The sequence below is a fragment of the Gopherus flavomarginatus genome, chromosome 8 (assembly GCF_025201925.1).
Source record: "Gopherus flavomarginatus isolate rGopFla2 chromosome 8, rGopFla2.mat.asm, whole genome shotgun sequence".
Lineage (NCBI taxonomy): Eukaryota > Metazoa > Chordata > Testudines > Testudinidae > Gopherus > Gopherus flavomarginatus.
Window position 1 is genome coordinate 113,078,028 of NC_066624.1, and position 144,179 is coordinate 113,222,206.

Sequence of the window (144,179 nt, forward strand, 5' to 3'; positions counted from 1 at the left end):
CCAGTGGTTCTGGTACCCAAACCAGATGGGGAAATACGCTTTTGCGTGGACTACCATAAGCTAAATGCTGTAACTCGTCCGGACAACTATCCAATGCCACGTACCGATGAGCTATTGGAAAAGTTGGGACGTGCCCAGTTCATCTCTACAATAGACTTAACCAAGGGGTACTGGCAAGTACCGCTAGATGAACCTGCCAAGGAGAGGTCAGCATTCGTCACCCATGCGGGGGTGTATGAATTCAATGTCCTTCCTTTCGGCCTTCGAAATGCACCCGCCACCTTCCAGAGGCTGGTAGATGGTCTACTAGCTGGACTGGGAGAATTTGCAGTTGCCTACCTCGATAATGTGGCCATTTTTTCAGACTCCTGGCCCGAACACCTACTACACCTGGAAAAGGTCTTTGAGCGCATCAGGCAGGCAGGACTAACTGTTAAGGCCAAAAAGTGTCAAATAGGCCAAAACAGAGTGACTTACCTGGGGCACCAGGTGGGTCGAGGAACCATAAACCCCCTACAGGCCAAGGTAGATGCTATCCAAAAGTGGCCTGTCCCACGGTCCAAGAAGCAGGTCCAATCCTTCTTAGGCTTGGCCGGATACTACAGGCGATTTGTACCACACTACAGCCAAATCGCTGCCCCACTGACCGACCTGACCAAAAAGACCCAGCCAAATGCAGTTAAGTGGACTGATGAGTGTCAAAAGGCCTTTACCCAACTTAAGGCAACGCTCATGTCGGACCCTGTGCTCAGGGCCCCGGATTTTGACAAGCCATTCCTAGTAACCACAGATGCATCTGAGCGTGGTATAGGAGCAGTGCTCATGCAGGAAGCAACAGATCACAACTTCCATCCTGTCGTGTTTCTCAGCAAGAAACTGTCTGAGAGGGAAAGTCACTGGTCAGTCAGTGAAAAGGAATGCTATGCCATTGTGTACGCCCTGGAAAAGCTACGCCCATATGTTTGGGGACGGCGGTTCCAACTACAAACTGACCATGCTGCACTAAAGTGGCTTCATACTGCCAAGGGGAACAACAAGAAACTTCTTCGTTGGAGTTTAGCTCTCCAAGATTTTGATTTTGAAATTCAACACATCACAGGAGCTTCTAATAAAGTTGCTCATGCACTCTCCCGTGAGAGTTTCCCAGAATTCAGTAGTTAAAAAGTGTTCTTAAAATGTAGAAGTCTGTTAGTTATATACTTAGGAGTATATGTAAAGGTGTATGTGTTGTATTAATCTGTTTATTTTCAAGTTCTAGAAGGAAATCGCCGCCAGTGAGCTTCCCCACTGTCTGCAATTTGGGGGACGTGTCATAAACAGATAGCTAAGGGTTAATGTCTCTTTCAGCTGAAGCACCTGACCAGAGGACCAATCAGGAAACCGGATTTTTTCAACTTTGGGTGGAGGGAATTGAGTGTTTTTGTCTTTGTTTTCTGGCTGCCTGCTTTCTCTAAGCTTTAAAAAAGTAGTTCTATTTTCTAGTCTTCTTCACCACCTCAGGAGAGTGATGGGTTCCAAAATCTGTTTAGGGGCCCGTGGAATGTTGTCACGTAATAATACAACTGCTGTGCATTGCCACTGAGCAAGCCTATTGCATCAGCCAGTCACAACCCAATGGCATCAGCACAGCACCATGTCACCGCAGCATGATGCAAAAACTGCCCACCCCAAGTGTTCAAGAATCAGGCATTTATGAGCCTGGCTTCAAAATCAACCCCTTTTATTTGCCATTTGTTTATTGTGAGATGTCGGAGTGTGCTTGAGACCCACTGTCCCACTTTTCTCCTCCCCCACAAGGCTGGAAATGGCCCCCTCTGTACAAAATGAGAGCCACCTGTGGCACTCTGTACCTTAAAGCAGCACCTTGGAACCCCCATATTTGCCACTGTCATGTAATTATGACATATTTCATACAAAGCATGCCATGTAAGATATCATACGAAAGGTCAAGATCTGCTGAAACCCATTGTTCTGTCAAAATACATATATCAATAGTGCATATCAAGTTATGAGCTTTTCCTGCATGGTTGTTTCTGAAATATGCTGTAAATTTGCTAGTGACACACAGAGCAGGGGGATTGCTCTACCCTGTGACTCAGCAAAGCCCACCAGGCCATGTCTGACCTGGTATTTTCCAGACACATGGACTGAGGGTATAAAATAGGGGACAGTGGCATTGTCCCCTGGCCTTTCTCCTCCTCCCACCTATGCTGGAAACAACAAGAACTCTGGGAAGCCGAAGACTAGAACTGAGCAGATCAGTCCCAGGCTGAAAGGGGAAGGCTGTAATTTAAGAACTGAAAGGTCCCGTGAGCTGAGAAAAGTGCTTGGTCCAAATACTGTCTAGTGTCATAAGGGGTAAGCGTTAAACTGTGCGCTTACCTTTTATCTGGTAACTAAACCCTGACCTTTTAGGCCTACCACTTATAATCACTTAAAATCGCCCTCTATGTAGTTAATAACCTGGTTTTATATTTTACCTAGCCCAGTTGTGTTTTGGTTGAGGTGCTTGGGAAATCTTGGGTTACAAAGGCTGGTGTGTGTCCCTCTGCACAGGCAGGGTGGGCGGATGGGTAATGAACGTGCCCTGAGCAGGCTGGTGACTAGGGCAGGATGTGCAGCTCTGGGGTGCAGGGCGGGGGAGCTGGGGGATGGGCTGGTGCCTGTGTGTGATCAGGGAGCAGTCCCGCAATGGAGCAGGGTGTGGGTAAGGTGACCAGACAGGAAATGTGAACCATCGGGACGGGGTGGGGGGTAATAGGAGCCTATATAAGAAAAAGCCCCCAGTATTGGAACGGTCCCCGTAAAAGCAGGACATCTGGTCCGGAGGTGTGGGGCTCCCCATGCCCAGCGCGGGGTCACTAGCAGAGGCAGCGCAGGCTGGAGCGACCCCCGCACACCCCAGGACACTCTCGGCCCATCCCAGGACTCCCGGAGCCCAGGCTGCCCACCCACAGAGCGGGGCCCGCCTGGGGCGCCGCCCCACCAGCCTGGCCCGGGCACAGCCGGGCCGCCCCGCGCTGCCGCCCCGCCATGGCCGCAGCCGTAGCCAGGCACCGGTGGTTGTTCCCCACCGCGGCATCCCGTCCTGAGCGGCCCGGAACCTTTCTCGCGGCGGCCCGTGTTTCCGGCCCGGCCGCGCTTGGGGACGGACCGCCGCGCCCGGAAGCGGCCGGACGGAGCCGGTAGCGCTGCTCCTGGCTGACCCCGGGCGAGGCGCGGAGGCGGGGGCGCACCGTACCCCTGTGCCCGGCTCCAGGATGTGGCGGGCCCGGGCCGCGGCCGTTTGGTGAGTGCGGGGGGGCGCCCTGGGGTCGGGCGGCCGCAGGGGGCGGGGAGCGGCGCTGGGGGCGCCGGGCCGAGGGGCCCCCGGGGCGGGGAGCGGCGCTGGGGGCGCCGGGCCGAGGGGCCCCCGGGGCGGGGAGCGGCGCTGGGGGCGCCGGGCCGAGGGGCCCCCGGGGCGGGGAGCGGCGCTGGGGGCGTCGGGCCGAGGGGCCCCCGGGCTGCGGGGCCCGGGGAGGATAACGGGTGCGGGGCTGCGACGTTCCTTGGAAACCAGCTGGGGACAGACCGACGCCCCTCGGCCAGGACCCGCCACCACTGGGGGAGGACAAAGGCCCAGGCCTGTAGCGGGACCGAGTCTGCTGCCCCTGCGGGTTGGGGGCAGCCGCAGGCACAGTCCCAGGTGTTTTTCAGGCCCCGGTAGTTGTTGTCCTGCTCCGAAGCTGCTCTAGTTCTACAGTTTCTGTCATGCGCTGGGAGGGCCAGTACCCCACACGGGTGGGGCTGTACCGCTGAGAGAGATCCAGGCGTGATAATATCCCCCTGTTCTCTGTCCGATTCTTTACACCAGGGGTTCTCCAACGGGGGGTCGGGACCTCTCGGGGTCACGAGGTTATTACATGGGGGGCCACGAGCTGTCAACCTACATCCCAAACCTGCTTGTTTCCAGCATTTATGATGGTGTTAAATATATTAAAAAATGTGTTTAATTTATTGGGGAGGGGTCACACACAGAGGCTTGCTGTGTGAAAGGGGTCACCAGTAAAAAAAAAAAAGTTTGAGAATCTCTGGTTTACACAGCCTAACAGTTGGATTTTTTTTAATTACATTTGTGTGTTTGAGCAGAGAGGTTTGTCCTTTGAGCTTTCCACAGTGATGTACAGGTACCTTTTCCTGCGTATGGTGTTTGAGTGATAACTTTTTTTTCTCAAATGTGCCTTGCTTTGCATTTATCCATGCTGAATGTTATCTGTCACTGTGTAGCCAATTCCCCATCTCTGAAGTGCCTCCCGGTCTTTTCTGAACTTGGCTAACATAAATAACCATGTGATCTGCCAATTTTGCTACTTCACTGCACACACCCCTTTTCCAGATTAATAATCTTAAACAGCACCAGACTTAGTGCAGAACCTCAAGGCACCCTGCTGTTTGCCATAATGAAAAGTGACCATTTATTCCTGGTCCTTGTTTCCTGTCTCTTAACTGGTTTTTGATTCATGACAATACTATGTCTCTCACCCTGTAATGACTTAGGTTCTTTAGTAGTCTCTTCTGAACGATCTTCTCAAAAGCCTTTTGAAAGTCTAAATAAATGATATCAAATGATTCTCTGGTTCCATTGCCCAGATGTAGACAAGCTCATTTATGCAAACAGAGACAGATACAAATGTCAGCCAGTCTCTCCTACCCAGCTTATTTTCACATATGGATTACTTTCTACCATTGCGTTTTCTTTGTGCTTTGCTTAAGAGTTCTCTCTTTCACCTCAACTCCTGCTTGGCAGATATTTTAAATTTTTGAAATTACATTCCCTATAGTTACTGGAAAGTTCTCTTTGACTCTTCTCTCCTCTGCAGATCTTTTGGTTGCTGGAAAGTAAAAGAGAGAGATCTTATCTTCTCTACCACTAGATAATCCTTCTTGAGTTCTGCTCACCCCCTGAATTCCTCCGCTGTCTGCTTCTGCAGCCCATCCAGTAGCTTTCCCAAGCAGTACCATGAAATTAACACCATTCTTGACTGTTTCCTGCTGCCCTCTTGATTCTGAGTGATGGTGAAACTGAACAATCTTGTTAATTTCATGCTGCTGTTCCATGGTGAAGTTGGAAATAGCAGTAGAAACATTAGTGTTGTTCAGCTGCAGACTCAAGAAGAAAATACTGTCTTTCTTTATATTTGGTTCACATTTGGAAGTTTAGCTTTGCAATCATATGGACTAAAAATTGCTTAGAGCTTAAATTCTATAGAAATTGATTGGTCATGTCCTGCTTCTGGATGCTGGGTGTTTTATTTTTCAAACCTTGTTCATAGCTGAAAACAGTATGTTAATGATTGACATTTTACAGTTATATTGACTTTCATCCCAGGTGCTTAGATGTGGTAGCAAAGGGTACTGTATAAGATCAGAAAAAGTGCTTTACATATGTCCATACAACACAACTGGATTACAGCAGTTACTGAAGTGCAACCAGGCAGACACCAACAGTAGAACTGACTGGGAACTGGAAAGCCAAAATTTCTCATGAAATGAGTATTCAGAAGAAAACTTGAATTGGTGCCATTGATATGTTTAGTTTCTATATAACTTGTGTATTTTATAATAGATATAATATACACTATGTATCTGGAAATATCTATAAATATTACACACTCTTAAAATGTTGTTGTAATATAAATATACCAATCTCCTAGAACTGGAAGGGACCCTGAAAGGTCATCGAGTCCAGCCCCCTGCCTTCACTAGCAGGACCAATTTTTTGCCTCAGATCCCTAAGTGGCCCCCTCAAGGATTGAACTCACAACCCTGGGTTTAGCAGGCCAGTGCTCAAACCACTGTGCTATCCCTCCCCTAAATGTTGAAATAAAATTAAACAAAACAGCATTATTGAAACTAAACATTTCAACTTCCCATTAAAAACTTGTATCAATCAACAGGTTCTCACAAAACATCTTGGTTTTGAGAAAACTGCATTTTTTTGTGGACTTTTTCTGTTGAGAACAGTTCTAACCAACAGTATGTGACAGCTAAGAGGATAATAAAGATCTTGGCCTGGCACTGGAATATACTCTTACTTTTATGAGAAGTGGCATGAAATCCTTACTGTCCACTTTAAAGCAGAAGGGTTTTGATATTTTTGGTATTCAGCTGAGTTCTAGTTGCTGTGATATCGAACGCCTTGGCTACATTGGCGCTTTACAGCGCTGCAACTTTCTTGCTCGGGTGTGAAAAAACACCTCCCTGAGCGCTGCAAGATACAGCGCTGTAAAGCGCCAGTGTAAACAGTGCCGCAGCTCTGGGAGCGCAGCTCCCAGCGCTGCAAGCTAATCCCCATGAAGAGATGGAGTACGTGCAGCGCTGGCGCTGCGACCACACTCACACTTCAAAGCGCTGCCGCGGCAGCACTTTGAAGTTTCGAGTGTAGTGAAGCCCTAAGGGAATGCAACTTGAATATAGAACAAAAAATAAACATGCAGGATATTTCATTGTCTGATTTTTATTTCAAATCTAGGGTTTTTTTCAAAAAATATGATTTTATCATATGTCCCTTTAAACTGGGTTCAAACTAACAACTAGAGGTGGCCATCAGATCACTATTTACTATCTTTTCATTTCTGCTGAAAAGATTAAATATTTCTGTACACTGAGTGTAGGCCTAGAAAATGAAAGAGCTAAGTGCAGTCATAAGCTTCCTTATGGACTGACCATATTCAGTCTCAGTCATTGGCTTATAAAGCAGAAGGAATTAAAATATTTCTGGTGCTGTGGTCATCTTCTTTTCTAGAAGCACTTTCATGTCAACTATTCCGAAGCCAAAGTTTCTGTTAAAGTCCTAACTGACAAGTTTTAACCCTGTTATGTTTTCATTTCAAGGTGGTAATAGTTGGGAAAGAAGGGATTATGGGACTCATTGATTGTGTCCCTTGCTGGTTGCTAGGTGATTAACTTAATTATTGAGGCACAGCTTCATAATTTATCAAAAAAGAAATAATTGCAGAATGTTGGTTCTCAAAGCCATACTGATTTTTAGGAAAGTGGACTGTTGGTGTGTCTTAGCATTTAGCTATCCTCATTGAGAGTTCCGTGCATGGCATGTCTGAAGAATTGAGTCCTTAGAGAAGAAAACACTTCCATTCAGCTATATTTAATTCCAGTCTTCTAATCTCATTGCAACCATAAAAGCTCAATTTCTGGTTCAAAGGTCCTTTTGCACCTTTGCCTTCTTTCTAAGGAAAGTCACTTGAGTGGTAATGGGATATTATGTCTCCAGTAAGAATATATCCATGAAAGGAGCAGAACATCAAATGTTCCTTTTCTAGTGTCCAGAATAATATATTGGCAGATAGTAAATTTAGCCAATTCACCACCACTATTTAGAGAACTAGGTAGGTGAGTATGGAAGGAGTTGGATTTACTCTGACAATGAGTGAATCGTGTGTGTTGTTACAGCAGCCTGGACAGATGGACGGAGAGAACAGATTAATATAAAAATGTGAGGGGGAAATATAGGGTATGCAAAGTATTTGTAAGGAAATGGAAAAATATTGGTTTGGTTCTTTGATGCTTTCTGATATAAAGCATCTTAATATTGATTCATTTGGTGGTGTGAATAGTTGGGTCAGTGATTTCATTGCTTGGTGATAAGGCATTTCTGCTGTTCTCCATCCATTCCCATGGAGAACACTAAATGGAGTTCGGAATCCTGAAGAAGGCATGGAATAAAAAAGTGGTTGTTTCCAGTATTTTAGTATTCAGATTTTGAATTATTTTAAGTGATGTATCTAATTTTCACTGATTTGGATATGGCCAGATTAGACAAGTACAAAAGGAATCGTTCCTTGAAAAGCTTTCTTCTCTTCCCTCAGCTAGCAAAATAGTATTAAAAATAGTTTCAATAAACATTTGTAGGTTTGTTTTGAACGTCCTGTAGAACACTCGTGAAAAAATAACAGTGAAAAGTATATGGGGCTTTGTTCCATCCCATGGATAGCTATCCTTGATTATAAGCAGGGCAGGTAGTGATGCCTGTACTTTCAGGTTGCCTGGTGCTTTCCATGATAAGACCCTGTTTTCAGTTGCTTGTGACCTTGCCAAACTTAAGCTGTTCATACTGGATGTTTGCCTGAGGCTGAATTATTCTTGGAAAATTTTAGCTAAGATGGTTCAGCCATTTCCAAGAATGAGACTAGGGTAAAATAAGTGATTTTGCCCAAGTTTAATTAAAAAAAAAAAGTCAGCTATTTTGTTGAAAAGCTGTAGCATGTTAAACAGTATGTGGTCGTGTAATTAAAACAATCATAATGCCTATTCACAAGGGGGCCGAACTAGGGTTGCACAAACTGGCATTTTTTAACATTTGAGTGCTTGACCTTGTGACCTTAACAATGATCTTTTAATGTAGGGGTTTTGACTGCAGTTCTGGGTAAAGGTAGTTAGGTAAACTCTCTATTATATGTGTCTTATGTGAAAAGATTTTTCTTCTTTCCCTAAGATGGGAGTGGAACATCGTAGCCATGTTCCTGTATAGACTTTCCACTCCTGTTGAACATGCACAAAGCCAAGTTCTTGTGTACCTATTCACCAATTTCAGCTACAGAAATTAAATTTATAAGACAGCAGATGTCCTAACCCAAGCGTTGATACTTATTTCTGTCCTTCAAATCCTTGTTAACAAGTAAGAGGTTTTTTATCCAGTAAGTATTCTTTAAACCGAAGTATTTTATCCAATTCAACATTTTCTGTGATTAGGATACAAATATTGATGAAGATGATATGTCATTTTAATATGTCAAGCTAATATGGAGGGTGCTAGCAAATGTGTTTAAAGTAACAAAACATAACTATAATTCTGTTAAATGAAAACATTATGGAATATTTAAGACTGGATTAGAGAGCCATTACACATTTTTTGAAAGTAATTGCAAACTTTAATTCTATTCAAAAGGCTATAAGCACCCACAGTATCTATGTAGCCGGGAAGGAATTTCCTGTAGGGTAAAGCACTGTAGCTTTGGAATGATGCTCTACTTTATTTTTCATCCTTTGTAAATCTCTCTCTCTCCCTCTCTGTGTATATATACATAAATACACACTCACTCTCTCTCTCTCATATTTTGTGTGCTGGAGGTAGGATACAGGACTAGTTGGACTAAAGGTGTTTTGAGTAGAGCTGTCACATAATCTTAATTTGTTTCTTTATTTTTCTCTTTTCTTTCAGTGTTGTCTGCCAAAGCTTAGCAAATAGCAGCTATGGAATAAAAGGAAAATCACCATTGCAAAAATTACACCTCGTTTCCCGAAGTATTCATCATCCCCATTATACAAGATCAAAGTTTCAGAGACCTCCACTAAGGACATCAGTTCAACAGTTCTCCTCTCTTAATCGTCTTCCCTTACGGAAAACGAAACTTTTATCTGTAAAATATGGGTACCTGTCCCATAGAAATTTCTGGGTAGCTAGACTGGCTTCAAGGCTTCTAAAACTTCGCTATCTTGTACTAGGATCTGCTGTAGGTGGTGGCTATACAGCAAAAAAGGTATTTATTTGCAGAAGACACTTTATATGTTTCATATTGTTCGACAAACATTTCAGAATAATAGTTATTGCTGCAGTCAGTAAAATGTAGAGTTCCATCATTTGATCAAATAAAGACAGCGGAGAGTATGAGGATAGAGAGGGGCAAGTTATTTACATTACTAAAATAGATTTTATTGGACAGAAATGGGATAGGGGTTTTGATGGCTGTTTTGTAGATGTTGTGACTAAGCCACAAAGCCAGTATGTAAGATGACAAGTTAGCGCAATAGATTAGTAGGTAAATTCTTTCAAGTAGAACATTTTTATGCTTCTCTTATGACTTTTTTTTTCTGTTTTTGTGTTAGACGTATGATCAATGGAAGGAGATGCTGCCTGATCTCAGTGACTATAAGTGGATTGTTCCTGATTTCATTTGGGAGCTTGATGAACACATTGACTTAGGTATCATAAAAGCTAAAATATGCTTTGATTGCTAAAGATCAGTGTATGCCGTGCTTAGATTTAAGAACATAGGTGTTCAGAAGCTGGTTGCTTCTATAAAAATGTTCTTATGACATGATTTTAATAAAATAAGTGCTCAGGGGTGTGTCTTAGGAAGGCACACATCTCATATATGCATTGTAAGAGGAAAAGACCACATAACATTTGGTGGTGGTTATTCCAACATCTATCCTGCACATGGGTGCATTGCTTGAGACTAGATGAAAAAATTAAATTATGGAATAATTAATCATACACTCTCTGTGATGGTATTTAAAGTATGCTGTCAGCCTGAAATCTTTTTTTTTTGCTTGCTTGCTCTTTTAAAGGAAAGAATTAAAAGTAGCAGCAGGTGCTATACTTGGCTCTGGGAACCCCTGCAATTTTTTTGTTGTTGTTGTAGTCAAATTCTTGTTTTTATGAATATTTCTCTTTCTGGTTGCTATGTGAAAGACTCATACAAATAAAAAGGATATCTGACTAAGTATACAGAAGGAACTGTGGAACTGTCTAGCCACAAAATGCTGTTGAATGCACCAAATAAACTGAAAAATAGGAAAATACTGTCGTTGAAATGTTTATTACAGTAATTGTGTTGTACAGATGTTCTCTCGCTTTCATATACATAGAAACATAAACAAACATTAAAATATAGAAAGAGAAGCATATTGATTCCTGATACAGAAAAATGGAATGAGCATGTGAATGTTTTTATTTTTAGATAGTTACTAAATTTTATAGTGCAAACTATTCTCACTTACAAAAAACTCACCTTTTTATACTTTTTCCCTAGAAAAGCTTAGCAAGGCCCTTCCTGATGCAGAAGACCTCGCTAAACTTCTACCTGACTTTGACAAGATTGGAGAGAGCCTCAGTTCACTGAAGGGCTTTTTCTCACCTGGTGAGAACAATTTTTCAGCTTTGTTTTACTTATGAGAATGTGTATTGTTACAATATGAGATCATAACACGTCTTTAAACAACAACAAGCGAAAGGTTTGTGGAAATTTTGTGCTGTTCTAGGAGTATCTCATTTGTTTTTTAAAAATAAATTGTGATAAATAGTCGGTGAGAACTGAGAGATATGAAACTGAACAGCGAATTGTAGAATCACAGTTAAACTAAAACCAAATAGATTGAAAATGTAAATGTTTCAGTGAGATGTAGATGCTGGAGCTATGTTGCCAGTGAAGGTGAGAGGAGAGGTTTAGCCAGTACTCTTTAACAGTATATCACTATGCTCATGGTAGGAGAAAATAATTTTTTTGTTAAAGAAACGTGCTTCAGGCAGTGGGTGATTTTTTTTTTTTTTTAAACTACCAAAATATCTCCATTTGCGTTGGGTGTAGCATTTAGTAGATGCAGAAGATTTGTCACTGACCTAGTAGTCTCTCAGGGGCTCAGCTGACAGTTTTCTTCTTGAGAAAAATTCTGATTGAAGTTAATGGGAGTTTTGGCTGTGTAAGGACTGCAAGACAGGCTGAATGGAACAAAGAATGATGAATGAGCTCTAAAAGCCAGATGCTACATGGCAAATGGATGGCCATATTATCAAATTCACACACCTTATTGATTGTCCATACCCTACTGAATTTAATCTTAAACCATTTTCTCATGTTAACAAATTCTACAAAGGTATTCTGGTAGTGGAAATTGATAGATTTTAAGGCCAGAAAGGATCACAGTGGTCATCGATAGTGATTCCTTCTGCTCTTTAGAATCTATGAATCTAGTCTGATTTTCTGCATAGCACATGCCATAGCAGCAAAGAATCCTGTGGCACCTTATAGACTAACAGACGTTTTGGAGCATGAGCTGTCGTGGGTGAATACCCACTTCCTCAGATGCATGTAGTGGAAATTTCCAGGGGCAGGTATATGTATGCTAGCAAGCAAGCTAGAGATAACAAGGTCAGTTCAATCAGGGAGGATGAGGCCCTGTTCTAGCAGTTGAGGTGTGAAAACCAAGAGAGGAGAAACTGGTTCTGTAGTTGGCAAGCCATTCACAGTCTTTGTTCAATCCTGAGCTGATGGTGTCAAATTTGCAGATGAACTGAAGCTCAGCAGTTTCTCTTTGAAGTCTGGTCCTGAAGTTTTTTTGCTGCAGGATGGCCACCTTAAGGTCTGCTATAGTGTGGCCAGGGAGGTTGAAGTGCTCTCCTACAGGTTTTTGTATATGCCATAGACATTCACCCAACCATTCCTGCAGTGGAGGGAAGTCTCCTTCCCTGCTACACAAGTGAAATATTATCAAGACCCCTAAACTTATGGCTGAACTCAAGGTTATCTTTTATAAACACATCTTATCTTGATTTAAATATAGTTTATTGTAAATTTAGACGGCGGTATAAAGATGTAGATGTACATATAAAGCTTCATAGCAATCATATTTTTTTCATGTAAGTGTGTTTGAAAATACTGTAATTGTTCTAGGTCTATTTGCATGTTCATGACAAGCTTACTTGCATTGTCTGAAACAAAATGTTATATATATATATAATATAATGCGTTCTAATAATATTAAAACAACTTTACAGAGAGCAAAATCTAAATGGGATTCAAGTGTGAGGGTGATGAGAAGGGCAATATCAGAAACCAGAGACAAGTAGATGAGACCTCATGTGTGTTGGGGTTTTCTTTACTTGTTATCCATTTTAGCTGCATTTGTTAGCATGCCAAGATTGGTTAAGACTGCCCAGTCCCTGAACTCTGAGACTGAAATCCCTCACATCTTTGCTTTGCCATTTGTTTGTATTTATAATTTTTATTTCCCCTTTTTGCTGGTTTTTCACAGGTTACAATTTGGTTAGTGAAGTCATAGGAGCTTCTGATCTGCTTCTCTTGTTAGGTGTGTAAAAAGCCATTTTTACTGCCCTTAACGTGCCTCTTTAAAAATTTATTAATTAAACAGTGATACACTATAAAAAAGGGAATGAATAACAATGCAAATGCAATTTATTGCAGCAATTTAATCTTGAATTGAAAACATTTTATAACTACTTTAAGAAAACTCAATTCCCACAGTGCCAATGAAAAGCCAATTGCTCACTGTCAAAACACTAAACAGATGCCTGTAATTCAGGCATTTTTCAGAAGTTTGTTCAGAAAAGAATTATTTACAATATGCAGGAATATTTTGTGTTTCTCATCACAAATGATAATATAACTTATATCCCGTCATCTGATGTCTAACACATGCAGTCATTTCATCAGCAAAAATGTCTTCAGAACTTGAATGATCTAGTTGAGGTTTTCTGTTACCTTTTATAGTAGCCCATTCAGTTTGAGTTGGATGTTAGATTGGTACAGTTGTAAACAAATCAGTTTTAAGATGTTTCTATGCTTATTTACAATAATTCGTAGAATGATTGCAACTTCAGAAAGGTTATTTGTATAGTAAATACCTGGATACTGAGTTCTACTAAAAATTGGACCTCCTATTTAGACATAGTTTTGGATTTTGAACAGGGTACTAAGGCATTTCAGTACGTTTCTGTAATTATTTCCTAGGTTCCCAAGGAGAAACAGCATTCAGAGCTACAGACCAGGGATATGAAAATGACAAACAGTACAAAAAGGTATATTTGAAGAAAGTATTTAGTTATTCAATCACAAAGCTTTTAAAAAGATTAAAATCTGTGTTTTTTCTGTAGGAGTTAATTTTTTTAAAAGGCACTTTAATAACGAACTGTAGATGTAAATTTAAAGAGGCTTGAGAGCTGAAATGGTTTAGTATATTGTATAGAGTATAATTTAACAGCTAGACTAACAGTTAAAATATTTTGGGAGGAAGAAGGGAGTAATATAAAGTCTTTAAACCTTCTGTCAAAATAATATTCTTTAAAGACTTCGGTTGTAATGGGCATGTTACTATAGTCATTCTGTGTTCATTTTAAATTTCTATGCAGCCTGAGGGACTGATCCTGCCCACACTCACTGCTTGTAACTGTGACAGTGTTGGCTGGTTCAGGCCTTAATATAAAATTCAAAGTGCTGCATCATGCACTAGCTTCAGTTATACATCTGAAAGTATTGCATCTTGTGTCCCTTTTCCATTTAGACATTATCCATCAAGCTTTGGATTTAATTCTTTTTCTGCTTAAAACTTAGTGCAGCATCTGTTTTTATGGCTTGCTCATTTTCGAGAAAAGGAGGGTTTTTTGTTTTGATCTTAGAAGATGACTTTGCTGTGTGAAATGTCACATCAGCTGGTTAATACAGTTCATTAGCATGCATGTTCAACTTTTGCCTTGCAACTGAAGAAAGTAAAGTTTAGCATTACACACTTCTAGATCACAGATCTTATTTTTATTAGTGCTGTTAACCACCAAATAGCATCTCTGATTGTTTAATTTCATTTTATAGTAGTTTTCATTTTTGCCATTGTACACTTTAAAAATTTCTGAACAAATCGGAATGAAATCTAATACATGCTGAGAACTTCTTTGAAAAATATTTGCCTTGTATGTGAATCTTGTGATCAATACTGTGTATACCTCACAAATGGGAACATTTATCATCCCAGTCTTAGCAAAACTGTAACTAACTCTTATTTTAAACACGTCGGTGCATGCAGGCATGTATGCATGTGCACTCCATTTAATGCACGTGCACACTTACTGCACATGCCTGCAGTGAGACCGGTACAAGAGATCACTTTTATTAGGCAACCTCCTTAGGCTAATCAGACAGGAAGTGTGAAAAATCAGGACAGGGAGTGGGGGGTAATAGGAGCCTATATAAAAAAAAGTCCCAAATATCGTGACTGTCCCCATAAAATTAGGACATCTGGTCATCCTAAGCCTCCTGTCTTGGACCACCTCAAAGTCTCCACATTTGAAATGAGCACCATTCTGTTTCCCCTTTGTTAGAAGCCTACCTTTGCTTAGCAACAGATTTTTGTCTGCCTTGAAAGGTTGCTTAAGACAGGTGTTCATTGTTCAAAAGTCGAAGTGTTTCACTCTCAGATTGTGAAGTAAAGGTCTTCTTACCTATTGTCTTAACAAATCATTTATGAAGCTAAGCCAAGTTACTTGCTTTCATATATATTTGGTTGAATACCGCACAGGTAATGAATACTTTTTAAGCTTGGTTTCTAAATTCAAATATCAAGTCATAAAACAAACCATGGCAATAAGTGGTTTTATAATAAATCAGTCTTAAGAAGAATATGTTTCTTTCATACTTTTTGGTGGAAAAGTCACTTAGATCTGAACGAAACAATTGATTAACTGCCTCCAAATCAGACAAAATGCTATGGCTACTCATCTGAATTCCCAGTGATAATTCATGCAAGGATCCTCTCTTCATATGCAGTTTCTTCACCCGTGCCTGTGACTGGCTAAGCTCAGTGCTGTATTGCTGGGGACTTGAAAATAGAGGAAGAAGAGTGTACAAATCTTCATGATTATTTATTGACTTTTCTGTGGTATTCATTGCCGTAGCATTTGGGTAGTAAACAATGTTAAGGTCACAAGAAAGCATTTTTAAACTTGAATTTGCTGCTTGTGGACCTGGTTCAACTGTCACAAAAGTCAGTGGGTATCTTTTTATTGACTTCAGTGGAGGTTTTATGGAAGGCATTAGAATTTGAATTCCGGTCACCAGTAAAAGGCTGTGTTACTGCGCTTCTGACTGTCCTTAATGAGTTAGCAATGGTTTGTTTTGAATGTTTTAATTTTATTGCCTAATTGCTTCCACTTGCTCTTTCCTTTTATTTGTACCCTGTGAGCAGTGGAATAATTCTCATGCTATTTTCTTGTTCACCTTGTCCTGCTTTTCTGGGTACATCCCTCCTGTGCATCCCCGCTCTCCTGTCTCATTCTGAGGCCTAAATTGACTGTGAGGAAGGAGGTGCTGGCTCTAATGAACATTAAAATTGGGGCCCTGTTCATACACTTGTGGAAATGGGAGAACACTATACTGGACCTAGTATAAAACAGTATCTCTGTTTTGTTCTCTGTGTGAGATCTGCTTATGCTGTCAGGCACAGCATGCTGATGGGCAATCAGCTGTAGTGCAGGGGCAAAAAGCAATAACACAGTATTTAGCTACTTTGAACGTTTGGGATATAAGAAGAGAGAGAGAAAACCCTCTTGTTTTTAGTGCATTTACTTGTGACCACAGATCGTTTCAGTTTGCCGCAAAACTCATGACCGTGCTGCAGAAAACATGGGCCCTGATTAAATCTATGAGCCTCCTAAAGTTCATCTTAGTTTTGTTATCCAGCAGCTCTGCTAATGGAATAGCTTTCTTACTGCAGGGGAATGACGCCTCAAAAGGGAGAGTTAAAGGTATCATGGGTTTTCAGAACTGTATACTGTTCTTATGGTTGTGATTGAAACCAGACGTTCACTAATGGATAATGAAGAAACCATAGCCACTTGGTTTATTGGCAACCAAAATGTTTTCTAGACAATGGGTTAGATGACCTTCCTTCATACTGTGCATTCCATTTCTGACCCACATTAGGTTGCATTCCATTTCTAGTCAATATTAGGCTGTGTTAAAGATTAAGAGGTAGTATGCATATCTTAATAGAGAAGTCCCCGACCTTGGTTACTTCCCTGGTTCTACATCAACATGTTTTTGTTCTCATAAGTTTGCCTGCCTGGAGAGCACAGATCTGAAATTATTGTTGCTGATGTCTCTATAAATTTCTGTTTTCAAGGGTTTAAAAATGTCAATTTGTATAGGTCTGACAGGTTATCAGTCTTAAGGTGATTTTGATTTTATTTTTGTACTGATTATTTTAGTAAGTCCAGTGACTTCTGATTTACTTGTCTTCATGAAACAATTCTGACTAGTTTAGCACAAAATCTTTTTTATGGTCAGAGATCTCAACTTAATTTATAGGACTTCTCTCATTAGGCACTGTGGGTACGATTTTCAAAGGCACTTACGTGACAAAGGAGCCATAATCCCATTAACTCTCATTGGGACTTAAGCCCTGATCCTGTAAAGATTTATACATGTGCTTAACTTCACCATCGTGAATAGCCCCATTGAAATAATGGAACTACTGTAGAACTTCAAGAGTTACAAACACCTCGGGAATGGAGGTTGTTTGTAACTCTGAACGAAATATTCTGGTTGTTCTTTCAAAAGTTTACTGCTGAACATTGACTTAATACAAGTTTGAAAATTTACTGTGCAGAAGAAAAATGTTGCTTTTAACCATCTTAGTTTAAATGAAACAAGCACAGAAACAGTTTCTTTACCTTTTTAAACTTTCCCTTTATTTTTTAGTAGTTTGTTTAACATAATACTGTACTGTATGTGTGTTCTGTGGGGGTTTTTGGTCTCAGCTGCTGCCTGATTGTGTACTTCCAGTTCCTAATGAGGTGTGTGGTTGACTAGTCAGTTTGTAACTCTGCTGTTTGCAACTCTGAGGTTCTGTTGTACTCAGGGGAGCAAAGATAAGAACGTGTAAATTTATGCAGGTTTGAGGCCTTAGATCGAGGTGGGCAAACTTTTTTGCCCCAAGGGCCACATCTGGGTATGGAAATTGTATGGTGGGCCATGAATGCTCACGAAATTGGGGGTTGGGGTGTGGGAGGGGGGTGAGGGCTCTGGAGTGGGGTCATAAATGAGGTGTTCAGGGTACGGGAGGGGGATCAAGGTTGGGGCAGGGAGTTGGGGTGTGTGGCGGGGTGAGGCCTCCGGCTGGGAGTACAGGTTCTGGAGTGGGGTTGGGGGTGCAGGAGGGTGCTCCAAGCTGGGACCAAGGGGGTTGGAGGGCAGGAGGGGGATCAGGGCTGGGACAGGAACTTGGGGTGTGGGAAGGGGTCAGGGATGCAGGCTCAGGGTGGTGCTTACCTCAAGCAGCTCCTGGAAGCAGCGGCATGTTCCCCCCTCCAGCTCCTTGGCGCAGGCAGTGGCTCGGTGCGCTGCCCTGTCCGCAGGCGCCTCCCCTGAAGTTCCCATTGGCCATGGTTCCAGGCCAATGGGAGCTGCAAGGGCAGTGTGCAGAGCCCCCTGGCTACCCCTACACATAGGAGCTGGAGGGAGGGCATGCTGCTGCTTCTGGGAGCACACGGAACCACAGCACGCACAGAGTGCGGCAAGCCATGGGCCGCACTCCCCAGTGGGACCTTGAGAGCCAGGTTAAAACGTTTGAAGGGCTGGATGCCGTGCCTGGGCCGTAGTTTGCCCACCCCTTCCTTAGATGCTTATGAAAATGGGGCTACAGCTCCTAAGCCATTAAGGTTCTTTTGAAAATGTGGCCCTGTATAACTAAAACCTGATAGATTAAGTTGAGAAATATGTCTGTTAATGTAAACTACTTACTTATGTGTTACGAAGGGGAAGAAAAAGAAAAGGTCATTTGTAAAAGTTGGAATCTATGCCGTGGTTCTTCCTCATTTCTTGTGATTGTGCATCCTCATTCCCTCCGTGCGATTTGTACCACCCACTTTGGCAGCACATTTGTAAAACTGTCTTGATCTTTATAACAGAAGTAGCATTGTAATGATTAATTCAGTGTTTTTCTCATGTAAAATCCCATGAATAGATTTTAGTGATGGTTAACTTTGTTAGGAGAAAACAATGGCAAGTTCAGTGGAAGGAGAGGTGGTTCTTTGAGCATGTGTCAGTGTAGATTCTCCTGTAGGTGTGCATGCAGTATTAGTCTTTTGACTATCAGTGTCTGTCTGGGTCACGCATGTGCCTTGGGCCTTGTGCATGCTCCTGTGTGAGGACATAAAGGGTAGAACAGCCATGACCCTCCCTCCATTCTCTCCTACTGCCTGTGGGCAGCGAGATGAAACCCAACACTGTCTGACCCATTTCTCTGTTGTTGTTCTCTATCTTATTTACAAATTTAATTGAAGAATTCATTCTTCTAGTCAAATTGGCCCTACTTGGACTTTCCTCCAAACAAAATATATATAAAAAAGAAAAAGGACATTCCCCCTGTCCAGAGGGGATTGAGGGTCAGCTCTGACCCACAGGAAATGACATCCACCAAACTGGAGCCAAAAAAAATCATCCTCAGCTAGTGCCCTTCCCAGCAGACACCTCATGCCAGGATTCAACAGCAAGGAGCAGAGAAAGACGCTGGCACCAGCTGTCCCAACATCGAAGCCCAGCACAAAAAAGCAGGCCAGACAGAGCATAAGTATAACTCCAGGCACCATACTAGGCCGTCTCACAAGGAAGGACCTAAACACCAGGTGTCCCAGAAACAAATCCCCTACAGTGTCAAGGGCTGAAGCGGCGAGCTCAGCCACCTGCACTTCCCAAGGAAGGAGCGGTCTAGTACCAGCCTTACCATCAGTGCCAGCGTTGGCACTGAGGAGCAGGCCCATCCCGGTGCTGATTGAGGATTCTGTGTCTCCACTGTGGACATTCTTCACACTGAGACCATTGCCGACACTGAGGCCACACCCACCTACCTGTGCTACCATTTGAGGAGATGTTCTTGCTGATATTAAGCCAGGATTTGTCTCCCATACTATCAGGCGGGGATCTCACTAAAAGCAATAGGAGTTTCCAGTTCAGAGAGACATCCCAGGTGAAGCACAAGTGGCAGTGGGCTAGTGGTTCTCAATCCTCATTGTAAAATGCCATCTTGGCCCTTCAGGCCATAGTTGGGGCTATCCTCACATGTCCTGGAGCAGATCTCTCTCCCACAGGCCATGGAAGAGGTGGAGATCTCATTCTCCAGTGTCACCATTAACCAGGTCTCCCATGCCTGAACCATATGCACCTCTCCATGAAGAGGTGATATCAAAGGAGTTCCAGCAACTTCCTTCTCCACCAAAAGAGCTTCCTTCAGGCTGGACTCTGATGACTTCAAGGTGTTCCAGTACCCTACAGGCTCTTCAACACTAGCCAGGCTTGCTCTCCCTTTCAATAAGGATCTGCTCAAGCACTCTTCCTCTGAACAGAGTGTCAAAAAGAGGCACCAGGTACCATAAAAAGGCTCTAAACATTTCTGTGCTCATCCTAATCCAAGGTACAGAAAAAAATCCAGGTCTGCAAAAGGCATCTCTAAAGAGGAGAACCCTAAGAAATAGAACCTCTTCAGGCAAAAGCATGTTCCTCCATCTCATTGCAGCTCTCTGTCATGAACTCTCAGGCCCTAGTCACAAAATACAGTTTTCTTACATGGGAGAGAGTGGCTCTTTTCCTGACACAACTCCCACAGGATTGTAAGGAGGATTGCAGCAGTCTTTGCCTATCCTTCTGTTTAATTGTACTTGGTCTTTTCTTGTCTTATGGCACTGAGGTTTCTTAAAGTCTTATTACATGCTTACCAACTGATCAGAGACCCCAGTCCGACATGGTCCTCAGTATTGTCCTTCTAAATCTCAGGGAGCCCCCACCCGCACCTTTGAGCCTCTTTTAGAATGCTCTTTGCACTCTGAGATCATCTTTACTCCGTCCCTCAGTTGATCTCAGAGTTCCACCTGAATCAAGCAATTAACTGGCTTGTCTTTGTCCCAAAGCCCCACTATGCACCAGCAGAGGAAATGCTACACACTCTGGATATCTTCAGAGCCTTACATGGGCAGAACCCAACTTTTCTTTAGACTATCTCCTCATTTATTTGTAGTCATAGACAGCCTGTCAGACTGTCCGAGCACATAACAGTGTATCTCAACATGTCATCAGATGGCTTGTGCATCTCTCCCCCTTAGTGTTAAGGCTCCACCACAGCTCAGTGCCAATATCAGAAATCTGTAAGGCAGAAACGTGGTTTACCCTGTGACCTTTGTTAAACACTGTGCTTTGTAGTTAGCTGACAGGTCAGCTGCCAAGGTCGGGAGAGCACTCTGCAGTCACCGTTCAACTGATGTAGCTACAACTCCTAATTTTCACCATTCAGAGGTAGTTGCCAATCAGCTACAGTGGGATTTACACTGACACACATTTGTAGCAGAAAGAATGGTTACTTATCCTACAATAACCGTTTCTTTGAAATGTTGTCATAAGCGTGGATCCCATAGCTGCCATCTGTCCTCACTTCCAGAGTTTTCAGCAGACATAGGTTTTGGATTGTTAGGGAGCCTTAGGGAGGGTTGCTGCTGTCCACCATTTATGCCCTCACAAGGGAGGGTGTGTTTGTGTGGCTCCGGCTGACACTGCTGTTCAGAAGACTCCGAATTCACACTCATGAAGAGCATGCACACTTACGGTGGGAATCTCACAGACAACAGCATCTCGAAGAACCTCTGTTCCTGGAAGGTAAGTAACAATTCCTTCCTTTTGTTGTCTATGCCAACAGAGTTGTTAGTGTGCGTTATGCTATTCACTGATTTCTCTTTCAATTGTAATGCAGTCATTAAAGATATGAGAAAGCTAGAGGAAATGTATGTGAAATAATGCAATGGGTCTGATTATAAACAAAGGAAAGGAAGTTATATTTAAAACAGTCTCATTCCTTACACTGCTACCATTTCTGCTTTGATATTGTACTAAAGACAATTACTTAGCCTCAGAAGTTTTTTCCTTAGTTCCCCAGGGAACAGCAGGCCCGGAGAACTAGTATTGCTGCAAGTAATCACAGATTAAACAAAAACTACATTTGAGAACATGGAACAGTGTTACGTACTGTGCAACGCCTCTTTAAACACTAACGGGCAAGCTAAGGCTTTAATTCCATATGTTCTTCCTTTTGTAGAGTCTGACCCTTAACATAATTTTTAAAGGGACACTGTCAAGTCATTTTGAAAAATTCTTTATTTGATACCAGTAACAACTTTACTTAGCAGAATTCTAAAAATATACATTATTTTTCACTTGTTAGCTTTTTTGCTCTTATTGGATAGTGAAACTTGATGGATCCGTTTAATTTCTGGTTCTCATGCATTAGCATGATGCATTTGTGTTTGGTTTTCCAGCAGTGCAGAGATTTAAAAAAACAAACACAAAAGAAAATGAAACAACCTCTCCCCTTTGTATTTATTGAAATATAAATATGAAACTGTTTCTTTTCCTACAAAGATGGATAAAGCTTTTTTATTTTTTTGTTTAAACCCTCTAGTTCAGGCTTTATCCTATTGACAGTGTCTGTTTATTTTTTGTATCCATCCATATAGTGTGTGTCTGTATTTAACATGCCTGTGTATATGGGTTTTTTGTGCAGTGTATGTATAGTTTGATGATACATGAGCTCTGAAGAACTATTTTGTTTTTCTTAAAAAAAAAAATTCAAATTTTGATATTTGAGGCTTGTTTTTAAACACTAATGTATGTTTTGAAACTGGTAATGCTATTAAATGTTTTCTTTAATGAAAATGTAATGTTACATTTGAGCAGACTATTGTTCAAAGACTTTTTAGTGTTTTTTAAATAGGTTAATACATTTAATATTAATCTCCAATTTTTAAAACTAGTTGTATGAGAAATTCCAGTGGAACTTAATTCACACACTATTTCTGAGCAAATGTGAATTTTTAAGACATGTGGCTATTAATAGAATAATTGGGCAAAAGAAAATCAGGCACTTTGTTCATGGAGAAACTTGGAAATAAGTTGAAGGTAGTAAGCATGACACATTTCTGCAATTTTGGAGGGATGAGAGGAACTATGCAATTTAACTAGACACTGCCAAGGTGCTATAGAGCGAGAGCTTTCTCTCTCTCCCTATATACCTAGCCAAATGTCTTTTATTCCTTCAAGTCTGGAGGTTGAGCAGCAGGGCAAATCCTCTTTTGACAAACTATCCAAGCAGCTGAGGTATTTAAGAACAAAAAAACTTTGTTTATTCTCATCAAAGTTGAAGGGGTTAACTGTTACACATACAGCTATATGTACAACTTTGTGAAGAGCATCCAAACTTCAGGTCTTTTTTTATTGAACTTCCTTCTACTTCTTGTTTTAAAAGAAAATGCTGATATCTGAAAATACTTTTGAAGTGAATAATTGAGGATGCAGTGCCAAAAATCTCCACAAAGTCTCTTCAAGCACGGCTAGTTTAAACCCTTTTTAGGATCTGGACACTTTTTTTTTAAATTGACTTTAATTCTAAAATGTAGCCTATTTGTTGTTCTGTATGACCTACAGGCTGGCCAGCTGTTTCCAGTCCCAGTTGGCTAGTAATAACTGTTGAAATAGGTTTTCTTTTTTGTTTGAACTGACCCATTCATTCCTGTCTTTCATCTGTTTTTATGTAACACTCTTTGGTTTAACATTGTTTTCCTCCCACCCCCAATTTTCCCCTTCCTTCTCCTTGTTGTAAACTCGTGGCAGGGCCTGCTTGGTGAACTCATTCTATTACAACAGCAAATCCAACAGCATGAAGAGGAAGCACGCAGAGCTGCTGGCCAATATAACACGGGCTCTTCCCAGCAGAAGCGAAAGGTGATGGTTCAAAGGGCACTGTGTACTATATTCATATTAACCAAGTGCTTCAGCCTCCTTCATTTGATGTAGAAGAAGCTAATTTTAATCTGACCAGAGACCTAAATAATTATGACAAAAATCTTTTTGCAAGAGCACGTGGTGTTAAACGGGTCCTGCTTCCTGTCACTCTACCTGGGGTGCCATTAAATGACTCTGGATATTCTGGGGGCAGTCTTATAGGTAATTTAACATCCGTTTCTGAAACCTTTGTTTACTTCTAAATTGACCTGTATTTTAAGTTATATTTCTAGAAACTGGATTTAGGGAAGACAAAGAATCCTAGTCAGCCTTAAACTGAGTGCATGCTGATTTAGCTTCCCAATTCTGATATCAGATGCAGTATTTAGAAAGTATATCTCAGACATATCCTAGTTCAGTTTATTCCCGGTGGGGTGATAATTCTGTCTAAAACAACCTGTAACATATTAGGATGAAACCATAAACATTAAACTCCCCGATATAGTTGCAGTGATAAACAGCCAATGACAAAATTAGTAATAACACAATAGTGAGCGTTAGCCGGTTACCAGTGTCTGATGGCTAATGCCTGGGCAAAATCTGATATTCGTAAACATAAACAGGAATGGTCTGGATCATACTTAGTCCTGTCATGAGTGCAGGAGACTGGACTAGATGACCACTCGAGGTCCCTTCCAGTCTTATGATTCTATGAAACCTAGTACGCCTCTACCTCGATATAACACGACCTGATACAACACAAATTCGGATATAAAGCGGTAAAGCAGTGCTCACGGAGGGGCAGGATTACGCACTCCGATGGATCAAGGCAAGTTCATTATAACGCAGTTTCACCTATAACACGGTAAGATTTTTTGGCTCCCGAGGACAGCATTATATCGAGGTAGAGGTGTATATGTATCTCAATAGCTTTCTCTTGCCCAGCTTCCATCGTAAATCACAGTCCAAGTAATTTGGCTGTTGGTCTTCTATACATTATTTTACGTGGTGCTACAGTTGGATTTTTAGCATTAGCATGTTGCTGACATATTGCTTACTAGTTTGGGATAATTTTAGTAGTCATGGGTACTTCAGAGCTAATTTTTGTAGCCAGTATAATCACTTCTGTGACTGTGAAAACACAGTTATCTGTAGTTCCCATGTCCACAGAACCTACAGTTCATTCTGACTTTTCACAATTCCATAGCTTTGGAATTAACCACTGGATACACACCTTTAACACTCTCTGCATCTGAGGTTGTATCGGAGAGAGAGATGGCGAAGACTTGAAATAAAGTTCTATACATAATATTGTATATAGCCATGGTTTTCACCAAAGGGCCTGATGGATTTAAAATCCTAAAACACGTCACATTTTAAATGTCAGTACTCCAGTCTGTCTCCAGCATCCTTTATCAAGCTACTGTTAAATGTTAAGCGAACATTCCTTGCCACGTTGCAGCTCAAGAACTACCCTTCCTCCTCCTCTGTACAACTATGGGAAAGATGAGTAGTGAGGGGGAGAGGTATGTTTCTTTGTTTCATATTTAGCTCATGTAAGTAGTGTACCTTTGTGGCTTAGAGAAAATTGACCAGTCCTTCAACGAGGCACCATGATACATAATAAAGATTCTGGAAGTGTAACGCACTGGAGTCTGACTACTCTGAGAACAATTTGTCCAATAGTACAGGGGTGGCCAACCTGAGCCTGAGAAGGAGCCAGAATTTATCAATGCCAAAGAGCCACAGTAATATGTCAGCAGCCCCCCATCAGCTCCCTGCCCCATCCCCGTCCCAGCTCCCAGCGCCTCCCGCCCACCGGCAGCCCCACCGATCAGCCCCCTTTCCCCCATCGCTCCCTGCACCTCCCAATCAGCTGTTTTGTGGCATACAGGAGGCTCTGGGGTGGGGAGGGGGAGAAGCGAGGTCATGGCAGGCTCAGGGGCGGGGGTGGGAAGGGGTGGAGTGGGGGCAGGGCCTGTAGCAGAGCCAGGGGTTGAGCAGTGAGCACCTCCCCTCCCCCCAGCACATTGGAAAGTTGGCACCTGTAGCTCCAGCCCTGGAGTCAGTGCCTATACAAGGAGCCGCATGTGGCTCTGGAGCACAGGTTGGCCACCCCTGCAGTAGTAGGTTACACAGTCTTTTCCCACTTCCCATCCAGAGCAGTGTTGCTGATGAAAACCAGGGATACCTTTAGCAGACTAAACCTGCCTGTTTGTTTACTGATTCCTTTACATAATAAGAGTGACTCCTTCAATTCCTTTGTCAGGTAGCATGCAAGTCTGTATTTAAGCAGAGCTAGGTAGTTTTTTGTCTTGAATGCAATGTGTTAATTTGACTGTGCTGAAGAGACTACATTCTGAAACAGAAAGCACAAACATTTCCACAGAGTAATCCCCACTTTTTTCTAAAGCCTTTTAAGAAGAGTTCCTATTTGTGTAGCGTTGAATGTATGAAAACAGTTGCTGGAAAGGGAATGCAGTACTTGATCTTTAAACTTTGGCTCCATTTTTTGAGGAACTAGCAAAGAATTTATTTTTTCAGGATTAATCTGTTTCTGCAGAGAATTTCCCATCATTATTTCTCTTTTGCAACTAATTCCATGGTGTTGGAATTGCAGAAAAGATTTGATGTCTAGCACAGTAAATAACTTAGTCCTGTAAGGGAAAGTCCTAAATTTAATGTCTCAAATGCTTGAGCATCGCATTCTTTGCAGAAGTATCAAAGCCAATCATAACATTTAGATGTGGAGTTTGTGCGCTTTGATGCATGCCAGTGGCAAGGAATGATGATGTGGTTTATTTTGCTGCAACTAACCCATTTGTTGTGAAACAAATTGAATGGCTGGGTAAACAGAGAACTTGCTGTACACACCTTAAAAATGAGGATGTAATAATGTAAAGATTCAGTCATTGGGCCAAACTCTGTCTTGGCAGAAACAGGGGCTTCTCCCATTGAAATCAATGAAGTTGCTCCCACTTATGCCAGGGCTAAATTTACCTCGCTTTTCTTTTGCAAGCTGATATGTTACCTGTCTACTTGAAAATATGATTGTTTCATTTCCATTCCTCTAAGCCTGAGTATTCCTGTTCCTTTCCTTTAATTACACATTCTGACAACAATGTCAATGAGATATGAACAAACCAAGCAGCAGGACTTGCATGCACCGTGTTATACAGATCCTCCTCACAGTGATATAAAAATAATTCAGCTGCAGAATCTAAATTTCTCAGATTTTCATCTTCAGTCTAGAATGTTTCTATAATGCAGATTGTAATTTTAGATGGAAATTTATAAAAATATTACAAAAAGGACACCTGATAACTCATCTATCATTTTTAATACCCTCATACACTTGTAATTGTTTCCCTTTAGATTATTATTGACCACTTGGAAAATACTATATTTAGCTGAGGGGTTTGTTGTATAGCAAGAACTCGTATGGCTGCATCTCTCTGTACATTGACATTTCCAGTGATGCCACTGGGAATTGTTATAGCTCATAATGTTTAACCAAGAGATGTTTGTGGTTTGGGGCTGTTTTGTGATATGATGTCACAATAGTGACAATCTCCCAGATTTTTAAGGTACTTAGGTATCTAAAGATGCTAATAGGTGCCTCCTGGGATTTTCAGAAGTTCCAGGACTTGGTCCCTATATGGCCCTATGGTTTTTTGGTCATTTATGGTTTTTTGGATGAATTAGAATGACAAAAAATTTATCCACAGAGCATTTGAAATAAAATCTAAAACAAGTAATTAATGGATTTGTAGTTTTGTGAATAACGTAGCTGAAGTCAACGTACTTCACTCCCCCATCAACTCTGCCTGTGCCTCTCGCTGAGCTGGAGTACAGGAGTCAACGGGAGAGTGCTTGGGTTGATTATCGCATCTATGCGATAAATGGATAAATTGATCACTGCCTGCCGATCTGGCGGGTAGTGAAGACATGCCATCAGCCTCCTACACTGCCCTTTTCAGTTGGTGGCAGCACTCCTTGTGAGGACATGCACCACTGGCAGAAGGAGGGTAGTGTGGTCATCTGCCCCCCGCAGTAATTACTGCTGTGGCTGTAAGTTGACCTAATGTGGGTTGATTTAGGGCTGTAGTGTATACGTGTCCTTAGTTCTGACATATGTTACTGCTAAAAGTGTCTCAGTGCTGGGTCTTTTCCTGCTGTATATTGTGGCACATCGTTAGAGGGCTGCTTTCTAGGAACTAGATTAAGGCTACCACAAACCGCTCCTTTGTGACCGACAGCAGGTTTCATCTTGTGTCTACTGGGAAGAGAGATTAGTGCATTACCTGCCCACCTACTCCTGAAGTATAAAATGCTGTTAATGGAGAAAGGAGAATAGTGCCCCACTTTGAGAGCATTCTTTGGATTCCAAAAAGGCATTGTTTATTTTTCCTAAAATTCCTCAGGCATTTTCAGTAACTGTTTCAGGAGGAGAATATTGAATACTTGTCGAGATATCAGTGGTATATTTATAGTGAACAGAATGAAAGGATACCATAACAATGACTGATGTAATCCCCTTCACCGTTTCATTAAAGATTTATCAAGCCTCCAGGAAATACTATTAAAAAAAGCGTTCTTAAATGCTTTTGAGAAGAGGGACATAGCTGTTCTTTGGATGTCTGCATTGCCCAGAAACATTTTCTGTATTCCATTTTTTTTCCTGTTTTCCTCTTTTCTCCCTTCACTGTTTTCTTTGCTTCCTGTCCCGGTCTGCCCATTATATCCCTGCGATGCTTTCTGTTTGGGTGGGTAGATATATCTCTGTTTGTTTGTTTAGACATACCATATATTGTTAAAGGCATCAAACCATCTTCCCTGTGTTGAACTCTTCTTAGTGTCTGTCGTATTCAGGTGCTAAGAGAGCATGTTTTCTGTGCTGTTGGTCCACTGGTGGAAACAGAAGGTGGCCCACTTCCAGCATTTTATTTTCAAGGATCAACTAATGAATAAGAAAATAATTGGATATAGGGACCATTGTAATTTGGCATTGCCTGTTGCAAAGTTAATACGTGGTCATGTGTATCTTATAGGTTAAGTAGCTCCCATAAGCCAGTTGCCATGAAGAACTGGGAATTATTAATCTGCCAACAGTTACTATGAAATTAAAGAGTGACTGCATTGGTTTGCGTCCTGTAAATGACACGTTATTCATGCATTAAGTTGATATTCTCTTTTGATTTTTCAAGCTAATTTGTTTGAATTGCAAATATTTAGAGTGACTTCATTTTAAAGTTGAGTTGAATTTCTTTATATTGATATTATTACTTCATTAACGTTTCGTTAATCATTCCTTCTTAATTGTCCTTTAGGCTTTACATTAGTTTTAAAATACGTGCATGATGCCTATTTTTAGTATTTTATATTGAGTTTGTGACTTTAATTAGGAAAAAACAGATTGAAAATTCCATCTGTTTTTACTTTTTTATAGATCTACTTTACTTTACAATTTCATTTTTTGAAAGGATTTGACTAGAAATTCCTTCATGTTTGGGCAACTATAGTAAGATCACACTTTAATTCACTGGACGCTGAAAAATTTAACATTATTTTCACTCTTCTACATTGTTTCCCATATTTTAATACTGTCTTAATGACTATGCATGCTAATATAAAGCATCCCATCAAGAGTGCATGCTGACAAATTAAAACAATGGAACAGTAAAATATACATAATACTTTTGCAGAATACAGTGTTCCTGTTAGAACTTGGTTACATAAATAAATTAGTACGGTGCTCAGTTGTGTACAAGACACAAAGAATGTGATCCCTTTGACATTTATAAATCTTAAATATAAACACCTGACAAGAATGCACTGCACGATCTATAGGATGCTGATAGTTAAGAAAGATTTTATGTACCGACATACCTGGGGGGAGTAGTGTTGGAACCAAATTGATACAAGTTAAGTATCTGAGGGGTAGCTGTGTTAGTCTGGATCTGTAAAAGCAGCAAAGAGTCCTGTGGCACCTTATAGACTAACACACGTTTTGGAGCATGTGCTTTCGTGGGTGCATCCGACAAAGTGGGTATTCATCCATGAAAGCCCGTACTCTAATATGTCCGTTAGTCTATAAGGTGCCACAGGACTCTTTGTTGCTGATACAAGTTAGTGTTTTCATCTTCAAAGTGCCGTACTAATTAAACAAATAAATATTTAGGCCCAGACAATTTGGCCACATGACTTTATCAGTCCCTTGGTGGGGGAGAAATTCTCAGAGGAAGCTACTGAATTTTATTTATCATTAAGCCTGATTTCTCAGAATCTGGTTCTGGAGGTGTTAATTTTTCTACTGGCTTGCACAAAGATTTAAACTTCATTATATAGAATCTTTCTGCTTTTGATGGAACCTTTAGCCACTTTAAATGCCAAATGATGATTTGATTTAAGAATTTGATTTGACTGGAAATGCATGCTTAATCAGTTATTTTATGTTTAATAAAGGTTCTGGTTTGACATTCATTTGCACCCTGAGGATAAACTATGTGCTGTATAACCAAGCAATGGTCGTGATTATGTCTCTTGATGTTGTAGGTCTCTGACAAAGAGAAGATTGATCAGCTTCAAGAGGAACTTCTGCACACACAGGTACGTACTGTAATCCTAGTAACAAGGAACCAAAATTCAGAGGACCATATGTGCAAAACTCAAATTTACTAAACAAAAAAGCACTTAAGATATAAGACATCTTCCAGAAATTGAAGCAATTTTTTAAAGATTATGTCTGGATCAGAGGCTTCTGCAATACAATTGATACTCCATCCTGAATTGGACAATGTGTTAGATTTACCTTTTCTGATTTTAGAGTTTTTTGTTGATTTGTCTTGATTTTTAATGTTTGTTTAGCCTGCACACTTTGATATAGAAAGGAAATGGGATTATACATAACAAGGTGGCATTTTAATCTCTTAATCCGTGAAATGACATTTCTAGGAGAGACACAAAGCTCTTAATGCATTAAACAATCAAGCACTGGGGATCTAAGTGTGGAACAAGAGAAAGTTCTGTAATATAAAAACCACAGAAGGTAATATGCTATTCTGTTTATAGTCATAGTAGAATTCACAAGGACCAGTATGTTTCCATTTCTTCCAGAAGAAGAGTTGCATTGTTGGCATAGACACAATTAGAATATTTGGTTCTCTTATCAGACAAGTTTACACCAATCAGTAACCATTTCCCTCCCATTTAAAGCTGTTTTTATAAGAGGTATTGTGATATCCTTTCAGTGTGAAAAGCTGCCAATGGCAGAGTTACAGAATGTTTTCCGTGGGATATTTTTGTCCATTTATTGATGGACTTCAGTAATCTGAAGCTGATAGAAGGGCTCAGGAAACTATTTTAAAACCTTGAGCCGTGCTGACAACTACTAGCAGAGCTCTTCAATTTTCCACCCTTTTCAGATGACCAGCCCTTTTTAATTTTTGTTTTTAAACTATAAAGGCTTTAAAAATGCTCAAAAACCTGATATTTTACAACTTTTAAAACTGCCTTTTTCCCCCTTGTGCTGTAACAATTTAAAATAGCCTGCCTTTCCTGTCAGCCAGGAGTGAATCAGAACAGTTGTTCTAGAAGCTGTGTCAGCAGTAGGGCCACAGTGTTCAGTTACGGACCTAAAGCGGGCTTCTAAAGCCACATGCAGACTCTGAATATAAGGATCTTTTTTCTTGGTGATGGTGAGCACCCACAGCTTCCACTGATACGTTAGTGACATCTATGGAATTGTGGGTACCCAGCAGCTATGAAATTCAGGCTGCTCATTTTAGATGTTTAAATATGAATTTAGATGTTCCAAGTTTGAATATTTTGGCTTAGTTCCATGATTCTAAAATAGTCTGATGCCAGAAGTACCTTTGGCTTCTGATAGCTGAAAAATCTGTTGTATAAAGCAGTGGTTTTCAACCTGTGGTGTGCAGACCCAGGGGTCCACAGACTGTCTAAGGGGTCCATTAAAGGTTGTCATTACTGTAGAATAGTGGTATTCAACGGACCATGTCTGATATTTCCAAAGCAGTCTGCACCTCCATTTGAAATTTTTTAGGGGTCTGCAAATGAAAAAGGGCTGAAAACCACTGCTCTAAAGCATTTTTGTAAAGTGTATGCAATTTGTAGAAGAAATATCAGAGAATGTTGCATTCCTGTCCCTGCTTCCCTCACCGTGAAATCCTGCATGGATCATAGTTTGATAACTTCTGGTTTAGGCTCTTGTTACATCTATTTTTGAATAGTTTTCGCTTAGTTATGTAGGATTTTAACAAGCTTTCAGTGATTAAATATTTTCTGTGGTGTGGAGGGACTTGTTCGTAGAATTATTTTTTTTCATATAATATTCTTAGATAGGGAAAAGTTTGCTGATCTGTTCATACTGTTTTCCATGATTACTCTATTTGTACTACTGTTTTGTAGTTGAAATATCAACGAATTCTTGAGCGCTTAGAGAAGGAAAACAAAGAACTAAGAAAGCTGGTGTTGCAGAAGGATGACAAGGGCATTCATCAAAGGAAGCTAAAGGTACTGTATCGTATAGTTACACAGTTGTCCGTCAGAAGTGTCAGACCAGAATTAGCCCATGAGCTCCACAGTGCTTCATTAATACTTATTTAGCAATTGGTCTTTTAACATTATAAATGGATCTTAACATTTTTAGTTGTTGATGAGTGGACTTTACATTTAAGGATACCGGTTAAGCAATTTGAATGAACCTCATTTCTAACTGTGCTTTAACTGTATGTAATTACATGTGTTAGCAACTTCATAACAAGAATACAACTGAAGTTACTAAGTCTATCTTGAAGGTTACACAAATTAAAAAGTTGGATTTCTGGTTTGTGTAGTATTATGTAACTAAAATCTACATTATTTTTATTTAATTATAAAAATATTCTTCTAACTGTTTGTATACAGTTCTCCAGCACCTCCATGGTTTGAAATGGGACTTTGAAACTTGGCAGAGGGGTAGTTCTTAGTCTGAGGAAGCATCTTTTGATGGCCCCATATAAATCCATGCAGATTTAACTAAGTAAAGAGTTGTTGAAAAAAGCCTAAGTACTCGGCGGTGCTGTCTGTAAAATGGGGCATGTCGTGTATATGTCCCCCATTGTTTCAGTAAGCTAGAAATCCTTCTGCACAGGATATCAGACTGCTGCTGCTGCCAGTTATTGTAGTTAATACTTTAGCTAAAACAGAAAAGGGCTCAGCTGCGGAACTGGAGGTTTAAGGCTCAAACCTTGATGAGAGTGTAAGCACACAATAATCTTTTTTCTAGGACTTCAAGGTGAAAACTGTTGGCATTTGGTCTTAGCTCTTTTAACCAGTTCAGTTTTCTCCCCTGTATTTCAATTCTTTTTAGAAATCTTTGATTGATATGTACTCTGAAGTTCTAGACATTCTGTCTGACTATGATGCCAGCTATAATACCCAAGATCATCTACCTCGGGTAAGTGTGAAGTCTTAAAGGGTTATGTTGCTTCATAGTGTGACTACTATAGAGTGCATGAAAAAGTTATAAGTATTGGTTTGCAGACCCCAGATTAAGTGTTAGTGGTGATTTTAATCTTACATGCAGAAAAACAGCCTAGACATTTAATCCAAAGACCTTCATATATCCCAGAATGATAAAAATTAGAGCTAGTCCATTTGCCTGATAATGCAGGACTTTTCCCTATAGTGTAGTTCTGAATGTTTTGTCCATTTAACTTTTAAATGGTTGGTGAAGCCAGCAGCCCTGAATATGAACCCCTACAAATGCTGGGTGCTGGTGTCATTTTTGGTTTTGAATTTCTGCATCCATACATACCTGTGCAGTTTGGTACTAATTCAGATCCAGATTGAAAAAGGCTAACTTTCCAATTCATGTGTGACCAAAATCTTGTGAGAACAGACCGTGTGGCTTCATCAACATTGAACCAAACCCTGAATAAGCCTTGAACCATAGACGAAGCCTGATCCAGATCCAGACACTGTTAATTTGCCCTATCTCTAGTTTTAAATGGCCTAAGTAGAAAAACTTTTGCATGAATAAAATCCATTGTTAATCTATTAAGGAATTCATTATTTGTGACAATACTTTTGTTGTCAAAACTAATCAAATGTAACCAGCTCTAATATGTGTTCCCAATTGGTTGCTACAGTGTATTGTTTAACTAAGCTATCCTACTGAAGAAACTGACTTAATTATGAAAAGCCATTGACTACTACTACTACTTTCATTTAAGGTTGTAGTGGTCGGAGATCAGAGTGCAGGAAAAACCAGTGTGCTAGAAATGATTGCTCAAGCCCGGATATTCCCTCGAGGGTCTGGGGAAATGATGACGCGTTCTCCTGTTAAGGTAAGAAACAGTATCCTAATGATATTCAAAATGTTGTAAAGTATCCAAGTACTATAAATTCACTTAATCTAAGCTAAATTATCTTTGTTTGAATATCTGATTATTTTAAAAGCATTCATCATAAATGTGCTGTTACATTGTTACTACTGATGGGCTAAATCCTACCAGTTACTTACTATCAGGGTGTAGCAGTTACTAATGTGGATGGTCCCATAGATTTCAACTGGGGTTACTCACACTAAGTAAACACTATGCCTAGATGTATTTGAAGAATTGGGACTTCAATTTTTAAATGAAGAAGAATAATACATAAATATGTGCTGTTTATGTCTGTACACATTAGTTCTGCCTCATCCTCCGTTTTGATGAATAGTATTTTCCTAACGCCCGAGGTATTGTGAGGAGAGATGCATTGAAAAGATTGTGAAGCGCTGTGCGATATACTGATGAAAAGAGCTATAGCAGAGCTAGGGGGTGTTGTTATTAGTTATATTATTATTGTGCAGAGAGCTCCTGTGACATCAGTGAAGGAAAGTGAAAAAAATCTTTTTAACAAAACTTGCTGAAGGTAAAAAGTTTCTAGAAACTGGTTGTGCAGATGCCAAAAATAGATAGTTAAAAGTATTCTTTATTTGCTTTTGGATGAAATGCCACAAATATGAAAAGAACACCTGTCTGACTGTTAGGAACCGGCCTAGACACCAACAGACAGGTGTTAGCACTAATCAGCACCCACACCACAGACACCTGCTGGTTGAATGAGCATGGAGACTGAACCAGCCTCCTAGTCTTAGAGGTAGTCAGTGCAATCATGGCTGAGACACAGAACCGAAAGCCTCTCTAGCCATTGTCCATTCCCAGGCCTACAATTTTGGCATGGAAACTTTTAGTAAATGGCACAGTAGAGGTGCAGGAAGAAAACTAAAAGGCAGAGAAAGGTCACCAAATAATGTATTTTTACCTGCTGTCTTTAACAAGGAAAAGCTGTACTTCCCCCCCCCCCTTTTAAACAAACTGAATCAAATGCATCAAAAATGATGTTTTAATCCTTGTTACTACTAAGAAATATGACATTAATGCTTTCCTCCCCCGAAAAAATAATTTGAACAGTGACTTTTGTTGTTGGTAGTATGTTTGATTACAAAAGAAAAGAACTGATGCCAAAAAAGTGTATTGTTTAAGGTGGAGGTGAGTGGGAAATAACTGTGGGTTATATAGTGGGGTGCTGAAAGGTGAGGCTCGGGAGAGTGGCAGGGAGGTTGGAGAGAGAACCCACCCCTTACTCGCCCTGCAGCATCGGCTTCTGTCCTGCAGGGCTGGGTCCATCTTCCCAGTCCAAGCATTGTGACCTGACATACACAGTCACAGCGCCACTCTGGTTTAGCATGTCCACCTCTCCATCTCCATCTGAGGGCTCCAGAATGACCCCACCAGCCTGACGCTCTGCCTCCAGTGTCTGCTGTTTCCCCCCACACATGTCCAACCTTCCTGAAACCCCTGATTCCTCTTCCCCCCACCATTCCTCTCTCCCCCACACTCTTTACCTTACCTTCCGTGCTGGCCAGCCTGAGACCCTTAGGTGATGGATTTGTCCAGCTTCCTGGACCTGGCTGGTCCCCGGTGCCAAGAGTTGCTGCTGTCTTGGTTTTGGCAGGTGAGGGCCTGGTCACCATCATGCAGCATGATGCAGAGTGCATCCCACATGGCACATTGCACGTGGCATAAAGCAGAGTGGGTGCAAGCCTGTAGGGCTGGACCATGGCATGTTTCCGCCCAGTCTCGTTTTAAAAAGTTGGGGGAGAGGATGGCCCTTTGGTTCCCCCATTGCTGGTGCCTCTACCAGCCCCAGCCCCACAAGACAGGAGCTGCTGCTGTGGAATGGGCTTGTCACGGACTTTATTCCAATTCATGATTGCCATGAACTTTGTGCCAAAATTGATAGCTTTAGCCAGTTCCAAGAGTGTCTAAAGGATTTCCATTTAGAGAGCTGTCAATCAAGCACCTCTCTTAGGTAGTACATTCCTTTAAAATATAATGGTAAATGTTAAAAGCCCTTTTGTTTTGGGGGGGCTTTCTGTCTTGCACATCTTGGCTATTAAGATTTTATTAGTTACATATCTCCTCATCCTAAATATTAGGTAACACTTAGTGAAGGTCCCCACCATGTGGCTTTGTTCAAAGACAGCTCTCGGGAGTTTGATCTGACCAAGGAAGAGGATGTAAGTACAAGAAAAGTCTTGAGACGAATGTAATCTTGATCACATTTTTGTTTGGAAAAACAGATGTCTGTAGTGGATGTTGCCCACTGAGTATAGGGATTAGAAGACTGTTGAGCAAAGAGGGACACTTTGTTAAATGTTACACTGTGTTTCAGTGTCATTATCATCTAGAGTTGAATCGCAATGAAGTGGGCAATGTTTGTAACAACTCCTGCTCCCAGGTATGCTACTGAGTTTTGTGAGTCCTAGAGCAAATCAGTAAACCTTTCTGTGCTTCTGTTTACCAAACTATAAAACTGATATTCTGCTTGCCGGCTTCTCCCCCGCGTACTGAGGCCTAGTCAATGATTGTAACAGTGACCTTTGGATAAAGAGTGTTATTTGGCTGCTGATTCATCTTGTTTACCTATGTTAATGTCTGTTCTTGACTATTCAAGTACTATTTGCCCGTGATAAATATCATCTGACATCTTTATGTCAAAACAGCTTGCAGCCTTGAGAAATGAGATAGAGATCCGAATGAGGAAAAGTGTGAAAGAAGGATGCACTGTCAGTGCTGAGGTAAAGCTCCCCATTCATTTCATGCAGAGTCTCATTTGTACTTCTCATCAATTATGAGGCTATGTCCAATCAGTCTGTAGCTATTTCAAGATCTTGTACTGTATAAAGAAATGTATTTATACCATAGCAATTGTTCTGTTCTCAGGCAGCATAGTCATCTGACCTCTTCTTTAAAAAAAAAAAAGAAAGAAAAAGTAGTCATACTCCCTGGTGAAAAGTTTCATTCCAACTTTGTTTTACAGACCATCTCCTTAAATGTAAAAGGTCCTGGTCTGCAGAGAATGGTGTTGGTAGATTTGCCTGGTGTCATTAGTGTAAGTATAGAACAGTCAGTTAATATGCTTTTACCAAAGGAGAAAATCTTTCATTCCAATCTCTTTTAAAAAAAAAAATGTTCTATTTTTTTTTTTAAGACTGTGACATCAGGTATGGCTCCAGACACTAAGGATACTATCTTTAGCATCAGCAAGGCCTATATGCAGAACCCGAATGCCATCATCCTTTGTATTCAAGGTAAATTAGGACTCTAGACAATAATCAAAATGGCATTTGCTTGTGCTAATTAAAACCTTGCAGTGTATTCTTTAGATCATTCATCCAGATTTCTAGAAAAATGACCCTGAACAGAAGTCAATTCTTAATTTTTCAATGCAGTTTTAGGAAATGCTTTCTAGATAGATCTAAAATATTGTGGGAATTTGCACTGTGGGCCCCACAGTATACTCTGTGATGTCTTTATTTTTTCTTAAACTCATGACATTGTTTGGCCCCTTTGCCACTAATACAAAGAAAGCTTACATTTTTATTTCTTTTAAAATATAACCAAGACAGTGGTAGTACTGTTTAAACTCAAGATTTCCCCAAAACAGGGTTCCTAAGCTAACAGACAACAGTAGAGAGATTTTTATACTGAGAATTGTCATGTACTTTTTCCAAACAAAATTTTAGTGAATAGTTTAAAGTCTGGTGTATTTTAGTTTTGGTGGAAACTTACTTTTATCATTAGTCACCAGAGGACAAGGATTTTTCAATGCAAAGAACATACGCAAATTTGCACTACTTGTGCCAAAAGCTAAATAATGAGGGACATTCTGTCATTAATATTTTTAACTTTAATGATTTGCTAAAAAATAACTAGTGCCTACTGAGTAGTCAGAGTTCAAAATGCTGTATCTCATACTATAGTTCTTGAAATGGCATCTTTAAAAATCTTTTCAGATGGGTCAGTGGATGCAGAACGCAGCATTGTCACTGATTTAGTCAGCCAAATGGATCCTCACGGGAAAAGGACAATCTTTGTTTTGACCAAAGTGGACCTTGCTGAGAAAAACGTGGCCAGCCCAAACAGGGTAACTATACCAGCCTTCTGTTCTTATGCCACAGCATGAAGAGGGACACTTGTGCAGAAAATTGTGATGCAAATACAAACATAAAAGTGCATCTAACTTTTTGGGAAGGTTTTTAAAAGAAAAAGATGTCTGTTAGGGTATCCAATAAAAGCAGCAAAGAATCCTGTGGTATCTTATAGACTAACAGACGTTTTGGCGCATGAGCTTTCGTGGGTGAATACCCACTTCGTCAGATGCATGTAGTGGTAATTTCCAGGGGCAGGTATATATATGCAAGCAAGCTAGAGATAATGAGGTAGTTCAATCAGGGAGGATGAGGCCCTGTTCTAGCAGTTGAGGGTATCCAATGTGAGGTTTTTATTATTTTTAATCGGTTCGAGTTTCTGCTTTTACTGACTTCTGCTACATGACCCTGGTCAAGTAATTTCAGCTCTGTGTCTTATTTTTCCCGTCTGTAAAATAGGTATAAGGATATTTACCTTCCTTTGTCAAGTGCTTTTTGATATACAGGAGTGAAGTGCTAACTAACTTGCAATTATAATTTATTCTTCTTCTTCTAAGTAATATCCAAGACAGTCAAAACATTTATTAGTTACAGGTTCATGTAAATCTAATTGTTATAAGAACCTGCAGTCCAATCAACATTAAATTTCAAGTGGCTTTCTATCTTTTAGCTATGTAACTATGCATTTTTGTATTACGTTTTTCCTATATTTGTGTCTTTCCTTTAACTATAATTTCCAGAGTGCAGTAAAACCTCTCTGTAATCTCCTAAGAAAGTGTTAGTCCTGCATAATCTATCTTTATATGTTGTTTAGATATTTTAATATTGCATTAATGAAATGAGGGAAAGGATACAAGATCAACATATTTTTGTACTTATTTGCATAGATACAACAAATCATTGAAGGTAAACTCTTCCCAATGAAGGCTTTGGGTTACTTTGCAGTTGTTACAGGAAAAGGTAATCAGAGTTCTATGTCTGGTTCTTTTCTATTTGTTGATACAGAATCAGTGTCTAAACGGAATTGTTGTGGCACTCTCTCCTTTCTCCAGGAAACAACGCTGAGAGTATCGAATCTATTAAAGACTATGAAGAGGAATTTTTTCAAAATTCAAAACTGTTGAAGTATGTTGAGATTCACTTTAATATAAAGTATAAATAGCATCAGTAAATGCTAGCATACATTCCCGGAGCTTAACTTTGTTGCAGACTTGTAATGTGAAAGCATTGTATGTGTGTTGCAATGTCTGCTAATCCTCAAAGCTTTGGGCGGCAAGAACTATCCTTTCAGACATACAGCTGTGTGGTCCACCTTCACTGAACTGAAGAGATTCTGCTGACTTAGCAAACTTACACCTTATCTGCGGAAAGAACTATGATTCATGCTGCTTAGACACTGAAATCCCAAACTTTCCCTCCAGGGTTACAGGGTACATAGTTTTTTTCTCATAATTCCAAGAGAACTCCAGATGCCATTATGTACACGGGATATTTTGTGGAGAGAGTCAAGATTTTAGGATGATGCATGTTCTCGTGTTAATTTGTTCTTCAGCATAGAAGGCTAAGATTTATTCCTGGAGTAACAGCCCTGAAAGGACACTTTAAAAATACTGCGATGTACGGCTGTCTCTCTCTCTCTTTACAGGACATGTATGCTGAAGGCACATCAGGTGACGACGAGGAACCTAAGTCTTGCTGTGTCAGATTGCTTTTGGAAAATGGTGAGAGAGTCAGTGGAGCAGCAAGCAGATGCTTTTAAAGGTATATTGTTTCATGTAATACCCCTGAAGACAAAGCTTTGTAATATTGGCTAGAGTTAGCCATAATGTGTCCAGGAACTTTGCAAGTTTCCATTGCACAGCTCTGTGAATGATCTGTAATTCCAGTGTTTGGCATCCTCTGGCCTGCACATCTCTCCATAACTCCTTGTATGTAATCATGAATAAGAAATTGCCATGTCATGTTGCCTTGGGAATCTCAGGTGAAGGATAGTTCGTGTGCACAAAGGTCCCAACTTCATTAAATAAACAACAAGAATGTAAATAAGTGAAGGAGAGAAATGAACATAGCTGCTTGGCCAGAACATGAGTCTCCCCTCATCCTGATTGGCGGATCTAAAGCTCAAAATAGGTTCCTGACAAAAGACCCCATCGAACCCACCCACAACTGGACATGTATCTTGCACCAAGCCACGCTGCTGTGTGGGACAGAGTCCAAGTATTCTCTGCCAGTGAGCCTTTCGATGAATCCTACAGTGCTGGGAGATATCCTAATTATACACTGACTGTCCCAGCCCAAACAGCCGAAAACATGTATCTGTCTCCAAAACCTGCATCTGCTTCAAAGACGTGACAATGTAGTGGAACCGATGGAAACCTGACCACAGTTCTGGCTTGACCTGAACAGAAAAGAGAGCACAATGGACTGTTAACATCTCAACATCATACTTTCAGCAGTGAAATGCCAGAACAATCTCCTTGAGAAGAGAACCACTGGGCTTATGCCCTGCCCTTGTTAATGGAGGGATAGGAGGGAAAACCTTGGTGCAGTAGGAGGAGAGATTGAATGGCCCTCTGCTTCTCTGTCCTTCCCAGCCAATAGTGGTCTATCTGCACTGCAGCTGGCATTGAGCCTCCCAGCCCAGCTAGACAGATCTTCACTAGCAGGGCTCGAGCTAGCACACTACAAATAGCAGTGGGGTCATGGCAGGAGATGGGGAATAGAGGGGTTGGATAGGTGTGGGCGTCCCGAGCGGCCTGTCAGGGAGCAGGGGTGTGGATAGAGGTCAGGGGACTGGGGGGGGGGGGTTGAATAGGAGTGGGGAGGTCTTAGGAGGGGACGGTCAGGGGACAAGGAGCAGGGGGGGTTGGATGGGTCAGGAATTCTGAGGGGGGCAGTCGGGGCGGATAGGGGGCAGGGGCCATGCTGTTTGGGGAGGCACAACCTTCCCTACCCAGGCCTGCATACAGTTTCCTAACCTGATGTGGCCCTTGGGCCAAAAAGTTTGCCCACCCCTGCCTGAAGTCCTTGATATTGGCTTATTCATTGTCGTTTCCAAGTCACTGTTATCATTGCATCCTGAGCCTCTGTAGGCAAGTCAGAGTCTAGTCCCAACATCATAACCTGATTTGCCTCAACTGTTCTTGTTTCTTATTGTACTGGAACGATTTGTTGCTCTGTCAACAGTGCAGTGTAAAGGCAAGAACACAGAATCAGTGTTATGACATCCATTTTCTTTTCCCTGTTACTGGGATGGCTCTTTCTGGTCCTGCACTTCCTCTTTTGCGCTCAGCGTCTCTGCCTATGGAGAAATCTCTCTTTTTCCGGTACAGCTGACATGATAGAATTTATCTGCTTTTCTTTTTTCCTGTTTGATCCTAATTCTGTATATAGAGGAATTGAGTCTATCCACAATATAGTGTTGTCATAAACAGATAGTTAAGGGTTAATGTCTCTCTTACCTGTAAAGGGTTAACAAACAGGGACCCCAAACACCTGACCAGAGGACCAATCAGAAGACAAGATACTTTCAAATCTCGTGGGAGGGAAGCCTTTGTTTGTGGGGTCTGGGTTTGGCTTTGTTCTCTCTGGGTCCTGGATGGGGCTAGAGGTGCAACCAGGTTTCTGCCAATCTCCCTGCTACAGTCTCTTATCTATTCAGAATTGTGAGTAAGAAAAGGCGGTCATAGTCTTTTAATTTGTTTTTTTTTCATTTACATATGTGTACTTGCTGGAAGTAGCTTAAATTGTGTTTCTGCTGGAGAAAGTTTCTTTCTATTGTTTATAGTTGAAAGACCCTGTAACTTTTTACCATCTAAAGTGCAGAGATAAACCTTTTACTTTTTTCTTTCTTTCTTATTAGAAGTTTTGCTTTTAAGACCTGTTTAATTTTTTTCTCCTAGTTAAGGTTCAAGGGAATTGGTGGGGAGAAGGGAAGGATAAATTTTCTCTTTGTGTTATATTCACGCAGCTTGTATTGCCTCTGGGTGAGGGGGAAGGTAACACTCCTCTTGGTGTGGTGATTCAAAAAGTTGAATGAGGTGATCTCCTAGTGTTCCCAGGGCGGGAAGGAGCTGGGAGGAAGAAGGGAAGGGGGAGAGAATGGCTTATTTCCCTTTGTTGTGAGACTCAAGGAATCTAGGTCTTGGGGTCCCCTGGGAAGGTTTTGGGGGGACCAGAGGGTATCAAACCCTAAAAATTCCTGATTGGTGGCAGCCTATCAGATCTAAGCTGGTAATTAAGCTTAGGGGAATTCATGCTAGTACCCATATTTTGGACGCTAAGGTCCAGAATTGGGAATTATACTTGACAAGTGTGGCCCACTCCATCACTTACATAAAGTGTGTTTCAATACAGTGTACGATAGGAGTATAACCTCATCTCCAATTTCCCAAGTGTTCTCTCTTTGGTCTTTATCAAAATAGGCTTTTTCCTTCCGTTTAGACTTTCCCAATTTAACAGCTACCTGCAAGTGAATCTGATTAAGATGTTTCTGTCATGTTTGCATATAGGTTTCCGGTTTAACTTCTTCTAACTGTATGCTACTGGTATGCCACAGAAGGTCCTCAGGCATTCACATAGTTCGCCCAGTCACCACCTCAAAGGGTGTGTGATCTGTCGAGGCAGCTGGAGTTGCCCTGAGTGCCTGTAAAATGAGTGGAATCGGGGTATCCCAGTTGCGTCCATTAGCAGTTAGTCTCCTCAAACATTGGTAGATTCAGATCAAAATTCCCTTTAGTAGTTCTGTGCAATAGTGTGCTGACTCTGTGCCAGCACGTCACTATCAAACTCTGTTCCCAAAGCTGGGCTACCATAAGTGATGCCAGTGCACAAACAGCTGCTACTGTGATATTCATTTTAGTTCTGTTGAAAGTCCAATGCCTTGCCTAGTTGGGCAGGGGTGAAAGGTGAGGAATGACTAGATTGGAAAACCTTTGTTAAGGGCTTGGATGGGGCGTAGGGTCTTGTGTTTGCCCTCTGTTGGAGTGAGTTTCACCCAGTGTTAGTCCGATTCTATTGCCACTGAAGTTGGTGGGAGACTTTTCCTGGACTTTAATGAGAGTTTGTTTGACTCTCTACCTAGGGAATAGAATAGAAGGTAAGAGAGCACTACCAACAATGGAGAGTTAAAAACAGAACTGTTTAATAGCTCCTGTTGAAAATAGGATCTTACAACATACATTTGAAATGTTAATCTTCTTTAGATCATCTAAATCGTAAATGGTGGGTAAAAAGAAAAATTATAAAACTGTACATTATTGTGAAACTGTTTCGATGTTGTGCTTTTTCCTTTTTTTCATGTTCTATAACTGTTGCAATTAGTAACTTTTAAAAATGGATTGAGTAATCATGAAATTATAGTTAAAGCCACAGAGAAATCATCTGCTAAATGTAGAGTTTCAGAGAAATATATTTGCTTAACATTAAAGCATGGAAGTGAAGGACAAATCTTAGAACAGCTCTGGATAATGGAATTGTGAGTTGTCATCATGTAACCATTGGTCACTAAATAGCTTTATGGTCAAAAATGCCAAAATCTTATTCCCTTTCTGTTATGATCTTTCAAATTTGCTTGTGCCTGAAGAATAAAATACATAATTTTTCTCAGTCACTTGATTTACTTGGTGTCAAATGCAAGATTGATTTATCACAAATAAGTTTCATGGGAATTTAAAGAACAAGTGAGTACTTAGAATAGCCAGGCATTCTGAACAGATTATAAAGGAGTCTTAATAAATGTATGTCTCTGATTCTTCTTTTTCTTTCTATAGCAACACGTTTTAATCTTGAGACTGAGTGGAAGAACAACTACCCACAGTTGCGAGAGCTTGACCGGGTAAATTCCATTACACGTTTACTGATATGTTAGAAAATGTTTATTAAGATTATGGGTTAGAAATTGAGTCTTATTTGTACTATGGCTCCTTTGTTTCACTCTGGCATTGTAAAGGGACCTTAAAGATGGCATAATTTACTTTTACATCACTTTTAAGACCTCTTTCAGCTACCAGAATTATGTAAATTGACCTTAGTATAAATGAGGATCAGGCCTTATGTGATATGAAATCAGTCACTTCAAAAATTTAGTCATTTGAGTTACAAAACATAAGTCTCAGTTTTCAAATAGCTGCAGTGCTGTTAAAATTCTATAATCGCTACAGAGTTGATCTACTTGCCAAACTAACAAGAAATGATGTTTCTTTTAATGATGTAGATTATTGTTCTGTCAACTCTTCTGTCTTCTTTGTCCTTGTAGGAAGACAGGAGCTGTGCAGAAAGCATAGCATGATACATTAGGATAGCATGTTACAAGCATAAATGCTGGCCAGAGCACAACTGGAAGGTTTCGTTTTAGGTTTACAAGCCATGAAAAAGTATTCCTTTGCACCTCATAGAAAATTAGTCTAGACATATTCAAGGTAACGTCATCATCACAGAGTCTTCACTGACCTTCATGCTTGTCTTTTGCATAGAATGAACTGTTTGAAAAAGCGAAGAATGAAATCCTCGATGAGGTTATAAGTTTGAGCCAGGTCACACCAAAGCACTGGTACAGTAACTATTTACTTTCAAATGTATGCTATATGTCCCTCATCCAAAAACAGATGAGAGTTTTTTTGTGTATATTACAGATTTTTGTTTAGATTTAAAATAAAAAATGGTAATTATTTCCTAACCTTCTGATAGAGTGATTTCCTTTGTCCACCTTTCCACTATAACGTGTTTCTTATTCTAGATCACCAAACTTGTTTGTAGTCTCTGCTCAATAGAGTACATTTTTCTGCCACCTAAGAAAGGATTGATATAACACACACTAGAAAGTTACAGGAACATGAACCTGAAAAGCAAGGATGCTTTTAAACTATGATAACGACTCAACAGTTGGTCATGTTCTCATTAAACATGAATTGTTGTAATCCCCCTAATCTTCCTGGTTTGGGTTACCACCAAATATTCTGAGATAACACGTTTGTGCACACATACACATCCTTGAAAATATTAAATTCTGTATCTTCTTTGAGAATCAGAGATTTGGAGTTGAAAGACAAGATAATTCTTAGCCCTAAAGTTGGCTTAACGGTCCCTGTGACAGAGTGCTAGGTATAAAACCCTGAGTCAGCACTCTGTTCACAGGAGGTGCTCTGAACAGAGTGCTGTCTCAGGGTTTCATACCTAGCACTCTGTTCACAGTCCCGTTGAGGATTCCCTTGGCTAGTGCAGAGTCACTGTGCTACATCCTATCCATGTCCTGTACCAGTAAAACTGGTGAAGCCAGGTGAAAAAGAGCATAGTCCAAACATTCCTATATTCTAGCTTCAGCCACTTTTGCACCCTTTACCTCCTGAACTGCAGTTTGGTCACAGTTTAGAATCTGGGCCAGTACTAAGAGTCCAGTTCATTAAAGAAAACAATTCCCTTAAAACACATCTAGGCTCATGAATGTTTTCTGTGCAGAAGATTTTTCTGAGTTCATATTCTGGCCTACGGTTTCAGAGTTCAGTGCATTCCTTGAGTAATCTAACCCATCACTTAGCTCTTCTGTTTGACCCAGTGTATCTCATGTGTGTGAAATACCAGTATTGCTATACTTGTGATCTGTCAGAAGTTAATGTGTCACCGCCCTGTTCCAATTGTATTTTAAAGAGTGCACTATAGATGATAGGAAAACTTGAAACCTGGGCCATAAAAATATCCTTGTGTGAGCCATTGAGTGCAGAGTGATATGCATCAAGTGATCAGTGCATCTGATGTGATAGTGACAAGTTGCTGAGGACTACACATTTTTCTGTCATGTGTTAAAAATTTCCATTATGTCCTGGGTAGGGTAGATTTGTTGATCTGATGAAACTGGCATGACAATAAGGAAGATCTTGAGATTGCATTTGCTCATAGTCACAAGATCCCGCCCCACTCTGTGGCTCATTGTAAGGAACAAACACCAGGCCTGATGGTTCCAGCACTGGCCTAAGCAGAAGTATCATGCAATGTCATCACTCTTAGTGGTGGTTGTGTTCTTGCTCAAATAAATGAGTTTATTTGAATGATGAAGCAATTACCTTGTTTTGAACAAAAGCTTTTAAGGAAGCCATCATTTTTGCCAGAGGCAATAGTAATTTTTATTTACTGATAGTAAATTTTCCAGAATTCTTTCCTACTTTTTAAATAGTTCCTATGGATAGTTGTACAAGCTTTGAAAACCTATTTAAGCCAAAAGCCTTTTCCAGCTTTAAAGAATTGCGTGACTTCAGCCCCGTCTATACTGGCTTGGCAGGCAGACAGTTTTGAAGTTACCACAAGTTGAGGGTTATTTAATAAAAGTGAAGCACAGATTTGGCTTATCATTGTGCTAGTGAGATGAAAGGAGCTGAAGTGACTCTCTTCTGAAAAAAGAACAGGAGTACTTGTGGCACCTTAGAGACTAACAAATTTACTTGAGCATAAGCTTTCATGGGCTATAGCCCACTTCATCAGGTGCATAGACTGGAACATACAGCAAGAAGATATTTATACACACAGAGAACATGAAAAGGTGGAAGTAGCCATACCAACTGTAAGAGGCCAATTAGTGTACACTAATTGAATCTATTTCCCCATATTAAGTATCCTTACACCTTCTATGTATCATCTCGATTATCACTTCAAAATTTTTTCTCCTGCTGATGACAGCTCATCTCAATTGATTGGCCTCTTACAGTTGGTAGGGCAACTTCCACCTTTTCATGTTCTCTGTATGTATAAATATCTTCTTGCTGTATGTTCCATTCTATGCATCTGATGAAGTGGGCTATAGCCTACGAAAGCTCATGCTCAAATACATTTGTTAGTCTCTAAAGTGCCACAAGCACTCCTGTTCTTTTTGCGGATACAGACTAACACGGCTGCTACTGTGAAACCTGACTCTTCTGAAAAAATTCCTCAGTCATTGCTCCTGAGTTGGCATATCAGCTGGCCATGAGACTGCTGTGTCCTGAAAATTTTAATGACAGCTCTGTCCTCGCTAGCCCGTATAATGTTAAATGTTCCAAAACATTTTAGTACAGTGTCGTCATAGTCGTGTTGGTCCTAAGATATTAGAGGGAGAAGGTGGACGAGGAGCTGAATATGAGCTCTAAGTATTCTCAAAAGTTTGTCTGTCTTATCAACAGAACTTGGTCCAATAAAAGATATTACCTCACCCACCTTGTCTCTCTGAGATGTTTTAAAACCATGTTTTAAAAAAAATTATTTTGGGGGTTGAATCATCACTAATATAGTCTTTATTTTATTTAATTGTATATTAACTATCTGTGCGGCAACACAAATAGAAGAAATGATTGTTAGCTCCATAGCGACATGAGAAGCTAATTTGACACATGAACTTTGACATATATTCATGATAAGATGGACTTGCAGGTTGGAATTCTCAGCTAGTTTCATCATTCATCAAGTCTGTGAATTATGGGTAAAAATTCCAGACACCATCTTTGTTCATTCAGCAGAATGAAAGTAGGGAGAAGTTCATGGTTTGAGGGTTGGTGTTAAGAATAATCAAAGTACAAGAAGACAACTGTTCTGTCGGTCTGTTAAAGTACTGGCCATATGGATTAGAACTCTATGGACTGGAAGTTATCGCATATGTTATACCTTTCGATTTAGGGAGGAGATTCTTCAGAAAACATTATGGGAAAGAGTATCTACTCATGTGATTGAGAACATCTACCTGCCAGCAGCACAGACTACAAATTCAGGGACATTTAACACCACTGTGGACATCAAGCTGAAGCAGTGGACTGACAAACAACTGCCTAATAAAGCAGTAGAGGTTAGAATTCAATTAGCTGAATGCAATTTATTTTTATAAATAAAAATATCTCCTTGCTTTCATATTTACCCCTCTTTATTTTTCTGTTGGAAGCCTGTTAAAAGGAAGATTAGGAGTTGTAAGTAAATGGCAGTAGAGGAGCAGTTCTTCTGATTCCTGATGTCTGTGCTCCTGATCATTGCAGCCAGTCACTAAAGATTGGCGAGCTATTGTCATCCAGATATGTTCGCCACAAAAACCACTGGAAACGTTATTTGACTGTCTCACTAAATATTTTCCAATAAAAATCCCTCTAAAGTAGCAAAAAGCTGGAGGCTAACTACATCTCTACCCGATATAACGCTGTCCTCGGGAGCCAAAAAATCTTACCACGTTATAGGTGAAACCGCGTTATATAGAACTTACTTTGATCCACCAGAGTGCACAGCCCCGCCCACCCCTGGAGCACTGCTTTACCGTGTTATATCCGAATTCATGTTACATTGGGTCGCGTTATATCAGGGTAGAGGTGTATATCCATATTTCCCCTCCTCCCAGCAGAAGAATTCACCTTTGTGTTCATCTGTTATTGCTGCTCAGTGAGCAAAGTTTTGTGTTAATTCCTTTGATATGTGAACCACAAAAGCAAATCACTGAATTCTAATATCTTGTGTTTCTTGTTGAGGGAGTGAGTATGGCTGTCTGCATACTTGTAAGATTATGTTAGTGACTAATACATACAGCTGTTCACAGTAATGGACTGCTTTAGAAGGTAACTTTCTCTTATTAATTTTCTAGGTGGCATGGGAAACTCTGCAGGAAGAATTTTCTCACTTCATGACAGAAAAGAAAGGAAAAGAGCATGATGATATCTTTGATAAACTGAAACAAGCTGTCAAAGAAGAAAGTATTAAACGACACAAGTGGAATGAGAGAGCAGAAGACAGCCTGGTATAGTGTAGTATTTGTTCACATGGCTGCCAAACCAGTTGCCTTTGAAATCATTTTGATTAAAGATGAATGTTCATTTTGCTTGCATTTTTTTGGTTAAATCCCTAATAGTGTTGGAAGAAGTCATAGGAAATGTATCTATCTCTGCTTTTGAATGTTGTGATCTGTATCAGTGGTTCTCTTTTGGTTTATTATTTTATTTTATTCTTTATTACCTTTCGTGGACCAGTTTACCCTCCCAGTATTCAATAATCTCGCTATTTGGTTCTCAGAGGTTTTTTCTGTGCCCGTGGACCTCAGCCAGAAAATCACATCCACAAGTAAAATGAATTAATAATATAAAGCCTAGAAATGTGGTAAAGTAATAGCATTTACCTGCCCCTCTGGTAGGCTGGTTCCATGCTCCAGTGGGATTCACTGTTGACATTCTTGACATTGTATGCAGTGTTGTAGCCATGCTGATCCCAGGATACTGAGAGACAAGGTGGGTCAGGTAATATCTTTTATTGGACCAACTTCTGTTAGTGAGAGAGACAAGCTGATCGGTGCATCTCTTGTATATAGTTGTCTGATCAGCCTCAATAATGCAATCCTACAAACAACTATATAAGAAACCCACAGATCTCCACAGGTACCTTCATAGCTACAGTAACTGCCCCAAACACAGCAAGAAATTGATTATCTACAGCCAGGCACTTGGATGCCACAGAAGATGCTCAGAGGAGAAAGTCTGCAATATAGACCTTAACTCACTCAAAACGACCTTCACCAAACAAGGATACTTCATCAGAGATGTAGAGGGGGGGAGGGATAGCTCAGTGGTTTGAGCATTGGCCAGCCAAACCCAAGGTTGTGAGTTCAGTCCTTGAGGAGGCCATTTGGGGGATTGATCCTGCTTTGAGCAGTGGGTTGGACTAGATGATTTCCTGAGGTCCCTTCCAACCCTAATGATCTATGATTCTATGATCACATCATGGAATGGGCCCATCAAATACCCTGAGAGAATCTGCTTCAATACAGAAATAAAACCACCTCTGACCTCACACCTCTAGTTGTCCGCTACTACCCCTCACTGGAACCCTTACAGGGTATCATCAAACAACTACAACCTATACTCAACGGAGATTCCATCCTGAAAGAAATCTTTCTTGAACCCCCTCTTCTGGCCTTCAAACAACCCCACCACAAACTCTCCAAGCTCATCATCAGAAACAAGCTCCTCACGGACCAGGACACACCAATTCTAAGTGGCACCAAACCCTGCCAGAACAACAGATACAAAACCTGCAGTCATATCTCCACTGCTACGGTGCTCGACAGCCCCCTCAACGCACCTTTCAAGATCCATGGATCCTATACGTGCATGTCACAGCATGTGGGGTACCTCATCCAGTGCACTCAGTGTCCCAATAACAACTCTGTGGGCAAAACCAGACAATCACTGCGCTCTCGAATGAGCTCGCACAGAAAAATGATAAAATATAAAAATGCCATATCACTGTTGGTGAAAGCTTTTCACAAAGCCATCGCTCTGTCAGTCCTCATCCTCAAAGGAAAGCTGCACGTTTTCAAAAGACAAACCTGGAAGCTTAAATTAATTACTCTGTTAGATGCCAAAAATCATGGACTGAATTGCAACAATTTATAACCCACTAACACTCCCTCCCGCTCACCCAATTCCTTTCCACCCCCCCGCCCCCAATGATTGGATGGGTGTTAACAGTCCACTTCACCTTAAGTGGTCTCTTGAAACATGCCTTAACTACTTATGCCAAACAATCTGTTCCACTTTGTATTTAGTTGTGACGCTCCGAGTATGTTTCCCAGATGTGAAGAAGAGCTCTGTGTAGCTTGAAAGGTTGTCTCTCAAACCAACAGAAGTTGGTCCTCACCCACCTTACCTTTCTACTATGTGATAGTCCACATATTCACCTCCTGTCAGCAAGACACAGCAACATAAGGGGCTGAACTTCAAGGCAAAACATTGTTAGGTGATGTGCAGAAAGTTTCCCTTACTGGAGTAACACACAGGGTAAGTGCTGTGTCCACAGAGATGTTCTAAATAGCATATACTGCCAAAACTGAGCTATCTTCAGAAATCACTTTTGAGTGGGGCATATTTTGATGATAAGAAACAGTGTTCTGAGTTTAACTTTTTGTTATTGCTATTTTCTGTCCTGAAGGTAGGTTCTAAATAATTAATTTATTTGGCACTGAAAAGATGGGCTGTAAAACCTAAGATTTGTTTTTTGCTTTGCCAGCGAGTGATACAGCACAATGCTTTAGAAGATCGGTCAATATCTGATAAACAGCAGTGGGATGCAGCTATTCACTTCATGGAGGATACTCTCCAGAGTCGCCTCAAGGACAGTAAGTGCTCCCACTTTATATTCTATGATAGGAAAAAGTTTTCTATGCAGTGATGTATGTGCATGTAATCTCAGTTACATTCTGTGCATAGTACATTTCAGACTCCTCACTAATGATATAGTCCTAGCACAGTTAGTTAAAAAATTGATGAAAGATACGACTAAATCCCCGAGACTGCTTTGAAAATTTCAATCATTTAAAAAGCGACTGTGAAAACTTTTTAATTATTGAATTCCTTTGAGGGTTCCATAAAAGAGGAGTTAGAAGTCTACTTTTTGATCATACTTAAGGTTTTGGTTCAATAGACGTCTTTCCTAGTAGCATCTATTTTACTGAGTGATATCTAATACCTTGTTTCCTTTTCTAGCTGAATCTGTTATTGAAGACATGGTGGGCCCAGACTGGAAAAAAAGATGGCTGTACTGGGTAGGCCGCACTAAAGAACAGGTAAAAGCAAAGAGAAATATTGGCAGTCTTGCAGCTTCATATTCTTGTGGTGAGCATGGTGATTATTAATGACTAAATTTTAAAGTTATGGATCTGTGCACTCTAGTGCTTTTGCACATGTCAGACAGTTAATTGTGTATACAGTTTGCAATTTCCCAGTGATCATATCTAAGCTTTGTAAATGTTAGCCCAAAGGACATGATTTCTTTTGGATATCTGGCATGTGCATAATATAAGCGATTATAAACTTGTTTCCTTTCTACTTCATCGGAATTATGTCTTTTACTGTTCAGTCGTTAAACTGAATGTTTGTAGGAAAGTTCTTCTCTTGGTAGATAAACCAATATGTAAGCAGGATGTTAATTAATTTAGTCTTTCGCACCGCTTAATGTAGTATCACCATGACTAAATGATGTCGTTTCAGTAATGAACTACAGTATTATAGGTGGCATGTTACTGATTGCTATCGTTAATGTTGCCTGAGCATTTCTATTCTAACCCACTCTTCCAAGTTATGTGCAAGTGAGAAACTTTCTCCCAGTGAATTTAATGTGTCTGTTGGGTCTCTGCCCAAAAGGGAGTTATTTTTAGAATATCTGTATACAGTCAAACCTCAAAGTTACGAACACCAGAGTTCTGACTGGTGAACCCCACACCTCATTTAGAACCGGAAGTACTCAAACAGGCAGCAGCAGAAACCAAAAAAAAGCAAATACAGTACAGTACTGTATTAAATGTAAACTACCAACAAAATAAAGGGAAAGTAGCATTTTTCCTCTGTGTAGTAAAGTTTCAAAGCTGTATTAAATCAATGTTCAGTTGTAAACTTTTGAAAGAACAACCACAATGTTTTGTTCAGAGTTACGAGCATTTCAAAGTTGTGAATAGCCTCCATTCCCTGGGGTGTTTGTAACTCAAAGGTTCTACTGTAGTAAGACCTAGGAGGGAGGACCATGCTATAACATAGTACAGGTAGGAGACTGAATCACAAATAATATTTAACAGCATCAAGATAAAGATTGAATTTTGAAGATTTCCCAAAAGGGGTGTGTCATAAACAGATAGCTAAGGGTTAATGTCTCTTTCACCTGAAGCACCTGACCAGAGGACCAATCAGGAAACCGGATTTTTTCAACTTTGGGTGGAGGGAATGTTGTGTCTGAGTCTTTGTTTTCTGTCTGCCTGCTTTCTCTGAGCTTTGGAGAAGTAGTTTCTGCTTTCTAATCTTCTGTTTCTAAGTGTAAGGACAAAGAGATCAGATAGTAAGTTATATGGTTTCTTTTCTTTGGTATTTGCATGAATATAAGTGCTGGAGTGCTTTGATTTGTATTCTTTTTGAATAAGGCTGTTTATTCATATTTCTTTTAAGCAATTAACCCTGTATTTTGTCACCTTAATACAGAGAGACCATTTGTATGTATTTTTCTTTCTTTTTTATATAAAGCTTTCTTTTAAGACCTGTTGGAGTTTTTCTTTACTTCAGGGAAATTGAGTCTGTACTCACCAGGGAATTGGTGGGAGGAAGAAATCAGGGGGAGATCTGTGTGTGTTGGATTTGCTAGCCTGATTTTGCATTCCCTCTGGGTGAAGAGGAAAGTGCTTTTGTTTCCAGGACTGGGAACGGAGAGGGGGAGTCACTCTGTTTGGATTCACAGAGCTTGTGTCTGTGTATCTCTCCAGGAGCACCTGGAGGGGGGAAGGGAAAAAGGATTATTTCCCTTTGTTGTGAGACTCAAGGGAATTGGGTCTTGGGGTCCCCAGGGAAGGTTTTTCAGGGGGACCAGAGTGCCCCAAAACACTCTAATTTTTTGGGTGGTGGCAGCAAGTACCAGGTCCAAGCTGGTAACTAAGCTTGGAGGTTTTTCATGCTAACCCCCATATTTTGGACGCTAAGGTCCAAATCTGGGACTAAAGGTATGATAGGGTGACAGAGTTAATTGATGCATTTTCTTTCCTTTGCTTACTTTCTCTGGCATTCAAGATCCAGGATGATTCAAAGATAGCTGGTTCTGTGAAAAAAGTTAAGGCTGAATAAAGAGAGACATAGTACTTTGTCTAAGAAGGAGATACCAGGCTATGAAGTTACAATGCAGCTAAGAGCTGATTTGAGATTAGATATCCAAAGGTGAACAGAGAAAAAGTTGAGGGACTTGTTGAGTTGGGTGGCAGCCATGTAGAACTGATGGTCAAGAGATTGTCAGCTAGGTGGAGTTTTAAATGCAGACCTTAATTAAAATCATTATTGTCAAGCAGTCTACACTTCAACCTTTTTGTCCATATTGAGTATGTGATATATTTATTATTACTACCTACACTACTACTGCATAAAGGCTTTTGTAGTCTGGGCTAATGACATAGACATGGTACGCTATGCAAGTTGAGTGACATCAAGCTGGGATTCTTATACCTTTGTGGCTCTTCACACGAATGGTGGTGCTGGGAAACTACCAACTATAAATAATGTGGGAATGTCTGTGTTTGAATTTGAACCTCTTTTTTTTTTGAGAATATTCGCAATGAAACAAAAAATGAACTTGAGAAGATGATCAAATGCAACGAAGACCATGCAGCTTACCTTGCAAATGACGAGGTGACAACTGTCCGAAAGAATCTTGAAGCAAAAGGGGTAGCAGTGGACCCATGTTTGGTAAGATGTAACTTTGTAGCAGAACGTATGGAAGCGTTTGTATGCTCTTTCTAGCTATCATAAAAATAACTATCTAAACTGAACTTGTAATCCAGATGTTTCAAAATAAATTATTAAATGAATGCTCGCATGCAATGCACACATTTTTGTAGGGCCTTATTTGTTGGCTGTCAGACAACTATAGTACAGCACTTTTGGATTTGACAGTGGAATCAGAATCTGCTAGGCAGATACAATGCCTGTGATAGAGGCCTATATTGTGGCATGTCTACCCCTAAAGTAATATTATCCATACAGTGTGTAGTGGAAGCAAACCTTCCACAGCGGACAGAGGAATGATTAAACCTATTCTGTGTTATTTACAAAGACTTTGTGAATTGTAGTTAGTTGTATGTGCAGTTGAGTTTGGCTGATTCATCTCATGGATATAAACAGATGAACTTCAGTCAAAGAGATTGAAGTTAACTCTATCAAAAGGGAGCGTCTTTCGTCAGGGGACTGTGTCACTGGGGTGAAATCTTTTGGAAAATGGTTTACAATTCTAACCATGTAAGGTCCTTAAAGTAACCAGGCCCCTCATTTCATTAAACATGCAGTTTAAAAAACTAGTTATATAAGAAAATTCAAATATTGTCAGTATTAGGTACATGGAGATTTTCTTTAGTTCTGTGTTGTTTTTGTAGTAACTTTGGCCCCAATCCTACAAAGACTTATGCTCATACTTAACTTTACTACCATGAATACTCAAGCTAAGTACATAATAATAATAATAATAATTAATACTTAGCTTTTATACAGCATTTCTCATCAGAGGATCTCAAAGCACTTTACAAAAGGAGGTAGTAATATTATCCCCTGTTTAAAGATAGGAGAAACTAAGGCAGAGAAGTGAAGTGATGTGACTTGCCCAGGGCCACTCAGCCAGCCAGTGGCAGTCAGGAACAGAATCCATTTCTTCTGAGTCCCAGAACAGAACAGCGCTTCATCTACTAGAGCACGCTGCTCTGATAATAAAAAACTGGAGTACACACGTAAGGGTTTGCAGGATTGGGATCTAAATAAACCTAATGAAGAAAAGTTCTAAATATATGTGGTTTCTTCATAAATCTAAGACCCACTAATGTACTTCTCTGTGCCCTTTTCTGGCTAAACAGCAAGTTAACTAATGTATGGCATTCAAAGTGCTTAATTTGTTGTGCTCAAATGACAGTGTTTGCAGACTGTGACCTGTAACTTACATTTAACTCAGAATAACAGTGTGCCATTTAAAAATGCATACAGTTTCTGTACACAGTTTAAACTTCTGAGAGGATGCTGCAAACATTGAAGACTAGAAATGTAAACATGCTATTTGACAGAATCCTTTTTAATGTTTGCCTTGGATCAGTTAAGATGTTGATTTATATGCTGTATAGCTTTCTTTAATTGACCAACTGATAACCGCATAACATTTAAACATATACAGGGAAAGGGATTGTGCAAATCAATTCTGTACTTTTTTCATGTGCTTATGGTGAAATGTGATTATTAAAATACATAAAATATTAACTGGAGAATGCTTATGCAGTTTATCCATGAGTTTTAACTACTTTCTTCTTAGATTAAAGACACGTGGCACCAAGTTTATAGAAGACATTTCTTGAGGACAGCTTTGAGCCACTGTAATCTGTGTCGAAGAGGCTTTTATTACTACCAAAGGCATTTTGTAGACTCTGAGGTAAATTGAAGAACATATGGATACTGCCGTTTGGGGAATGCGAACAGCCTCAGTGTCTACAGAGATCTAGCCAAAAAGAAAGCAACCATTTCTGTATTAATCTGTTTCTTTATATGCTTTAAAATATTCAGTATGGTATTTATAATCCCAGCTGACTATGTCTGCTTTCAATGGACAAAATTCCATTAGGTGGTAATTACACAAAATGTCCACTAGATGTCAGTCATCAACTAGTCATCTCTGTTCCTGACTCTGTAGCTCTTCAGTGTGTTATGACAATTTAATGTTACAACAGCCCTCAGGACTATTGGCGTCTTGCTGGTATCCACGTATTTGCCCCTACTTCTCCCATTAATGTCTGCTTTCCTTATTGACTTTTAGATTTCAAATCTGTAGTGGAGGAAAAGCCTTAATACTAAGGAGAATGGCTTTTCTGTGAAGAGGGTAGAGCAGTAGTGCTAGAAACAAAAATAAGGGTTAATGTTTGACACAATAAAATGTGGGCCATAAGCAAGTAATTTTCATTTTTAATAATCAGCCACAAAGCTAGCAATCAGGCCTCCTCTGTTGAACCTTTTAGTGTATCTGTGGAGCCTCCAGTATTTGTAAATGCAAGGGTTAGAGAGAAATGGCAGTTTTGTTCTGATGCAAACAATGTTTTGGAAATCTGTTTTTGATCCTGATAATGGACGTCATCCCTTGAGATATGGAAATGGCTCAATGCGCATCACAGATTTATACTTAAAATTATGGGATGATAAAGATGAAGAAAATGTCCAAGATGTTTAGAGAGCCACCTTTTGTAACTTTATGTATGATTTGTATTTTAAACTGTTGGAAGTTTGATGATTGCAGTGCTGCCTGCAACAGTACAAAGGGAAGAGCTTGCTCTTTAATCAGTGTGTTGAAATAAAGAAGAAAATGCCAAAAAAGCTAAAAATAAAGAAATCTCCCTATGATTAAGGGAAAGAATCAACATACATAGTCTAAAATCCTCCTCGTCCCTACCACAGAAGCCTCTCTACAGGACTGCTGTAGTTAGGGCTCTGTGGCACAGGATGGGATCTCAGAGAGGAGGTGGGAGCTGCCATCCTGTGGCACCAGGCATGCAGTGAGGAATACAGGCAGCAACCCAGCTGGAGTTCAAATATCAACTCCTCCTCTGTGTTATACCCTCCTTGGTAACCCCGCTACGAAGCTGGAGCTTCCTGTGGGCCTGGGGTATCTCCTGTAAGAACTTGTAAAAGCCCCTAACTACCACATGTTTTTCATAAGCTTTTGTCAGGCAGCAGGACAAAGTTTGGAGTATGCCTGTCTCCTTCCAGATGGTATAATACAGCCTTGAAAGCGCCATGTGCCCAGACCCAGTTTGTATGTAGTGCCTGCAGGTCACTTTCCTGTGCTGTCCCTTCATGATCCTTTCCACTGGAGAAAGGTGAACAACTGGATGCAGGGGGAGTGGGAGACATATTTAACAAGACTCAGAGTGGCCTTTGGCATAGGAATTTTGGGTGTGTTTCTTCATCATGCACAGCAAATCTTTTCTATATGTTTTTGCGTAAGTTAATGTGTACATGCTATAGTCACTGTGTTCAAGAGTGTATGTCAGAGCAAGCTCAGTTTTCTATTTAAGGGACTACACGGTTCGTTGACCCTCCCCCGTGGGGAAGGAAGGAAAGGAAGCGCTAACACCTTCCTCTGCCTGTTTCAGCTTGAATGCAATGATGTGGTTCTGTTCTGGCGCATACAGCGAATGCTGGCGATTACAGCAAACACACTGAGGCAGCAGCTTACTAACACTGAAGGTGAGGCTTATCGCGACTGCTGTTAGCACGGTGTTGCAAAGGTTAATAAGATTCTAGTGCTGTCCCATTTGGATGTCACTTTCTAGTTCATTAGAATAGAAGGCTGGTTTTGGTTTCATGTTTTGGTGGGCGACGAGGTGTCAACTATTAAACTGGGTTTGGTGTAGGTAGTATGTTAAATATTTTAAACCCATTAACAACTATTTTCAGGTGCTAACTTGTTATACAATGCTGAAAAGGTTGAACTTTGTTCTGAGCAAGCAAGGAGGATGTGGGAAGAAATGAGCACAAGTGTATATGGTATAAAAAAATGCTCCGTAAGGAATACAAGGAGAACCATGACAATACCTGAGTCTGGCTTATGGAGATTATCACAGCACTAAATTAGTTGATTCCAGAGCTGGAGTTCTCCTTCCACTGATTCCTCTTGGAAAGGGCATCCTAAGGCTACTCGTTTAATGTGTTTATTATTTCTGATGTTGGTGATGTATATATGAGATTGTTAAAGCTGCGCTGCCATCATCCTGTTGATATCATCCAGCTCTTGACGTCTCATACTTCCTACACCGGAAGTTCTCTCAGCTTCCCAAGCATCTGGTCTAGGTGAGAACTAATCGGCTAAGACTGTGCCCATGTAAAACAAGAGAGCCTGAGGAAATGGTGCAGGGAACATCGAACCCTTACACTTCAGAAACTTTTCTCAAACAGTTTGCAATCTAGTGGTTCTTTTGGCTCTAGGCTCCTGTTGGATGCCCAGATAACAGTGGCACCCAAGAGTACTTTTGTCCACCTTCACTGGTTGAAAGAGATTGAGGCTTTTTCTTCTGGGCATTTCACACACTGAGCACAATATCCTTGTGCTCCGCAGGATTCTAACAGCCTTCCTTGGGGGAATCCAAGCTACAGTCCCTTATGGTTAGGTCCTGTGTATTTTAGAAACAACCTCTCTTTATGCACCAAGCCAGCACTGGAGATCAGCTGAGCCACTGGAAATGACAGGCACTAGATTTGTCTATCCAGGGATAAAGTCTGCTATGTGGAGGGTAGGTTGATTATTTTTTCAGGGCAAATGGCAGGGTTTATCTGTTTGCTCAGGCTTTCCCTGAGAGGCTGTTTGAGGGGAGCCTGTGACTCATGGCTGGAATTTCATTAGTAGTAGTTGTCATGGTATTTATTGATTAATGCACAAATGCGAGTTTCTAGGGAATACCAGGATTTGTAAAAGTGTCTAGATATCACGTTTCATACACTAGAAATTAAGTGCAATTAATATTTTGATACCAAATATGTAGATTTTATGAAACTTCTGCCAAGATCAGCTTGGGAAGCTGAATGCATTATTTAAATTGTCACGTGTGAACTCAGCCTGCCCCACAAACTTCACAAGTCCAAAAAACCAGGAATTTTTCTTTTCTTTTTTGGAGGGGATGAAAAAAGTAGTGTTTGCAAAGAAGAAAGCACATTCCTTTGATTTTTAAACGGTTATGTGCCAAGACTACGTCTACCCCTGCCTTTCCTACCAGCTCGGAGCCCCAGCACCCCGTCCTGCTGAGCCAGACACGCCCATCTGCTCCAACAAAGACCCAGGGTCTGAAATACTTGTCCCAAAACTGCAGGTTTACCTGAAAGCAGCTCACAGAAGTGTTCTTGTCTTTAACACTCAGATGCCCAATTCCCAGTGGGGTCGAAACCCCAGTAAATCTGTTTTACCCTGTATAAAACTTATGCAGGGTAAACTCATAAATTGTTCACCCTCTGTAACACCGATAGAGAGATATGCATGGCTGTTTGCTCCTCCAGGTATTAATACATACTGAGTGAATTAATAAGTAAAAAGTGATTTTATTAAATACAGAAAGAAGGATTTAAGTGGTTTCAAGTAGTAACAGGCAGAACAAAGTAAGTCAACAAGCAAAATAAAGTAAAACATGCAAATCTATGTCTAATCAAACTGAATACAGATAATCCCACCCTCAGAGCTCCTTCAGTAAGTTTTTTCCTCAGACTGGACATCTTCCAGACCCCGGCACAATTCTTTCCCCTGGCACAGCTCTTGTTCCAGCTCAGGTGATAGCTGGGGGATTCTTCATGATGGCTCCTTAACTCCCTTTGTTCAGTTCCACTCTTTTATATATCTTTTGCATAAAGCGGGAATCCTTTGTCCCTCTCTGGGTTCCCCCCCCCCTTCTCAATGGAAAGACACCAGCTTAAAGATGGATTCCAGTTCAGGTGACATAATCACATGTCACCACAAGACTTCATTGCCCACTTGCCAGCACACACGTATACGGGAAGACTTACAGGTAAAACACACCATCTGCAGACAATTGTCCTGGTTAATGGGAGTCATCAAGATTTCAAGCCACCATTAATGACACACACTTTGCATAATTACAATAGGCCCTCAGAGTTATATTTCGTATTTCTAGCTTAGATACAAGGCTGGTACATTTATACAAAGAGGATGATCACACTCAGTAGACAATAAGCTTTGTAATGATACCTTACAAGAGACATTTTGCATGAAGCGTATTCCAGTTACATTATGTTCACTTATTAGCATATTTTTATAAAACCATATAAACTGCAACGTCACACATTTCCCTGTCAAAGAATTCACTAGTCTTTTAACATGTATTTTCACAGTCAGACGTTTGGAGAAGAATGTAAAGGAAGTGCTGGAAGACTTTGCTGAGGACAGTGACAAGAAGGTTAAGTTACTAACGGGCAAAAGGGTCCAGCTGGCGGAGGATCTCAGTGAGTAGCTGTTTTACTAGTATTTCACATACGACTTGAAAGGAAACAGATAATGCGGTCAAGCCCTTGATTACATGAAATTGTGATACCTATTTGCTGACAATACGAAATGTTAGTACAGATCTTTACCTGTAGGCCAGAAGGTCTGGGTCTTATCCAAAATGCTGACAACATCATGCAGTGCTGGAGGACTGGTGTGTTGCTTAAGGTGGCATCCTTCTGATGAAACTGTAAACTTAGATCCCCTGTACATGTGTCATTGGGCTGTCAGGATGGAAGTTTTAAGATCTGGCTTTTTCTTATCGGGGGAACAAAAGCTGCCTCTACTTTTCGGCTACTTTTCAGATAAGAATAGATTCTTGCAACCCTTTCTGAAGCACTCTACACTCTATTATTGCAGCAGGCCTTTCGAGTATGATGCAGGGATGATCCTGGTGTCAGGGAAGTGCCTTTTGCTGGCCTCATGAAAATCTGCTCAGAATTGGCCTAGTTACAAACTGATGAAAATTGCCATTGCCCATCTGTTTTTCACACAGTGCAGCTTGGTTTTTTTGGCAGCATACCAAAATCCTTCAAAATTTCATGAGCACTGCACTCTCTGTGCCCCCGTACCTCGCTCCAGCAGCCTGCAAGCAGAGCAGAACCTCCAGAAGGGAGGAAAATGTACTGTGCAAAAAAGTCTGATCACATAATTGAAGACTGTGTCATAGTGCACATGCACAAAGGGGCCAAATTCAGGTCACAGGAAACGTTAATTCTGGCATTTCCTAACTTCACATGCTGGACTTCGCAACTACATAACTTTCTTTTAACATAGCTTTTGTGTAAGTAGTGTAGGATATCGAGTGTGGCCTAGTGTGCTGGTCACTATTCCCTCACTTAGTCAAGCAGTTCTAATCTTGTAGATAGCTGAGCATATAATTGCTGCCGTAGTTTCCTAGTTTATATACATTGTTTTTCTTTAGCAAAAGGTTATGATAGCTGACAATGCTATATAAAAACAAATTCTTTGTGCTCATTGTAAACTGTAGGCTACTAGAAGGACCAGCTGTTGACACCACCAATCCATATGATTACATTGAGAACCTAGTGTTGTCTTTAAATTAAAAGTGTAGATAATTTGGGGGGGGGGGGGGAGATTCTGTACAAGGTGTTGCTGTAGTATTTTAGGATTACAGAGAATGAGAACTTTTATTGGATGTTGAAGTGGCCTAGTCGAGATCTTTTTAGTTTTTCTTTTTCTTAGCATCTGTGTGAAATAGCAGTGATCTGGAGATGCATTCTGGTTGTTGGCGCCTGTCTATCAACACAAAGTATCAGTATTGCTTCAGTCCTGTCAGTCCTGCTGTAATGTTACTCTTAAAGTGAAATGGGCTTTAACCAGGGCTTGCCCAGGTTTCTCCTCTTTGCCTTCAAGCTGTGTAAAGAAAAACTAGAAGTATGAGTGTTTAATGGAGAAATTATTTCCTTTATTAGTGAGGGGTCCTATTCATTTTCTGTTGGTAAATGTTGTCCTTTTAATTCTCATTTTGCTGCTTTAATACCTATACATTATTTTTCTTGTTTGCAAAAGCTTCGGCTCATCGCATGATTCTTTGCTAGCACTGGTTTATCCTTCAGTATTCACTGCTGTAAAGCTGATATTATTTTTCAGAAAATAAACAGTATTTTTTGTAAAACTATAATGCTCAGATAGTTTGGTAAATTAATGCTGCAAACAAGAAGAAAATTGAAGCCTTGAGGAGGTGACCCTGGCAAAGACTCTTGTGTATCTCGAGGAATGAAAGGAAGATAACAGTTAATGTTAAAAAGATTACTGGGGGAAGCAGACCCTGCTGTTAGAAATCAATAGACACAAACTTATGTGCTTTGGTCGTGTGAGGCATGGAGATGGAAATAACCTCAAGAAAGTGACCAAGGAAGTTATAGTGGCAGGTCATCATAGTAGGGAACAGCCCGTGAGGAGATTGATGGATGGTGTGAGATCACTGGAGACCAGCTGCTGAGTGCTCAAAGCTAGCCAGAAGGCTTCTGAAAATTCTGCTCTGATGTCACCAATATCACTGCTCTACAGCCAAAATGCTCCTGAAATAAGTGTAGTCCAACTTTACTAATTCTGGGTCACAGAACGAAAATGATGCTTAAAATTGTTGATTGGCTCTAGTTTTCAAGATATGCTATTGGGTCAGTATATACGACCTTGACTTGGGAATGGCAGAGGATAAGTGAGTTATAAAGGGAAGGGATCTCAATTTAAACCAGAAATGACTAAAATACGTCTTTGACTGGATCTATGAATAAATCTGTGACTGGGTTTGGACAGTACTTGCTTTTTAGGCAAAACAATGAATGATGCAATCTGAAGCTGGTATTGCATCACACATGATATGAATTGCATCATGTTATTCCTAGAAGTCATGAATGATGCAATCATAACAAAGCTTACATCACTCTGCTGAACAAATTGCCCTATATCAGCTCTAGAAATCATACAGTGTCGTGCTCTCTTATTTGTCAGTGTTTGATTTTGCAAAGGGACACATTTCTGTTTAGCCAAAGTGAGCAGAGATGCCTCGTACTTGTGTGAAGAGTGCAAATAACTTCTGCTATGTTTGTGGTGAAGCGACTTTTGCATCACAAAAGCGCAGAATAACCACTATGGTTAAGAAAGCCTATCACCTTTCTTTTGGCTGCAAAATTGGAGATCAGGACAAGAGATGGGCCCCACACATATGCTGCAACACTTGTGCAACAAATCTTCACCAGTGGTTGAACAGGAAAAGGAAATCTATGCCTTTTGCAGTGCCAATGATTTGGAGAGAGCCAACAGATCATACCAGCAATTGTTACTTCTGCATGGTGCCTCCAATTGGGAAAGGTGTGTCAAAGAAGAAAAAGTGAACTGAATGACCTTGTCAGGGTTTTGGAACTACCCAAGAGTAAGGCAGAGCTGTTGGGCTCCAGACTACAGCAGTGGAATCTCCTGGCAGGCTATCAGGGCAAATGGAGCCCATCAATGCTTGCAGACTATTGCTGGACAGTGACAAGAGATGCTCCATTGAATGAATACAAGAGACAAGCCAAGAAGCGCCGAGTAGACACTGAATAGGACTAAACTATGTACATAATAGTTTTTTGCCTTTTGTTTCATAATAAATTTTATTTATAGAACCCTTTTGCTGCTTTTTAAAGTGTTACATAAACAGGGCAGGTGAAATATTATCATGTAAAGCAACCGTAAACACATGAAAAGACCTACGTTTACAATTTATGATTAAAACTCTACTATCTACACAATATACATAGACATAAAATGTAAAAACTTAAATATCTTAGAAACAGTAGCCAATCAGTTGTTTTAATTGTCATATTTGAATTCAGCACATCAAAATACATAATAAATAACACATTTTATCTCTGAAGCAGATGACTTCTCAAAAGTTGTAGACCAGTGTATTCAGAGATGAATCAGTGGATTTTTGCTGATTTACATAATGCTTAGAAGTGAAAGCAAGATATTATGAAAGCTAAAAGCTTGGTACATACGATAGCTATGGAAGTTTAGTAGTGTAAAATACCTCAGACCATTCTGGTTTCCAGTTCCATTCACCGGACAGAGCCTTAATAGACTGATGTTTCTTGCCACAAGATATCTGAAACAGAAAGCAAGACTTGCAGTGAGAGAGAGATGAATTGTGGCCATAGCAATCTTCTGTATAGGGCCCTCCCAAATTCATGGTCCATTTTGGTCAATTTCCCGGCCAGAGCGTTTTAAAATTAGTCCAATTTCACGGTGTCGTAACCATGGTTCAGAGCTAGGCTCTGAAGGCAGCAACCACTCAGCTTCCTGCAGCTAGAGGAGGTTCCTGAAGATGGAGGTGGGTCTAATCCCTCTGGAGCTGCTGGGAGTGTCTCAGATGGAGGCTCCTAGCTGCTAGTCCTGGCCAGTGGTGGATTAACGCAGGAGTCCTGGCCAATTTGGGGGGCCCCTGGAAAAATGGGGGCCCTGAGCCATTGCTGGAGCTGTGGGGGGCAGAAGCCCTGGTTGGTGCCGTGGGGGTGGGGGGGCGGTGTGGAAACCCCGAGCCCAGCTCCGGGTCTGCTGCAGCACAGAAATGGGCTGTACCACCCTCACTTCTGTGCTGCCTCTGGAGGTGGTTCTGATCTCCCCACCGAGAACAGGATAAGGGGAACTCCTGTCCCTTGCCAGCCCGGCCCAGACTAACAGCTAGGAGCCCCCCCCAGGTGGGGCACTCCCAGCAGCATGCGGAGATCGGATTTCATTGAGCAGGGCTTATTTCACAGTCCATGACACGTTTTTCATGGTCTTGAAATCAGGGCTTTGGAGCAGAGCCCAAAGCTGGAGTGTGGAGCAGCTCCGGAGCAGAGGATGGAGCTGCAGGTTTTTGCCTGGAGCTGGAGCAGAGCCGGAGCTCCAAAGCCCTGCTTGAAATTGGTAGGGCCTTACTTATATATTATTAATTCAGTTCATGAATAGCAGTGGGTATCCAGTAGTTTATATTCAATAGAATAAAATGTAGCAACAAAAAATTCCCAAGTGTGTTTCTTGCAGGTCTCAGACACTAACCACAAGTGGGTTTTTTTTTAATTAACTAACCCTCATCCAGTGCACAGTTACAGTGAAAGATGATGTATTCTGACATGTTCTGTTTTATTGTACCTTTGGGAAGATTTTAAAACCATCAGTGCTTGGCTCTGCAGTCAATTCAGAAATATTCTCCTCACTCTCATGCATGCTTTTATTGCTAAGTGGTACTAATTTTATGAGCAGATGATTGAGAGAAGATTTCTTGGCTTTCTCCTTAGTGTACAGAGAATGCTTTTCTTTGTTACAATTTTTATACACCTGAGAGATCCTTTCTGATAACACCGGGCATTGAAGTCTCAGTGGAACCTATAAGTAATCTCCTCCTTAAGCATGAAGTGGCAGTTAGAACTCCACTACTTCAGGAAAGGAAATCCTCACTCTCACAGTCCACACTCATTAAATGTTTGGATTTTAATTCACCAATTGAGATTTAGCTTCCTAGTTTTAAGGTCTACTTGTAAACGAAGTCTAGATTATTTAAATACCCTTGACTTGTCAGGGCTTGTCTCCTGATAACAAAAGTCAAGCAGTGTTGCTATGCTATGTCACATTTTTAACACCAAAGCATTGAAAGTGTTTTATTGTTTCATTTGGTTTTGCCCTGAGATGCCAGTTGATGGCATGTTACATATTCTAGCTTGGGTGACACAGCCTCATAATGGGACTACATATAAATTACAACATTTTTCATCTGATGCATGTTTTTATTGCATGTATTCTAAATCCTGGAATGGAACTTTTAATTCTCCATGTGTTTTGTTAATATCACTTAGGCCCTGAATCTAACACTTTCACTGTATGTTACTTTCCACATTTTATTCCAAAGCCTGTTCATAAAATGATTCCTTACACAGCTTAGCACTAACTGTATAAAATATAGATGGTTCTGAAGGTTGTACTGAAGATCTTTTTTGGTGGGGGGAAGTATGCGTGTGTGTGCGCGCATGTGTACATTCATTTCAGAGAAATGCCAAATAGCCGTATTATTTAGCATGTAAATAGTGTTAAATTAGTAACGTGAAGTCCTAGGACCAGAAACACCTGGAAGAAGGGGACAAAGAGAGAGAAAAGTAATTGACTGGGGGAAATGTGCTTTAATATAATGTCTTTAAAAAATGCCTTGTATATAGATGGACGCAGAAGTTTGACTTGTGTTACCTTGAACAAAACACTAACATTTTGCCACCGGAAAGCTATAGTTTTAGACATGCTCATTATTTTGTGTAATATTTGCAAACAGGAGGAAGCTGCATGAGTGCTCTAGGTCTGTCTTGTTCCTGGTCTAATTGGGCATTTACAATGCTTCTGGATTACAGATTCAGCAGTTGGTGGGACCTGTTGTCAACTCACTTGTCCCCTAGCTCCTTAACAACATGATTGCGATTCGTAGCATAGATAGGACCTTACCTGTGTTCTGTAGCCTGACTAAAAACACATCCAAATCTTTAGCCTATCTGTAGGATGCTGTTGAAGTCCCGTCTGTTAACAAAAATGCAACTGTCTTGTAATTGAGTCCTCTGACTTGTTCGTATTTGTAGTTCAGATGGAGCCCAAGTGGCACAGTAGTAAGTTTCACTTAAGAAACATGGATTCCATAGTGACCCTTAGATTTACACGTGACCGCTCCTTAAATCTGTACTTTATGTGCAGGATCTACTAGCATTGGTATGGAGGGGTAGAAATTAAAGCAGTAACGTTTAAAAACGTTATATAAAGTAAATTTTGCACTCATAAAAGTGCACCTTGTCAGTGTCTTCCTCCCTCCTGTTGTCACCTTCATTTTTAAGTCTCTGCTTTGGGCACGAAAGGAGTCCTGTAGCATCTATTGATAGCAAAGTAAAATCCATACTAATGCCTAAGGCCACAGCTGCACTGAGAACTTTTGTGTTTATTGTTAAAGTTCAGGCCTGATTTCTGTTTAAATGAAGAAGTGCTGACATACTGTTATCTGTACGGTTACAGCATGGAAAAGGGCTAGTCTGTGAATCTCCTTGAATAGAATATATACTGTATATGCTCAATCATAAGCCAGTTCGTTTATAAGCTGACCCCCCCCACACCCCAGTTAAGTAAAAATGGAAAATTTTTAGAACCCGTTCATAAGCCGACCCTATAATTCAGGGGTCAGCAAACTTTGTCTCCCGGCCATCAGGATAAGCCACTGGGGGGCCAAGATGGTTTGTTTACCTTGACCATCTGCAGGCACGGAGGTAAACCTAAGTAAACAAAGTGTTCTGGCACGCCAGCTGCTTACCCTGATGGGCCAGGGCAGCAACTGGTGGGGAAATGTTTTTGGGGGGAGAAGCTGAGCGTCAGAGGAGTAACCCCTGTGACCATACCCCACATGACACCATCCCTAGCCCAGGACCCCCACACTCTCCCCATCCCTTCCCACCTTATCTGGGGAGGGCCAGGGGAGGATGTCTTTGACCTGGCTGGAGCTGCTCCAGCAGGCCAGACCAGGCAGCGTGGCTGCAGCCTGCTCTGGTGCCCGGGCAGGGTGACCACAGCCTGCTCTGGGAGGTGGGGCCGAGTGACACAGGTACAGCCTGCCAGCCCCGGAGCTGCAGCTGCTTCGGAGGCTGCAGGGAAGGCAGCGTGGCCAGAAGCAGAGAGACTCTGGCCCTGCCTCTTCCCTTCTGGCTCTGCTGGCTGTGCTGCATCTCCTTGCTCCTCTGTTGGGGGGAGGGGCTGTGTCCCACCTCTCCCTCTCTATACCCATTCATAAGCTGACCCCTTTCTCTGGTGCTTAAAAATTCAGCTTATGAACGAGTATATGTGGTGATCTTTTATTATGTTTTACCCATACATATGTGATCTTTTATTTTATGTGATCTTTTATTATGTTTTACCCATACATAGTGATTTCTCCTGCATTTCTACTTTATTTTACTTTCATTAAACTAGTTAATGCTGTACACTTCAGTATATTGTTTCCCTGTTGGCCTTATTGAACTTTACGTTAAAGTGAGCAAATAACTACTCAAAATGTTAAAACTTGTAGGCCTGCTAGTGTATTTGTGTCCTTAGGGAGTTGTTTGTGGTTAGTTGGTTACTGGGTCCTGTTGCCATCAAAAGCTTTTTGATGACACCAGTAAAAGTGGTAAGTAATTGCTAAAGGGTCTGACCTTGGTGCAGGCTTTCAGACCTTTTCTGCTGATTTAATGAGAAGAACCTGTATCTCTGCAGTGGTGTTGTCCAGAATCAGACCACAGATTTGTATCCTACATGGTAAAGAAAAGAATGCAGGTGAATGACTTTGATCTTGCACTGTAATGCAGAATTCCCTTGATTTTGTATTTTGTTTCCTAAAGCAAAATAAATGACAATTACTTTAGCAGACAGAATCTGTAAGTGTACAGAAGATCAGTGCTCTGAGGGTGACTTTCATCTTCCAACCAAACGCTTCCTGACATAGACGTTCTTTGTCATTGAGCTTCCCAGTGAAGTGGGTCCCAGAAATAGAATTTTAGAATTTCAGTCAAAATAATTCAAAATATAAAGGGCCAAAGTAAATTTCCTGAATAACATGAACTTCATGCTGCAGCTAAGTTGCTGTGCAGCTTTCTACCACAAGATGGCAACATCCAGCCTTTGTGGCAGCACTCAGAAGGCTCAGCAAGCAGGAGTGTCCGGTCTCTGTTTACTGTTCTTTACTGTTTGATGCCTATGCATTGTCCAGGCAGCAGGCCTGTTTTCTCGGAAGTTAGGTTTGTTTCCTTTGGGAGGATACAGCACTTGTCTGGGCTTGCCTCTTATTTTCTACTCTTTCTGACTCAGCAGTTTGCACTGCTTAGAAATGACGGTGAAGCTTTAGCTACGTGGCCAAATTCTTAACCACAGCTGGATTGCAAGGTTTGGCTTTACAAAGCAATTTCAATAAGTAACTATTACTATAAATTATTATTATATTATAAGTCGAAAGGAAAAAAATCTTGCAAATAATTTGGAAAATAACCACACAGAGCAGTGCATGAGGGTCTCTTTCACTTCTGAAGCTCCGTAAGCGACTATAGACATATATTGTAGTAGCACCCACAACATGCTAAGTGCTGTCAATGCAAAGAGGAAGATCTGGAGTGAAATCCTGGCCCCATTGAAATCAGTGCAAAGATTTCACCCCGGTCTCTGCTCCAAGAAACTTTATATGGATTTCAGGGTGTCCTTTCTTTTAAAGAGCTTAACTATGAATGCTGCTTAAAAAAAAAACCAAAGCACTTTTCTTCAAAATCCAGTTTCCGCACAGTATATGTGAATATAAGAATTACATAATATACGAAGCGTCTTCCTGCAATTCTGTGTGTGCTATTCATCCAACATTCTGCTCCCTCATAATTCAGGTATTTTAACAAAAACCCTAAAACAGAAATAAACCCCCATGCAGATCCTCTTTGTGGAGTGGGAGTAGTGGCAGGGAGCACAGAAGGGGGGTGTGGGATCAGCAGAATGCTGAGGGAAACCTGACTCTTAAATAACTAAATATGACTGTGGAAGGGTCAGCCCCCAAGTCAGTTTGTCAGCACGTAAGGCATTGACACCTGTGCAGGTTCACAGACTAGTCAGCACTTCTTTCTGCACAAATGCCTATTGAAATGGAGGAAGGCAGTTGAATGTGCAGAAAAAGAAATTCCTACCTTAGGGCGATTTTCTTAAATTCTGTCATAGTTCTAAAATGTAATCTTGATGCACAGAATTAGCTGTAATTATTTTCTTCTAAAGGTCAAAGTGTATCAAGACTAACTAAACTAATGTTCTGAAAAACTCTTCTGCTTTTTATATCTAAGGCTAACACTGGGATTTGTTGCCTGTTGAAGTCACTGTATTACATTTTTACTATGTTGTGAATTCATTAGAATTGGATTTAAGCCTCTGTTGCATTTTATTTTGGAAGTGTCCTTTTAGTGTGCCTGATTTATGTTGGTTGAATATTGGACGTCCTTTGCATGCCATCTTAGTTCAGTTGCAAATCTATGTACAGTTTCTCACCAGATTAGACTGCTAATTAAAATAGAGAGATTGTTGTGGAGCCAGTATTTGGAGTTTATGGATCATGTATGGCCATTTGTTAGATTCCACTCAAATAAGGGTGTTCCTGGGGTCTGTGGAATGTCCTCTTATAGCAAAGTGTGGTTAAAGACACACTTATTTTTAATGTCATACATTTAAGTGGAGCTGGGTGCCAGAGTCCATTAGCACTAATTTGGGGGCTGCTGTAGCATAGTCCGGCATGGTGACATTATTTTCCTCATTGCTACGAGCTGCAGAATGAAAATGCTGCATGAAACTAATTTTAGAGTGTGGAGCTGACTATCCCATATTTGTGTTTCACTCCACTGAGATGACTACAAAGTTTCTAGTGACCTCTTCCTGATCACATCTCATGATCTGTTGATATGTCCTTAAAATCCTGTCCTCCCTTGGCTTTCCTGACTCCATTTGCTCCAGATTCTTTTGCTTCTAAATTGGATCTTCCCCCTTTTAACATAAGGACTGAGAAAACTCTAGCAGCTCTACTGGTCACAACCATGGGGGAGGAGTAGTCTCTCAGGGTGGAAGGGTCCAGATGAGTAGGGCAAAACCAACACCTTAAAACCCACCTGGAAACCAATAGATAACCAATGCAGATTACAGAAAGTCGGCCACTATTATTTGTATTTTATATTGGTGATTAAAATATTTATTGCCAGCAATATGTTTGGATTCTGCAAGACTGAGATAAAGGGTCTAATTCTGTAAGCACTTACTGTGGGGTCCCAAAGTCCCCAGAAGGGACTCTAAAAGATGGACATGAGGAAGACGTGGACTTGGAAATCCAGAGGAAGGAAGAACATACAGAGATCTTTAGAACTAATTAATATCATGGAAGAAGTGAGCTTTTAGAAGAGATTTGAATGAAAACAGGATGGTAACTTTGCAACCAGCTGCATTATGCACAGGTTTCCTAATGACCCTAAGGTATCTTCCTAAGGAGCATCTTGCTGTAGTCTAATCTTGAAGTAACGAAAGCAAGGATGATAGTAGTGAGATCTGCATCAGAAAATGTTATAACCTTCTGAACAGGTGCAGATCAAACAGCAGTCCTGGCTATCCCCGCTATCTGATCATCTAAAGCAGCTGAGGAACTAAAAAGACCTGCAAATTTAAGTCAGATTATGCCCTCAGTTATGGTGGCTGTTATCTTCCACTCGTTCCCCCTCAATCTTTTCTGGATTTATTCCTTATTTGTGCACCCTTATCTATGCCTCAGTCTCAGCCAGAAACTGAATGCTCACCTACACCATCTGTATCTGATAAGGTGGAAATGTTAGAGGCAACATGACACGCTTCGTCACAACCCTCCCCATATGCATGCTGAATTGTGGGGAGGATGTGTGTGTGTGCGCGCGCGCGAGAGAGAGCAAGCATATGTATAGTTTGTACATGCACACTGACTATGATTGTTATCTTTAGGATTAAAATATATTCAGCTATTTTTGTTTAGTGTTCCTACTCTGTTCTGTTCAGTTATAGAGCAGATAGCTATTATTTTTACCTAGTCACCTTTGCCTTATTCTTAATTCAGTGTAGCCCAGTGCATGAGCCCATCTAAAGCAAATGTACTTTGTGGTAGTGAAGGCAACTTGAATTTAACAGTTCTTTGTTTTGGACGGCTGTGTGAAACTGACAAATTAAAGCAATTGTAGAGGAATGTGTAGGATTGTTTGTTCAAAGTGCAGATAAGGTAGCTCCTGCTTTGTGTCATGGCAGAAAGGGCTTTAAAGAGCCGCATCTTCTCAAAGAGGGAAGTAATCCTCAAGGGAGAGCGTACATCAATTGTAAACCTCCTCTGATGGAACGATGGTTTTCTTAACTTCAGAATCCCAGATGGCAAAGATCCGAGCGCTGTGGTTTCTTAATGTTATTGATGAAGAGCCAGGCACTAATATCCAGGTTCAAAAACGGATCCTCATAAAGTTTAGCACATTCTTCGCAGACCAAGATCATCATTTAAAGTCAACATAGAAAGAGAATGATAAATCGGTGTAGGACTGAAGGCATGTTTGCTGCCTATTAATCTTATCTGAGTCCAATGATCTGTCCTTTGATGCATGTTGTTCTGGTGTTATTTACTAAATTTAATCTCTTCCTGAAATTTACTGCATGTTTCGAGGATGGAAACACAATGTTGGGTGCTAGTTTAAAAAAAACTGATCAGTTATATGTACAGATACCACCTGCATGAAGATCCCATTAATGATGTATAAGTAGTAGTGTTTGTAGAAATGCAAAATTATTGCAGGTAGATGAATCAAAGGAGGATGAGTCAACCACTATCAAGCTGTGACATATATTAATCAGACCCCAAAGGACCTAAGAAAGTAGGGTCACCAGCTTATTTAGTATTGTGATGGTGATTTTTCACCTAGCTTCCAAGATGGAAGGCAATATAAAATAAGAGAGCAGTATAGTAATTAATATGACAATACAAACAAAAAAGAAGACAAAAAATAAAGTAACATCTTCTCTTTCAGAGCAGGAGCACTTAAGCAATTAATCTGTATTCCTGACAAGCAGAGATGAATCATGGTATCAGTCCTCTCTCTAAACATTTCTCTTGTTATAATTTCAGACAGACATTTTCTCTTCTAATGATGAAATTTAACATGAATGTTGTTGTAGAGAGATTTTTACTGATTTGTGGTCCAAGTAACTATTGAATACAATCTTCCTTTGGTTTGAGGACCAAAATGTATCAGTTTCTAACACTTAGTTTTTATAAGGATCAATATTCACATTTGTGCACTGGGATTTACACAAGTAATTGCCTTTCGTAATATGGTTAGTCACAGAAGTTGTCTGTGCATCAACTGGAGGAATTTAAATCTTATATGTATTTGGATGAGTCATCACGTAGTGTTCATGGTCTGCTTTTAGTTTGTTTTTCACCTATTCCCTCCCCAGTTAACGGGCATGTTACTCTGATACAGGAAATGAAAACGACAGGTTTCCTTCCACAATTAAATCTTTGCCCGATTGTAGAGCTGATTCAAAACATTTCTATTCTGAGTTGGTTCCTCATCACTGTACTATCTGGGCACTTTCCAGTCGTGCACTAAGCAATATGACTAAGGGTACGTCTACAGTACGGGATTATTCCGATTTTACATAAACCGGTTTTATAAAACAGATTGTATAAAGTCGGGTGCACGCGGCCACACTAAGCACATTAATTCGGCAGTGTGCGTCCATGGTCCGAGGCTAGCATCGATTTCCGGAGCGTTGCATTGTGGGTAGCGATTCCGTAGCTATCCCATAGTTCCTGCAGTCTCCCCCACCCCTTAGAATTCTGGGTTGAGAGCCCAGTGGCTGATGGGGCAAAAATCATTGTTGCGGGTAGTTCTGGGTAAATGTCGTCACTCATTCCTTCCTCCGGGAAAACAACGGCAGACAATTGTTTCGCGCCCTTTTTCCCTGGATTGCCCTGGCAGACACCATAGCATGGCAACCATGGAGCCCGTTCAGCTTTTTTTTTCTTTTTTTTTACAGTCACTGTATGTGTACTGGATGCCACGGACAGAGGCGATACTCCAGCACTACACAGCAGCATTCATTTGCTTTTGCATGATAGCAGAGATGGTTACCAGTCTTTCTGTACCGTCTGCTGCTAGTGTAATTTGGCAATGAGATGACAGTTATCTGTCCTTCTGTGCTGTCTGCTGCTCTCATGGGTGCCCCTGGCTGAGATTGGCCGGGGGCGCAAAAGCAAAACTGGGAATGACTCCTCGAGTCAATCCCTCCTTTATGGTTTCTAAAAATAGTCAATCCTGCCTAAAATATGGGGCAAGTGTACTAGAGAAGCAGTGTATCGGAGAGCACAGCTGCTCCATGTCAGATCCTGCAGAAATGATGAGCTACATGCCATTCACGGGGGGTGCCCCTGCAACAACCCCACTCGTTGCTTCCCTCCTCCCCCAATCTTCCTGGGCTACCGTGGCAGTGTCCCCCCCATTTGTGTCATGAAGTTATAAAGAATGCAGGAATAAGAAACAGAGACTTGTTAGTGAGATAGCAGCGGAAGGCTGCCTTCCCCTCATTTTATGACAGTCCAGGCAGGACATTAAGCGGTGCGGGGGAGAGGAGCCCAGCATCCCGCTACTATGATAGTCCAGGCAGTACAGAATCTTTTCTTTACACAGGAAAGGGAGGGGGCTGATGGAGCTCAGCCCCCAGTTGGTATGATGAGGACGGTTACCAGCCGTTCTGTACCATCTACTGGGAATGACCAGGAATCATTCCTATTTTTACCCAGGCGCCCCTGAGGCCAGCCAGGGGTATTCAGCAGTTATCAAGCATGTTGTACCGTTTGCCACCGGGGAGGGAAGAGGAGCGGCTACTGCTCTTTACTGCTGCAGCATCGCGTCTACCAGCAGCATTCAGTAGACATAGGGTGACATTAAAAAAAAAGTCAAGAAACGATTTTTTTTCCCTTTTCTTTCACGTGGTAGGGGGGAAGGGGTACATTGATGAGCTATTCCTTGAACCACGCCGCACAATGTGTTTGAACCTACAGGCATTGGGAGCTCAGCCAAGAATGCAAATACTTTTCGGAGACTGCTGTGGACTGTGGGATAGCTGGAGTCCTCAGTACCCCCTCCCTCCCTCCATGAGTGTCCATTTGAGTCTCTGGCTTCCCGTTACGCTTGTCACATAGCACTGTGTAGCCTGTAGATTTTTTTTTCAAACGCTTTGGCATTTCGTCTTCTGTAACAGAGCTCTGATAGAACAGATTTGTTTTCCCATAAGCGATCAGATCCAGTATCTCCCGTACGGTCCATGCTGGAGCTCTTTTTGGATTTGGGACTGCATTGCCACCCGTGCTAATCAGAGTTCCACGCTGGGGAAACAGGAGATGTAATTCAAAAGTTCCCGAGGCTTTTCCTATTTACTTGGCCACTGCATCCGAGTTCAGATTGCTGTCCAGAGCGGTCACAATGGTGCACTGTGGGATACCGCCTGGAGGCCAATACCATCGATTTGCAGCCACATTAACCCTAATCTGATATGATAATACCGATTTTAGGGCTACTCCTCTCGTCGGGGAGGAGTACAGAAACCGATTTAAAGAGCCCTTTATATCAATATAAAGGGCCTCATGTGGACGGGTACAGTGTTAAATCAGTTTAACGCTGCTACAATCGGTTTAAATGCGTAGCGTAGACCAAGCCTCAAAGCTATTGTGTGCTCCATTCGATCTCTCATTTTGTCAGTTTTCATTGGAAATTCTATGCTTAATGAACATTTTGAAACCTGTGGTAGGCTCTGAGCACTGTTTATGGTAGTGCTGTGGCATTAATTACTTTCCCTTTTATAGGGATGTGGGACCTGACACGTGACAAGTTCTCAAAAACGTAACTAGTGTCAGATCAAAAGTCTCAGTAGTTGTCATTTTCACCTCAGCCTAGCGATCTCAGCTTTGATACTATGCTCCTGCATTGTCAGATATGAGGCGATAACTTCATGTTTGCCAGTCTATAGAGCCCTGGGGACGGCTCTGGGAAATACAGTCAGCTTCTGTTCTATTTGATTGGGGAGGGGAAAATGTGTTGCTGGAAACAGTTTCATTAGCTGAGAAGGGCTCATGTGCAGACCTCAGGCCGGTGTGGGTCAAGACGTTGATTAATTAGTAGCGTACACTTTCATCAATACAATGCACAATTCATGTTTTATGGTGGGTTTTTTTTCTAAGAGCGTTTTTAGCTATGTTACAATAAAATGGCAATGCTGAGTACTTGTGAAAGTATCTTTAATGTCTACAGACAAGCTGGCTTTCTTACTGCTGGTTTTGCGCCATCCCCTAGCATGAAGTAAAGGTGGGGCTCATCTTAAGTGACGGTTGATAACTTTACTCAAATATGATTTGAGAATAAAGTATCATTAGTGCTGGTAACTAGATTGACTTGAGTGATGATGATTATACGTCTTCTAGTTAGACTCTATTCTTAGCATCAGTTTCCTGCAGTGTTTGCATGGTTCTCGCTTATAGCATGTTAACCATACAAGCTGGGGTATCTAAATTTCCTTTAGTTGAATCCTCCCCTGAAACAAGAAGGAAAAGAGAGAACGTTAGATTCTCTGTCTATAGTGAGGAAGCAGACTCCCCTGATGTTTTTCCTGTTGTGGTCTAGTTAAACAAAGTACTTGGTCAGTTTGCCATCAGGAGGTCATAGAAGAGCTCATGTCCATAAAACTAGAATGTGTTTAAACCAGCTCCTGGAGATCTGGCTATATTTGTATATATATAAAATGGATGTGCTAAATATTTTGCTTTTGGTTTAGGGTTCTAAGAAGATGCTAACTATTCAAAGTAAGATCAGTAATCCATCATTATAATAGCATCTCACTTGTTCTATCAGCCATGCAGAGCACCTCCTCCCACCACTCCCCATACCACCAAGAATACCAGGATTCCAGCAGCACCCAAAAATGAACTGCCTGTTTTCAAGGGCTGGAAAAGTGATTTAGTGCAAAAATTGATTACGTTTTGCCAGTCGCTCTGGGCTCCAGCTAGTAAAACATCATAGTGCTGTTTTTATCTTCCTAGCTCTGTAAAGCAAGTCTTCTCCACAAATGTGATTAATACTTCTGTGTCATGATTATCCAATCTCAGTGAATATACTTTGAAGTTCAAAATTTACAGGAAATATTCATTTAACCTTGCCATATATTTGCATCTCTTGCATGGTACAGTAGATTTGAGAAACATATTTGATAACAGTAAAAGTTAGTTTTACTGTGATGTTACCTCGGTTAGCAGCTTTGTTCATTCTATGCTGGCTACCAGTAATGAAGTGGTACGCTAGCTTTTCTGCAAGCTTGCATTTTAAGCCTGTATATTTTTAATGAATCATGGATTTACTATATGAACTATTATAAATTCCATTTAAACTTCTCCAGTACTGCAGTGCTTTTATTACACTAATGAGCTAATTGTTTAAGAATCATTCACATGATTCATTCTCCTGTTCTGCCTTTTTTAAAAACTTCAGCCACTGAAGGGCTTTTGACAAACCAATATTTATAACAGTTTGACAGCAGAATGAGGAACAGCGTTTGTCTTTGTAACAGCTTGAAGAAAGGGCCTTTCCAGCACCCAGCCATGCAGTTACAATCTTGACCTCTTTCTTATGCTGGGAACATACATACAGCAGACAAGCAGCACCTCCCATGAGTTTTCTTGACCCTCTGACTGTCCATTCACTTCCCATCTGTTTTGCAGTCTTAAAGGAACAGAGGGGGCCCTCTTCTTATAAATCTGTCTTTACAGGTGATAAATGATGTTCTGTCTCTTTAAGGGCTGCCTGGGTGGTTTTTCCTTTTTTCTTAAAGTTTTAGCTTTCCTGTTGGACACATCCAGAGGAAAATATGGTATGTGAACAAGAGGAAACTGGCAAAAAAATGTGTTGAGCCAATGTCCAAGAATTTTTTAAAATTCAGTGGGACATGACCCTGCAATGATCAGTAAATTATAGTAGCTCTGAGCCTTTTGAGATTTGGGAGTTGGGAAAAGGCATGTTGATTCAAGTTTTGTAACTTGTGGTTACAGGGGTTGTTTTGGACAATCTTTAGAACACTGCCCCCACATTGTTTTAGCGAAAACTGAAGTTTTCTATGGTCCTATAGAATATGGAAGAACGTGGCATAAAGGGCTGAACCAAGAAGAGATTGTGTCACTTACCCCCTTTTATATTTGTTCAGTGTGGTTTTGTATATGTAACTGGGATAATACGCTAGTTAGCCGTAAGTTAAAATCCTACTTCCTGCAGTGGACTGTGGATCCATATTACCAGATATGAAGAGTACGATGCTGGGCATTGTAATCAATCTGACTATAGACTGGATTTTCTGCTTACTGAAGGAAAGATGATGTTTTCATAACAGCAAATCAACAATTTTCCTAAAGGAGCAGTAGCAAGCTAACTTCTTGTGTAGAAGGAATTCAGGGAAGAGAATGGAGAAAATTGACTTAGGAGGAAAGATTTAAAAGAACTAAAATATAAACGCCAGATAAAAGGAAGAACGGATCAAAACCTGCGAATATCAGAAGGGTGTAAGCCCTCAAAAAGGAGAGGAATTATTTAACAAAGTACAAGAAGCCAGAACTATAGGGGTTATACATGTTGTTTCATAGTGCCCCCTCGTCTACAAGGTGCTTCATCAATAGATGAAGTTTATAATAGAAGATAGGTCTATTATAATAGTTTATAATAGAAGATAGGTCCCTATCGTCAACAAGTTTATAATCTCAGACCCTGATCCTGCAATTTGATGTCTATAAGTGGGCTCCATTGACTTCGGTGGGGCTCTGTGCAGATCAGACTGTAGACTCAAACCCTGAATGATAGACTGATGAACAGGTGAGGATGCAGCATACACCAAAAATGGGAGGGAGGAGGGCAAGGAAGCGCAAGTGGTCACTCAGTTCAGGCATGCATATGTCATGGCTGTGCAAATATTTCCTCCTCTTTTTAAAGAATAAACTTTTTTTGTAGGTGATGGTTTGATACTGAGTAAAAGTTTCAGGCTGAAACTTTTGACAGAGAGAGCTGTTGCTCTGTGGAATAGATTCCTGCAGAGTGTTCAATGCCCCAGTTTCTTGGGTTGTTTAAAAGTAGCCTGAACAAAGAACCAGAGACCATCCTGCTGGGAGCAGTTCTGTACAGGCAAGGAAATGGACTGATGCCCATCTCCCTTTGTCTAACTTGTAAGACTGAGAGGCAGCATATCTTAGTTGCAGAGAGGACGTTAGAAGTCAGAAGATTTTCTGCCAGCCTTGTGCTCATTCCTCTAAGGCCCCAAATGAGAGAAACATCTTTACTCAGGAACACACTTACACGTACTTAAAAGCTTACCTAAACAGGGATCTAAATGTTTAATTTCTGGGCAGATGACTTTACCTCTCTGACTGAGTTTTCCTGTCTGCAAAATGGGAATACTAACCGTTTCCTACAAGACAAGGATGTTTGTGTGGATTCCTTCTTAATGTTTGTAACATCGGAAGTATTATGATTTAGTTCACTAAGTACTGACAACTCTAGTCCCTTTCCTCCAATGTAACTGTTCATCTGTAGATGAAAAGAAAAATAGTTTGTGAGGGTTTTTCCCTTCATATTTATCTCAGAGTCAGGGAACAGAGGTGTACAATAAAGAGTAAAGGCTTGTCTACCTGGGAGAAGTTTTCTAGTATATTTACAGCAGTATAACTATATCATTTTTAACTCGTCGTGTGGACGCTGTCTTATTCTGGAATAAGAGTGGTTTTTTTCAAATTTGCTTAAACCCCTTCCAAAGCAACATAAGCTTTGGAAAATGAGAAAAAATGACATATATTGCACATATGTGTATATATATATGTGTGTGTGTATGTGATACGTATATTCCCAGCCAGGAGCTGGGAATGGGTGACGGGATGGATCACTTGATGATTCCCTGTTCTGTTCATTCCTTCTGGGGCACCTGGCATTGGCCACTGTTGGAAGACAGGATACTGGGCTGGATGGACCTTTGGTCTGACCCAGTGTGGCCATTATGATGTTATGTTCTTATGACACTATTGTATTTAGTGTCCATGTGAGGCGTTAAAGTGCTGTAACTACAGCAGTTTAAATTCACACATTATCAGATAACAGTATAACTTCCCCATGTAGATAAGCTCTAGGAGGTTTCTTGAGTCCTAAATATTATCCAAGGCCAGGATGACTACCTTCTTCAGAAGCCCGTCCTGCTTCTGCCATATGGATAGTCTAGTAGAAAAAGTTTTAAACTGATACTTCGAGTTAGCTGAAGGGGAAAGGTTACCTGCAACTCCTCTTGCTACTGCACTACTTGATATAGATACATTCGTGTGTGTGTGCGTGTGTGCGTGCGCGCGCCCTGAGAAGATCCTATGTGTGTGTATGAGAAGATCCTGTATATGTGTAAGTTTTTTGGATATAATTCGTAGATCTGTCTTCAAGTTGCATTTCTCCATCTAGGAGTTTGTGGCACACCTCAACGTAGCATCTAAGCACCTATTATTCTGAAAAGGCAATCTCATTGCCAGTGATGTATAGCTGTGTTGCTTTTAATGTTAGATTAAGGCAGAAGTGAGCCTATATTTAGTCAAATGTATGTATTTTGAGAAACTAAACAGAAATATGGATTTATATCATCAAAGAGAAGAATTAGTAAACAGGACATCTTTGTCTACAGGGCTACCTCTGTGAAAAATTTCTAGCCTTTGAGGAAACTTTTACACCATTTGTTTTCAGTCATGACAGAAATGTCTTGCATTGGAAAGCTAAATTCCTCTTTTAGAAAAAGTAATTTGATTATAAAGCTGATTATTTTTCTTACTCTTACAGCATTATATGTAAAGTTTCTTTCTGTTTTATTGCTTTAAGTTATTCACCCCTACCTCATCAGCTGTGCTTGGAAGGTAACTGGCTTCAATTTTAACAGCACTGCTATTGCACTCAATGCAATGCTTTTCCGGGTGAGGCACGTTAATAATGTAGCTATAAAGTTGGGACCAGTAAGTAGACAATTTGTCTTTATGAGACTGAATATTTTTGGGGTTTTTTTCTCCTTCCTAAATTGATGTTAACAGCAAAAGTAAACCTTATCCTTGGCTGGGTCTTTCTGTATTCACTGTGAATTCAGATCCTAATTACAGATCAATTAGTCTGGTTTTGAGCCTTTTAGAGTCTGTGTCAGAGGATTAATGAAATGAAAATGAGTGGGCAGCGGTATCATTTCATGTGGAGATAGAAGGAACAAGCATGAATGGGTCTCTGAAGCCGTCTGAATAAAGAATTTCTTCATTCTGTGTCAGTGGAGGTTTATGGGATATTGGGAAAGGATTATGGGAATATTCATGACCAGATCAGGAGACATAATGAATTGATGTATGGAACAGCTCATCTTTTAGGTAAACATTGGGTAAATGGAAAGTAGAATGGGCATTCATTGCCTGTAGGCCTGTGTGTTTCATTGTTCCAAAGCTAGAAACAAGGGGTTTGTTATAGTTTTCCCGCACTGGTTTCGCTTACGTTTTGATCACTGTTTAACAGGTGGTGTAAGAATCATGCATTCATAACTCCAAATCTGTATTAAAAGTATCAGAGTTATGAGCAACGCTATAAATATAAACTTCAGAAGTAAATTAGAACTGTAGTATTTGGAAATCTGATGTGATATTGGAGCATTGGATAGTAACTCAGGAGAAAGTTCAGTGTGTGAGAGAAATACATACTTGTTAGCAGGTTAAAAGTTTATCTCGTAGTCTGTGGGTTATTTTTACTTAGAATAATGTAATATTGCAACAAAAATGTCCTCCATATGTCATAGGCATCTCCTTAATGTATACTCGTATGAAGAAGTGTCCTGGTTTGAAACCCAAAGATACGATTGGGTTTTTGAGAGAGTATTCATTTGCAATATTAAATGTATTGAAATTGTGCTGTTTCATTGGAGATGGGCTTAAGCCAAGAAGCTTGGACCCAGATCTGGAGCAGAACCCCTGGAAAATGGTCTGTGTGTGTGTGTGTCTGTGTGTGTTGGGGAAGGGGTGAATATTAATCTATCTCACAGCAAAGTGTGTTGGATCCAGAAGCAAACTTCCCCAAAATTTGACGCAGTTAACATCTATAGTTTCTGTTTGGATCAATTATAGTTACCGTCCTGTTGTTTTGAATTTAAATGATATGAAGTACTGACAAACTTACCGTAAAGTATTCAGTCACTGCACTAGGTTGCTCATCAAAATAAGTATCTCCAAGAATTTAAAATGACCACCTTACTAATCACGGTTGTGTGAATACGCCTTCTGCCATTATGCTCAAAAAAAAGCAAACTAAATAGCAGGGTACTATTTCTGTGTGCTGCATTGTGGATTTTAGAAAGAAATACGTTTTACCTGTTGATTAGTGTCTGTGTCAGTGCAATAAGTTGTATTCCTACTGCAAATACAAAGCTTCATATGACTCTATTATAATTTCTTGACAGACTTTTTAACTGTTTTATTCCAAAGTTACTTGAAGACCTCGTAATTATTACAGTTAAGGAGTTACTTCAATTCTATCCAGGTATAAAAACTAATAAAGTGCTTATGATAACGATGGAGGCAACTTTATTATGTCTGTTCTCTAAACATACACAACTGATGGACTACATTCTGGTGGAATAACCATTGGCTATCCTGTTACTTTAACATGCCTTGATTGAAAAATTAAAGTAGGTGTTGTTGGCACACACCGACAACCCCCCCCCCTTTTTTTTTTAAGTGTAAACTCATAAATTATGGATTTGGTTGATGTGAATTTCTAGCACTGGACTATTTCACTAACCAAGGGTTGAGCAGGAATAATATTTGCATTTAATGTTGTTAAATCTGTCTGCTTTCAATCAGACTAATAGCTTGATCAATATAAAAATCATATTTGAGGAAAGAATGTTGGACTGAATAAAGCAATCCAAACCAAAAATAAATAGTTCAGAATTACATTACTCCCCAAGGTAAGATGTATATATCATAATAACAAAAATAATTGTGACACGTTTGTCAAATATAATGCGAAATTAGCCTTTGAAAGATATATGGGTTGTGCGGCGCTCCCTCTCACCCCCGCAGAAACAAAAAAACAATCTTTAACCAGTTTTGAATCCAGCAGCAGCATGTCGTCTTTAGCAACATGGCTTTACTGAGGGCTCATCTCTGTTATATTTTAAGTCTTGGGATGAAATCCTGATCCTACTGGAGTCAATGGGACTTGTGCTATTGACTTTAGTGGGACCAGGAATTTACCCTTTGTCCATATCTGCAAGACTAGAAATTATCCGGACCCAGAATAGCTAAAAAAACTGTCTCAAACTTCAAGACTTTGGCTGCCCTGAATAGCTGTACTCCTGAGGAATGCATATGAATGCACTCAGATTAACAAAACAAACATACATATCATTTTCCAGGCAGGGAGTGGGGGGATTGGAGAGGAAGCTGCACTTGAAAAGCATACATCTCATTATTTAATTTTTAGCTTTGGAAAACATTCAGACACCACAGAGATGAACATGGTCTAGGTCGAGTATAGACTAAGATAGCCCGATGTCTTTAATGAAATGCTTCTGGTATTTTTAGCCCAGTGTAGGGTCGCCAGGAACACAGGTCAGCACACACTATCACTAAGTTCGCTCCGGTGTACAGATCCTTTCTTTGCTCATTAGAATGCCCCATGACAAAGATGGTCAGGAGACTAAACTGCATCTGGCCTTCAGAAGGGTGGTCCAGCCAACTTGAGTTGAGGTCATGGACAGACCGATGCAAGAGCTGCCTGCCCATGCCTGGCATGTGGACAGTAAAGTCAAATTCCTGTTTCTGCCAAGCTGTTAACAAAACACCAAGAAACCCTGAAATAAAGTTGACTGCCTTGTTTCACTGTATCTGGTTCAAATGCTAGCCAATTAATGTTAACAGCGTTTTTTTAGTTGCAGAATTTTTCTTTATTATTAAAGTATATTTTATATCGCTTTTAAAAATCTGGTCTGCTGAAATGTCCTTTTTATCCTAAAAAGATGAATTTATTCTTGTTTCTGAAACACACTTTAGTGTAAAGCATAAGGATTTTGTCATTTCATTGTTAGATGAAACAATTATTTCTCCTAGCTACCTCCTACGAACACTCCCTTGGGTGATCACATTTGGTGATTGCTCCAGCTGCGTACATGTCCCGTTCAATCACGGCTAGAGTGTACTTTGGTTTTTTAAATGTAATAAGTAGCCACGAAAACTAATGGAAGATAACCACAAGCGTCCCTTATAACCTCACAAAGGGAATCTGGGGCTTTGTCCCAGATAATATGCTTAGCTTGCTAAAACTAGATTTGAACGTTTGCACACACATTGTACCTTTTATTAGGCTGAACACTTGATTTCCGGATTCGAAGTACAGTGATCCACTTCTTCCCTTTCCTTCACGCACTTTAAAAGGAGTAACTGGCTCTGCATAGGTTTACAACAGGGGTTCTCAAACTGGGGGTCATGAGCTGTCAGCGTCTACCCCCAAACCGCACTTTGCTTCCAGCATTTATAATAGTGTTAAATATATATTTTTAAAAGTGTCTTTTTAACGTATAAGGGGGATCACACTCAGAGGCTTGCTGTGTGAAAGGAGTCACCAGTACAGAAGTTTGAGAACCACTGGTTTACAAGAAGCAGCTTCAAGCAGGGGCAGAAAAACATGCAGGCTTTTCAATCCCATTAGGTTTTTAAGTCGGTTCTGTAAGTCACTGCAGTCTACATATAACATGTAGACACTCCAAGATCTTGAGGGGGAGAGAGAGACACAGTGATGGTAAAAAATTAAGGGTTTGGAGTTTTTTTAACAATCCTACTGACATTTTGTTTTCAGTAACTGCACGTAGGTTTGTCCTGTGAGTGATTTTGCTAATGGGGAAAATGATTCCAGATTTAGAGGTTTTGTGGAATGTAATTCTGACTTCATCCTTTTGGTCAGTGCTAAGATGCAAGGGACCAAGACTAGATATATCATTGAATATTCAACTCAGATAGGATTCTTCACTCCAAGCACACTCTCTTTTGTACCAGGTGTGTTGCATGTTGAGGTCTGATTGCTTGCAATTCTACCCGTTAAGTCGCTAGCTTTTAACTGTTTCTTGAATGATAAATGGTGTTTGTGCTACTAATGTGGAGAATAATATTGGGCTAAAAGAGAGAGGGATTAGTGCACTTTACTTAATGGGTAACAACTCCCACTGTATAACAGTAGGTGCACAGTCGACTTGATGTATGTGAACCAGTGGAAATCTAAGCTTTTCAAAACATAGCTATTTCAGTATCAGATTGCTTTGTTGCATTTTGGAATTATTAAATTAGCATTTATGGTAAAAAGGTATCTAATTGGAAAAGTTCTTTAAAGAAAAAACAGCCTTAATAGAGAGTCTGTTAATTTTTGTCTGATGCAGGAACTGTTCACAAAGGCATTCAGTGCATCAAACATTTAGGATAATGATTGCTTACAGAATTGGTTTTTGCTCTGCTTTATAGTTGAGTTTTTTTGTATCTATCCTCAATAAAATAGCTAGAAATTTGAGTTGCAATCTTTTTAATCTTTCTAGAAAAAGTTCGGGAAATCCAGGAAAAACTTGAAGCCTTCATTGAAGCCCTCCATCAGGAGAAGTAGATTGTTCAAGCAGGTACAATGTTCTTACAGTCCTATACACACGCAGCAACCCATCACACACAATGCTGAAGGAATTGTTTCCTGAAAATCCATTTCATTTTACAGCTTTCCCTTGCTTCTGCTTTTAGGTTATAGAGACAAGGTGGATGAGGTAATATATCTTTTATTGAACCAACTTCTGTTGGTGAGAGCGACAAGCTTTCGAGCCACATAGAGCTCTTCTTCAGATCTGGGAAACATACTCAGAATGTCACAGCAAAATGCAAGGTAGAAAAGATTGTTTAGCATAAGGAGTTAACACACATTGTAGTGGACCATTCAAGGTACAGTGGCCAGTCATGGAACAAAAAGAGAGGGTTAGTGGGTTACAGATTGTTGTAATAAGCCATAAATCCAGTATCTCTGTTCAGGCCATGATTTTTGGCATCTTGCAGAGTAATTAATTTAAGCTTCTGGGCTCGTTGTTTCAAAATGTTATGCAGGTTTCCTTTGAGGATGAGGACTGAGAGGTCAGATATAGAGTGATCACTTTGTGAAAAGTGTTCACCTGTGGGTGATAGGGTGTTTTTGTCTTTTATCATTTTCCTGTTTGAGTTCATTCAAGGGCATAGTGATTGTCTAGTTTCACCCACATCCTTGTTATTGGGACATTTAGTGCACTGGATGAGGTACACCATGTGTTGATGGGCACGTGCAGGATCTATGGATCTTGAAAGTTGTGTTGTGGGGAGTGTTGATCAGTGTAGCAGTAGAGATATAACTACAGGTCTTGTATCTGTTATTCTGGCGGGGTCTGACGCCACTTTGAGTTGTGGTGTCCTGGTCTGTAGGAAGCTTGCTTCTGATGAGTATGGAGAGGTTGGGGGGTTGTTTGAAGGCCAGAAGTAGAGGTTCAAGAAAATCAAGTATGGGTTGTAGTTGTTGATACCTTGTATGGGTTCCAGTATGGGATAGTAGGGGACAACTAGGGATGTGAGGTTGGAGGAGGTTTTATTTCTGTATTAAAGCAGGTTCTCTTGGGGTATTTGGGTGGGTGATATGATCTACTACTCTTGTGGTATGTTCTTGCTTGCTGAAGGCGGTTTTAAATATGTTAAGGTGTATATCTCAGACTTTCTTCTTAGAGCATCTTGTGTGTTATCTGAGTGCCTGGCTGTAGATAGCCTAGTTCTTGGTGTGTTTGAGGTGGTTACTGGATCTATGAGGGCAGATATGGTGATCCGTGGGTTTCTTGTATATAGTTGTCTGCAGGGTTCCATTGTTGAAGCTGATTGTGGTGTCCAGGAAGTTGATGCTCATATGGAAGTGGTCCAGAGAAAGGTTAATGGATGGGTGGTGGTAGTTGTTGAAGTTGTGGTGGAAATCTATGACGGAGTTTAAGCAGTATGTTCAGAAGATGAAAATATCGATGTGTCTCAGGTATATCATTTGGTGTCAAGGTGGCCCATGAAGAGGTTGGCGTATTGGAAGCCATCCTAATACCCATGGTTTGGACAAAATATTTGTTGTGGAATGTGAAATTGTTATGAGTGAAGAGGAAATGAATGAGTTTGGCAATGTTAGGAGTGGATATGAGAGAGTTGTCCATTGTCCTGTAAATATTTGAGGCAGGCAGTCATGCTGTCATTGTGAGGGATGTTGGTGTATAGGGAAGTGACATCCATGGTGGTGAGGATGGTGTTCTGAGGGAGCCTGTTAATGTTGTGGTGTTTGTGAAGAAAGTTGATTGTACCCTGAAAGAAGCTGGCCCTTTGTGTGGTGAGTGGTTTGAGGTTGATTTGTATGAGTCCCAATATTCCTTCAGTAAGAGTGCCCTGGCCAGGTATGATTGGTCTGCCTAGATTCCCTTGTATGTAGAAGGTATGTGGGGAATGAGTTTGTGGAGTTTGTTTTGGAGGTGTTTGAGGAAGGATTTGATGATACCCTTAAGTTCCTGGGTAAACTGTGGTGTGGGGTCATCTTAAGTTCTTTATAGTAGTTGGAGAATTTTTGCTGCGATACTGAGAGTTCCTTTCCCAGACCTGAAGAAGAGCTCTGTGTGGCTCGAAACCTTGTCTCTCTCATGAACAGAAGTTGGTCTAATGAAAGATATTGCTTCCCCCACCTGGTCGCTCTCATATCCTGGGACCGACACAGCTACAACTCCATTCTCTAGGTTAGTTATTCAGGTCTCATGAAACAGTTCTAAGATACACTTTGAGTGCACAGTTTGTATCAACGTTAAAATGTGAGATCAGTTATAGCCCATTGTAATCAAAATGTGACAATACCTCTGTTTTTGTAAAGTATTTTGAGATCCTTGTTTGAAAAGTGCTAGATAGTGCACATGAAAATTATTATTGTCAGCACTCAGATCTGAGTGTCATTTTCAGATTTCATTCATGTCCATCATCTAATTCCTGTGTTAATAATCAGAGTATATAAGGCATTATGACTGAGCTGTATAATATGATTGCATCTGTTGTTAATTACATTCATTGCCTTTTTATATTTCAGCTGAATTTTTACCATAAGAATGCAGGCCCTTCCCAAAATGCATTGCACAAAGAAGACAGAATGAACTGGCTTTGCTGTCCCATTCTTCTTCCCGTCGTACCTTTTTGAAGCATCCTGTGATGTCAAAGGGGTGAGGAAAGTAATTTCTCACATGACCTCCCATTTGTATTTTTGAAGCAAGACAAACATGACAGCAGAATCCAGTTTTTGTTGTGTTGAAATGACAAGATGAGGGAATGCCAGAGTTGTCCAATTAAATTCTGTTCCTGAGAGGATGAAGAGACTTTTGTTTCTTGGCTGTGGTCTAGTATGGCAGGACTGGAGCAGATTCATAAAGTGGTTTTATCCAGTGTCAGTTTCTTGCCTGCAAATAATCCTGGGAGTTTGAAATAAAGATGTATCATTTGTACATACATGATTTAACACCCTTCTAACTAATATTGGTTGTATCTCTATACAGTATGTTGAAGCATCCTCAATCGCTAGGGTACACCTCTAATACACTGTGGTGAGAAGGGAGATCTGAGAGAGAGAGAGAGAGAGGCTTTACTTAAGCACTTGAGCTATTGTCATCAAAAGAATTCTGCCAGTTCCTTTCATTTGAAAAGTACAGGCTGTCATTCATTGTCTCCTTAAAAAGTTTGGCTCAGGAAATAATGTCAACAGCTGCTCATTTTATGGCTACTTTCCTAGTAGATGATGATACTCTGAATCATAGCCAATCACATTTCATTTTGGGAGTTGCCTGGACACTAACTGGATTTCCTGTTAACTTTCCCCATGTCCTGTTGGAATGTAAGCTAATTATGTGTGTGGGTCATACAGAAAAATAATATAACAATGTAACTCACTTTGTTTGACCCTCTCAAATAAACATTTCAGAAAAAAAGATCAAAAACAGATTTTTTTATATATATATTTTCTTTTTACTGGGGACTTTAAGGCCAAAATTGCTTTAAAGTAGTGTAATGCACAAGATCCCTTCATAGCCACTTGCTTTGTGTCGTTTAGACTGATATAGCTGTTCAGTGGTGGTCATTTCCTTCAGTCTCTCAGATTGCCCCCAGCGCAGTCTGCAAGTGACATACCAGAGCTTGGTGGATTAAACCAATATTCACCAATTCTTTGAGGTATCACATAGAATTTTGCTTACTTGATTTTACTTGTTTTCTCTGTTATCCCATCTGCCAGTTATACATTTTGTATAATATAAGCCCCAAATAAATGAACATCATCTTTTTTTACATATCTCGACTTAGCTACTATTGCTGTTAAAGTTGTCAGTGAGACAGATTTAAGAAAATTGTCTAAATACAATTTCACAGATGTCCAGTGACTTTTTAAAGCCTCTTTTTATTTTTCTTCTGACGCTCTTGATACAAGTGAAGTAATCCAGCTAGAATTGACAAATGGTGCTGAATACTTGAATACTGCCCTGGAAGAGGATGTTAGACAGCTTCAAAACAGTTCCTTGTGCAATTATCCCAAAGTGTAGGTTAGGAAATTGACATAGGCTTGTGTTCTTCCCTCTGAAAGAGGCAAATGATTTGAATTACTGGTAATTGAGAATAAGAAAGAATCAGTATGTAAGAACATTTATCATTTTGCTTCTGACACAAAGAGCAACACTAGAAGTGAAACAGGAAACCCTTAACATTTGATAATCAAAAATAAGACTTTAGGCACCATTGTGTAAAAAAACTAAAGTGTAGTTTTGCATACTGTGGTGCTTAAAATTAAACGTGGCAAGATAATCTAACAGATTGAGCACTGGGGCTTCTTTTTTCTTAAAGCCAACCGATTACAGGAAAAGGAGTGCATTTTAAAAAAGTAAATTGGTTTATATGATCTTTTGGCACAGACTGTGGGTAACTTCAGAAGTTTAAGTTGTTTCCACAACAGTGAAGGAAAGCAGATTCCATAGAGTGTATATCACATGAATGAGTCTACTTGTATAAAATCCCTCTCTGTACAAAAAATCTTTTTGCGTTTACTTGACATGATCACTGTTTAAAATCTCTGTGTAGTGTAAATGTTGCAAAATGTCACATCCAGTGGTCCCATATGCACCTTTTTTTCAGCATGGTATCTACAGTCTTTGGTTATAATTTCTCTATTGCTGATCTGCGTCTTGGCATGGTGTGTTCCTTGAGAGCTAGTATTTATTGAATGCAGATGTAATTGAAGGGAAAATAATAAAATTCAGGCTTTGAACACTAAATGTTCATGTCGTATGCACAGTTTAAAAGTTACTCAACCTCCTTGTGGCTCTGTTTCTGCATCTGCAAAATAATGATAAAGGTACCCCACCTTTTTAATGTGCTTTGAGATCTAGGAACATGGAGCATTATGCAACTGCTGAATATAGCGACTCTTTTAATATATAAATAACACCCTTTGGATCTGTTTTTTATCAGATTTTCCTGAAAAATTCCTGGATTTTGAAAAAGCCAGGATTTGGGTTTGACCAGTTTTAACTTGCATTCTACCCCCTCAAAGAATCCCCACTGGATGGCACAGCACATCTGCGGAGAGGAGGGTAAAGGCTGTTTGGTGGCTGCTGCCGTGGAGAGGGAGAGGAAGACCGGCAGGGAGCTGGGTCCCGGGAGCTGAGAGGGACTCCCTGCCTATCTTGCTCCCCAGAGTTGGGCAGGGAGCCAGGTGACCACCCCCATCTGCTCTACCTGCCGAAGAGAGCCCCCTCCTGACTTTCAGCATGGCCCCATGCACAGTGGCAGGGAGCTGGGTCCTGGCCGCCAAGAATGCTTGACAGCTGCAGAGCCAGGCCCACAGTGGAAGGATCCCCTCACCTCTCTCGTCCTCTGGCACCTCCCTTTTGTTTTTTTACTGATTTTCACCTGTTTTTTAATGTTTTTATGCATACTGATAAATTCCCAGGATATTGTAAATAAAATAAAAACAAAATCCAATGGGCCTTATATATAAACTACAGTATTTCTCTGTTAGTGTTAATATAGCACTATATGTAGGCGTTGTGCTTTACAGGTAAACAAGACATGGTCCCTGCTTGAGAAGCTTATCAGCTCTCTCCTGTTTTGGTAGTGCATAGATCTTTTTCTCCGTGTAAGTGAAATTCTCTCAGGCTGTTACACCAGACTTGAATGTTTGTTAGGTTCTCTTATACCACACAGATGTTCAGTAAGACAGTGGAATTGGGAATTATGATGAAATGGAAGTCAACTTATTAACAGGTGCATTCTGGAGTGCTAACTCATGCCTTGCAGATTCAGGAAAATGTTACAAAAGCAATAAAAAAAAAATAAAAAGTAAAACTGATATTAAAGATGTTGCCTACCTGTTTTGCAAAGCCTAAGTAGACACAGAAATACCAGTACCAATAAAAGGTTACATCTTTTACTATTTTGATTTAATGTCCGGCTTCTAGTAACTAAAAATTCTTCGAGTGCTTGCTCATGTTGATTCCATTCTAAGTATATACGTGCCCACGTGCGCATGGTTGTCGGAGTGTTTTGCCTTAGAGGTATCCGGAGGGTCAGCAGTGACACCCCCTTGAGTGCCATGCTCATGTGTTGGTATATCAGGCACTGCCAGCCCTGTGCCCCCTCAGTTCCTTCTTACCGCAACGGTCAGCAGGCAGACTCAGGTGTCGACGGCCCCACCGTGGTCACTGGAAGGGGATTCCTCTGGCATTGAAGGGCAGTTCAACCCCTCGCCCAGACCCCATCGTCGCAATTGGGCACCTGAGTCCACGTCGACAAAGGCGCTGCCTTGGCAGCATGGGCCAGTGGCCTTATTGGAGTGCATGGGGCGTGCTGGTCATGACGATGCCCCCTTCACACCGCTCATCTGCCACTGCCTCGCAGCAACATTTGGCACCAGCAGCACCTGGCTTGGTGCATGAAGCACACTCAGAGGTGGAGGTAGAGGAGACTGCACCCACCCCTAAACCTCCCTCCGTTACAGTGGACAATGCCCCAAGGCCTGCCCCGGTGGTACAGTCATCATCTTCGCCCCCGGACGAGGTGGTCGCAGGACCCTCGAGGGCTAGTCTGCCAGACGATTTTAAAGAACACTAGGCCCTGCTTTGACGGGTGGCCAAAAACTTGGGCCTAGAGGTGGAGGAGATGGCCGAGCAGGCAGACACCATGTTCAACGTCCTCTCAAGCTCTACCGCACTCATATCACACTACCAGTGCAAGACAGAGTCCTCAAAATTGTCAAGGCCCTCTGGCATACCCTGTCGTCCATCCCTCCCACCTTCAAAAGGGGCGAAAAGAAGTACTTAGTCCTGGCCAAAGGGTGCCAGTATCTTTATACTGACCCTTCTCCAGGCTCGCTGGTTGTCTCTGCGGCCAATGAAAAAGACAAGCTGGGGCGCGCCAGCTCAACTCCTAAAAACAGAGAGGCCAAAAGACTTGAATACATTTTCCTCTCAAACAAGTCAACTGCCAGCCTGCAATTCTGGGTGGCAAACCATCAGGTAGATAGGATTTTAACTTGTGAGACTCCCTCCATAAGTTCAAGAAGTCCTTCCCACAGGATTTGCCACCCGGTGGAGGAGGGTACCACAGCCGCTAGGTGCTCCCTCCAAATGACATGGGACTTGGCTGACTCGGCAGCTAGGGTTGTCGCATTGGCGGTGGTTATGAAGCGCAGCTCCTGGCTTTAGACTGCCAGCCTCTCACAAGAGATGCAGACCTCGATCCAAGACCTTCCATTCGATGGGAGCGGTCTTTTTTTGGAGCAGACTGATGTGCGGCTGCATGGGCTAAAGGACATTCGGGCCACCCTTCACTCACTGAGCATGCATACTCCGCAGTCTGCATGGAAGCCGTTTTGGCTGCCCTCACCGCTAAGGCCTTGGCTGCCTCATCTGGGGTCTGCAAGCAGAAGAGATAGGGACATAAGTTTCAACTGCTGCTGCCCTTCCTGCTGCTGCTCACCTGCGCAGTGCAGCCCGGCCCGGCAAAGAATCCCGGAGGCCAGACGTGCTGATTTTGAGGGTGCACTGGAGAGCAACACCCCAATCAACTCCCAGGATCCACCCCGTTCTTTCTTCAGCCCTACCATTCGGCCTGGTCATGGGTCACCTCGGACTGCTGGGTGCTGGAGATAGTGTCACAAGGGTACACCCTGCAGTTTTCAGCTGCATCTTCCTCTCACCTCCTCTCTTCCCCATCCTTCTTCAGGGACTCTTCTCACAAGCAACTCCTCGCTCAAGAGGTTGAGAACCTGCTGCACCTGGGGGCAGTGGAGGAGGGCCCTGAGGACATGACAGGAAAGGGGTTCTACTTCCATTATTTTCTAATCCTGAAAGTAAAAGGGGGCCTCAGACCCATTCTGAACCTGCAACACCTCAAGGAGTATCTCAAGAAGTTGAAGTTTTGCATGGTCTTCCTGGCCTCCATCAGCCCCTCCCTGAATCCGGGAGACTGGTACGCTGCCCTTGACTTGAAGGACGTTTATTTCCATATTCCAAGGTCACAGATGTTTCCTCCATTTCATAGTGGGCGGACGCCATTTCCAGTTCACGGCACTCGCCTTTGGCCTCTCATTGGCCCCAAGGGTCTTCACAAAATGCATGGCGCCAGTGGCCTCTTAGCTGAGATGTCGAGGGGTCTGGGTCTTCCTGTGTCTCAATAATTGGCTCATCAAGGGCAGGTCTCGGGAACAAGTGTAGAGAAGCCTCTATCTGGTGCATTCCATCTGCCGCGACCTGGACCTGCTGATAAATGAGAAAAAATCCACCTTAAAACCAGTCCGACAAGTAGAGTTCATTGGGGCGGTTCTTGACTCCACGCAAGTCAGAGCCTTCCTTCCAAAGGCATGTTTTCAGACCCGATTTCCCATGTGAAGAACTGCCTGATCACCATGGCTCACACCTGCTTGCAGGTGTTGGGCCACATGTACATACGTGGTCAGCCATGCCTGGCTTCTTCTCCAGCCTCTGCAAGTGTGGCTGGAGTCGGTTTACATCCTCAACAGGCATAACCTAGACCAGGTAGTCAGGGTGCCGGATCATCTCTGCAATGGTGGATGAACCCTAGGTCGGTGTTGCAGGGAGTTCCCTTCGTGGCCCTGACCCCATCACTGACCCTGGTCTGTGATGCTTCAGACCTGGGCAAGCTCAGCACACAAGGCCGCTGGCTGCGAGACGATCTGGCCCTCCATATCAACGCCAGGGAGCTCAGAGCAGTTCGCTGGCCTGCCAGGCTTTCTTGCCCCACCTGAGGTGCAGGTCCTTACAGACAATACTGTCGTGATGTATTACATCGACAGGCAGGGCGGAGGCAGGTCTTCGGCCCTTTGCCAAAAAGCTCTCCGCCTTTGGGACTTTTGTGTGCAGCATGCCATTCATCTGGTAGCCGCACATCTGCCCAGGATCAGGAACATGTTTGCAGATCGCCTCAGCAGGACCTTCTCGTCTCGCCATGAGTCATCACTCCATCTGGAGGTAGTCAGTATGATCTTCCAGAAGAGGGGGACACCCCAGGTGGACTTGTTCACGTCCTGTGACCATGAAATTCCACATGTTCTGTTCACTCTGGGGGATGCATAGGGGCTCCCTGTCAGAGGCTTTCCTGCTCCCATGGTCAGGGCCTCTGATATGTGCCTTCCCATCACTTTCATTGATCCACAGAGTCCTTGTGAAGATCAAACAGGGCAGGGCGAAGGTTATCTTGATAGCCCGAGTGGCCTCGCCAGCACTAGTTCAGCATGCTGCTAGACCTTTTGGTAGTTGCCCCGCTGTGGCTCTCTCTCCTGCTGTCCCAGGACCGTGGCAGTCTCCTGCACCCGAACCTGGTGGCGTTGCACTTGACAGCATGGCTACCGCATGGCTGAATGTGGAAGAGTGGGAATGCTTGGCCTGGGTTCAACAGGTGTTGGGTAGCAGAAAGCCCTCCACGAGAGCGACTTACCTGGCCAAGTTGAAAAGATTCAAGTGCTGGGCTTCAGAATGACGTATCCAGACCTCGCTGCAGGTGATTCTGGATTATCTTTTGTACCTCAAGCTCAAGGGCTTGTCCCTGTCATCGATCAGGGTCCATCTGGCTGCTATTTCGGCTTTCCACCATCGGTTGAAAGGAAGGTCAGTCTTCTCTCATGACAGCCCAGTTTTTGAAAGGTCTGGAGCATCTCTACCCTCACGTCTGGGACCCTGTCCCTCCCAGACTTAAATCTTGTGCTGTCAAGGCTCATGGGACCTCTCTTTGAACCTCTGGCTTCCTGCTCTCGTCTCCTTTTCTCCTGGAAGGTCTCGTTCCTGGTTGCAGTAACATCTGCTCACAGGGTGTCTGAGATCAGGATACTTACTTCAGAACCACCCTATACGGTGTCCTGCAAGGATAAGGTCCAACTGCGGCTGCACCCGGCGTTCCTGCCTAAGGTATTTTCCCAGTTTCATACTGGCCAAGACATATACTTACCTGTCTTATTCTCGAAGCTTCATAAGTCGGAAGAGGAACACAGATTGCGCGCCCTGGATGTCAGGAGGGCACTGGCCTTCTACATTGACAAGACAAAGGTGTTTTGCAAGTTAGTGTAGCTGTTCATTGCGGTGGCAGACCGGATGAAAGGTCACCCAGTGTCTGCTCAAAGGATTTCGTCCTGGATCACAACCTGCATCCGCTACTCCTATGAGCTGGCGAAAGTGCTTCCACCAGCAATAGTCACGGTGCAGTCAACTAGAGAGCAAGTGTCAGCAGCAGCCTTCATGGCTCAGGTGCCAAGCCAAGAGATCTGTAGAGCTGCTGCCTGGTTGTCCCATTATGTTTATGTCCCATTATGCACTTACCCAGCAGGCCCGGGACGATGCTGGCTTCTGCAGAGCAGTGCTACACACTGCCAGACCGTGAACTCCGAGCCCACCTCCATTGACAGTACTTGTGAGTCACCTAGAATGGAATCGACATGAGCAAGCACTCGAAGAATAAAAACAGTTACCTACCTTTTCATAACTGTTTGAGATGTGTTGCTCAAATCCATTCCATGACCTGCCCTCCTGCCCCTCTGTCGGAGTTGTCAGCAAGAAAGAACTGAGAGGGGGTAGGGCTGGCAGCTCCTGACATACAGATGCATGAGCATGTCACTCAAGGGGATGCCACAGCTGACCCTGCGGATATCGCTAAGGCAAAAATCTCCGACCGTGTATGTGGCTGTGCACACACCTAGAATGCAAGGACATATGAGCAGCAAATCTTGAAGAAGAACTGTTACAAAAAAGTGGATCACCATTTTTTACGTGTTCTCGGGGAAATAGTTTAACACAATATGGTATATATCAGGCCCTTCATTGTTAGTTTGTGCTGATTTTTACTGAAAAATTCCTGGGTTTTATAAAAACTATTTTGTTTGTACTTATTTTTTTTTCACCGAAATTTTGGGCGCACTCTAGTACATGAAAATACTGATAATGTTGGAAAAATCCAGTCCCTTGCATTAGGTAGATGTGTTTATGGTAATGAGTTAGTCTAAATGTAAATGGAAGGCTGTCTGTTAAAGTAAGGCAGTGTAGTGGAAGATACACAGGTGTGCGTTATGTGCACAGACTGTTAATGTACAGTTTATGAAATACAGCCATAGCATTAAACTGCTTTTCTTTTCAATACTCTGACTTTTCTCCATTTGTTGCTTTTTTTTTTGTCCTCCTGTCCCAAAATGTTAACCTCAATATTTACCCAGAAAACTGCGAAGTTAATATTTTGCACTGATTTTCATCCACTTTTTATTTTTTATAATGAACACTCATAAATTCCTGGTAAATTTTAAACAAAATAAAAACTGCAAATGATGGGCCTTGAGTACACAATACAGATTAACTGCTCCCTCTGATAATTGAGGACATGTCAATTATATTAAATGACCAGATGAAATACTGAAACCTTCAGAAACCAGAAAAGGTGTGAAGCATTTACTTCCTGTTCTGTGCACGTTCACCAGTCGGCTTTACGTGATCCTGCCCCTTTAAAATTCCTCTTGCCTTAAGGGAGGTGGTGTTTTGTCTTTTTTCAGGAAATTAATGTTCAAAGGAATTCACACTGCAAGACAGTAGAAATTTGAAAGGGGCAGAATTTTACCAGTTATTACATTAATATGCAATTTTAAACGGATGACAGAACGACCTAGATCTGAATTCACTGAAAAGATGCTTGATTGTGCCAGTGTATTTTGAGTCTTAGCCAATCAGAAACCAGCCTACCAGTTCACCAGAGCTGATTTTATGTTGATATTTTGTTAGTGGTTTTTGCCTGGGGAAGGAGTTGGTATTTAGGAGGAGGTTGTGCTTAACTCTTCAGTAATTAAAGATTAGCCATTCAGCCGCGTAGCCAGACGAGACAGATTACAATTGGTAAAATACCAGAAGTTAGACATTTATGAAGCTCTCTGAGTGCAAAGAAAATGCTTAATGGATTTTTCCTTTTAATTATCTAAAACCAGCATAATGAGAGAGATTTGCTGCCACATTTATCTTGAAACTATATTAAAATAAAATTACTTAAATTACCAGTCTGATTTGTACAAGGGAAAGAGCAAATTATCCAAAACCTTATTATGTACTTTAAAAAGTCAAGCTAGCCAACACAGTATATTTTGTGACTAGTAAAACCAGTATGGCAAAGACTTTAGCAGATAGATGGGAAAAGACCTTGAACTGTGACCTTTTATGTCCTCAGCACTTTATATTTATGATTGCACTAGACTTGTAAATGCATGTCATGTTTTTACATTAAACGTGACACCGTTCAGAGTCTGTGAAATGCAACTGTCATTTCTGCATACTTCAAGCAGTAAAGATTAAGCCTTGACATTAGTGCAGCTTTTTGAGACATTATATATTTTCATTCTTGACCCCTCAACTGTCTGCAGTAGGGGTGATTTCCCTTCCAATGCAAAGCATTTGCTATCGTGTAAACATACTACCTGACATTGGCGTTTCCCATTCATGTAGTGGTGAGCAAATATACCCAACTTTCTCTGGAATTTCTTCAATGAAAAAGTAACAAAAGCATCAGAAATGTTGCTTATTTTTCAAGTACACTGACTTCATTCTTCTAGAGGTTGCTATCTAGAGTTTCAGATACGGGACAGATGAAGGACCTAGAAATATGCTGAAAGCAAAGCATTCAGAGCTAGAGTGTAGTCACATTTGAAAAAGAAGAAACAAGTCGATCTTTTAGCCAGCAAGAGGTGCGCTGTTACGTATTTGATCACCTGGGCATTTGTATTAGGTATTACTAGTTGCAATTCATCTGATAGTTTAGGTGAACACAGCTATGGCTGAAGAATACATATGGTTCATGTAATATATTTCTAGCAGGTGAGATATGCAGAGTTTGGGACGCATAAATCTTACCAGGATATTCCTCACCTGTTCACGGGTGTAATAAAGCCCACTAATAAGTTTTCATTGGTCTCTTGTTGGGAAATGGAAACACTTCTGGAATGCCAGGCCTCTGGGCTTCACTCAAAGCCCTTTGAAGTCAGTTCAGAACTAGGGACCTCACCGGGCTTTGAGTCAGGCCCTTCTGGCGATTCTTACGGAATCTTTCCTGTGACAGAATTCATTACACTAAGATCTCAGCTGTGATGGTCTCTCTGTTTGTGAACATGAAGAGTAAGATGGAGTTTAGCAGCAGGAATGTGCTTCGTGAACGATCAAACCTGTTCCATTTATAGCTGGCCCCACATCCTCACCCAACTAGTCTCTGTGGGTCTTGGGATCACTGACAGGGAACCTTATAATCCCTGCACTAATTTGTAACTAACCAACAAGCTGGTGTACTGCCTCCCCAGGCATACTTTTCCTCTTCCTTTTCTCGGGAAGCAACTGGCTGCAATACTTCATTTATCAAGGTCTGAAAAGCAGTGCGTTTCCAGATGAGCGGACAAAGGTTTGGCTACAGTCCTTGGAGAATCTGCTCTGCCTTCCAGCCAACCTGAACCACAGTTAATGCACCTACGGCTTTCTCCATCATACAGGGACTGCCCCAGCCAAGACGTTCCTAGATTTTAAGGCTGGAAGAGATTATTATGAACATGTATCTGGCCTCCTGCATAGCCCAGGCCATAGACTTTCACCCCATGAGTCCTGCATCCAGCCCAATAACTAACCCTTGATTTTAATGCCATTTACCCTCAATCTTTCTAAATATGAGGGAAGTTCTACAAGAACAGTCTACTCCAGGTATTTCAGAAATCTTAAAACAGCGTTTTGCCAAATCTCCAGCGTGATGGCCGGCGGCGCTTGGTCTCTAGATATGGCACATTCATTGCAGCTCTCTACAATGGGTCTGCTCTGGTTCATGTGAAAATCAACATCCTTTTTTGTGTAACTGCCTGACAGGATGCTACAATACTATTAGCATTTGCAAAGGGTTTGCTCTGTCTAATAGTGCAAGCCCCAGATCTTGGGCTGCTCAGTTTGTGTTTCTCTATTATGCGAAAGACACAAAGAAGCTGAAGGCTGGCAAAGGCCTGTCAAATCTTGTAATGTAGCAGCCGACCCCAAAGCTTCATTCTGTTTTATAGCCTCCCTTGTTCCCTGTCCCACCCCTTTGCCTGAATGGGCTCTGAGGTAGGTAAATGAATTCAGCAGTATGGTGGGCGGACGATTCCTTTCTGACCTCATTCCTGTACCATTTGTTTCCAGGCTTGTCGGAGGAAAAGGGACATCTCGGAATCTTTTGTTTCCCATCATTTTCCTGCAGGTTGGGGAGTTAATGCAGCCCTTGTCTGAAGCCGCCCGAGCCGAAAGCATCTGGGTATGAGCTGGGATGTGCTCGGCCCTTTCAGAATGGCCAGATTAAAGGTGGAAACTGCTCCCAAGAGTCCTTTCACATGTGGCCACGTTAGACACCTGGACACCTTTTTTTCAGTGCATGGGTGTGTTTACATCCTCATACACTCTTGCCTGCAAATGTCTTCAGAACCCGTGAGCGATTGAGTTCATCCTCCAGTAAAGCGGAGGCAGGAGCTAATAAACCACTGCCTGGGGAGGGATGTTTGAGACTCTTGTTATAGCTGAAGACGTGTGTGCAGAGGAGCTGGGTCTCAGGCAGGAGTGAACAGAGCCATCTCCATTTGGAGGCTGATGGCTGCTTTCCGTTTTGGATAGTTAGAAGAAAAGGAGTTGATTTCCCATCTCCTGAGCAGGGCGTTGGGACCTATGCTCAGAGTGTTCCCAGGACGGGGCCTCACTCCCCGAGCAGAAGAGATTCATGCCTGTTGCGGGGGGGTGGCTGCCACCACACCTGCTGAGCTGCAATATTCTGCCATATGTGGTTAGCTTTGCCATAGGTCTTGTATATTTACCCTCTGTACAATCAGGGCTATGAAATTTGTTTTGTGGTCAGTCTTACCTCATGGTCTAGGGCTCAGACTGGTACCAGCACCCAAGTGTTATCTGCTCAAGCAGCAGGGGCCTGTCACAAAGGGGTGTTAATCGGAAGTATCTCGACAGTAGACGAGCCACTGTGAGATCAGAATCTGGTCATGGAAAAACACACACACATACACACTCTCTCTCTCTCTCTCTCTCTCTCTCTCTCTCTTTTGCAGGAGGACACTGTCAGGCTGAATGAATTGGCAGTGAGAGCAGATCCTCAGCTGCTTTTATTACCTTCCTGCAGGCAGTGGAGCTGAAACAATTTCCACCTGCTGAAGCTCTGCCCAGGGTATTTTTTTAGACACCCAAACTTCCCTCCACGCTGTTTGCAGCACAAACATTGTAGCAGTGTGTTAACACAGGAGAACCAGAAAGTGAAACCGTCTTTTAACCAGCAGGAAATTGGCCAGTCTATTTTCTGTGTGTGTATGAGAGACAGTCATGAATAGTGAAAAGTAAATCTGATTGTAAAAGCTTTTTCAGTCTGAATACTCTCAGAAGATGCTACTAACCCAGCTGAGGCTCTCTTATGTTTTTAAGAGTATGGGTTTTACCCTAAAGATTCAGTGTGCCAGCTTCTGTCTATACTGCAGTGGGGAATGAGCCTCCCAGCCTGGGGAGACAGACTCAGACTCACGCTCGAGCTAGTGCACTAAAAATAGCCATGTGGATGTCCCGTTTTGCCTTGGCGGCTTTCAAAGGGGGTGTTGCTTCACCGCGACGGTGAGGTCTTGAAATATCCTCGACGAATGGTAAATTTTCTTTTGGGGGTAGGTCCGCTCCTAAAGTGCAACAATCATGAGACAAATAGCATGAAATCCTAGAACAAATATCCACCCCTCAAAGGTGCACAGCATGTCTCCTGAGATAAACTTTCTCAGACCTCACTCCTCACATCCTTTGTGGTACTATTCTGTATCTGAGGGGGAAGACTAGCTCACCTGGAGCTTGTAGATCTCAAACATACCACATCTGAAAGGTCCTTGTTTGTGCAGAGTTATTGTAGTTCTAGGGCAGACTTAAATATCTTTTTTTCTGAAGAGTGCGTATTTGTAAGAACATAAGAACGGCCATGCTGGGTCAGACCAAATGTCCATCTAGCCCAGTATCCTGTCTACCAACAGTGGCCAATGCCAGGTGCCCCAGAGGGCATGGACCTAACAGGTAATGATCAAGTGATCTGTCTCCTGCCATCCATCTCCACCCTCTGACAACCAGAGGCTAGGGACACCATTCCTTACCCATCCTGGCTAATAGCCATTAATGGACTTAACCTCCATGAGTTTATCCCGTTCTCTTTTAAATCCTGTTATAGTCCTAGCCTTCAGGATGCTGTTCATGGAAGGCTGGGTTCCTGTACAGAACCTGCTTTGAGCAGGGGGTTGGACTAGATGACCTCCTGAGGTCCCTTCCAATCCTGAGATTCTATGACTCTATGATATAGTAATTTAAGGCTGCTGAAAGCTACTCGCCTGAAGTCGCTCTGCGTGACATATTCCCTATGTTTCCACGGTCAGTTCCGTGTGAGCAGTTAGCGCAATCTCCCTCCACGCTGGCCCCTGCCATCCCTCATCCACTAGCTTAGGACCCCAGAAGGCAATGCAGTCTCTGCTCCCATCAGTATTTGGTGCCTCTGCTGAGACCTGCCAGGAGCGGGGGTAATTGGCCTGTTGGCTTTTGGAAGGTGAACACCTGGCAACTGGACGTAGACAACCAGCTCCTCTCCTAGACGCCACCAGGTAGCTGGCAAGGGTTTTTAACTGTTCCCTCTGTTTGCTCTGCTGCCATTACAGTGACCTGGGGAGCCCATGTATGATGCTGTTGCAATAAGAAGCATGACCTTTCTTGACCAGTCACCTCCTGTTTAGGGCTATGACGTGCCCAGAAGGTTATCCCCCACCCGTCATGTCCAGTGGAGTGGGGTATGTTTGAAACCACACTTTGCTTGGGGAAAATGCCGCCCCCCCCCCCCCCCCCCCCCCCCGCCCAATCAGTGCCCAGGAGGCTGCGACCGCATGAAAAGCCCCTGGTGGCCACGTTTAGAATTCTAGCTGGGAATGAATCGTTGCTAGTGAATGGAAATGCAGCTGGTGAGAGGGTGACATTAAATATTCTCCCTGCCCCCTGCTTCGTTACACCTTACACACTCCGGGCGCCTGCTCCAGCACTCTTCTGCCCCACCGGTATGTGAATTGCACCAGCTCTGGGTAACAGTCTCTGGCTTGTTATGCAGGAGACCAGAATGGTCCCAGCTGGCCTGAAAAATCAATTAAAGTATCATTTACTCTGCCATTTACACCACTTCTGAATGTAACTCCTGGTGTCTGATTTGCTGGGGGTGGGGAGTGTCCGTCTGTCCATCCCCGCATGTGTATCCAGTGAAAAGCTGGTTTAGTTTGTGCCTGGTGCTGCAGAGATCCCAACTTGCTGGCTGTCCTCTGCACAGCAAGAATAGAATTGACTTGGGCACCTAATCCAGTCTGGAGATTAAACAATATTAGTAGATGAGCAGTAGAGAAGAAACGCTGCGGTCTGGCCAGTGGCAGACGCTTACTTTCGTGTGGAGATGCATACACTGGTGTGCAGAACAACCTCTGGGTGAAACCTGGCTTTGGGGTGAAAGGGCCACTGGGCTTTGGGGCCGAGCAGGGGGGATTATGAGAATATTCATGACTCTCGAGGATCAGCAGGTGAGACCTGGAGTCCTCACAGCTCATCCCTTTGGCAAACAGCGCACAAAGGCCTGGTTCCCAGGATGGCGGGATAGCAACCGAGTGCCTGATCTCTCTCTCTTTCTTCTTCTTCTCTGAACAGTACGGCGGCGGGTTTGCCACTTGTCCTGAGCAGCAGCACGGACTGTCTCTCTCATTTCTAAAGAGTGACTGTGTGGCCAGACCGGAAGTCTTGTGACATTACTTGAGAAACAGAATGGTATCTTAGCATCAGAGACCCCTTTTGTCACCCAGAGAAAAGCCTTTCTTACAGCCTAGATAAGCTGGAGAGGAATCTCCATGACACATGTTCATTGTCTTAGGACAGCTAGGGATGAGGCCAATCTGTGTGACTCAGTCTCAAATCATCCCGGGGACTTACATGCATATTCTGTTGTATTTACTAAACTGTGGCCCTTGGCACATCTGGGGGCCTCCTTGTGTGGGGACGAGCATTTGAAAGTAGAAGGAAGCTTGGGTGAAAGTGATCATGAAATCATAGAGTTTGCAATTCTAAGGAAGGGTAGAAGGGAGTACAGCAGAATAGAGACAATGGATTTCAGGAAGGCGGATTTTGGTAAGCTCAGGGAGCTGATAGGTAAGGTCCCATGGGAATTAAGACTGAGGGGAAAAACAACTGAGGAGAGTTGGCAGTTTTTCAAAGGGACGCTATTAAGGGCCCAAAAGCAAGCTATTCCGATGGTTAGGAAAGATAGAAAATGTGGCAAAAGACCACCTTGGCTTAACCACGAGATCTTGCGTGACCTACAAAATAAAAAGGCGTCATATAAAAAATGGAAACTAGGTCAGATTACAAAGGATGAATATAGGCAAATAACACAGGAATGCAGAGGCAAGATTAGAAAGGTAAAGGCACAAAATGAGCTCAAACTTGCTATGGGAATAAAGGGAAACAAGAAGACTTTTTATCAATACATTCGAAGCAAGAGGAAGACCAAGGACAGGGTAGGCCCACTGCTCAGTGAGGAGGGGGAAACAGTAACGGGAGACTTGGAAATGGCAGAGATGCTTAATGACTTGTTTGTTTCGGTCTTCACAGAGAAGTCTGAAGGAATGTCTAGTATAGTGAATGCTTACGGGAAGAGGGTAGGTTTAGAAGATAAAATAAAAAAAGAGCAAGTAAAAAATCACTTAGAAAAGTTAGATGCCTGCAAGTCACCCGGGCCTGATGAAATGCATCCTAGAATACTCAAGGAGTTAATAGAGGAGGTATCTGAGCCTCTAGCTATTATCTTTGGGAAATCATGGGAGACGGGGGAGATTCCAGAAGACTGGAAAAGGGCAAATATAGTGCCCATCTATAAAAAGGGAAATAAAAACAACCCAGGAAACTACAGACCAGTTAGTTTAACTTCTGTGCCAGGGAAGATAATGGAGCAGGTAATCAAAGAAATCATCTGCAAACACTTGGAAGGTGGTAAGGTGATAGGGAATAGCCAGCATGGATTTGTAAAGAACAAATCGTGTCAAACTAATCTGATAGCATTCTTTGATAGGATAACGAGCCTTGTGGATAAGGGAGAAGCGGTGGATGTGATATACCTAGACTTTAGTAAGGCATTTGATACGGTCTCGCATGATATTCTTATAGATAAACTAGGAAAGTACAATTTAGATGGGGCTACTATAAGGTGGGTGAATAACTGGCTGGATAACCGTACTCAGAGAGTAGTTATTAATGGCTCCCAATCCTGCTGGAAAGGTATAACAAGTGGGGTTCCGCAGGGGTCTGTTTTGGGACCGGCTCTGTTCAATATCTTCATCAACGATTTAGATGTTGGCATAGAAAGTACGCTTGTTAAGTTTGCAGATGATACCAAACTGGGAGGGATTGCAACTGCTTTGGAGGACAGGGTCAAAATTCAAAATGATCTGGACAAATTGGAGAAATGGTCTGAGGTAAACAGGATGAAGTTCAATAAAGATAAATGCAAAGTGCTCCACTTAGGAAGGAACAATCAGTTTCACACATACAGAATGGGAGGAGACTGTCTAGGAAGGAGTATGGCAGAAAGAGATCTAGGGGTCATAGTGGACCACAAGCTTAATATGAGTCAACAGTGTGATACTGTTGCAAAAAAAGCAAACGTGATTCTGGGATGCATTAACAGGTGTGTTGTAAACAAGACACGAGAAGTCATTCTTCCACTCTACTCCGTGCTGGTTAGGCCTCAACTGGAGTATTGTGTCCAGTTCTGGGCACCGCATTTCAAGAAAGATGTGGAGAAATTGGAGAAGGTCCAGAGAAGAGCAACAAGAATGATTAAAGGTCTTGAGAACATGACCTATGAAGGAAGGCTGAAGGAATTGGGTTTGTTTAGTTTGGAAAAGAGAAGACTGAGAGGGGACATGATAGCAGTTTTTCAGGTATCTAAAAGGGTGTCATCAGGAGGAGGGAGAAAGCTTGTTCACCTTAGCCTCCAATGATAGAACAAGAAGCAATGGGCTTAAACTGCAGCAAGGGAGATTTAGGTTGGACATTAGGAAAAAGTTCCTAACTGTCAGGGTAGTTAAACACTGGAATAGATTGCCTAGGGAAGTTGTGGAATCTCCATCTCTGGAGGTATTTAAGAGTAGGTTAGATAAATGTCTCTTAGGGATGGTCTAGACAGTATTTGGTCCTGCCATGAGGGCAGGGGACTGGACTCGATGACCTCTCGAGGTCCCTTCCAGTCCTAGAGTCTATGAGTCTATGAGCAGCAGCAATCTAGATGAGGCAGGACGCTGGATAGGGAAATGGAGGGATGAGTAGGGGGTTCACGTCCACAAGGACGGCCTATATGGGGGACCCTGATCCAGCATTTCACAGTAAAATGTAAAGTGGTTTATTGCCGATTAAAATTATAACTGCGGCCCAGGGCTGATTTCATCTCTCAAGGGCTCGGATAAGGAAAAGTGCCCAGGAAAGAGGGTTGACACAATTGGCAATTTCTGCTCAAGACGCACACTGGCTGTGGCTTCAAATCTTGCCAAATCAGAGGTGCTCTCATGTTTTATACCAGAGGAAAGTCTTTGCAGGATGCTGAGTGACGTCTCCCAGTCCTGCCAGTTGTCCCAGCACCGGGGGAGCTGGGTGCTGCAGGCTGGGACAGAGAAGGCTGAATCCTACACAGACTGAACTTTATGCACTGTGAGAAGTGCTGGGCTGAGTCTCAGCCCCTACAGTTCAGCTTGTGCATACATCTGTGCAGGGTCAGGGCCAGGGCGACCAGCAGGGCCGGCTCTAGGCACCAGCGTTCCAAACATTTACGGGGCGGCTCCGGCTGTTTTTTTTTGCTTCAGCAGCGACACTCAGGGTTTTTTTGTTTTGTTTTGTTTTTGTTTTGCTTGGTGCAGCAAAAAACCTGGAGCCAGCCCTCGAGACCAGGTGTCCCGATTTTGAGGTCTTTTTCTTATATAGGTTTCTATTACCCGCCCACCCCCTGTCCCGATTTTTCACATTTGCTGTCTGGTCACCCTAGTCGGGGTCCTGGAGGAAGGGGAGCCCTTTCGGTTTTTATTGTAACCAAATTCAGTACGGTTGGGTGCTTTTCCTTTGCCAGGCAGCAAATCACCTGGAGGAAGCAGCAATGGAATCTGCAAGTTGGGAGGAGTTGGGGGACTTGCTTGATGACGGTGCCATGAGCTCTTCTGTCACCTAGCACAAGCCAGAGCTAAATTCAGCACCACGTTCTCAGGTGCACTGAAGATAACTGCAGGCAGGCAGGAGAAATGATTGAACTATGACCTGAGCCCTGGCCTACAACAGAGCTAGATCACCGCAAGGCAGCTCATGCTGACCTAACTCAGTAACTGTCCACGCCAGAATTCTGCTCCCACCCATGTTACTCGCCCATTGCACCGACTTACTAACTGCACCCCTGCTAGACGCGTAGCCCTGCAGCTGCTGTAGTGGGGCTGATGCGGTGTCTGTGTAGACACTGCACTGCTGGCATTGGCTGCTGCTGCTTTTAAGAAGCCATCGCTCAATGCCTCGCACTGGCAGTTAATTGCTCCCAGTGAGGGTATGCACTGCTACCACGAGAAGTGTCGTGTGGATGTGTAAAACTGGTTCAATCACTGCGGTGGATGTACACAGACGTAACTGAGGTCAGCTTCATTCTGTAGTGTAGACTTGCGTTGGCTGACATCGTGGTACAGCCACACAGTAATGACATCGACTTTGCACATCCACACTAGGCTGCTTGTTTTGGCCTCCTTACTAGGAGCCTTTGCACCGATTTAGCTGCCAGTGGGGGGCACTGGGGGACAGCTTCTGAAAGGCAGCAGTGCAGTGTCTACGCTGACCATGTGTTAACCTAACTGCCGCAACCTACGTGCTTCGCCTCTCGCGAGGGTGGAGGTATTAGGTCGGTGTGGCAGGCGAGTTACGTCAGTGGGAGCGCTGCTTTAGTGTAGACACTTACAGAGTTAGGTCAGTGTAAGCTGCCTTATGTCGACCTAACCCTGCAGTATAGACGTAACTAGCTAATTAAATCTGTTCTCCTCTCTCCCGCTTATTTCTGCTGGCCAGGCTACACGGCTAGCCCTGCGCAGGGCTCGAATGTGAGGAGAGGGTGCCAGGAGCTTTCCCCTTGTGTGCTCTTGCATGGACTGGGTGTAAGAAGTTTGCTAGTCTCCCCTCCCCAGCAGTTCTAGTCTCCCTGAAAGGGATGAGGTTAAGGCAGGGCCATGCTGGGAGCAGCGCTGCCCAGGCACAGACCACAGCACATGCTTCCCCTTCTCCTGGGGTAGGGAGGGGTCTCTGCCCATGCTGCCCGGGAGCCCCCAACAATGGTTCTCGCTGCGTCAGCAAGCATTGTCCTGCTGCTCCCCAGTTCCTCCCTGCACAGGCTGAAACTTTCTCATCTGATCCTGAATTGGATGAGGAGTGTGACTTTTATTTGCACAGCCTAATGAATGATCGGTCCGGGTTCCCAGCCGCACCAGTGCAGCGCTGTCTGCAGGCACAAGGTATTGTTAGGTACAAATGTGTTAATGAGCTTTAGCAACTGCTCATTTTCTGCTTCAACAGCAATTCTGGGCCCCAGGGCAGAACAGTCACTGGGCCCCCTAGAAAGGGATGGCTGAGGTTTACAGCACTGCTGGAGCCAGGCCCCATGCTGCTGCCGGCGTGGCGTGGCGTTGCTACATGGGCACGGAGCTGGACCACGTGCGGCAGCTGGTGCACACACACACAAGCCACCTCCGCACAGATATGGTCCTCCTGACATCTGGGCGGTGCTGCGCCTGTGCTGCCTGGTGCCCAGTAAGCTGTTGCTGGGTGTGCTCTTCCGGCATGGCCAGGTCTTCCACGTGCCCCTGGCTGCCTTCACCACTGCGGTACCACCCTGCACACAGCTAGGAGCCCAGCGGCCTGCCCGGGCCACTGCTCCCTTTGCCTCCCTGTCCCCTCCCCACCCGGCAGCGGGTCTGGCTTCATCCACGTTTGCTGAAGCCCCTAATTCCAACTTGCCAAGCGCCACCGGAGAAGTGGAATCTGACGGTTCTGAAAGGACGTTCATGGAATTCTGGGGAGTATCTCACCCTTTAAACTCGCTGCAAACCCTCTTCGTGGGAACGAGCCATTGGAACCACCGCTTGTCATTTCAATCTGCCCGCTGAGAATTGTCTGGCTTTGCCAGCGCGGCTGCATGTGACGTAACATGGGCATTTGTGTGTTCAAGCCCAGGGCCAGAATAATGACTACGTTTAGACTAGTTTCCTGTTACACTGAGTGTAACTCCACAGGATCTAATGCTGGGACTGGAATTTGGTCACCAGCCGTTGAAACTGAATTCCCATCTGGTCAATCTAGTTTTTCTAGTAATTGATGCATCTCAGTCAACAGACTGAGCAGACACTACTCACTTTGCCTCTTGGCAAATATTGAACTAAAGTCTTCAGCACTGTAACACTGTTGACAGATCATGGCATTGTCCCTTTGTCACCGTGAAGTGCGACTTGGCGGGGGATCCTGGTATAAATCCCTCTGTCAATAGCAGGGATGTTGTGATCTGGAGTCCCAAGTGTTTACTCTGCCAATGTAAACCCAGTCCCTGCTCTCTGGAGCTAAGCATCACCCCTCTGCCATGGTTACTTCAAACTGCCCTGCAAACAAGCCCCCCTTCCCGCAGGCACTGGAGAGCATTCACTAAGCGGCTGTTGAAGGGGATATTTACTGTACTGCTTATCATCATCTCTTGTTCTGTTGCAGGGCTTGGCTGGGAAATTTCAGCCTGGGGCTCCAGAACCTCACCACGGATGATTGGCAGGTAGCATATTGCTCTGGGAAAGTACCTGCCAAGGGAAATACCCCATTGCAACGGAGGAAACCGCTATGGCTCGTTAGAATAGCCTGACTCGGTACCTGCCCCATCCAGCCAAAATGCAGCTGTTAAAATGATTTCCATCACTCTGACCCCATGGTGAGGGGTCCTTTGGCTCCCTGCCGTCCACCCCATCAGACTTTAACCTCGTGCCCCTGGCTTCCAAATCCCAGTGTAACTTGCCCTCTGCCTACATTGCAGACCTAGTCTTATCACACTGCCCCATCCCATCTGCTGCCCCACTTCTCCTTCTAAGGCAGAGCCTATGATTTCCCCACTGCTGCCCTGCATGCAATGCCTCTCTGACTGGGTCGTTAACCCCTCACCCTTCCTTGTGCAAATTCCTCCTAAGGCTGCAGGGCCAAGGAATGGAGGCCCCAGGCGATGCGGAATGGAGGCACCTTGTGCTGTTTCCAAAAGTCCCTAAGCAGGACTGGTGTCTTTGGACAATGCTCTGGGCACCTTTCTGTCTCTCTCTGTGCTGAAGATCTGGCCTGTAGGCTCTGTAGTGCCCTCAAGCAGTGAGTCAGGGAAAAACCAATGGACCATTTAAAAAGAGGAAACCCACATCCTAGTTGTTTCCTCCTCTGAGCCTCTCTACGCTCCCTGCCGCCTCCTTGTCTGTCTCGCTTACATTTTCCTTGCCCTGGGGAGTTTGCAATTGATTCTGTGCAGAGTTGAACACCTTTCTGGTGCTGAGCCAGGGGACAATCTTAGCAGCATGTGAAATGCCAAATATCTCCAGAGAGCTTCACAAAGACAGAGGGACTCGGATGCAAGTGGGGCGAGAGATCCAGTGCGGCGTCAGCAGGTGAGAGCACCAGCAGAGATGCTGCCATGTCCGAATCTGCTTTGCACGCTCCTCGCGGCAGCTTCCCTGCTGGGTTCACCTGTAGGCCAGAGCTGAGAACAAAGGCTGCTTGGCTCTGCTGATGCCCATTAATGAAGGCATTAATTCAAGGCAGGTCTCTGGCCTGTCGTACAGGAGGTCAGACTAGATGATCAGAGTGATCCCTTCAGGCACTACCCATGAATCTCTGTCCGTTCTGGGGATGGTCTTTGTTTAGAGAGACGCTTGCTGGGTAAAGAGGCAGAAAACCTAGAAGAGGATGAAACTGTTCAGAGGCGTCTCCTTTTCATTTTAAATACATCGATTGTGTGAGAGCCTGAGAGCCTACGGGACAGAGACCCATGGGCAGCAGCAGTTCACAGCTCGTTCTTTGAGGAATGAAAGGACCATTCCCTTTCCCTGGCAGCATGGCCCGGTGAGTAGAGCACGGGACTGGGAGTCACATCTGAGTTCCATTCACAGCTGTGCCACCAGCCTGCCGGGTGATGCTGGGCAGATCACACCTCTCTGTGCCTCGGTTGCCCTCTCTGGAAAGTGGAGATAACTATTGCTACTGACCCAGCTATGGTACCTGCTTTGAGGTCTAGGGATGGAAAGAGCTGAGAACTCATATTCTTCATCCCAGCAGGGGGCCAGCACAGCGTTGTCTGGTGTTGGTTGTCGGTTTTTCTGCTCTGAACATACGGCCACTGGGAACGAGCGAGACACTTTCCCACCCCAGCTCATTTCACACAGACCATTAAACAGCTCCCTGGCCAGAGCCATTGTTCAGTGACAGGCACTCTTGGTCTGGGCTAGTAACCTGAGGAAGAGCAGCCCTGGGTCACAGTAGCCATCAGGTTTGGGACAAAGGTTAATGGAAGGTGAATTTAACCCAAACCCAAGGAAATGCTGCTTTGCCCAGTGGCTTTGGGGCATCCACAATTGTAATCAACTGTAACTGGATTTAAATGGGAGCTGCACGATCCTGGGCCCTGTCGTGTTTGTAGCTAGATGGGGTCAGATTAGCGGGGTGAAATAGTATCTTTTCTTGAAGGACAGCAAGTGATTGACTTCAATGGAGTCACTCCAGATTTAGGGCCCAGTGATGAGTTCCTGCAAATCAATAGGTGGAAGGTGTCAGCAGCTTGCGCGACTGGGCCCTTCCACTGATGCAGGCTAAAATCAAAGTACAGCTCTTGATAGCCCCCACTGGCATCCAGAGACCAGGACTTGCCCAGCTCCTACGTGGTTTGGCTGCCAACCTTGGCTAACGATGGTTCCATTTTGTGTCCCCCTTTCTCTGTGCATCAGAAAAATCGCAGCCTCTTTGTGTGTCCTATAGACACAGCTTGTAAAGAAGTCCTGTGCTTCAATCAGAAGAAAAAGGCAGAAGTCAGCCCTCCGCCCAGAGCTGGGTGGTAGGATGAGCCGAGGCTCACGCGGTGCCATCAGGAGGTTGCAGTGTTGTCTTGGGCAATCTCAGAGCAAGAGGTTCACAACTGGACAGAGAGGAGGTGGGCGCTTCTTGCGTCGGAAAGGCCACTGTAATTCTTCCTGTATTAATACATCCCGAGATGCTCATTGATCACAAGGCTGGCAGCCTTTGTGGCTGATGTCAAATTACCACTTTTGGGGATGATACACCAATTGTCTGGAATGTTTCTTTGGCCACAAAAGCAGCTGCTGAAGCCTGTATATCCTGAGAACAAAACCCACGTCTCGAGCTTTCAGGGGAGAACAAGGCCTTTACTGTGCTGAACCTACAGAGACGAGGGAGAGTGGAGCCCTGTTGCTTTCGTCTTCCTAAAACAACAATTCCCTTTTTCATTTCACTTTTTTTACACTTCCCAGCATCTTACAACAAAAGCTGGGGATGCGGCCAGGGGAAATCAGTAGCTTTCAAAGCTTTCCAGAAAAGGACCTCTGTATCTTGGAAAGTCTCCCTCTGCTCGTGCATCATAACTCCTGGCTTGGGAGGGCCAGGCATTCAGCCCAGAAATGAGCCACTGATTTTCCTGACTTTCCCATTGACTGTGCAGCTCAGGCCATGGTGTCCTTGTCTCTGCCCCACTGGAATCCCGTGAGGCAGCCGAAATGCAGAGGGGAATCCCTCTTGGGCTCACACAGAGCAGGATGTGAGCTCGCATGAGAAAACATGCTATAAAGCAGGTCTCTGAAGCCAGTGCCGTCATCCTGGGCTTTACAATAAAATGACATGGGAGAACCAGAAGCTGTTGAATTCAAAGAGCTCGCCCAGCCGTATGAGATGCTTCTGGCGACAGTGACTCAGGCCTCGGCTACACTGGCGCTTTACAGAGCTGCAACATTCTTGCTCAGGGGTGTGAAAAAAACACTCCCCTGAGCGCAGCAAGATACAGCGCTGCAAAGCGCCAGTGTAAACAGTGCCCCAGCACTGGGAGCTAATCCCCGCGGGGAGATGGAGTACCTGCAGCGCTGGGAGAGCTCTCTCCCAGAGCTGGTGCCACGACCACACTCACACTTCAAAACGCTGCCGTGGGAGCGCTGTACAGCTACAAGTGTAGCCATACCCTCAAAGCCCCACCACAGGCTGTCTTGAATTGCGACATTGCCCAGCTTCTGTGCAGAGCCCTTTTCAAATGAGTCGTTCAGTCACAGAAAAACACACTTTGGGGGCAACAAAAACTAAGCATCAATCTGTAGAAGTCACTAAATAATCCTTGGATTGGGGATCTGGATTTGAGTCTCTGCTCGCCCAGGTGAGGGCCCAAACCACCAGGCCAGTGAGTCGTTCTCATTCTCGCTGCCTGGCCCAAGAACTGTGCAAGTATTTTATAGCCATGAAACAACTTCAGCAGGAGAGGTTGAGAGACCTGCCCAGAGTAGCCACCAGCTGACTGACTAGGGCACCTGCTGGGAGGAGAGAGGCCTGGGTTCAGGGAGGGCCGGCTCCAGGGTTTTTGCCGCCCCAAACGGGGGGTGGGGGGAGACGCGATTGTGATCTGCGGGAGCTCTACCGCCGCCACTTCAGTCTTCGGCGGCAGGTCCTTCTCTCCGAGAGGCAGTGAGGGACTTACTGCAGAAAAGCCGAATGTGTTGCCCTTTCCCCGTGGCCACCCCAAGCACCTGCTTGCTGGGCTGGTGCTTGGAGCCGGCCCTGGGTTCAAGTCCCTGACCAAGAATGAGGATTTCAACTGCATCCCAGGGGAATGCCCAGGCTGGTGGGTAACAGGAGGCTGACCTCCTCCTCCTGCTGATTTGTGAATCTAGCACTTTGTTTCCTTGCTTTTTATCAAACAAGGTTGAAATGCCCACAACCAAAAAGCTTCATTTGACTCAGAACAATTTTTACTTTTTTGATTTGCCAAAACTTTCAAAAAGTCTTAGAAATTCAGACTGAAAAATTGGTTATTGGCCCAGCTCTACTTCTGGGCACTTGACTTGGCAACCTTGATTGTTTTTAGAACAGGTGTGTGTGTGATTACCTACATTTTAAAAAAAGAAAACTGGGAAAAAAAAAGAGAGAAATTCCATCAAGTGGTGTCAGGCAAGGTTGGATCCTTCAGAGCCACAGCACAGACCTCTGCTATCTGAGCTAACAGAGTGACCGGTAGCAGTAGTAGGTTGTCATCGTCTGTAAGTATGTCTACGCAGCATTTTGAAGCAAGCTCCAGCCCAGGTCAGCAGACTCAGCTAGCAGGGCTCGCGCTAAGGCTCTAGAATTAGCTGTTCAGTCAGTGTTCTCAAGTTGCCACTCAGGCTCTGAAGCCCACAACCTGAGCTCTGGCCTGAGCCACAACTTCCAAGCAGCTTCATCTCCCTCTGCTGGCAGGTCCACTCTCACTCTTCATTGAACGTTATTGGTGGGATGTCCAAATGTGCACAGTGGACTGTAGGGCAATGTCCCCTTAAAAGTCACTGGGATGTGTGCTCGTAAGTTTCCTGGGTGCTTTTGAAAAATCCCACCATATATCCATAGACATTACTGTCGAATGTGCATGTCTGTTACAATCAAAAATAGGTGAATATCTGAACTAATGTGGCTAAACTTTGAGATTTGGTGGCCGTGAAACATGGGATTTTTTGTTTTTAGAACAATTTTTGGCATTCGTTTTATGGTATGCCTGCTTCATCAACATCCTACATCTCTAATGATAGCAGCACTTGTGTGGCAACTCTGCTTTAAGCAGTCTTTCGCTGACCAGCCCACCATACTACCCAAGCTAAACAGGGCCCAAGTTGACCAATGCCTGACCCTGGACTTCCTTGCTAAGAGATGTCGTTCACGTGCAGCCAAGCAAAACCAGGAGTCCTATACAAGTGCCTGGGAGAGGAAGCCTTTTGATGGAGTGGAGAAGCGGCTGTGGTGAGACAGACCTGCAGAGAGGAGAGAATAGGCCCTGGCATGCCACACTGAACATTGACACAGGGAACTTTGGGACCTTGACAAAGACCTGGAAGAAGCTATTGAGTTTTAATTGTGAAGACCCATACTGGGTCTTCACAATTAGTCTTCTATTGTGTCTGATTAGAAGAAGGAGGGTGGGTTCTGAATAGAATTTTAAAATAAGTGCCTTGGTCTGGTGTCACTCAGAGGCCTCCCTTTCTGTTTTTATAGCACTGCTTGAATCACTCCGCTATGCTGGGGCTGAATTCCTCTTTTCTGAGAGTTCCTGGAAACAGCTTTCTGGACTTGAGGCCTCATTTATGGTAAGGTGACAACAGGATTCCCATCAAATTGTATGATACTGAAGTGCTGAAAGATGGTTCAAAGGATGTGACTAATGTACCACGGTCACAATGAACTTTACAAAGTCAATGGAGCTGCAGCTCCCTAATACCCAGGTGCTCATAGAATTCCTTGGTTTTCAGTTAATAAATGGACCATGATTCCTCCAGAAATCAGGTCACTCACTCCCCCTATGTGCAGTTCATTCATTATACATTGTTCAGTTATAGCTGCTCTGATATTGTACCACAGCGTTTCCTGGCAATTACTCTAATGAAGAACTGGGGGTGAGACGATGCAGTGAGAAATGGGTGTCCCTGATAAATGGATAAGTTCCGTGGTTTTTTAAAATGCTGGTACATAATGATTTTGGGTGGCTGGTGGTGGAACTCTCAGGCAAACACCGACGGCTTAGAGAAAACTGATTCAGTTTATGAATAGGACAAAAAAGTATCTCCGGTAAGGTCTATATGAGATTAATCTGCCATGAGGAGTCTGGCTGGTCAAGAAGGGAGAGATTTTAATTTCTATCATGTAACATGCTAAGATGTAATTGTATTTGCAATATATGGTCAACAGAGCTTAGTCAATCAAACCCTGTTCTGAGTTAATGGCCTCTATGCAGTTTGAAAGCACTGAGACACAAAGGTTTTCAGGGCAGCTTGATGCATGTACCAGTAGCTGGTTCAGCTGAAAGTCAGCCAAGTGATCCCACAGATGCTGGGCATGGACAGTAAAGGGAGTTTGTGAGTCCCTGAAACAAGGCAAGCCCAGCTTTTCGTGGTGCCATATGACACAGCAGGGGGAATAAATTTATTGTCAAAAACTTATCTGATGAATTTTCCCTTTGTTTTCTCTTCACAATTTGGCCTGGGCAACTTGAAGTGATTCGGTGAATAATGGGTGTGCAGCCTATTCACAAGCAGTTTGCTGTAAGAATGTGAAATTTCTACCACGTCAGTTATTTAGAGATTTATTTATTTATTTGTTGAGGCCTGAAAGGAACATTCTAACCATCTGGTCTGACCTCTTTGCATAACACAGGGCAGAGAATATCACCAGGTGGTTCCTGCAGCCAGCCTATAACTTCTGGCTAAGCTAGAGCAGATCAGTTAGAAAGAGAGATCCCATCTCCACATGACAGAGAGTCCAGCCCATTGACAGGTAACTTGTTCCAATGGCTAATTATATTCACTGGTAAACATTGTCATCTTGTGCCTAGTCTGAATTTGTCCAGCTTCAGCTTCCAGCCACGGGATCACCATCTGCCTTTGTTTGCTAGATCAAAGAACTGGCTAGTATCAGAAATCTTCTCCCAGATAGGTTAGTTTTGATTAGACCCAGAGGTCACAGGTCTTTGTTTCTGTTCCCTCAGTGGATGGATATCTCTCATGCAATCAGATTTCCAGTGTGATCCCCTGTGTTTGCAAGTTCTGAATTTGCTTTTCATGAATATTCTCTGACATTTGCTTAAAATGTGGCTGTTTCCGTGAATTGTCGGTAAATACGTTCACTAAGATAGTCATGAAAAGGGAGCACGCAAGAGTCAGATCTCAGCTAAAGTCAAGTCACTCTTTTATTAGTGTAAATGTTCCCAGAGAAATAATTGCTGACATGTTCACCTCACTGTAATATTTTATAGAATCATAGAAATGTTGGGCTGGATGGGACCTCAGGAAGTCACCAAGTCCAGCCCCCTGTACTGAGGCAGGACCAAGTAAACCTGCACTAGCCCTGACAGGGGTTTGTCCAACTTGTTTTTAAATGCTTCCAATGGTGACGATTCCACGACTTCCCACGAGAGCCTGTTCCAGAGCTTAGCTACATTCAGAGTTAGAAAGTTTTCCCTAATATCTGACCTACATCTCCCTTGCTGCAGATTAAGCCAATTGTTTCTTGTCCTACTTTCAGTGACATGGAGACAGGGCTGGCTCCAGGCACCAGCACAGCAAGCAGGTGCTTGGGGCGGCCAATGGAGAGAGGCGGCACCTCTGGCTCTGTGGTGGCAATTCAGCGGCGGGTCCCCCAGTCCCTCCGAATTGCCGCCAAAGAATGAAGCGGCGGAGGTAAAGCTGCCGCCAATCACGGCTTCTTTATTTTTTTCACAGCTTAGGGCAGCAAAAACGCTAGAGCCGGCCCTGCATGGAGAGCAACTGATCACCGTCCTCTTTACAACAGCCCTTAACATATTGGAAGACTGTTCTGGGGTCACTCCTCAGTCTGCTTTTCTCAAGGTTAGAAAGTGCTGGAAGGTCTAACTAGACAGTGTAACTTCATGATTCAAACCTGGCAACTCAGGAAATCAGGAGAGAGCTGAATCCTCAAGCAGCATGTTGGCTTTTTGCTGCATCTTCCTGCCGCTCGATGAAATCACCCATGGCAGATGCATCCTACCTCTGCAAGGTGCACCCCAGGGGGACCAGACTGACTGAGCAGGGATGAGTGAATGTGAACATCAGCAAACCTCGGCTGTGACCTGTCGATGTGATGATGTCGTGCCACGACCTTTGTCAGAATCTTGCCATGCAGTATGATAATATCAGCAAGTGCCATGGCTGCGGGGATGGAGTACAATCTGTAGGAGTGGCTGGCTGGCTGCATGAAAAAGCAGCTAGCCAAAACATTCTCTGGCCTCTGGACGCCTGATCTGAGTGAAGGGAAGGGGCAAAGATCTGTCTGCTTTCCCATGCACCCAGCCCTCTGCAATCAAGGATGGGCTCCTGAAATATCAGGATCTGCAAGAGTGGCTCTGTCCCCAGACATCACAGCAGGAGACGCTGTCATCCCAATGCAAAATTAAAGCTGTTTCCCAGTCTTGTGTCTAATGCACAAGGAAGGGGGAGTGACTGAGAGCCAAGGGGAACACATGGAGAAGGAGGGAGGAATCTAGTTAGATGACGATTAGACATAACACTTTGTCTTGCTGCTTTTTGAATAATCAGGACTTGCAAAGACTCTGATCCCCAATTTACTGGTGGGGAAACTAAGAAACTGAGACATCAAGTGAATCAGGCAGAAATGGAGCCCAAGCCCCTGGTCTAACCACAAGATCCCCATGGCTCGTTTAATAGAACTTTAGTTCCATCATGACAATGCCAGGTCAGTTTACTCCTCAGGGCCTAGGCGCTGCCCCGTGAATTTCTGATGGCTGGTGAAGTCTTTGGTGCATTTAATAAACCCTGCATGGGACTAATGCTTTCCCTAAGACCTGCTTTTGTTGCCTGTGGGCACTTGGCAGGTGTATCTCCTCCCCCTAACTTCTGGGGGTTTGGCCACGCATCAGGTTGTTTCACTTTCGCTTTGGGGCCGGCCCAGGAAAAACAGCAAAGTTTGGTTTGGAAATGGTAGAAGTTAAAACAGCCAGGTGGGGGAACTTTTAAAAAGCAGGAATTTCATGGAAAAACAGTGTAGTCCATTAAGTTCCCCTTGTGAACTTTTATGGGGACAATTATTATTACTAATGAAAATGACACTCCCATAACTTGAATTAATGGGAGTCATGCTGGCCGGTGCTAGGGTAACCGCAGTCTTTACAGCTAGTTTGGAAAGATTGAAATATTTGACTGTCTAGGTTCCTTTGCCACAGGCTTAGACGAAGTTAACGTATGCCCTTCCCGAGTCCTGCTCTTGTCTGATCCCAAACGCCCATCACAACCGAGAGAAAGGGCGGGCCCCCAGTGGCAGATAGTGGAAACCCAGGGAACTCTCCTAAGCAGGGAGATTCCGCTTTTTTTATTTTATGAAGTTTCATCAAATGGCAACAATGACTTTTTTAACTCAGCGGCAGGGCGGGTTGGAGGGGGTCTCGGTGCTCTGTGACCTTGCCTGTCTGTCTCTGCTGCTGCTGCCGCTGCTCTTCAAAGTGCAGCTTAAGGGATCTGAAGTTTCTGTGTGGCCTTGATGTGATCTGCTTCCCTGGTGGAGGTTTTCATTAACTGGCTCTTTGCTAAGCCTGCTGGGGCTTGCGCGGTTCCTGCTGCGGGATGACCACTGGCCCTGGGGCTCGCCTGACCCTGGCCACTGGGTTTAATAAACCAGAGCTGCCTGTTGGCATGAGCATTATGTTCATATCAGATGCTGCTTCCTGGCCCTTTGAATGGCCTCTCTTTATTCCCTCCCCCCACATCCCTCCAAGCCTGCATCAAAGGCTCCCCAAGAGCAAATATTTTAAAAGTGCAGTTGGTTGGAAACAGCAGTGTGACCGAGCGGCAGGTTTGGCCAGCTGCATGACACTTCTGCGTACCCCTTTAACGTCACCAGTGCAGACCTGCACCTTTCCCTGGGGACTGGGTCTTTACTGCAACTCCCACCGGGATGTGTCTTTTCCCTACAGTCACAGGGAGAGGCCTTTTCCAGCAGCGATTTTACTTTTTCATTGTTTATATTTCACAAAAGAGGAAAACAGATATTATTGGGAACACGTAGGTCACTGAAGGGGTTCCCCAAATTTGGGACACACCATGGTGACAGCTGGCCAGGAGCTGATCTGGAGAGAAATGCATAGCCGTGTGTAAAACACACCCAGGCGACCATTGGGCTTCTCTCTGGGCTGTCCTTGACCAATGAGCAGAGAGTGCTGCTTGTCTGCCCGGGCCAGGAATAACTTCCTGAGTCTTTGGCATCATCCTGCAGTTACAGGAGGGTGGGGAAGGATTGTGCTGCAGGGCCTAGGGCCGTGTCTCCCCTGTGGTCCCTGGGCAACCCAGGATGAAATGACTGGAGCAAACAGGCCCCTGTTGTGTCTCAGTGCGGCAGTCGTCCCTTTGGCATGGTAAACTGACCCAGCAAGTCCTTGCGCGTGCTGTGCCTGGCCCCAACTGGCCAAGCCTCCTCAGGGGCCCATCCTCTGAACTCCCTTGTTCAGGTGGCACTAGGCTGCGCGGCCAGGCTGGGCAGCACCAATCGATTCTGAGCCAGGGTCCCTGGGAAAACCCTTCCAGCTCCTTTGTCCTGCTCAGCTTCTCTTTCAGACTCAGCTGGCTATGGATTCCTGTGGGGAACTGGACAGATCACGTCTGTTCCCCGTTTACCCTGTGCACTGGAGTGGGGAGATGCGGGCCCTATGGTCAAGTCTTCACCAGTTAGAGAGGATCCTTATATTCTAGGCCTCCCGGTTATTTCATTGCCAGCTGAATGCCTTCTGTCTTCGGCTCCTTTATTCCCAGTGGCACCAGAGAGGTGTGAAACACAGGAATACCTTTGAAATGCCTGGTTTTACTAAGAGCACTTTATGCGAGGGGCTGGCCGGAGCAATTACCAGGACTCACCGAGATGCCGGCTATGTTCACTGAAGTGTTTTTCTTTACAAGGTGTCAATACAAACCTCGAGCCATTTTTCAGACTTTGCCAATGGCCATAATTGAAAAGGCCTGAATTGCCCTCAAGAGTTTCCCCACTGCTCTGCATTATCATCTGCTGGATGGCAGCTCTACAGACTTGTACCGGGCCATGTATCATTTTTTTCAAATAACCAGTTAATTACTAAATAAAACAACCCAGTTTTCAAGCTGATTAGCCCAGATTAATGGCCAGAAGCATGTTTCACTCTCCTCGGCAATTTATCATGGAAAAGAACTACATCTTTAATGATTTCGCTACCTGGCCTATTGAGGCTTGCTCCAATCTGTACAGCCTCCAATCTGATTTAATTGCTCTTCTTAGTTTGTGACCTGGAAAAAAACAAGTGACAGATTCTATTAGCGAGGCCCAGCTTGCAACTGGCTTGCCCTGCTACAAAGGCTCACGGGGAGTCTTTCTCCGCTGACTTCATTAAGAAGATATATAGAGGTCAAGTGTCACTTTGGCACAGAGCAATAGCACATCATTCATCAGCGGAAACAGGTTGAATCAACCTGTATATTTTATTTTATTTTGTGTTATTTTTCTCTGGCTCTTTTTCCTCCTCTAGTTTTTTAATCATATTTTTAGAAGGTTCTTGGTTTTGTGTAAGCTCAGCTGGTGTTGCAGACCAGACTTAACGACATTAATGGCAGTTCGTTTACTGTTGTTGCCACATGAAATGGGAATTACACTCCTTTACCATTGTTCATTAAAAGATCCTTTGTTATATTTTCTGGTATAAGACTCTTGAATTTGCCTCCTAATTAATATTCGATTCCGTCACAGTTCTACTTGTTGTAGTACAAATGCTTATTTCCCAGAGATGCTGCTGTGAGGGCACATTGAATATGTCTTCAAGTACATCCCAAATTAGTGACTTCTTAGTGGGTGAAACCCCTGAAAACTTCACTCCACTGAAGACAATGGGACTTTGGGAATTGGCCCCTCATTAGCTGAGCTCCAGCAGATCCCTTGACATTCTGTAAACTAATAAATCATGGTTCCTGCCCCCAGGAGTTCATAATCTACTTTAGACAAAGCTTACACCAAAGGGAGAAGACGATGAACATTCTGAACGGGAAGTGGCATCGGGCCTAGCAGTGGGGCTTCCCGGGGTGCGTGTTGAGAGGAGATGGGAAGTTGTTGGAACACGGCTGGCTGTTAACATGGTCCATATAAAAGAGTTGGTTTCAGTGCAGGATGAGACCATGGCAACTGGCACTGGTTGGTCCCTCCAAGGTGGGGATGAGGCTCATGGCTAAGCCTGTGTGGAGAGTTCCCATTGCAAGTATCCCTGCTGGGCCTCTTCCATTTGACAAGGGCTTCCCAGCGTGGGGCAGCTGGCTTGATGCTCTCACGTGTGTTGAAGCCCTGGAAGGTGAAACTCCCACCTGGGCAGAGGGGCAGTCCTGGGCCTGTGCAACCCTTCTGGGGGATTCTTGGGCCCTCACCGGTTGGGAGCAACTCCCCCCTCGTTGTTCACCCTTCCCCTCCCCTCACTGGCCAGGAGTGACCCCCCCCCATCATCACTCACTCCTGACTCCCCTCCCCTCACTGGCCAGGAGCAACCCCCCCCATCACTCACTCCTGACCCCCCTCCCCTCACTGGCTGGGAGTGACTTCCCCCTCATTGCTCATTCTTCCCCTCCCCTCACTGGCCAGGAGCAACCCCCCCTCGTCACTCACTCCTGACTCCCCTCCCCTCACTGGCCAGGAGCAACCCCCCCCATCACTCACTCCTGACCCCCCTCCCCTCACTGGCTGGGAGTGACTCCCCCCTCATTGCTCATTCTTCCCCTCCTCTCACTGGTCAGGATTGACCCCTCCTCATTGCTCACTCCTGACCCCCTCCCCTCACCGGTTGGGAGCGACCCCTCCTCCCCCGTCTCCCACTCCTCTCCCCCCTCCACTCACCAGCCAGGAGTTGCCCCCCCCAATCTGAAATGGCACTCCAGACATAAGGAGGGTAGGTGCGCTTGGAAGAGGAGCCTGCGGCAAATAGCCTGCGCAATGGGCTGTGGTTGCATCCCAGGCGAGTCCCTGCTTTAATCACCTAGTAACAGATGTGACACTTCATCCCCTCCTGGCCGTGTGAGCTGTTTGATCAGTGCTCGATTCACACTGTGACTGCAGAGGAACAGATGAAAAGCCCCTTGCTAATCCCCACAGCCATGCACCCAAGCTCTGCAGTGTGCTATGAACCTGTGCCTCAGATCTTCATTTCACCAGGGCCTAGCTGCTTCCTCACCCCCTCCTCCCGCCCCATCCAACTTGCTGTCTCTAAACACTAGTTCTGGTTGTCCTCGCAAATCTCCTAACCCTCTTGCCCCCTTCCTCGTGCTCTGGGGTTTGTTGGGGACCCATGGGTAGCTCATTTTGCTGGGGAAGGAAAGCCGGGCCGTTTTCTGAAGTGAATATCATTGTCCCTTTTGATTGTTGGCATAACTGACATGTGACACAGCCCACAGCTGCTCCAGCTGCTGACCACGTCAACGTGAGTGGTACAGCAAAGTGGAAGGCTTGTACGATGTCATTCCAGGCCGCCTGGAGCCACATGTGGGGCTTTTAAGCCAGGATCAGTGTTGAGCGATACAACTCACACCCCAAGGATCTCCCATTTAAAACCCTTTCATGTTGCTAATGAAGAGCCAAGAAATAAGGCAGGAGGCATTTTTCCACTCAGCTTTATCTTGTTACACTGTAGATCTTCAATCACCCCCCAGCTGCTCTCACCACAGCTCCTGCAGAAGCCACTTGATGCCATAAATAGCTTAAGAAAAAGCAGTGGCCCAAACAGGAGCACGTGAGAGGAAGGCTCTGCCTTGCTGTTCCCCAGGGTCACACTGCTGATCACACACCACACGAGCTTGTCGGCGTTTCCTTTCCCTCGGAGCTGAATGAATAACTTGCCAGGAATAATGTATCCGGTGAGCTTAGCAGCTCTTTCTGCTCCAGGAATATCTGCACACACAGAGCACCTTCTCCAAGCCCTTTGAAATTATGGAGCGCTTTATCCCAATTTTTACTCTGAGGCTGGATTTCAGACAGTCACCTGCGAGCACCTGAGAGCCAGTGTGTGCTGCTTGAGCTGCTACTGGTCAGCTGGCCAAGCAAAGCGAGGTCACACATTCAGTCTGATGGCATGTCTGTCTTGGGACGGTTGTCTGTCTGGATGCAATGAGGGGATTTTTGTTTGCTGCATCTTATAGACTCAAAAATTTGAGCCAGCAGGGAGAAAGGAGGGACACACTGAGCCCCTGGTAGTTGGTTGGCAGAACCACCGCTACAAGCACCTCTGCAATTGTCAGTATTTCAAAGAACTGGCTGCTGGCGCTCATTGCACTGGAGGGGGTAAGAGGAAGGCACATGGGAGGGTTGTGACAGGATGGAGAATGATGCCAGGAGACCCTGGAGTATGCAATGTGCCTGGCTGCACAAGAAAGAAAGAGGGCATCCCTGAGTTATGTTATATGGTATTGTGAGCCCAGCTAGCCAGGAGCAGAGACAAGTCCTTCCACCAGCGTGAACACTTGCGCATGTGAATTTAAAATTCAGCTTCTGCTAATGCTTTCCCCTGTGACTTTGACATTCACGCTTCGTGAATGTCCATGAGCACATGGGGGCACAAATGTTGATGGAGCACATTTATTTTGAGATGATTTCTCCTGGACAAATGTTTGCATGATTTCCCCCCTCACTCGATATGTCTGTCTCTGTTTTCAACCACATCCGTTCACACGCAACGTGCAGCATACCGTCAGCCGGGCTCACCGCTGCTGTCACGCGGCATGGAAAGAGGAGGGTTTGTAACAGACATGTTGTAGCCTGTTATTTCTACTCGATGGAATCATTCCAACATTGTGTGCCACACGCATTCCCCACCAGGAGTCTAGCTGAAATACAACTGGTCAAATGTAGGCTAGAAATAGGATTCCCTTGATTATTTGCACTGGGTTAGCTCCTTGCATCCAAAGAGCTTCTAACACTGATAATCAGTGATCATTCCAGTGTAACTCAGCATGGAGGCACTTCGTTTCCCAGATGGAACCTAGAAGAGCAGAATCAGGGGGAACAGACATGCTACGGCCAGGGGCTCAGGAGGCTTTCTTGACTGGAACTGGTTTCCTGAATCAGGGCCTGAGAGTCTCTCTTCTCCCTGAGAATACAAACCCCCTCGGGAATCTTTCTGGGGGTGTCAGGAGCAGCCACCCCAATATACAGAGTAGCTCTGAGCACTCTAGCACACACTAAGCTGAACCTGCATGCCCAGGCTTTCATCACTGGTGTGATATTGATGTTCAGCTTGCCATGCAGAGCAGGTGTTAATGGAAGGTCACTTGTGGCTTGACCTCCGCATAATTACTAGGCTGTTTCCAGCATTACCTTCCATGTTAACACAGATCAATACTGCAAATTGTCATGAGGCTTGAAGTGAACATGTGTGCGGTGCTGCCCTGCTATCCACCTTCCTCCAGGGGGGTTGTCTCATTTATTAGATTTCTAAACACCTACCCCATTGCGTAGGCCTCTGAGTGTGTTTGTATCAGTCACAGCATGACAGTGTCTAAGGAGCAGGTTGTGTCACCAGCGACTAGCTTAGGAAAAAACAGTCCCCATGTTTACCATCCTCGCCAGCACCGCTGGGTGTTTGAGCAGACTACTGACTTGTCTCTGGGTCTGTTCCCACTCCCAGAGGCGGCACCAAATGATACTGCAAAGTGGAGAAGGAATGACAGTGCCGAGCTTCTCCCACAGGGCCCCGGAAACAGAGCGCAACAGGAGATGATGGTCTTGGGCAAGGAAGGGAAGGATGCTGTGTCTAGTGGCTGTGGGGGGATGGAAGGTTGTTGGAGCATTTTAATTACCTGAGTTGGGCTGAATCTAGGGACTTCTAAATGTTGTTGAAGAAATCGCTTCCTTTCTCATCACCTCAGATTTGTTCATGCCTCTTCTGTCCGTCTGTCTCCTTGTTCGCGCCTCTGCTGTCCATCTGTCTCTTTGTTCATGCCTCTGCTGTCCGTCTGTCTCCTTGCTCACCCAGCTGGCACCTTCCGTTTGTAGCTCAGCCATATCTTGTGGGACATGGGAATGATCGTGAGTCATCTTGCAGTTCTGTCCCCACACTGCTAAAGAACAGTTGCGTGGCTGCATTCCTACACAAGCCTAGAGCATCCATGTCATCCCAGAGACGATGGTAGATGCACATCCGCTGCCTGACTGGGCTGCAGGGGACCTGTGGCTGTAAATAAAAGCCAGCCATTGTCTCTCTTAGCCATGCAGGACCTTTCATCCTTGTACAGGGCTGTTGTAATAGGGTCAGTGGCAGCTTACAAGGCTCAAGCCTGCATCATCCAATTGTGCTGGCTGAGGAAGGAATTTTTCAAGATAGCATAGAAGGTGACAGGCAGAACAGCCCAGAAGAGTCAGCATATACAATTCTTGCTTGGTGGTAGGTGGCTTTGGGGTTGATATTCAGGAAATCCACTTCCCTCCTGCTGCAACTTCTGTTGATTTCTTAGGACTGGATTTCTGAACCAGTTCTGAACTGCAGACCAAGCACTTCTGAGGTTGGCAGCTTGTCCCACTTTTATATTCTCTTTCAGCTCAACTAATAACAGACATAGTCCCAAACACCACCCAGCTTTGGGTAGTTCTGGATTCAGGTCCAAGTGCAGCAGATGCCTATTCCCTCTCTTTCTCTAATGGATGAAACCAACAGCCGAGATTCAGCCACTTCAGGGGGAATTTGCACCTGAGCATGTGGCTTCCACTAATACTCTATATTACACTTACCAAGGTTTGAAAACTCCTACATGCTAGAGGAATGAGAAGCACCACTTTAGTATCCAGTTATTACTTTGTGACTTTCCATTGAGTTTACTCTGAATTTTTCCTTGCAGTATTTTAAAATCAATGGGCAGAATTCTGATTTTTTTTTTTTAACATTAAATGCTCATTACTTCACTGGAGTTACTCCTAATTTACACTGGTGTAACTGAGATCAGATTCTGGTCCAGTTTCTGTTCTATGTCTAATGGGAGCTTTCCGGGATGTTTCCTGAGTGATGATCAGACAACAGAATCTGTACTGGAGATGATCAGATACTGAAATTGTCAGTTCAGTTTATTCAGTAGATTACACTTACTGTGTGCGCATGCATATTACATGTACATACATACGCTGTACAAGGGAACAGCAGTCTACAATAATGGCCACAGTATGTCGGTTCTTTGCAGCTTGCAGAATTTTGTAGTGTGGGGTTTTGTTGTTGCGGTTTTTAACAAGCACAGAAGTGGATTTAAAATAATATTGGATAAAGGGTCAGGCAGAGAAACCCATGGCCTGATTTCCCATTGCTCTGCTGCTTGTGTTGTCACTTAGACCAGTGCAAGACAGGTGTGAAATGCCCCCATTCTGACCTGGCAATATTTTATTCTCAATCTACACAGTAGATGATGACACACAGCGCTGGACAGGGGGATCCGGACTATATGTATCTAGCACAATCAGCCTCAGCCATCCTCCATCTGAGGCTTGATCTATACATGGGTGTGTACTGATGTAACTTTTTGGTTAGAGGTGTGATTATTTTACTGAAATAATGAAATAGGAATCCGTTCTACCAGCATATCCGGTGGTACCTTAAAGACTAACAGATTTATTAGGGCATAAGCTTTCATGGGTGAAAAACCCACTTCTTCAGAAGTGGTTGCATCTGAAGACGTGAGTTTTTTACCCATGGAAGCTTATTCCCAAAGAAATCTGTTTAGTCTTTAAGGTACCATCGGACTCTTCTTTGTTTTTGTGGATCCAGACTAACATGGCTACTCCTCTGATGCTCTATCAGTATAAGCACCATCGTAACTGTATAAAGGTGTCCACCCTTGGCAGATCGTAGCACCATAACTCTACTAGTCAGTGCTTTACTGATACTGGGGTCTGCTCTACCAGTATTGTTCAAACACAGTTCTTGACTGTCACCAAGCCCTGAAATCTGTCTGCCTTGCTTTGTTTGTCTTTCATTTTCTGTCCTCTCCCAACTGAATGCTCAAAGCAAAGTCCTCCAGCTCGAGGGCTTTCGTCCACCAGCATGTTAACTTTGTTGACAAATTTAGGTGTCCTAATGATGCACATCTTAATTCTTTGTGCAAACTCTCCAACATGGCACATCCCTGACTCGACAGCCTTCTCCTATCTCTCCACAGAGCATTGTGTAGGGGTGCCTGTGTTATTGATTGAAATAGTGTCATCTTATGGGAATGAAAAACACACGCAAACTGGAGGAGAAAATACTTAGGGCGCTTGGTGATTTTTAAAAAACCAATTCCCTTTTCTCTGGCAGCTATAATTTTTCTTCGGCAATGTTGCCATAGAGATGGTGTCCAATCTATCTCTGTTGATTTTCCCCTTTATGAAAGGCCATGAATAGGCACTGAGGTAGGTAAATGTATGCAGTGACACTGAGCGGATGATTCTATTCTGACAAATTCCTGCAACGTTTGTTTCCAGGCTTGTCTGAGGGCTGGGACACAGTGTTGGGCTTTTTGTTCCACGTGCTGCCCTCACAGGGACGGAGTTAATGGAAGCCTTGTTCTGAGCTACTGGGGCAGAAATTTTTTTGCTGAGGGAGACAAAAGCTGGACAGGCCACCTCAGAGGTTGCTTTGGGAAGGCCGTCTCACGGGGGCTCTCAAAGGAAATAGGAGATAACGTGCAACCCAGGAGACTCATCAAACGTTTTCAAGCACCCTTCCTGTCACCCCTTTTTTACACATCTGCCTCCTCAAGTTTCTTTGCTGCAGAAATAGGGGGCTTTTCTCCATCAAGAGTATTAATTAGATTTGCCTTTTTTCTGCCTGCCAGGGGAATAACATACGGCTCTTTGCAGCATGCCGAGGAGTTCAGCTCAGGGGATGTGGCCACGGTGGGATGGCTGGAGCAGAGGTCTCCTCTCTCGGAAAGAAAACGATTACAATATGTGGAAATCCAAATGCAGGGAGCCAGGGGACTTTGTACCATTCACAGCACAAAGGATGTTCAGGCCAAACTGACAGTGATTGTTAAGGGATGGCACAAGAAGGTATAATGGGGAGTGATAGTATGCGACTAGAAAAGCAAAATTTAGGCTGAATAATAGAAAATGTGACCTAATAGCAGTGTTTCCAGCTCTTGTAATTTTACCCTAAGGCTCTTGATATCTGTGTTTTCCTTTATAGCCCCAGCTCCTGGAGTCCTGTGATTATGTAAGAATCTCAGCTTGCAATTTTTTTAAGGTTCTAGCCCAGTGGTCCTCAACCTTTTTCGTCTGGTGGGCACCAGACGACGAGCCACAGAGGACCGTGGTGGCGGATAAGCATCCACTGAAATTCCGCCGACAGGAGGCAACATCAGTAGGCGTTGCTGCCGAAATGCCGCCAACAATGCCGGCGGCATTTTGGTGGCGATGCCTCTGGATGAAGCAGCTTGTCAGCGGCATTTTGGCAGATGCTCGTCCCCCGGCCAGTACGTGGGCGCACTTAGATGCCCCAGCAGGCGCCATGGCACCCGCGGGCACTTCATTGGGGACCCCTGTTCTAGCCCTTGTGGTTGTAGAGAAAAGTCTGAAAATGGGAAGCAAGTGCAACCTAGCAACTCAGAGAGCAGAAGACAAAGAAAAATAACCTAGCAAGTCCTTATGTCTCATGATTTTTAAGCCATTCTCAGGACTTTTCAGATCTGACTCATGTTTTTTAAATGCTGGGGTTGGTGACGCAGTAGCTGGAAATTCTACTGGGCTGCAGAATAACCTGTGAAGGAAAGAGATGAGAAGCCTCAGTGCTAAAGACTTTTGAAACTAAGCAAAGCATTAGAACCCTGCACTGCTGGGGGGTGTTGCTGTGCTAAATTTCTCCTCCTCAGAGGTGGCTTCATTTTAGCAGTGGGAAAACGTATTCAGCTTTAATTTTGTAAAGCAACATGGGATCCATAGGAGTGAGAAATTGTACATCAATGTAAAATATCATCTGTATAATCTGCCTATATATACTAGCATGGAGGGAATGGTTTCCAGTGAATAACTGAATAATTTAGTCTCTGTTTCTGCCCACCAAATGCCAATGAGGAATTTTTTTTAGACTTACTGTGTTGATGACTCTGGAGTGACTGCAGTTTGCTGCGAATTGAGCTTGCAATAGCTGATATTTAAGCTGTCTTAATTAGTTGAGATGGGTTCCATAAATCACATGGTGTTGTTTCTGTCTCCTAATTGGCTGAGAGTAATTCTTTTAGAGCCCAGTCCTGCAAATGCTTCAGCATCTGTAGATACCCAAGCAAGCCTATTGGACTATATTTATCATGAATGTATTTAGATATTATTTGAGATCATTTGGCTGAGACTCTAATGATCAAGACCAGGCTGTCTGCTCTGAGTGATGTGAAAAATCTATGTCAGTTTTTTACGAGTATGACTTTGTCTTCTCACTTGTGCACTCACGTGGTTAGTTGCTGCCATCCACCTCATGTATAATTGCATTTTCAACAATGCTGTGTGGACAGAAGACTTCAGCCCGCAAAGACCTAAGTGGATGAGTAACTTTATTCATGTGAGTATCATATTTAACCCAGGAGGGCAATTCCTATGCTTGTGTGTTTGCAGATAAGGCCGTAGCTTGTAAAGTGCTTTGGGATCCCTTGGGATGAAAGATGCTGAGGAGCTGTGAATTCATAGATTCCAAGGCTAGGACTGTTGTGATCCTCCAGTCTGATCTCCTGATAACACAGGTCAGAGACTGGCCCCACAAGAATTCCTAGAGCAGATTTTTTTAGACAAACATCCAGTCTTGATTTTAAAATTGTCGGTGATGGAGCGTCCACCTGACCCTCGGTAAATTGTTCTGATGGCTAATCACTCGCACTGTTAAAAACGTGCACCTTATGTTTAGGCTGAATCTATCTAGCTTCAACTTCCAGTCACTGGACTGTGTTGTACCTTTCTCTGCTAGGTTATTGAGCCCAGTATGAAATACACGTAGGTACCTACAGACTGTGATCAAGTCATCCCTTAACCTTCCCTTTGTTACGCTAAATAGATTGGGCTCCTGCAGTCTATCGCTATAAGGCAGGTTTCTAATTCTTTAATTATTAACATACATAAGAACAACTGTACTGGATCAGACTACAGGTCCATCCAATCCAATATCCTGTCTACTAACAGTAGCCAATGCCAGGTGCCCCAGAGGGAGTGAACCTAACAGGCAATGATCAAGTGATCTCTCTCCTGCCATCCATCTTCATCCTCTGACAAACAGAGGCTAGGGACACCATTCCTTACCCATCTTGGCCAATAGCCATTAATGGACTTAACCTCCATGAATTTATCCAGTTCTCTTTTAAACCCTGTTATAGTCCTAGCCCTCACAACCTCCTCAGGTAAGGAGTTCCACAAGTTGACTGTACGCTGCATGAAGAAGAACTTCCTTTTATTTGTTTTAAACCTGCTGCCCATTAATTGCATTTGGTGGCCCCTAGTTCTTATATTATGGGAACAAGTAAATAACTTTTCCTTATCCACTTTCTCCACACCACTCATGATTTTATATACCTCTATCATATCCCCCCTTAGTCTCCTCTTTTCCAAGCTGAAAAGTCCTAGCCTCTTTAAACTCTTCTCATATGGGATCCATTCCAAACCCCTAATCATTTTAGTTGCCCTTCTCTGAACTTTTTCTAGTGCCAGTATATCTTTTTTGAGGTGAGGAGACCACATCTGCACGCAGTATTCAAGATGTGGGAGTGCCATCGATTTATATAAGGGCAATAATATATTCTGCATCTTATTCTCTATCCCTTTTTAAATGATTCCTAACATCCTGTTTGCTTTTTTGACTGCCTCTGCACACTGCGTGGATGTCTTCAGAGAACTATCCATGATGACTCCAAGATCTTTTTCCTGATTAGTTGTAGATAAATTAGCCCCCATCATATTGTATGTATAGATGCGGTTATTTTTTCCAATGTGCATTACTTTACATTTATCCACATTAAATTTCATTTGCCATTTTGTTGCCCAATCACTTAGTTTTGTGAGATCTTTTTGAAGTTCTTCACAATCTGCTTTGGTCTGATCTCTTGAGCAGTTTAGTATCATCTGCAAACTTTGCCACCTCACTGTTTACCCCTTTGTCCAGATCATTTATGAATAAATTGAATAGGATTGGTCCTAGGACTCACCCATGGGGATCACCACTAGTTACCCCTCTCCATTCTGAGAATTTACCCTTAATTCCTACCCTTTGTTCCCTGTCTTTTAACCAGTTCTCAGTCCATGAAAGGACCTTCCCTTTTATCCCAGGACAGCTTAATTTACGTAAGAGCCTTTGGTGAGGGACTTGTCAAAGGCTTTCTGGAAATCTAAGTACACTATGTACTATTACCTATGGAGCAGGTAATCAAAGAAATCATCTGCAAACACTTGGAAGGTGCTAAGGTGATAGGGAATAGCCAGCACGGATTTGTAAAGAACAAATCGTGTCAAACTAATCTCATAGCGTTCTTTGATAGGATAACGAGCCTTGTGGATAAGGGAGAAGCGGTGGATGTGATATACCTAGACTTTAGTAAGGCATTTGATACAGTCTCTCATGATATTCTTATAGATAAGCTAGGAAAGTACAATTTAGATGGGGCTACTATAAGGTGGGTGCATAACTGGCTGGATAACCGTACTCAGAGAGTAGTTGTTAATGGCTCCCAATCCTGCTGGAAAGGTATAACAAGTGGGGTTCCGCAGGGTTCTGTTTTGGGACCGGTTCTGTTCAATATCTTCATCAACGATTTGGATGTTGGCATAGAAAGTACGCTTATTAGGTTTGCGGACGATACCAAACTGGGAGGGATTGCAACTGCTTTGGAGGACAGGGTCAAAATTCAAAATGATCTGGACAAGTTGGAGAAATGGTCTGAGGTAAACAGGATGAAGTTCAATAAAGATAAATGCAAAGTGCTCCACCTAGGAAGGAACAATCAGTTTCACACATACAGAATGGGAAGAGACTGTCTAGGAAGGAGTATGGCAGAAAGAGATCTAGGGGTCATAGTGGACCACAAGCTTAATATGAGTCAACAGTGTGATACTGTTGCAAAAAAAGCAAACGTGATTCTGGGATGCATTAACAGGTGTGTTGTAAACAAGACACGAGAAGTCATTCTTCCGCTTTACTCTGCGCTGGTTAGGCCTCAACTGGAGTATTGTGTCCAGTTCTGGGCACCGCATTTCAAGAAAGATGTGGAGAAATTGGAGAGGGTCCAGAGAAGAGCAACAAGAATGATTAAAGGTCTTGAGAACATGACCTATGAAGGAAGGCTGAAGGAATTGGGTTTGCTTAGTTTGGAAAAGAGAAGACTGAGAGGGGACATGATAGCAGTTTTCAGGTATCTAAAAGGGTGTCATCAGGAGGAGGGAGAAAACTTGTTCACTTTAGCCTCCAATGATAGAACAAGAAGCAATGGGCTTAAACTGCAGCAAGGGAGATTTAGGTTGGACATTAGGAAAAAGTTCCTAACTGTCAGGGTAGTTAAACACTGGAATAGATTGCCTAGGGAAGTTGTGGAATCTCCATCTCTGGAGATATTTAAGAGTAGGTTAGATAAATGTCTATCAGGGATGGTCTAGAAAGTATTTGGTCCTGCCATGAGGGCAGGGGACTGGACTCGATGACCTCTCGAGGTCCCTTCCAGTCCTAGAGTCTATGAGTCTATGTCCACTAGATCCCGCTTGTCCACATGTTTGTTGACCCCTTCAAAGAACTCTAATAGATTAGTAAGACATGATTTTCCTTTACGGAAACCATGTTGACTTTTGCACAACAATTTATGTTGTTCTATGTATCTGACAATTTTATTCTTTATTATTATTTCAACTAATTTGTCCAGTACCGTCATTAGACTTACCGGTCTGTAATTGCCAGGATTACTTCTAGATCCCTTTCGAAATATTGGCGTTACATTAGGTATCTTCCAGTCGTGTACAGAAGCTGATTTAAAGTACAGGTTACAAACCATAATTAATAGTTCCGCAACTTCACATTTGAGTTCTTTCAGAACTCTTGGGTGAATGCCATCGGGTCCCGGTGACTTGTTAATGTTGAGTTTATCAATTAATTCCAAAACCTCCTCTAGTAACACCTCAGTCTGTGACAGTTCCTCAGATTTGTCACCTACAAAAGCCGGCTCAGGTTTGGGAATCTCCCTAACATCCTCAGCCATGAAGACTGAAGCGAAGAATCCATTTAGTTTCTCTGCAATGACTTTATCGTCTTTAAGCGCTCCTTTTGTATTTTGATCGTCCAGGGGCCCCACTGGTTGTTTAGCAGGCTTCCTGCTTCTGATGTACTTAAAAAACATTTTGTTATTACCTTTGGAGTTTTTGGCTAGCCGTTCTTCAAACTCCTCTTTGGCTTTTCTTATTACACTCTTGCACTTAAGCTGGCAGTGTTTGTGCTCCTTTCTATTTACCTCACTAGGATTTGACTTCCATTTTTTAAAGGAAGTCTTTTTATCTCTCACTGCTTCTTATACATGCTTGTTAAGCCACGGTGGCTCCTTTTTAGTTTGTTTACTGTGTTTCTTAATTTGGGGTATACACTGAAGTTGGGCCTCTATTATGGCGTCTTTAAAAAGTGTCCATGCAGCTTGCAGGGATTTCACTTTAGTCACTGTACCTTTTAAGTTCTGTTTAACTAACCCCCTTATTTTTGCATAGTTCCCCTTTTTAAAATTTAAATGCCACAGTGTTGGGCTGTTGAGATGTTCTTCCCACCACAGAGATGTTAAATGTTATTATATTGTAGTCACTATTTCCAAGCGATCCTGTTATAGTTAGCTCTTGGACCAGCTCCTGTGCTCCACTCAGGACTAAATCGAGAGTTGCCTCTCCCCTTGTGGGTTCCCGTACCAGCTGCCCCATGAAGCAGTCATTTAAAGTATCAAGAAATTTTGTCTCTGCATTTCGTCCTGAAGTGACATGTTCCCAGTCAATATGGGGATAACTGAAATCCCTCACTATTGTTGAATTCTTAATTTTGATAGCCTCTCTAATTTCCCTTAGCATTTCATTGTCACTATCATTGTCCTGCTCAGATGGTCGATAATAGATCCTTAATGTTATATTCTTATTAGAGCATGAAATTTCTATCCATAGAGATTCTATGGAACATGTGGATTTATTTAAGATTATTACTTCGTGTAGCTCTTCTTTGACCCCTCTCCAGGTTATTAACATCCTTGTTGGATTGTGGGCACCAGAACGGGACACAGGCCATAGGCACAATACCAAATCAGAGGTAAAATTACCTCTCTGCTCCTACTCAAGATTCCTGTTGGTTATGCATCACAGCATTGCATTAGCTCTTTTAGCCACAGCATCACACTGGGAGTCCATGTCCAGCTGATTATCCACCACGATGCCCAAATCTTTCTCTCAGACACTGCTTCCCAGGGTAAAGTCCCCCAACATGTAAGTATGGCCTGCATTCTTTGTTCCCAGAGGCATATGTTTACATTTAATTGTATTTAAATGAATATTGTTTACTTGTGCCCCGTTTATCGAGCGATCCAGCTTGCTCTGTGTCAGTGACTTCTCTACGTTATTAACCAATCCCCCAATTTTTGTGTCATTTGCAAACTTTATCAGTCATGGTTTTATGATTTCCCACAGGTCATTGATAAAAATTTAAGATCCCACTGGAAACACACGTGCTCAGTGGTGATTCCTCATCTACAATTACAATTTGAGACCTATCAGTTGGCCAGATTTCAATCCATTTAATGTGAGATGTGTTAATTTTATACCATTGTAGTTTTTTTAATAAAACTATCATGCAGTAACAAGTCAATGCCTTATAGAAGTCTGCGTGCATTATGTCAACATTATTGCCTTTATCAGCCAAACTTGTCATCTCGTCAAAGAAAAATATCAAGCTAGTCTGGCAGGATCTATTTTCCATAACCCCATGTGATTTGCATTACTTATATTACACTCCTTGAATTCTTTGTTAATCGAGTCTGGCATCAGCTGCTCCATTATCTTACCTGGGATCAATGTCAGGTTGACAGAGCTATAATTACCTGGGTCCCTCTGTTTACCATTTTTAAAAATGGGCACATTAGCTTTCTTCCAGGCTTCTGGAATTGCCCCAGTGCTCCAAGACCCAATGAAAAATTAAACTTCCTAGGATCATCTCTGTGTAAGTGCAAACAGGAATGTAACCTCAAAGGAACTGTTTGCTGAAACGTGTATGATCTAGAAAACAGAGAAAATATCTGGGCATGTTTCTAAACGTGCCACAGACCAGGAAACCAGGAAACAAGCCAGCTTTGATTCTGAACTAATCTTTTCTTTTTTCAATTGATTAAAATTTCCCAAGCTAGACAAAACCCAGACACTTGCATGTGTGACCTTTACACAGTGGAGTGGTCCCCGTGAACTCAGGGAGATTATTCGCAGGCAGATGTGTTTGTGGAATCAAGGCCCTTCCTTGGCGATGTTAGTCCGGATGGCCAATGACTTTCCTTGGACCAGCTGTTGCATACCCACCTTAGTGAATGATGCTGATTTCTCCAACCTTGAGCCCCATTGGTGGAGCTGAGAGGTGAACTCAGCTTGCTTTTTCCTGTAGTTGTTTAAAGGATGTATTCTCTCTCAATGCATAACCTCCATGCACTCTGCGATGCACAGGAGAGCCTGAGGACCCTTTTTCTGTTGTGCACGATGTCTGACTCTTTTGTAATGAAAACCTGGTAGAAGTGGAGCTAAGAGCACCAAACCCTGGTCGCTTACAACATACAACCAAAAGGGGAACCTCTTTCAATAGCAAGTAGTAACATTGCCAACCCTTATAAATAACCCTCTAAGCCACACAACTCTCATAGGAGGTAAGTCTGTCAGGAGGTGCTGTGCTTTATGGAGAGCACTGACCATTCTGCAGCCTAGAAAAAAAAATCTTCCAATATAATACTACCATTTAAGGGAAATCAGACCTGAAAAGCAGCTGTCAAACTTTAATTTCCTGGCTAATTAATGGCTGAGAATCCATCCTTTAATGACTCTTGACCCTGGAAACAAAATTTATTAGTACTTTCAGATTTTGCACAGTAGTGCTAAATGGGGCATGTAATGTACTAATTTAGTGCCTCTTTAGCATAATCACACCCCACATACAGAGCTACATTTCCTTGGCAGGCAGCTTTCATGAGACCTGCAAAGAACTTATGTAGGACATTTCACCCTATTATTCATTTCACTGATGCCTGGGAATCGATAAATGTGATTCTCTCCCCCCACCCCGTACTTCCCTATGAAAAAGTATAAAAACACCCATTGATCTTAATGGAGATGATTAAAATGCAGATAATTCAGTTCTCTTTACTACTAGCCTTGGGGAGATATTTCCTTTTACTGTATGTCTAATCTGTGATTCTAAACTCCACAAAAATGATGACCTAGGAGATAAATTCTACTTTCCAGAAGGAAGAGTCAGACTCGCATGTTGGCCACAGCTCTGACTGTCTGAGTAAGAGCTATATTTAGAGCATGTTCCTTGAAACTGTAAAACAGACACCCCACCTCCAATATGTAAATATTTCTACAGCACTGAAATTTTGTTAAAAACCTCCCTTTAAAACTGAACTTGGACCCACCCCTAGAGGGAAACAGCCCAGCTCAGTGTGATTAAAGCTGTTTAACCTGCTGATTAACTACCCAACCTTGTTTTTCTGGCTTCCCTTGGGTTGCGGGTTAGAGCTCTGGCCACAGAAAAATATAGCCACTTGTCTTGCACTTCTGCATGCCAGTAGGATCTCCTTAAACATGCTCTTAAAGAGGCTGTGGCGGGGTTCTGTGTCACGCGCAAAGCACTCCCCAATTATATGTTTTTGCTTTTTTTGTCCTCCATCTCTGGCAGTTCGACCACGGGACAGTTGTCTTCAGAAGAAGTTTAGGTATTTTTCTAGCTGTTTGTTCAAAGAATAAGAACACCTTGTTTTCAGTGAAAAAGAATAAAAATAGTCTGATGTTTTGAATTTCTATTAATAAAATCAATTGTAGAAAGCACAGCCCCCACTAATGTTAGTCTCCTTCCAGAAGTGCTTTTAACTTGACAAAACTGAGAACAGTTCATTAAATAATATGGGCTCTGCCCTCGTATCAGCCTGCAGCCGGCCAGTACTAATCAATACCCAGTCCTGCACTGAGTCCTTTGACAGGGCTGGGACGGGCAGGAGGAGGGCCAAATATCGCTGATTAACACAGTGCATGTTTACGGCCCAATTCTGCCCTCAGTCACGGTGGTATCAATCCCGAGAACGCCACCAAGGTCATGAATTACTCTGGTTTGGTGTTAGTAGTGAAAGCAGGCCTCACTCTATTGACTTTGGAATGACTCTGGATTTACACCAGTGCAACTGAAAGCAGGATTCGGTCCATATAGGCCTTTTATCTGAGGATCTCAAGCCCTTTGCATGGGCATTGTCGCTATCATCCTCCCCACTTCACAGAGGCAGAATCCATGGTGCAGAGAAGTAGGGTAAATCCGAGGACCTATGGTTCATTTCTAGTAAGGCTGGGACTAGAACTTTGGTTTCCTGACCTGGGGCCTAGTCCTGTGAGGTGCTGAGCCCCCTTTTGCCCAGCTTCCATTGCCATCAGTTGGAGATGAGACAATTCAGGGCTTTCCCTCCCCTGTTCCCACCTGCCCTTTGGAGTGAGCTGTGTAAGGGAAGAACGGAACAGAGCTGAGCCATGTGAATCTACCAGCTTTCAGACTGCAGGATGCTCATGTGTGACAACTGAGTCCCACTGTGCTCCCAAAGCAGACCAAACTCTGACTGATTTCGAGGCTGATTGAACTTTGCCTGACTGAGGAGCTGGGGATGGCTGCAATATCATTTCTTCTGGCCACTGTTCATCCATGTTTCTAAGTGAATTTGCTTCAGTGGTGTCGGCAGCTCTTTGGATAGCTGAGAAGATGCCTTTACTGGCAGGAGTATTGGCAGTTTTTAGAAAGAAAATTTCACCTTCATACTGTCACGGAGTGTGGGGAGTTCGGTTTTGCACCCCTTTTTCTGGGACCCACAGTGACTCTCAGCCAGCCAGTAAAACAGAAGGTTTATTGGACAACAGGAACACCGGTTACAGCAGAGCTTGTAGGCACAGTCAGGACCCCTCCACCGAGTCCTTCTGGGCTTTTAGGGTGCTTGGATCCTAGCTAGGATACCCTGAATTCCGCCCATCCAGCCCCAAGCCCAAACTCCAACTGCTTCCCTCCTGCCACTTCTTTCCTTTGTTCCCCTTCCCGGGCCAAGGTGTTTGACCTTTCCCCTCCCTTACCTAGCTCAGGTTACAGGCCCTGGCATCGTCCATCCCTTAAAGTCCTCCCCTGCTCTCCCACTCCCCACACAGACAGTCCCTACTGCATTACATCGGGGAGAGTGGTTGGTGTACACGGTGAAGTGTTGCCCAAAGAGATATGGCTTTAGCTTTTTAAGGGCCTACACCATGGCCAGGCATTTTTTTTTGATGGCCGCGTAGCTTTGTTTTCGGGGTAGCAGCTTTTTACTTAGGTACACGATGGGGTGTTTTTTTTCCTTTTTATTTTTTTGCATTAACACTGCCCCCAGTTTTGTATTTGAGGCATTAGTGAACACCATAAAGGGTTTGTTAAAATTTGGGTTTGCTAGAACTGGGCCACTAACCAGAGCCTTTTTTAGCGCCTGGAAAGCCTTCTGGCACTGCTTAGTTTAGATTACCTTGTTTGGCTTCCCCTTTTTGCACAGCTCAGTGATGGGGCCGGCTATGGCACTAAAGTGGGGCACGAACCTTTGATAGTACCCCGCCATCCCAATAAAGGCCTGGACCTGCTTTTTGGTTTGGGGAGCAGGCCAGTTTTTGATTACCTTCACCTTGGCTGGTTCCGGCTTTAGGCAGCCGCTTCCCACCCGATGGCCCAGGTAAGATACTTTAGCCATTTCCACCTTGCACTTTTTAGCCTTTACTGTTAACCCAGCCTTTTGGAGTTGGTCCAGGACTTGTTTAACCTGGGACACGTGGTTTTTTCAGGTTTGGCTGAAGACGCAGATGTCGTTAATATACGCCACGGCAAAACTTTTTATTCCCCTTAGTAACTGATTTACCAGGCGCTGGAAGGTGGCCGGCGCTTCCTTGAGGCCGAAGGGCAGGGTCAAAAACTTATAGAGCCCCAGAGGGGTGATAAAGGCCGATTTTAGCCTGGCATTTGCGTTCAGCGGCACTTGCCAGTAGCCTTTGGTAAGATTCATAGTGGTGAGGTACCGAGCACCTCCCAGCTTGTTTAGGAGCTTATTAGGCCTGGGCATAGGGTAGGTATTAGATACGGTGATGGCATTGAGCTTTTGATAGTTCACACAGAACCGGATTGACCCATTCTTTTTGGGAACCAGCACTACTGGCGAGGCCCAAGGGCTGGAAGACGGCTGGATCACCCCCAAAGCCAGCATGTCCCTGACCTTTTTTTTAAGATTCTGGGCAGTTTTACCAGTGACCCGAAAAGGGGAGCATCTTATAGGGGGGTGTGACCCGGTCTTCACCCGGTGGACAGTTAAATTAGTGCGTCCAGGCTGGTTGGAAAACATTTGTTGGTATAGATGCAGCACCCCTCTGATTTTAGCGTGCTGGCCCGGGGTCAGTTGCTCAGAGAGGGGAATCGCCTTCAGGGGGGAACCAGTTTTTGTTCCAGGGAATAGATTTACTAAGGGGTCATTTCCCTGCCCCTCCCAATGTTCACACACGGCCAACACCACATTTCCCCTGTCATAGTATGGTTTTATCATGTTCACATGGTACACCCGACGGTGATGTGCCCGGTTTGACAGCTCCACCACATAGTTTACCTTATTTAGTTGCTTGATAACCTTGAAGGGCCCTTTCCAGGCGGCCTGGAGTTTGTTTTTTCTTACGGGGATGAGAACCATTACCTGATCCCCTGTGGCGAAGGCACGGGCTCGTGCTGTGCGGTCATACCAGACCTTTTGCCTTCTCTGGGCTTGGGCCAGATTTTTTCTGGCCAGGCCCATGAGCTCGGCCAGTCTTTTCCGGAAGGTTAGGACATACTTTACCACTGACTTTCCCTCGGGAGCGGCCTTTCCCTCCCATTTGTCCCTCATTAGGTTTAGGGGCCCCCTCACCCGCCTTTCATACAACAGTTCGAAAGGTGAAAACCCGGTAGATTTCTGGGGTACCTCCCTGTACGCAAACAGCAGGTGAGGTAAGTACTTGTTCCAATCTTGCGGATGCTGGTTTATAAATGTTTTTAGCATTATTTTTAGCGTCCCGTTGAACCTTTCTACCAGCCCGTTGGACTGGGGGTGATACGCTGAGGCCCAGTTGTGCTGGACCCCACATTTTTGCCATAAGGACCGGAGCAGGGCCGACATGAAGTTGGACCCCTGGTCCGTTAAGACCTCCTTGGGGAACCCCACCCGGCTGAAAATTGTTAGCAGCGCATTTGCCACTGTGTCTGCTTTGATAGAGGACAAGGCCACCGCCTTGGGGTAGCGAGTGGCAAAATTCACCACCACCAGGATGTATTTTTTTCCTGACCGGGTCGTTTTACTGAGGGGTCCCACTATGTTCATGGCCACCTTCTGGAAAGGTTCTTCTATGATGGGTAAAGGCCTTAAAGCCGCTTTCCCCTTGTCCCGGGCCTTCCCCACCCTCTGGCAGGGGTCACAGGATTGGCAGTACTGTTGGACATGGGTAAAGACCCCAGGCCAGTAAAAGTTCTGTAGCAGCCTCTGCCTGGTGCGCCGGATTCCCTGGTGCCCTGCGAGAGGGATGTCATGGGCCAGGTACAACAGCTTGTGATGGAACTTCTGGGGAACCACCAGCTGCCTCCTGATCCCCCATGACTTTACTTCCCCTGGGGGAGCCCATTCTCGGTACAGGAACCCCTTTTTCCACAGGAACCTTTTCTTGCAATCTCTCCTCATGGTCTGTACCGCACTAAGGTCAGCCCGGTCCCTGTGCTTCCGCAAGGAGGGATCTTTCTGCAACTCGGCCTGGAACTCAGCAGCTGGGACAGGAATGGGGACCGGCTCTCTTTTGCTGGCTGGGTCTGAGGCCGCAGCCTCTCTGCACCGTGCCCCTGGGCGTTCCCCGCTCCCTGAGTTAGGGTCCTGCACCTCAGGTCGAGTACCTTCCCCGTTGTCGGGGAGCAGTGCCATTTGCCGACTTTGACTACGAGTTACGACCAGGGCACTTTGGGTGTTACTAGGCCAGTCCTCAAGGTCCCCTCCCATTAACACGTCAGTGGGCAAATATTGGTGTACCCCCACATTCTTGGGGCCCTCCTTGGCCCCCCATTTTAGGTGTACCCTTGCCACGGGTACCTTGAATGGGGTTCCGCCCACGCCCATCAGGGTCAGGTAGGTGTCGGGCACCATTCGATTTGAGGCCACCACCTCGGGCCGGGCCAGCGTCACCTCTGCGCCCGTGTCCCAGTACCCAGTGACCTTTCTTCCATCCACTTCCAGGGAAACAATGCACTCCTTCCGGAGGGGTAGCCCCGCGCCCACCCGGTAAACCAAAAACCCTGAACCGGGAGCATCCACAGGTGGTATGTTGCCAGCCCCCCTTTCCTGGGAATGTAGCCCCTCCTCCGATTGGGTTTTTACCCAGTTCACCCTTTGCGGGTTGGGTCTGCTTGGTTTGTCCCTGAGCTTGGGGCACTGGGCCCGTATGTGACCTTGTTGGCCACAGCGATAGCAGCCCATATTTTGTGGGTCCCCTTGAGTGGGTCGGAGGGACCTGCCGCTGGATGTTCCCCTTTTGGGGGGGTTCTCCATAGGCCCCCTTTGGGAGGTTCCATGATGACTTTTTCTTTGCGTTGAGGCAGGCCTGCTCCTTCGAGACTTCTTCCTGCCATTCCCTGCCCGACTGTTCACAAATTGGTCGGCCAGCTGGCCTGCGTGCTGCGGGTTTTCCGGCTTTTGGTTTATTAACCACAGCCTCAGGTCGGACGGGCACTGCTCGTACAGGTGCTTCAGTATGAATAGGTCAAGCAGGTCCTTTTTAGTTTGGGCCCCAGCTGTTCACTTGCGAGCATACCCCTGCGCCCGGTTGACCAGTTGTAGGTATGTGACCTTACGGGTTTTACGCTGGCTCCGGAACTTTTTTTGGTACATCTTAGGAGTCAGCCCAAACTCGCGGAGCAGGGCCTGTTTGAACCGTTCGTAGTCCCCTGCCTCCGCCCCTTTCAGTCGGCTGTACACCTTCACGGCTGTGGAGTCCAGTAAGGGGGTGAGAACTGCGATCCTGTTTGCAGGGTTAACCCTGTGCAGCTCGCAGGCATTCTCAAAGGCCGTCAGGAAGGTATCTATGTCCTCCCCCTTCTTACGCCGGGGCAGCAAGTGCTTATCAAAGCTCTTTGTAGGCTTGGGTCCCCCCTCACTCACTGCAGCCGGAGCCTTACTGCTCCTCAGCCGGGCCAGGTTCAGCTCATGTTTACGCTGTTTTTTCTTCTTTTTTCACTCTCGCTGGCGCTGGTTCTCCTTATGTTTACGCTGGTTCTTCTTATGTGTACGCTGGTTCTCCTTATGTTTACGCTGGTTCTTCTTATGTTCACGCTGTTTTGCCTTTTTCTTTAGCTTTTGCCTCTTTAACTCGAGCTTTTCCCGTCTTAGCTCCCTTTCATATTCCAGCCGCATCCGCTTTACGGATGCCGAGCGTTGCCGGGAGGATTCCCTGCTGGCCGGGGGGGTCACGGTGCCCTCGGTATACACTGGGCTCCTCCCCGCCCTTCCTCTACGCCTAGGAAGGGGGGGTCTCGGGAAGCCCTTGTCTGCCGGCTGACCACTCCCAGCAGGGACAGTTACTGGTGCCTGCGCTGCATTTGCTCGGCTGCTTCCCTCAGAGACAGGGCTCCGTTCATTTATGCGGTCTCCCTGCTCCAGCTGGGCAATCAGCTGGTCCTTGGTGCGTCTCCCCGGGTGCAGCCCCCTCTGCTTACACAGCTCCAGCAGGTCACACTTGCGCCGCTTGGCATACATCTTCCTGCTGACCACTCACAGGCCGGGGTGCTCGCCGCTCCCCGGGTTTCCAGGGGGACCCCTAGTGCACCAGCCCTTCTTGAGGTCACCACCTCTTTGCCAGGGTCGAGCTGCAGACTTCTTCGCCCCTGGGACCGCTCGCTGCAATCCCCCGGGGGACCCTGTTACTGCAAAGTCCTTCTCACTGGGCACACACTTCCAGGGGTTAACCACCCCTTCGTTTTACTGCTCCCCGGTCACTTACTGCAGGAAGCGCCGTCCACGGGGTGCAGTATCTCCCGCCGCTGCCACCAGTTGTCACGGAGTGTGGGGAGTCCGGTTCTGCACCCCTTTTTCTGGGACCCACAGTGACTCTCAGCCAGCCAGTAAAACAGAAGGTTTATTGGACAACAGGAACACCGGTTACAGCAGAGCTTGTAGGCACAGTCAGGACCCCTCCACCGAGTCCTTCTGGGCTTTTAGGGTGCTTGGATCCTAGCTAGGATACCCTGAATTCCGCCCATCCAGCCCCAAGCCCAAACTCCAACTGCTTCCCTCCTGCCACTTCTTTCCTTTGTTCCCCTTCCCGGGCCAAGGTGTTTGACCTTTCCCCTCCCTTACCTAGCTCAGGTTACAGGCCCTGGCATCGTCCATCCCTTAAAGTCCTCCCCTGCTCTCCCACTCCCCACACAGACAGTCCCTACTGCATTACACATACTCACAAGCATTTGTGGTAGAAACCTGATCCTAGGAACAATGCTTAACCAACAAGAGGGGAAAAACGATACTACGTAAGCTTCAATGTGTCTGGTCAAAACAGCTGAAATTTCAGAATTGGAATATTTGCAATGAACAAGCTACAGCCCAAGGATGATTTGCAGGAGTTATTCAGTTAATCATTTTTAATAACAAATGCATGTGAAGAAATCCCAAGCAGAGAGAGAGGCAAAATGAATACAAAGATTACTAGTTAGCAATCTTTCCCCCTGCTCTAGTAGGATAAGTAATTAATACTGTCCTACCTGTCAGGGAAATTACGATTTAGCTAGCTACTATGTATACAACATTTGGAGGGTCTCATGTGGAAGGTGCAAAATAAGTGTAAGATATTATTACTAGAAATAATAGTTAAGCACAGGAGTCGTGTGGCTATTGTTTTCAAAGTGTTTTCATATAATGTCCACACACACATTACAAACAAATATCTCTGCTTTAGAAATAACAGACCAAAGCCGCCACTAGAGTAAATCAGCATCATGC

The 144,179-nt window shown here is 43.3% G+C and overlaps 1 protein-coding gene and 1 long non-coding RNA gene across 6 annotated transcripts; both read left to right on the forward strand.

The window, feature by feature from the left end:
• Nucleotides 1-3,193: 3,193 nt before the first annotated feature.
• On the forward strand, nucleotides 3,194-89,820 carry OPA1 (OPA1 mitochondrial dynamin like GTPase). Of its 5 annotated transcripts, XM_050963871.1 has the most exons (31): nucleotides 3,194-3,289; nucleotides 9,218-9,536; nucleotides 9,883-9,979; nucleotides 10,812-10,919; nucleotides 12,811-12,864; nucleotides 13,527-13,594; nucleotides 23,214-23,324; nucleotides 29,880-29,933; nucleotides 31,752-31,856; nucleotides 32,695-32,781; nucleotides 33,560-33,673; nucleotides 35,812-35,892; nucleotides 36,379-36,453; nucleotides 36,696-36,767; nucleotides 36,867-36,966; nucleotides 37,672-37,802; nucleotides 38,694-38,766; nucleotides 38,859-38,931; nucleotides 39,452-39,567; nucleotides 43,578-43,642; nucleotides 44,280-44,356; nucleotides 47,443-47,608; nucleotides 48,386-48,538; nucleotides 50,800-50,908; nucleotides 51,276-51,355; nucleotides 53,862-54,002; nucleotides 55,603-55,719; nucleotides 57,431-57,524; nucleotides 60,171-60,281; nucleotides 85,039-85,116; nucleotides 87,600-89,820. In XM_050963871.1, exons 1-30 carry the CDS (start codon nucleotides 3,261-3,263, stop codon nucleotides 85,101-85,103), a joined length of 3,045 nt encoding a protein of 1,014 aa, XP_050819828.1. In that variant the 5' UTR covers nucleotides 3,194-3,260; the 3' UTR covers nucleotides 85,104-85,116; nucleotides 87,600-89,820. The 5 variants fall into 5 exon arrangements, with proteins under 5 accessions (XP_050819828.1, XP_050819831.1, XP_050819829.1 ...); XM_050963874.1 differs by lacking the exon at nucleotides 23,214-23,324 and having other exon boundaries at nucleotides 3,195-3,289; XM_050963872.1 differs by lacking the exon at nucleotides 12,811-12,864 and having other exon boundaries at nucleotides 3,195-3,289.
• A 24,619-nt stretch (nucleotides 89,821-114,439) lies between these two features.
• Nucleotides 114,440-117,886, forward strand: LOC127056306 (uncharacterized). The gene is made up of 3 exons (XR_007775778.1): nucleotides 114,440-114,527; nucleotides 115,591-115,710; nucleotides 116,655-117,886. It is a non-coding gene; the product is annotated as an uncharacterized LOC127056306 (long non-coding RNA).
• The last annotated feature ends 26,293 nt before the right edge of the window (nucleotides 117,887-144,179 follow it).

Coding starts and splice junctions, on each gene's coding strand:
- OPA1 (XM_050963871.1), top strand. CDS start 3,261: ATGTGGCGGGCCCGGGCCGCGGCCGTTTG. Junction 36,768..36,866: donor ATTTGCCTGGTGTCATTAGT/GTAAGTATAGAA, acceptor TTTTTTTTTAAG/ACTGTGACATCAGGTATGGC. Junction 48,539..50,799: donor AGAGAGCAGAAGACAGCCTG/GTATAGTGTAGT, acceptor TTGCTTTGCCAG/CGAGTGATACAGCACAATGC.